Genomic DNA, 144,179 nt, shown 5'->3' with positions numbered 1-144,179 from the left:
GAGTTTTTGCTTGGCCAGGACTGGATTATTTCCCGTTATAAGCTTCTCACACTCTGTTTGCATAGTGGGCTGCCATTATGATTAATAGGAGAAAGGAGCATAAGGACCCAATCCAAAGCCCATTAAAGTAAGTGAGAAGCTTCCCCTTCACTTCAGTGGGCATTGGATCAGGCCCTAAGTCTAAGCCAGCTTTGTAGTTGGCTTGCAGAGCTGTCACTTGGAAAGCTGGGTTGGGGAGGAGGCAAGTGTCCCTGGGGCTAGCAGAACCTCTCCCTCTTAGGACGATCGGGGCCAGTGGCCTGGCAGAGCTCCCTACAACCCCTCAAACCTCCCACCAACTAATTTTTCTGGGAGCTCCCAATGAGCACCCTAACCCTCAGACCCCTGTCTTCCCCCACTGGCTGCTCCACATGGGGCAACCGAGAGCCTCAGAACCTGCACAAAGGAGTCAGGGTGTCAGAATCTGCAGCTAAATGACAGGCAGTGGAGAGTTCACTTGCAGGAGCTCCCCTTAACCCATTTCAGCATTCCACAAAATAAGTAGCTGCTCAACACCCACTATTGCACCAGTCTGGCCAGCCCCAGGATTGCTTAGGCTGGCACAAAGAAACTCCCACAGGCTTCATCCCCAGTGTATTGTGGTCTTGTGGTTAAGGCTCCAGACAGGGATTTAAGGGAGCTGGGTTCAGCTCCTGGCTCTTCCACGGACATATTGTGTGATCTTGGGCCAGTCACTCACTCAGTGCATGTTTCAGCTCCGCATCTGCAAAGTGGGGATAATCGTACTTCTGTGCCCTCCCAAAAGCCATTGGGAGGCTGTATTCATTAATGACTGCGGGGGGGCTCAGATGTGACAGGGACCACAGAAATACCTAGATAGTAAATATGAGGGTCTCAGTGCACTCAGTTAGGCACATGCCTTCTGGAATCTAATATACAGTTACTCCTCAATAAAGATCTTGGGAAATAATCAGATTGTATTTAAAGTGCAATAGCTGGAGTTGTCTTTGAGAATCTAAATTAAATCCACTTCATAATTCTTTGAAATAGTAAAGTGACTACGTCAGAGGGGATTTTACTTACTTTACTTACAGCTAACAGCATTACACTCCCAATCAGTTTTAAACTGTGTGCTTTAAAAGGGGAGATTTTCAAAGGCACAAATGGGAATTAGGCACCTTACTGCCATTGACTTTCAAGGGGAGTTTGGCACTTAACTGTCCTTTATCCTTTGAAAAATCCATCCCGGATGTATTATAGCACTGCTCTTCTGGAAGTTCAGTGAAACTGCATTGAAGCTGGAAGGGCATGACAGCTGCCCATCATTCAGCATAAATGTAAGAAGCAATTAAGTTCCTTTATGGAGTAGAGAACTGAAACAATAGGAGCCACCACCCAAAATACGGGCCATATGCCAGGCTGGTGAGGAGCTGAGCTATGTGGGTATAGGGGTTTCACTGGGTATTGTTTGATGGAGGTAGCTGTGTGTCAGGGAGCAGAAGCACACAGCAGCGGCCAGAGAACAGGCAGGAGAAGCAACCAAGAAAGCCAAGCAGACAGCAAGAGAAGCATTGGAAACATGGTGTGACAGATATAACAATATCCTGGCCTAACCTGACAGAATTAAGATAAACATTATTGAATTAAGTTTAATAGCTTTGGGGTCCATTATGTTAAAAATGCAATTGTGCATGTGCTATTATGGGATTGTATGCAACTTCTCTAGAAGACTGACTAATGCAATCTCTGGGTATGAGCCTGAGTCAGCTGACCCGGGCCAGCTGTGGCCGTGCAGCAGGTCTTTTACGGCAGTCTAAATGTGCACTGAGTCTATCCTTTTGCAGCCGTGCCGCGTGACAAACCCATAGTCTACTGACTACCTGCTCCTGGAAACTCCAGATCGAAGACCCCCTAAACTACATAAAGGATGGACTAAGCTGTTCCTGAGGGTGCTAGTTCTGAGCTGAGATGTTACAAACTAGTGACTACAAAACAGATTCCTTTGGGGGGATTGGAGGACTCGCCCACCAGAGCCCATTTTGCAGACAGTTGGGGAGGATCTCTGGTGAGCTTATTAGCATGCACGTAGGTTCATTTATTGTTTTCTCTGCAATGCTTCTACCCTAAGAATAAATATGCTTGCTTAGAAAGTGCTGAGTGGTAATTTATAACTGTTGGCAATTACTTTGTTATGATCCTCTGAAGAGAAAAAAAAACAGGCCTGCTTAGTCAGCCTGTCTTTTGCTGGGAATAACACAGTGAAGGCAGGGAATGGTTCAACCCAGAAATACCCGTCAGAAGGGAGAGAAATGTGGGTCTCCACCCAAAAGAGGCAATGGGTGGGGAGCTGGAAGCTTAGAGTGGGTGCCTTTGCTGGACCACAGAGGGGGAATACAGGTGCAGTTGTCCTGAACTGTGACACATGAGCCTCAGAGAAAGCCAAGAGGGGAAACTTTTGGGGCAGAGTTCAGGATGCAAAGAGGCTTATGTAGGAGCAGGATTTTATAATGTCCCATAAGAATTAATGTATGATTTGATTTCATCCTGTCAGCCACCCTTTTTGAATAGCAGAAAGGAATGACAGACCAGAACAATCCTTATGACTGATTATGGTTACCTTTTTGTTTTAGGATAAGTTATAATGTCTACTATGACAGGTTTCAGAGTAGCAGCCGTGTTAGTCTGTATCCGCAAAAAGAACAGGAGTACTTGTGGCACCTTAGAGACTAACAAATTTATTAGAGCATAAGCTTTCGTGGGCTACAGCCCACTTCTTCGGATGCATATAGAGTGAAACATATATTGAGGAGATATATATACACACATACAGAGAGCATGAACAGGTGGGAGTTGTCTTACCAACTCTGAGAGGCCAATTAAGGAAGAGAAAAAAAACTTTTGAAGTGATAATCAAGATAGCTCAGTACATACAGTTTGATAGGAAGTGTGAGAATACTTACAAGGGGAGATAGATTCAATGTTTGTAATGGCTCAGCCATTCCCAGTCCTTATTCAATCCTGAGTTGATCGTATCTAGTTTGCATATCAATTCCAGCTCAGCAGTCTCTCGTTGGAGTCTGTTTTTGAAGTTTTTCTGTTGTAAGATAGCCACCCGCAGGTCTGTCATTGAATGGCCAGACAGGTTAAAGTGTTCTCCCACTGGTTTTTGAGTATTATGATTCCTGATGTCAGATTTGTGTCCATTAATTCTTTTGCGTAGAGACTGTCCGGTTTGGCCAATGTACATGTACTATGGTTTCCTATATGTATTACAAATTAGGCACTCTAGTTAAATATACATTTCTTTGTTTTAAGGTTTTAGTAAGTAAGAGACAGGATCTTGTATTGTGTCTATGTTAAGGAGATTAGAGGAATGTTGAGGGCCTGAAGCCCCAATGTGAATTGTTTTAGTTATAAGATTTAGCAAGGCTTGATTTACAATGTATTCTGCTAAATATACAATACTGCTGTCTGTGTACCTTTGAAGGGTTCTGTAAGAGATTGTTTGTGTGAATGAGGAATGTATGCATCAGGAAAAGATAAGGTGTGAAAGCCATCACAAACGTCCAGATGGTCAAGAAGAAGTGAGAGACTTGGAAAGACCAGGAAACAATCAGAAAACATCCATTGTATCCGATGCTAAACATGTTAGCAGCATTGACGACCTCAGAGGTGAGGCAGGCACCCCCGAAGGCGAGACAACAAATAGGAGATAACGATGGGAAGCCCGACAATAACCATCAAATGATAACACCACTTAAGGACAAATGATTACAGGATGACATTGCAAAATGCATGGACTCAAATGGGAATTTACAACTATAAAGCTGGGGTGTTTCGCCATGGAACTCTGGGTTCAGTCCTGCAAAGCCTCGGAGCATTGGATCGCGACCAACAAGAGCCCAGCTCCTCACTCATGCTCAATCTAACTGGCCATTAGACTGACTTGAGCTACAACAGACTGGTAACTATAAACATCACTGCAGAACTCTGTGTGTGTGTGTGTGTGTGTGTGTGTGTGTGTGTGTGTGTGTGTGTGTGTGTGTGTGTGTGAGACTGAAAAGCATATGCTAACTGTTGTATTTTCAATAAATGCTGCGTATTTGCCTTCCTCTATAAAGATCCCGTGTGCTATGTCTGAGCATAACACTTAGATCTATGAGCAAAGAAACTGCCTCTTGTTTGATTCCAACTGTGTTCAGGGGAAACAGAACTTTGGGTTAGTTCTGTGTAAATACACTGAATTGCATCAAAGAAACACCTGACTCTATTATCAATTTCTCTTCCTGACGGAAATAACCCATAAGACCTCAAATACTGGCTAACTGGTCAGGTCAAAAGGGGTAACATTATCAATGAGAGAAGAATGTCCTACATTACACATGAGATTTGCTAAAGTGCTTTAACAGTCAAAGGAAAGTTACAAGTATTACATCACTATCTACTAGATTTCAGTGCAATATGCTTGCAAAGCAAGTCTTCATGAGCAAGGGAGCATGTTAGAGCTAATCACTGAAGAATGGTATTATCCTCCTGGGAGTTTTAAATGGTCACACTGTTCACGTTCAGACTGTATTTCACTATGTTGGCACTGTGTTCGCAGACAATGGCAATGATATCAGGTATAAATCTGTGTAGTATTCAACTAGAATACTTTGCAGAATACAGACAGATTTAGTCAGTCTACAGAAGTTTGCAAACATAATTGTTATATAGCTGTAAATGACTTCAAGTTATCAAGTGTCTTTTATTCGCATAAAAAACAGACAACATGGCCTATCAGGTAAATGGTAGGGTACATATTTCCTCCCCCCTGAAGCTTGACCAAGGTACTCACAGTGCTAAAGAAGTTGCCAAGCTCTTTTTAAATCAATTTTTACTTAAGAAATCGAATTCGGAGCTGATTCAGAGCACCTAGTGCAGTCTTTTAAAGAAACCATAAATGTTTAAAAGAGGATGAGGGCTGACGGGGGAGGGGAGGAAGGCAAGAGAAAAGGGAAAAGATGATGCTTAAGGGATCTAAATGGTAATGCTACAATGGTGCCTCTCCCTTCATCCTATTAGCCAGCTGCCCTTCCAATAGCAGCCTTTGTGGGTCAATAGCCACTTTGAATTCACTTTATTATAAAACGGAATTGGGAGCATTTCTTCAATAGCTCCTGGTTGAATATGGATAATAGAAAGTGAATTAAAGTGACAATTAGGTTATACACTGCTTCTAAAAGGCAGGCACACTGCTGGGAGTTATGGAGATGAGTGGAGGGATCTGACACATCCATGGAACATCACCGTAAGATTGAAAACCATGAACTGATTGTGTCAGTGTGACAAACATGAACCGATTGTGCCGACTGTGTCAAGGATCTGGCCCAACAGAATCTTTGCTCTGTTTATTTTCTCTTATCCTTCTAACATAAAGTCTTTTTTGAATGGCTATTTTGCTTTAAAAGGTCTGTACTCTAATAGCAAAAATCCATATCAGGCTGTGCCATGGTGTAGCTATTGGTCATCTGCACTTACTGGGTGACTGGGCAAGAGGCCAAAGGACATACTGAGCAGACAATAAAAACTGCCTGCTAATGCACACTCTCTTGTGGATTATTGCTATATATTTTAGGTGAAATCCATTCCTGTGCAGAGGGCCAGAACAAGGTCTATGTACCACTTAAGTGAGGCCTAAGTGGTATATAGATTTTGCACTGGCCCTCTGCACAGGAGTGACTTCCATCTACTCAGAATTTACAGCCTTATTGTCCTTTCAGAGGAATGGAATATCGAGAATGACAGGTATATCCCGCCTTGCAGGATGAAGGCATTAGGGAGATGTTTCTGATAAGACAGCGAGCATGAAATAGTTAACATTCCATTGGCAGAAGGGATAAGTGCACCATTCTCTTGGTGCTATTATTTCTGGTTTGTCTGGCAGCAGCTGCAACAAAACAACAGGGGAAAAGCATAGATTTCAGAGAGTACATTAAAATCTGCAGGTGGCCCCCAAATTCTCAGAAGTGATGGATTTTCTGCAGCTGTAGATTTCTATTTCTCCAGTTCATACTCCGTGTACCAGATCAATCATACATAACAATTATGAAAGACAGGGCCGGTGCAAGGATATTTTGCGCCCTAGGAGAAACTTCCACCTTGCACCCCCCTCCCCGTCCACTTCCCCCGAGCATCGCTTATTATAAACTTTCAAAAATGAATACTGCATAATGTGGCATTGTTCATTAGAATTAATAGAGAGAGGGAGGATTTGGCCCATGAAACAATAACTGTATTAAGATGCGGCCTGTGAAAAAGTTTGAGAAACCTTGACTTAAATTTCTTTGGTGACATGATGTAATATTCAGTATTGCCAACCTCAAACATTCAGAACTCATGAGTTGGGCCCCCACAAACTCACTCGATATCTGACCTATCAGTCCTCATCCTCAAAGGAAACCTGCAAAACACTTTTCAAAAGATGAGCCTGGGAGCTTGAATTCAAAACGTTGCTAGACATTAAAAATGATCTTCATAAAGATACTGGATTTATGGTTAAGTACAACAACTTGCAACCCTCTAATCTCCCCTTTTGTCCTGGGATTACAAGGGAGTGAATGGGCTACTTCACCTTGAATGGTCCCCTTGAATATGTGCTAACTACTTGTGCTAAACTATCTGTTAAATCTAGTGTTTAGCTGTGACACTGTTAGTACCTTTTCAGACCTGAAGAAGAACTCTGTGTAGCTCGAAACCTTGCCCCTCTCACTAACAGAAGTTGGTCCAATAAAAGATATCACCTCATCCACTTTGTCTCTTTTAAATAATGTGACAGCACAAGGGATTGTATAAAAATCATGTGTCCCTGTAGCTAAACCCCATCACCCTGGTCCCTTTCAAGTGTTCATACTAATAAGTTCAATAACAGATTTGCAGACCTTTGATATCTCTACTTAAAAATCACCTGACAACTTTCCAACAAGTGATGAAAAGTGCTTTTTTGAAATGTTCTTTGTAAAATAGGCCCCTCCCATATGATTTCATATTGTAAAGTTTGTCTAAGTTTAAACTAATATTTACTGAAACTTCTGTTTCTATTTGACATTGACTCCGCTTATGCATAATATGTGTTTCTTACTTTACTGATCACTTCCTTATCTGGGAAGTGTGAAACCAACTGTCTTGGCATGATTTTCCTAGTTTTGTGGCTGTGTTTTATAATCAATTGAATTACTTTTTAAAATGTTAGCTACATTAATTTCTTTGTATGCTGTGGTTTCTGAACAGTTTAAAGAGCAGGATACATCATTGCAACTGGAATTGTTTTCTTGATTTAAACACTGCAAATAAAAAAAGTAGGGGCATATTTTTGAAAGTTAGGTTAATGCAAGTATCAAGTATTTAATCATGTAACTTTTTAAATAGGTTGTTTTCTCATAGAAATCCCAGGTTAATCCATACAGGGAAATACAACTAGAAAGTCCAAGGGGTTTTTTGAGCTGTGGAGGCTTGGCCCGTGCAACATGGGGGGAAGGGGACCCCGAATGGCTGCAACTTACAACTCCCAGGTTCAGGTCGGCGCCGTGAACGTTTCCTGCCAAGCCAGCCAGACGGTGATGGTCAGGAACATTTCCCGGGAACCCCACTCTGCCTGGTGGCCACGGTCCACAGCAGCATCCCTCCTAGTCCTGTGCCGCCTCCCGCTGCCGATCCCAGGGCAGGAGCCAACGCCGGGCTCCGGCGATCTGAGGGGGACAGAGACGGCGGGTGGCATCCGAGCGCGCAGCCGCCTCCTCCCTGGGCTCCAACTTTCCCGGCTCCCTGAACCACAGGGACCGAAGCAACTTCTCCCCTCCCCCAGCTCCGGCTGCTGCTGCACAGGGGAAGCGCACGGCCGGGGGCGCACGGGCTGGAGAGCAGCGGGAGCCAGGAAAGCTGGAGCCCACGGAGGAGGCGGCTGCGCGCTCGGATGCCGCCCGCTGCCATTGCCCCTCCTGGAGGGCTCCGGCGATCTGCGGGGGACAGAGGCGATGGGCAGCATCTGAGTGCGCAGCCGCCTCCTCCCTGGGCTCCAACTTTCCCGGCTCCCTGAACCGCGAGGCCCGAAGCAACTTCCCGCCCCCCCAGCTCCGGCTGCTGCTGCGCTGGGGAAGCGCCTGGCCGGGAGCGCACAGGCTGGAGAGCGGCGGGAGTCAGGGAAGTTGGAGCCTGGGGAGGAGGCGGCTGCGTGCTCGGATGCCGCCCGCCGCCTCTGTCCCCCACAGATCGCCGGAGCCCTCCAGCAGGGGCAGTGGCAGCTCACACCCCAGGGAGCCACAGAACCCGAGCGCAGTGAGGGGAGAACCGGGGGGTGTGCCTGCCCGGGCTGCAGCCCGGCGCCCCCCCCGGGGGGCTCCTGCAGCAGATGCATGCGGGCAGCAGCCCCTGTGTGCCCCCCCCCAGTTCCCCCCTCACTGCGCTCGGGCTCTGCGGCTCCTGGGAGCAGGCTTAGGGCCCTGTGCCCAGGCAGCAGCGGCGGCTCACATGCCTGGGAGCCGCAGAGCCCAAGCGCGGCGAGGGGGAAACCGGGGGGGCGCACGGGGGCTGCCGCCTGCATGCATCTGCTGCAGCCTGCAGGTGCGGGGGCGGACTCCGGGCCGCAGCCTGGGCAGGAGGGATGGGGGCCGCGGCTGCTCCGTACTAGTGGCACCGCCACCTTTGCAGGGCTGCTGTCCACCCTGCGCCGCGCCGGCTCCTCCATGGCTGGGGCTCACCGCTTTTTGGCACCCCCAACCACTTGGCACCCTAGGCAACCGCCTAGTTTGCCTAGTGGTTGCACCGGCCCTGATGAAAGAGAGCCAGCCTCTCTACTATCTAACCTGAAGCCTTATGTCACAAGCTGAGAACGAGGGCTTACATATAGACCCAGGTCTGCTGAGGGATCCCAGCTGTATGAATTATCTCCATTAGATAACCATTAGACCACAGCATTAAGGAGCTGGAAACAACCAAATAAAATAGTCAAATGGAACTTACAGATGGCCAGGATAGCATAGTGCATGTCAGTGTTAAACTGTGTATACCGATAGGGCTGGTGAGATACTAGTATGCTGTAGTAGTAGGCAGACACTCCCACACTCTTATCCATACTACTAGGAATGCTAAAGGAGAAAGGCAGATCAGAGGAGAAGTCATTAGACTTAGTTCTGCCACCGGATATAGTTGCAAAACTCCCTTTGATTTCAGTGGGATTGGTGCACAGACCCAACCCAGGGCAGAATGCAACTGGTTAGTTAAACCTAGTGCTCAGATACCATAACGATATGCACAGCACATATGCCACAGACAGATTGTATGCAGTAGTGTTGTAGCTGTGCTGGTCCCAGAATATTAGAGGACAAGGTGGGTGAGGTAATATCTTTTATTGGACCAACTTCAGTTAGTGAGAGAGACAAACTTTCGAGCCACACAGAGCTCTTCTTCAGGTCTGGGAAACATACTCAGGGCTTGTCTACACTTAAAACACTGCAGAGGCGCTGCTGTAGCACTTCAGTGAAGACACTACACCGAGGGACCTCTGTCAATATAGGAACTCTAGCTCCCTGGGATGTGGTAGCTAGGATGACAGGAGAATTCTCCTGTTGACTTAGGGCTGTCTACATTGGGGGTTGGTTTAACTGTGTCACTCAGGAGATGGGATTTTTCACACCCGAGTGACATAATTGTACCAACCTAATTTCCTAGTGTAGACCAGGCCTCAGAATGCCACAGCTAAATACAAGGTGGAACCGATTGTTTAGCATAAGTAGTTAACAAGTATTTCAAGGGGCCATTTCAAGGTACAGTGGCCCATTAGCACCCCTCCATTCATAGGGGGGGAATCAGGGAGGGGGAATAATGCAGATGGGGAGAGTTATTCGTGGGTTATAGATTGCTGTAATAAGTCATAAATCCAGTGTCTCTAGTCAGTCCATGATTTTTCGTGTACAGTAAAGTTATGAATTTAAGCTCCCAAACTCATCGTGTGAAGGTGTTGTGCAGATGTCCTTTGAGAATAAAGAGTGGGAGGTCAGATAGAGAGTGATCATTTTGTGACGTGTTCACCCACAGGTGATAGGGCATTTTTGTCTTGTTATTTTCCTGTGTGAGTTCATTTGAGAGTGTAGTGATAGTCTGGTTTCACCCACATAGTTGTTATTGGGACAGAATGAGGAAGAATTTTTGGACAAATGTACCACAAAACCAATAATATACTCAAGATACATTGATGATATTTTCATCCTCTGGACAGATGACCTAAGCTTCCTCATAGATTTCTACAACTTCAACAACCATCACCCATCCATTAACTCTCTCTGAAACACTCCCACACTTGCATCAATTTCCTGGATACCACAATTGGCTTCAACAATGGGACCCTACAGACAACTATACTGTATACAAGAAACCCACAGATCACCACGCTTATCTTCACAGATACAGTAACCACCCCAAATACACCAAGCAATCTGTTCTATACAAGCCAAGCACTCAGATATCACTGAATGACCTGATGAGAAAGTCTGGGATATACACCTTAACACACTCAAAACCACCTTCACCAAACAAGGACACTCCAGCAGAGAAGTAGATTGCATCATGGAATGGGCCACCCAAATACCTTGAGAGACTCTGCTTCAATATGGAAATAAAACCCCCTCCAACTGCACCCCACCTAGTTGTCACCTACCACCCCTATATGGGGTATCATTAAACAATTACAAATCATACTGCATGGGGACCCCATGCTAAAAAAAATATTTCCCGAATCCCCTTTTTTGGCCTTCAAACCACCCCCCAGCCTCTCCAAGCTCCCCACAGACCAGGATATACCAACACAAAGTGGCACCAGAGCCTGCCAGAACAGATGTAAAATCTGTAGACATATCTCCACTGTTATGATGATCAACAACATCCACCAAACACACCTTATAAGATCCCTGGGACCTACATGTGCCTATTATGTGTGTTGTACCTCATCCGGTGCACTAAATGCCCCAATAACAACTATGTGGGTGAAACAAGACAATCACTACGTTCTCGCATGGACGCACACAGTAAAATAATAGACAAAAGCACCCTATCACCTGTGGGTGAACACTTTTCACAAAACCATCACTCTCTATCTGACCTCTGTCCTCATTCTCAAAGGAAACCTGCACAACACCTTCAAAAGACGAGCCTGGGAGCTTAAATTCATAACTTTCCTGGACACTAAAAATCACGGTCTTAATAAAAACACTGGGTTTATGGCTTATTACAACAATCTATAACCCACTCCAGCTACCCTTTTCCCCACTCCCTTCTTTTCCCCCATATGAGGGGAGGGGTGTTAACAGGCCACTGAATTTTGAATGGTCCCTTGAAATATGTGTTAATTACTTATACTAAACAATCCATTCCCGCCTTTTATTTAGCTGTGATACTCTGAGTACCTTTCCCAGACCTGAAAAAGGAGAGCTCTGTGTAAGCTGGAAAGCTGGTCTTTCGCACCAACAGACGCTGGTTCAATAAAAGGTATTACCTCATCCACCATGTCTCGCTAATAGACAAATTGGGCAGATAGGAGTAGATAAAGCCAACGATACCTAGATTTCTAAAGTAAACTCTATGAATAGAAGGCAGAGAAGTTTTTCACTGGTTGATAATTCTTCACTGTGTTGCCCCACTGGGATATTTTAAAGTTAGATAAGAGATCAAGGAGACTAAATGCTCCTTAATTGTGGGAGGGCACTACACCCAAGTGGATGGCTGCTGGGTGGTTATTGTAAGTGTAATTACAGTCAATGCACCCAGAGGGCACTCTCTTTTTATGTTAAATCTAAAGAAATAACAGCCTCAGACTGGGCTTTTTAACAATATATTGGATAGCTGTAGCCCGCCTCCAGGGCTGGACTTACCATGAGGCGAACTGAAGTGGCCACCTCAGGTGCCAGACAGTGGGGGGGGGGGGGGGGGGGCGCCACTAGGACCCAGAGTGTAGAAAATTGTGTCTGTTGCTGGTGCATATGTATTCTCTCTGCTCTAGATGCACAGAGATGGTGGAGTGCTGTGCTGGAGGAAGGAGGGCACAAGAGACATAACAGGCAGGCAGGAGAAAAGGTGAGAGGGAAGAACAGAAAGCAGCAGGAGCTGCAGGGAGAGAGAGGAGGAGGAGCCTCTTATGTACCTCTCTAGCACCCCCAGGAGCCTGGACTGATTAACACCAGCTGCTCAGGGAGCTTCCAGTTTCCTGCTGCTTCCCTGAACCCACTTGAGGAGAACAGGCAGTCAACTGAAGTAGTAGGAGCCAGTTAGACCCTTAAGACGCTGATATCTTCCCTCACTCAGGCCCTGCTACCAGTCTGCTTATTTGTTCACTTCAACTGAGTCTTGAGAGCCACTATAGCTGGCACAGAACAGCAGTCATGAGTGAAAGAAGAAAACGCCCCTCTGGGGCAGCATTCAGAAAAAGAAAGAAAGCAAAGGAAGCTTTTCTATCTAAGCAGGAAGGAGCTCTCGTGAGATACATAGACACAAATGTTCACAGTGAGCCTTCCAGCCCCAATGAGGATGTGAGTGGTGAGGAGATGCCTGATCTTCCAGTTAGTCAGAGTGCAGGTGACCTGGCAGCTACTGCAGCATCCATATCTCCATCTCAAATAGATGTAACCATGCACATTCCCGAAGAAAAGTGTAGATCAGAGAAGAGTGTGGTGGAGGCGCAAGAAACAGCTGCTGCTGAGTTTAGTTCCTTAAGTCTAGATGATCCAGGACTGTGGACCCACTTGAGCTGTAGCCTGAGGGACTTCCTTGTACTGCATGGGCCACAGCAAGTGAAAAACTTCATGTTCCCCAAAGACAATGAAAATAGAAGTTTCCATCCAACACATTACTGGCATGAAATCCCCAATGGTGACAAAGTGGAGAGGCCAGGGCTTATGTACTCAAAAACCCAGAATGCTGCATACTGTTTTTGTTGCAAACTCGTCTAGTCAAATGTTCCAGCCACATTGGGTTCTACAGGAACAAAGGACTGGAAAAATCTGGCTAGAAATATGGCATGCCATGAGAAGGCAGCAAATCACCAGAGAGCATTCCATAGGTGGAAAGAGTTTGAGATAAGACTAAGGTTAAAGGCCACCATAGATGATCAGCATCAAGAGAAGATTGCATCAGAGTCTCTTTACTGGCAAAATGTTCTGAAAAGGCTCATTGCCATTGTGAGGATGCTTGCTACCCAAAACCTAGCACTGCGTGGCACTTCAGATCAGCTGTATGTGCCAAACAATGGAAAATTCCTTAAAATTGTGAAGCTGATGGCTGAGTTTGATGCTGTGCTCCAAGAGCATCTAAGAAGAGTCACCACCCAAGAAATGTACACACACCACTACCTTGGAAAAACAATTCCAAATGAGATCATACAGTTACTGGCAACAAAAGTCAAACACAAGATTGTGGCAGATCTGAAGTCAGCAAGATAATACTCTGTTATTTTGGACTGCACATCTGACATCAGCCATATGGAACAAATGACTTTAATGGTGCCTTTTGTAACAATAACAGAACCTAGTGAAAATGTCCCTGCAATGGTGACTGTCAGAGACCATTTTCTAGAATTTATTGATATTGATGATATTACAGGAGCTGGTATGACAAATGTGCTTCTTAAAAAGCTGGAAGATACAGGAATTGCGGTAGCTGACATGAGAGGTTAGGGCTACCATAATGGTGCCAACATGAGAGGAAAGAACAGAGGAGTGCAGACACGGATCCGAGAGTGAAACCCTCGAGCTTTTTTTGTCCCATACAGTTCTCATTCATTGAACTTGGTGGTCAGTGATGCAGCATCAGCTTCTAATGAGGCTGCTGAATTTTTTAATGTAATTCAAAGCATCTATGTATTTTTCTCTACATCAACTCATCGATGGCAAATTTTGAAACAACATCTAGGAACATCCTCTCTGACACTGAAACCACTGAGTGCCATACGATGGGAAAGTCGAGTGGAGGCGATAAAGCCTGTCAAACACCAAATTGGGACGATAGATGATGCCATAGTTGCCATTATAGAGGATAATGCTATGATAGGAACTGTTTGTGGGAGAACAGTGACAGAAGGAAATGGAATCACCAGAAACATACATAACTTCAAATTTCTGTGTGGCTTAGTGTTGTGGCATGACATACTGTTTGAAATAAATGTTGTAAGCAAGAGACTCCAAGGTGTTGACCTTGATATATCTGGAGCAATGGAACAACTGGACAAAGCAAAGTCATAACTACAGTCTTACCGGTCAGATGAGGCATTTCAAAACGTTCTGAAGAGTGCACAGAAGCTGGCAGAGGAACTTCACACTGAAGCTATTTTCCCACCCATTTGAGTATACAAGAGTCACCGAAGAAGACGACATTTTGATTACGAGGCACGGGATAATCCCATAAGAGACCCCAAACAACAATTCAAAGTTGAATTCTTTAACCAGGTGTTAGATTGTGCAATACAGTCAGTTGAAGAACGTTTCATGCAGCTCAAGGAACACAGCAGTATATTTGGGATGTTGTATGATATTCCAAAACTCCTCACTATACCTGAAGAAGACCTACACCAGCAATGCAGGGCACTAGAGACAGTGTTGACACATGATGACATGCGCGATATTGATGCGAGTGATTTAGGTGATGAACTGAAAGCCCTTTCAAGATACATTTCAGCTGGATCAACTCCAAAGGCTGTTCGGGAATATATGTGCACAAATAAGATGACCACCCTCTTTCCAAATGCTTTTGTTGCTCTGTGCATACTTCTAACAGTTCCTGTAACAGTTGCCAGTGGAGCATGCAGCTTCTCCAAGCTGAAGTTAATAAAAACACATCTACGCTCCACAATGACACAGGAGAGGCTGGTCGGCCTTGCAACCATCTGAATAGAGCATGAGCTGGCCCAGACTGTGGACCTTCAGGAAGTAGTTCAAATCTTTGCAACCAAGAAGGCACGGAAAGCACCACTTCGGTTATTCAAACAGATAAAAATGCCAGTGTTTACTATGTAGACAAGAAAAGTTACGTTTGCTGTTCAGGTGTTTGAAAGTTTTGTCTTACTTAACATTTTTGAACAAGGCATTTTAAGTTGTTAGTTCTCCTTTATTGGAGTAGGTAGCAGAGCAGTACCATGAGAGGAGTAGAACAGGAAGAAGGCAGAATTGAGACCCTTCAAAGTTTTGGCCCAAGTGAGGGGGTATGGGAGCGTCATTTGAGCTCCCCACCTCAGGTGCCAAAATGTGGGCTGGCCCTGCCCGCCTCCCCGTCTTCACTGGATATGGAAAATTGGTTCATAAAACAGGAATCCATGCTGATTTTGATGAATGCCATTAGTATAATTTTTTTACTTAAAACCAAAGGATCTGGCAAATGCAAATATTGTTATATTTGATAATTATATATAAAATTATAATCAGCCATTTATTAGGTCATGTCAGGTCACCCTACTAAATCAGATTGTAAGGGAATAAACTGCTGTATGCTATGCACTTAACAAGTCTGATGACCTGTGTGACGGGTTGGACTCCTTTCCACCCCCAGTCTGGGATGCCACCTGCTGTACTGGGGTTTCACTGAGCCTCCAACATGTTCAACATGTCCAACATGTTCTGTATTTCTATACAAATTTGTTCTTTCACCTTGCCGGTGGCACTGTAAGGCCTGGAAGGGGTGTGGTGTCCCTTTTGTGAGGATCCTATGGGACAGCAAGTGTATTTTCCTTGGCTTGTTGGAAAATACCTCGCTGTGCCCTTGCAGCATTGACAACACCTCCCCCTTCTCGACTGGTGGTCATTCGTTACAGATTTCCATACTTTCCAGAGTTGACCCATCTTGGCATTCATCCATCAAATCAGTGTGGGGGTGTGCCTCAGTTTCCCCTTCGACACAACAGATCATGTTTACTCCAGCCTCTCTTCTGTATAGGCTTTGAGATGGTTCACATGTACCAATTGGAGAACGGTATCATCTTGGGGCTTTTTAACTTGATATGTGTCCTCATTTGCCACTTCTACCACCTCGAAGGGCCCCTCCCAGGAGTTTTGCATTTTGAACCTTTTCACAGGATTGAGTACCATCACCAAATCTCCTATGTCAAAAGTGCGTTTACAAGTATTTTTATCTTACCATGCCTTTTGTTTGGCCTGACTTTCTTGGAGGTTGTTTTGGACCACTTCCATCGTGTCCTTTAATTCCCTTCTGAACCTCTGAACATACTCAGTTACTGGTTCTTCCCTCACTTCATTGCACTCTTCCAATGTGTCTTTAATGAGATCGAGGGGTCCCCTCACTTTTCTTCCATATAGAAGGTCAAATGGAGAAAATCCCGTAGACGCTTGGAGTAACTCCCTGTGGCAATAACTCGTCCCAACGTTGGTCTCTTTTCTTGGCATACGTTCCCCGCATGGATTTCAGGGTCCCATTGAACCTTTCCACCAACCCATTGGCCTGGTGGCGATAGGGGGCAGTCTTAAGTGGTTTCACGCCACACACCTTCCATAGCTCGTTGAACAACTGCCCCCCGATCAGACACAATCTCCTTAGGGAAGCCCACTCTGCTAAATATAGTGAGCAGGGCTCTTGCCACTGTCTCAGCTTCTATATTGGACAGAGCAGCCACCTCAGGGTACCTAGTGGCAAAATCCACCACCACTAAGATATACTTGTTCCCCCTCCGAGTGGGGCACGGCATTGGACCCACAATGTCCATTGCCACCCTCAGGAATGCCTCCTGTAAGACAGGAAAGGGACACAGGAGCCCTCTGGGGTCCTACAGGTTTTTTCCTTTCTTGACACACCGCACAAGACTTGCAGTAATCCCTCACATCATTCTGTATTCCTGGCCAGTAGAAATTCCTCCTTAGCCTGTCATACGTCCTCTGTACCCCCAAGTGACCTGCAAAGGGACCATTGTGCATACCAGCATTAATTCCCCTCCCCCCCCCACCCCGGTGCTGGCTGGGTAAAACCAACTGCTTATAGGGATGCCTCTGTTCCTTCCCACGGGAGCCTCCCTATACAGTTTCCCATCCTCTTCAAAAAACTTCTCTTCCCCACCTCCCCATTCCCTTCCTGGAGTTCCCTCTAGGACACACTTCCTTATGCTCTCCAGGGAGGGGTCAGTCTTTTGCTTAGCTGCAAATTCCTGACAGCTAATACTTGGGATAACGTCCTCAGACACTGACAACATCTCTCCTGCCGCCCAGCCCTGGGGACCTGTGGCTTTCAATCAGGCAGCGGCCTGACTCCATCTCTCCCACACCTGGAAGCACGCTGCCACCCTGCACTGCAGTGCCAGTGGAACCCTCACCCACCTCCTCCGTGGATTCTAAGGTTCCAACACCCTTCCTTGGGCTCTTCTCTGAGACACACACCTCTGTACTCCCTAGAGCAGGATCTATCACTGGTTCAGCTGCTACCAGCTGGCACAGCCCTCTCACTGACAGGCAATACACTATCCTCCCCCAACAGTCCTGGCCTTGTGGAAAAAATCGTTGCCTACCAACATGTCCACTGGGATGTCCTCTAGCATCACCACAAGTAAATCGCCTTCCAAACCTTCCCACTCCACATGAACCTTCACTAGTGGTACGGGGAACCTTTCTGGCTCCACCCCCTTAATGTTGGTTGTTTTCCCCAGTAAAATACTAGCCTCTGGGACCACACTTGGTCGTACCAGAGAGAACTGGGCCCAGTATCTCTCCAACCCAGGAACTCTGTGCCATCAATTTTGACAACCTTAATGTGTTCCTTGTCTGGTTCACCAGGACCAGTGTCCACCAAGCAAGTGTGATAAGTTATGGGGGTACCCTCTGGTGCCTCGGGGTTGAGGACAACCGAGCCAACATGGGACAAAGGGGGCTTAATTTATTTCAATTTGGGGCAGTTATACTTCAGGTGCTCTGTAGCCTTACAGTGGAAGCACCTTCTAGGCTCTCCTGTTTTTAAGGGCAGTTTGGGATGGATATTGGATGCAGGAATCTGGGAGGGTGAGTGCCTCACCTCCCGACCCCCTTCCCTTTTCCCAGAGGAAAAGCAGTGACCTGGATTCCCACCGAACTTAAACCCTTCTGCCTATGATTAATTCCTACTAGGTGCTTGGGATTGTTCAAAATTATCTGCAGAAGCTGCAAGTTCATTGACCATTTCCACCTTTTTATCCCATAAACACTGTTTTATGTCATCACTAGACATATTCAGGAACTGTTCCTGAGCCACCAAATCATACATTCCTTCAAAGCTTGTAATTCCACCCACTTATCCAGTAAATCTCTCATTTGGTTCACATAAACCGCATTACTTAATCCAGCCCCTCTCTTAAGGCTTCTAAATTTTACTCTACACGTTTCAGGCGTAATCTGAAACTGTTTCAAAACCAGGTCCTTAAATTTACCATAATTGGAAGCATCACCCATTGGCATCTTATTGAATATGTCCAGAGCCCCCCCCCCTCCCCCCAGTCAACTTTGCAACCAAAGTGGTCATCTTTTGATCGTCAGGAATCGCATACACAGCCTCTCAGAGGTAATGAAGTATTCAGCAATATCCCCATATTTGTTATATGGTAAACACAACCGCTCCCACTTGTGGATTTTTGGAAAGGTGGAGCCTCCTGGTGTGGGGTTCTGGTTTTGCTTCTCTATTGAGGCCAGTTCATGTTGCATTTCTTTGTCTCTCCGTTCCATGGCTTGCTTCTGGGCTTCCATGGCTCTCTCGTGGTCTGATTTTTGTCTGGCTTCTTCCGCTTCCTGTTCTTTTAACTGCAATTGTCTTAATTCCACCTATCTCTGGTGCATTTTTTCATTTTCCTCTACCTGCAACCTGTAGAATCCAACTTCTTGGTAGCTTCACTTTCACTCATTTTCCTACTTTTCCTGTCCCCACTTCCCTTGCCCAAAATAAGCAAACAGCAAATAACAAACCAGTCACCACTCTTTGTTCTCTAGCCAACACACTTAAAATCAACACCAGTGTTTCAGGGCAATAAGCTGTGCACACTACCTTGCTCGCTGCATCACTGTGACAGGTTTGACCCCTCCCCACCCAGGATGCCACCTGATGTACTGGGATTTCACCGAGTCTCTCCTGCTCCACTAGCCTGGGTTCCCACTCCATATTTTGCTGAATTAGGCTCTCCGGCCTCTTGCAGCGCACACACACACACACACACACACACACACACACACACACGTAGGGCCACACCCCGTTGCCTGTCACAGACTGAAGTCAGCTCTGTGTGAGAGGACTCACCCAGCACTCACGTGCACACCCGTTTTGGGAGTTAAACCCCAAATAATACTGTCTTGCACTGTATAGAAAAATCTGCACAGCGCAAGCTCATAAAAATCCACCCTCTTCCTCAATGTGAAGAGAGATGTGCACGACTTCTTGCCCCCCCCCCCCCCCGCCATTAGAAATTACATAAACTGGGTTTAATAATAAACAAAATAAATGTATTAACTACAAAAGGTAGATTTTAAGTGGTTAAAGGGATCGCAAACAGAACAAAGCTGATTATTTTAGTAAATAAAAAAAAGCCACACACTGAGCTTAACACACTAGCTAGGTAGGATACAAATTAGCAAATTCTCACCCTGAGTGATAAACAGGCTGGCAGAGTCTTAAGGCACAGGCTGCCTTGGCTTTCCCAGGTTTTCATACACAGGCTAAATCTTAGCCTGGGACCATCACTTCTCACAGTTCGGTCTTTGTTCCTCAGATGTTTTCTGGTGTGTTGTTGTAGGAAGAGTGAAGACCCTCATGTTGTCATTGTCCCTCTATTATATCTTCCCTCCACTTGCTGGAAAGCTTTTTTGCTGTGACCTGGGTCAAACAGTTCCCATTGTGTAGTGCTATCTCTGAGAGGTTTCTATTGCAGTTCTTGGGGTAATCCCTATGCTTGTGTGCATTTCTTCAATAAGCCACTAACATTGTTTGGCCTCATCCAAAGTAGCACATTTGAAATATAGAGACATGGTCAATATTCCCAGCTTCAGATATAGAAATGATATATGTATACAAATTGGATAATCACATTTAGTAAATCATAACCTTTCCAATGATATCTTACAAGACTCACCTTGCATAAAGTACATCTCAGTTATGTCATATCCATATCATAAGCATATTTCCATAAGGAATATGGAGAGTAATGTCACAACCTGTTTGAAGTACTGAACGATATCAGGTCTGATAGTAGCAGTTTTCCAGGATGTGTTCATATCCTATTAGAGAGGAGTCTGAAATAGAACCCTAGGTCCAAGTTCTCCTGACCTTTACCCGGCCATCATCACTTGTGGAATGTGTTTTCTGACCTCTTCAACCCTTTGGGTTTTCCAAGCCAATATGTTCTTTGGCCTGTCAACAGTGCAAATGCAGTCATTTGTGGGGACTCAGAACATGCTTATCCACCCAACATGTTCCATTTTGCAGTGCTGGTGGGACCTAAACATGTTTAAAAACTCATGCCGAAGCCTTGTCACGTCCAATATCTTAGGAAGTGAGCTATAGCTGTGAGAAAGTGCTATCATTTTGGACTGTTCCGTCTTAATCCTGAGAGCAACAACCCAGTTATCACATCTATCCATAATTACTGAGGATTCAAGGTAAAGTTCAGCCAGGGATTGAGTGGCCTATAGGTCCACCATAGGAAATAATCTCTTTCATTAGGCTTTTTCGGGGCCTCACTCATTCAAATCTTTATACTTCCCTCCTTCTAGCCCAGCTTCTATAGCTAACTAACATATAGGTCCTACTATTTGTAAAATTCATGATAATTTCCATTGAGAAATATCCCTTTCAGTAAAAGAACATCTCAAAATGACCATATCATCTCATTATTCTTTTCTTCTGGTAGAAGAACTAAACGTTCACAAGGCTAGCAGCTGCTTTCACATGTTGCCACCAGACCTATTTCAGGATAACAGTGCTAGTATAACCCACTGATGGGGGTGTGTGACTGACCCCTCTCCCGCACACACGTCTCACTCTGTGATGCTCCACAGAGGATGACAATTATTACAGGCCCCAGCTACAGAGCCTTGCCTCTTTAACTCAGTGCAGCTCCTGCTTTTAGCTCTGATGGTCCCCGGTTCAATCCCTAGCATGTCAGATAAGATGGCAGCCATCACACTGTTATCCCCCTCAAGATACCGTAACATTGGAGGTATAGTTAATAGACAGTAAATGTGATCATTCAATGTTACATGTTGTGGGGAACATCAAAAGAGTTACAGAATACAGAACAATGCTCCTGTTTACGGTCACTGACACCATTCCTGAATTCTTTCCTGGGATAGATAATAGGGTCTTAATTTGGTACATTTCATTAGCTTACTCCAGCACAGGTATCTTCAGGTAGGTCTGATATCAAAACTTGGAGGCCACTAGCCCTGGAATCCTCTCGTTCTTCAAACAGAAGGAAAGAATAACGAGTAAGGACACAGGCATCTTGAGATAGTTTCTTGTCAGAAATATGAAAAAAATTATCACTAAGGAATTCTTAATAGCTATTGTAATGCACCGAACAGTCAAGTCAAACAGTATTTACGAATAAGCAATTTTGTACATATTGTGACAGACCCAGACCAGTGGGGTACAGGAGTCTGGTAGAGGGCAAATATACTGGTCACTGGATGAGTAGTTTTCTGTTCCCTGAGTGACCAGAGCAGGGGCTGCACTAGAGTAATCAGGAACCTGCTAGAACCAGTTAAGGCAGGCAGGCTAATTAGGACACCTGGCGCCAATTAAGAAGAAGCTGCTAGAATCAATTAAGGCAGGCTAATCAGGGCACCTGGGTTTTAAAAGGAGCTCACTTCAGTTTGTGGTGTGAGCGTGAGGAGCTGGGAGCAAGAGGCACAAGGAGCTGAGAGGATGTGCTGCTGGAGGACTGAGGAGCACAAGTGTTATCAGACACTAGGAGGAAGGTCCTGTGGTGAGAATAAGGAAGGTGTTTGAAGGAGGCCATGGGGAAGTAGCCCAGGGAGTTGTAGCTGTCATGCAGCTGTTACAGGAGGCACTATAGACAGCTGCAGTCCACAGGGCCCTGGGCTGGAACCCGGAGTAGAGGGTGGGCCCGGGTTCCCCCCAAACCTCCCAATTGACCTGGACTGTGGGTTCTTCCAGAGGGGAAGGTCTCTGGGCTGTTCCCCAACCCACATGGTGAATCTCTGAGGCAAGAAAATCTGCCAATAAGTGCAGGACCCACCAAGATAGAGGAGGAACTTTGTCACAATATACAGTAGTTCATAATTCTCCTGGAAAATCTGCATCATTACTATGTTGAGAGATTAGATAACATGTACTGCATAGCACTGAAAGAGACTTCTCTCTCCTGCAAACTTTCCACATCCCTGTCTCCACAAAGGCAGCACACTAAAATGGGAGAAGGATCTGCAAAATGCTCTCTGGGATTGTGGTATAGCAAGGAGTAAAGGCACACATGTGTATTCGCACCTTTGTATGCTAGTTTAATTGAGCAAAAATGTGATCCATATTATGATACATGTGCAAAAGGCAAGGCTGAAAAAGGATAGTTTATCTTCTTCATTGGTTTGGCAATGTCCTCAATTCATATTGTTCCACCAAAAAACACACAGAATAAGTACGAAGGAGCCCATTTCCTGTGCAGCCCATCCTTTTCTGTTGGCAGATCGCTCACTTCTTGGAAGAATTCTACAGCTTCAGCTAAAACAATCTGACTTTCCTTTGCATCTTACTGCACCAACATGATTTTGAACCCATTAAACCAATATAACCCCCTTCATTACTTCGGTTCCTTATCTTCAGGGATGGGCCAACCCCGGATTCATCTTTGATCTGTGCATGAATTTGTTCATATTGAGTGTTTTCAGATTAGTTGAATCTCAGTCTAAAAATCAACGGGCTAGATCTTCCAATCCAGCCAAGCTGCACAATCCACAAAACCAGAGTAGGAAGCAGAAGTAGGTTTAAAACACCAAAAAGATGGACAATAGGGATTAGGGGACAGGAAGTGAGAGAGCTAGGAGAGAGGTGTTGGCAGGAGTCACTGTTGGGTTGAAGAACCTCATAGGGCTTCCAACTGAGCCAGTTCACTGGTGTGAACTGGCTGCTCTCAGCATCTTGATCAATCTATTGTAGATTCTCAATTTAGGTTCCCATACAGCCGGCATTGCTGCAGTATCTGTGTTGGGATGGGGAGGCCTAAAGGCTGCTCTTGTCCTCACCATAGAGCTATACATGAGGGCACTGCCATCAAGAGGCTGTTCTTCACCTTCCTACCCATCTCCCCTATTATTCTTTTGACACATGATGTTGACAATTTGTGTTTTAATGGTTATAAAGCTTTGACTTTTGAATCTCAACAACTACTGTCATTAAGAGATTGTTGTCTGACCCTGGCTCCATAGTTTCCCACAACTGTGAAAATTTAAGGAGATACAAAAGAAAAAAGTGTTTTAAAACCCACCATTTTGCTCCACTGTGAGCATTTTAATCTATACAAATTTTAAACACTGATCAAAAATAAACATCCATATTAGCTGTCAAAATTACAGGGAACAAAATATTGAATTCTGCCAAGCCTGCTAATAACTATGACTCAGTTAAGACCTCCGGTGAGATTCCCCACTCTCCCTTCTGGCCCCTCTATGTGCTACACTTGGCCAAAGGGCTGGAACAGGGCTAAGGAGGCCCTAGAAACCCCACAACTGGCATGGGGAGCATTTCCCTGACAAATGCACTCCCGATGCCTGCCTCCTGAGGACCCCCTTTGCAAGCCCTGGAGTCGGTGATGTGCCAGAGATGAGGCTAAGGGCAGCAGGGGCATTTTGGGGGTGGGGCCACCACACTACGGAGATTCCAGACAGTGCTACGGCCCATAGGCCAGACCGGGGAGGCTCTTGTAATTTAGACAGCCCCATGCAGGGCTATCTACATTACATGGTGGACATCATCCCCTGGAGCAGCCAAGGATTGGGAAAGTGCTCAAAGGTGGCTTAAAGCCATATCAGCCCCTACCTCTCCTGGGGCTGCGTGGGACGTGCTAGGTGGACAAGAGCATGCTGGCCCTGTGCCCTGGGATGAATTGCACTCGTCGTGAGGAAGAGCTTACAATACCAGCAACATTTACGTATGGAGGGCTGCTAGCCTGTCAGAGGCCTCGTCTACATCCAGAAATTGTAACAAAATCACCCCCCAGCTGACATTGCTACCCCAGTACAAAAACTGTGTCTAGACCAGGCCCTGGCTGAAGAGAAGCCGGGGAGGTTTACCTCCTTTGGTGGAATTTTGGCTAAAAACCAGTGCAGCTTCTCCTAGCCAAGGGTGAGGAGGAAACTTCCCTGGTCTCTGCAGTTCAGTTAATCCATTTCCCATTCACTGGCATCTGTATTTGTCGACAGACATACCTGGGGGCCTGCATGAGGTGTCCCATTATTTAGCTACATTTCAATGTATGAACATAAAACCTTAGCAGAAGATAATGCAAAACGTGACATTACTAGCTGTCCAGATGGAGACCTGCTAGCCAGCAAGATGGCAGCTGATATTTGGTATTCAGAGCATTAGGAAGAAAAAGGTGGTGGTGGTATGCGAGTGTCCAGGTGGTAGTCTTCATTTAACTCTCATTAGCATTAACACGCAGAGAAATTCAAGTTTGGGAAACTTTTGACAATGAGAAGTGCTGTTGTTCATTATTGGCAATCATCCATCTGTGAAACTTGCTGTACAAAGACATAGGCGCTTAGGACGGTCGGCTAGCTGCTAATGCTGATCCGGACTTATCCATCCTCCAAAGTGGTTTAACTACATTATTAACTGTACCAGAAGGAGAATATAAACTTGTGGACTGGCCTTTCCTTCCCCTCCCCACCCCCACCCTGCTTCCTGTGATAAACTATGATGGGAAATCCATCATGGCAATAGATCTTATTCACGTGCAGCACTTGTCTCTCTTATGGTCTTAGTAATACTGACTAGGATGGCACCTAATTAGAATCTGTGCTGTATGTTGTTGTTTCTTCTTTCTTCCTCTACAGAAATCAGGAGCAATACCTTCAAACACTCACCAAACCAAAAGCAGCCTGCAACTTAATGTTTCTTCTATACCTTGGAAATTGCAATAAAATAAAACCGGACAGTTGTGGAAGCATGTGAGATCAATGCACAAGATCCTCAGCTGGTGTAAATTGGCTTAGCACTATTCCAGTCTATGCCCATTTATACCAGCTGAAGATCAGGCCCAAGGTTTTTATTACTACATTATTAAAGCACAAATTACCAGGCTTTAGATGTACATAGTAGCGCTAAGCTGCAACAGATTCTTTAATGTGTTCCTTGTTCCCAGGTGAGTAAAATGGCAGAGTTCCCAAGGCTGACAGGTTCTGTTTGGTGGGTCCCATTACAAAATAAACACACCTTAGGAAGGTATTGTATCTACCACAATAGTTCCCCTGCCTGGGGGATAAGATTTGCAAAAGTATTCAGTGCTGGATTAATTCTGCTCCTATTTAAGTAAATTAATGGCAAAATTCCCATTGACCTCAATGGGAGCAGCATTAGACCAGTACAGAGCACTTATGAAAGTCCCCTTCAGAGCATATGCTGCAGCAAGGTGTGGATACTGCAGGAAAGCTTACAGTGTGACTTTAAGTCACAGCCTGCACTGGGAAGAGGGCTGTGTAGTAACAGGAGGGTTCAGAGACATTCCAGCCTATTCAGCGATCATAACAACAAGGATCACATTCCACACACACATACACACCCCTCAACCCCCAAATATATTTTCTGCCTGTTGCATTGAAAACCAGAGAAACACCAAAGTGAATTAAGATAAACTGAATTAAGGCCACTTTAATTTTGAATAAAAGTGTCCACACAGAGGTATAATGCAGTTTAACTAATCCACTTTTAATTCAACCTTTAGTTAATTTGGATTAACTTTCCCGTGTGCCCCTTTGTAAACAAGCCCCAGGTTTCAGGACAATCTTTCTGAGCAATATGTTGCTCTCCCCTCCCACTTTAGCTTGACCCAGCAGGAGAGATGTCTGGAGACATGGGCATTAAAAAGCTTCTTTCAGTTCTATAAAGTGCATTTTCAGTCATTTCTGTAGCTCTCAGGCACACAGATTTTCCATGAGAATATTGGGAAATGCACAAAAGCTGGAGCGCAGCTGGCCTTTTACAGAATGCAGCATCCAATCCAACCAAAGTGATAGAGGAGATGGGACCCTGGCCCATTCAACCCCCTTTGGGATGGTGGCACTAGATTCATGGACTCAGAGTAGGGGAGTGCAAGTAGGGAGATTGGCTGCCCCCCACATAGAATGCATAGAATCATAGAAGATTAGGCTTGGAAGAGACCTCAGGAGGTCCCCTAGTCCAACCCCCTGCTCAAAGCAGGACCAACCCAACTAAATTATCCCAGCCACGGCTTTGTCAAGCCAGGCCTTAAAAACCTCTAAGGATGGAGATTCCAACACCTCCCTAGGTGACCCATTCCTGTGCGTTACTACCCTCCTTGTGAAATAGTTTTCCTAATATCCGATCTAGACCTCCCCCACTGCAACTTGAGACCATTGGTCCTTGTTCTGTCATCTGCCACCACTGAGAACAGCCTAGCTCCATCCTCTTTGGAACCCCCCCTTCAGGTAGTTGAAGGCTATCAAATCCCCCCTCACTCTTGTCTTCTGCAGACTAAGCAAGCCCAGTTCCCTCAGCATCTCCTCATAAGTCATGTGCCCTAGCCCCCTAATCATTTTCAATGCCCTCTGCTGGACTCTCTCCAATTTGTCCACATCCTTTCTATAGTGGGGGGGCCCAAAACTAGATGTTGCCGGGGTTTAGGGTGGGAAAGCTTCTTGACATCCTCTTTCCCTTCCTCCCCCCTTCTGTGAACCGATGCACCACCAGCCACAATCTGGCCTGTTTACTTTTTAATGGTGCTCATGATGGGCCATATCCAAAGCCTATGAAGCCAGTAGGAGACTTTCCATTGACTATCAATGACATCGAATCAGGCCTATAAGTGCTTTTATCAGTACCTTTTCCTTTTTATTCTTCTTTCTAGGCAATCCTAGAGATGGTTACAAAGCAAAATATCAGTCCCCTTCCCTTGCTCCTAATTTATTAGTGTACTCAGAAAATCAATATCCTTGCTCTGGCTATTTGTGCTAGCACATTGTTGGAGTTCCCCCGAGACCTCTTCCACTTGCTTCCCCAAGAACTCAGCCTGACTCCAGCCTTGTCACTCAGGTTCCTCTGTTTGGCATATAGCCAAGCTACACTGAGTTGCTCAGACTCAAGTGCAGGGGGTGGGTATACAGTATACCACACATCCAAAGTTACACAGCGAAACTCTTCCTTTATATTAGGGCTGTTGATTAATCACAGTTAACTCACGCGATTAACTCAAAAAAATTAATCGCGATTAATCGCAGTTTTAATCGCACTGTTAAACAATAGAATACCAATTGAAATGTATAAAATATTTTGGATGTTTTTCTACGTTTTCATATATAGTGTATTCTATGTTGTAACTGAAATCAAAGTGTATATTTTTAATTATAAATATTTGCACTGTAAAAATGATAAACAAAAGAAATAGTATTTTTCAATTCACCTCATAAAAGTACTGTGGTGCAATCTGTCATGAAAATGCAACTTACAAATGTAGATTTTTTTTGTTACATAACTGCACTCAAAAACAAAACAATGTAAAACTTCAGAGCCTACAAGTCCACTCAGTCCAACCTCTTTTTCAGCCAATCACTAAGAGACAAACAAGGAGATAATGCTGCCCTCTTCTTATTTACAATGTCACCAGAAAGTGAGAACAGGCATTTGCTTGGCACTTTTATAGCCGGCATCGCAAAGTATTTACGTGCCAGATATGCTAAACAGAAGTCTTAAAAGAGCAACACTCTGATGCGGAAACTACAGAACCCAAACCACCAAAAAAGAAAAACAACCTTCTGCTGGTGGCATCTGACTTAGATAATGAAAATGAACATGCGTCGGTCCACACTGCTTTGGATTGTTATCGAGCAGAACCCGTCATAAGCATGGACCAATGTCCCCTGGAATGGTGGTTGAAGCATGAAGGGACATATGAATTTTAGTGCATCTGGCACGTAAATATCTTTCGATGCCGGCTATAACAGTGCCATGCGAACGCCTGTTCTCACTTTCAGGTGACATGTACACAAGAAGCAGGCAGCATTATCTCCTGCAAATGTAAACAAACTTGTTTGTCTGAGCGATTGGTTGGACAAGAAGTAGGACTGAGTGGACTTGCAGCCTCCCTCTAAAATGTTACATTGTTTTATTTTTGAATGCAGGTTTTTTTAATACATAATTCTACATTTGTAAGTTCAACTTTCATAAAAAAGCAATTGCACTACTGTACTTGTATTAGGTGTGTAGAGGAGCGGACGCACCTGGCAGCGCCTCCTGCTGGTTATCCTGGGAATTAGCTCAATCCAGCCCGGAGCGCCCCCTGCAGGCCGGTGGTCCGCCTGTCCTCTGGGCCCTATGTCCCTCCCGGACCCCTTTTATCTGGGGTGCTGCCCCCGGCAGTACACCCCTCAGTACTAGGGTCTCCCCTCCCCGGGGAACCCCCACCCACTATCCCTACCTCGCCTCAGTATAAGGCTACTACCAGTCATTGTCTAGCCCCACGCCCTGGGGCAGACTGCAGTATCAGCCTACTCATCACTGGCAAGGTTGGGTTTGGACCTGCTGCCTTGGCCTACCCCTGGGCTGCCCTCTGCAACCCCCAGTACCTTTTAGCCCAATACTAGGCCACAACCTGGGGCTTTCCAGGCTGGAGCTCCCCAGCTCCTCTGCCTTTCCCCAGCCCTGCTCCACTCAGGTACCCTATCTCTAGCTTCCTGCAGCCAGGCCCTTCTCTCTTTGAAGGCAGAGAGAGACTGCTGAGCTCCTGGCTCCCAGCCTTTTTATACAGGCCAGCTGGGCCTGATTGGGGCGTGGCCCAGCTGCAGCTACTTCACCAATCAGCCTAGTAGCTGCTTCCCCCTGCAACAGCCTTCTCCCAGGGCTGTTTTAAGCCCTTCAGGGCAGGAGCGAGTGTCCACCCCCGCTACAAGGTGAATTGAAAAATACTTTTTTTTTTTTTTTTTTACAGTGCAAATACTTGTAATAAAAAATAAATATAAAGTGAGCACTATACACTTTGTATTCTGTGTTGTAATTGAAATCAATACATTTGAAAATGTAGAAAACATCCAAAAATATTTAAATAAATGGTATTCTATTAATGTTTAACAGTGCAATTAATCACGATTAATATTTTTAATCGCAATTAATATTTTTAATTGCTTGACAGCCCTACTTTATATACATTTACACATTACATTGACTTTACTGTATATTGCATCAACACATTTTGGGATTGGTTTGGTCACTTGGTAGGAACCAGTCCCTGTACTGCATGCGCTGTCCATGCACGACTTACTCTTTACCTCATTTTACGTTCCAGGCTTATCTAATCCATTGTTATCTTGTTCTTTGTAAATGGTTCCCTGGGTGTTCTCCCTTATCTTAGCTAGCACAGACATTCTGTGTCCAGCCCGCTGAGCCATTTACCTCCCTAATCCTGTCTCCCAAGAAATGAGGCCTCAACTGTGTCCAGTTACTCATGTCAACCAGGCCTACACACACCACTGCTTCCCATAACAAGGATCATTTGACAAAATAAAGTTTAATCTAATTAAAATTTGCAGAGTAATTCTGTTGATATTGGTTCTCTCATGGTCGGGATTATGTTTCATACAGTTTCTTTTTGAGAAAACCATAAATGTCTTTATTAGTTCTTTTCAAGAAGTTACCCTCTCTCCTTACTTTCAGAATATACTCTAGGTTCACAGTGTCCTGTCCACAAATCCAGGATAACACTTCATTTTGAATATAGGAGGAGAACCCTAGATTTTATGGGCCTGATTCTTATTTACACTAAGGCCTCTTTACATCACTTTGTCAGCATAACGGGGCCTTAAAGTGGGTGAAACTGACACATACCCCCACTTAAAAACCCCTTTATGCTATCACAGAGGTGGAAAGGGGCTTTGATAATCAAGCTCTGTATCCTCATCATCACAGAAAAAGAAGCTTGAAGAACAGAAATTTTAGTCAAATCAGATTCCAATCTATTGTTTCTGTTTATCATTTGAATTTTTATTTTAAGTTCATTATCTGCCCATTAACATATTGTGCATTGTCTTTTCAGTCTTTCAAAAGATGTTCCAGCTTTCATGTCCTGATTATGAATTTTAAGGTACCACATGACTCGCCACTTCAGGCAGATTTATAATTTACCACATCCATGTTTATTATTTGACTGCAATTCTGTTTGTCATATTTAAGCCCTTACTTTCATATTATAATAATCTTCTTAGTACCCAAAAGCAGACATAGCACTCGATCTGCAGCTGGATCCAGGGGATGGAGCTATGCCAAATTACACCAGCTACATGGATCCACTGGATAGATCTAGGCTGATTTACAGCAGGTGAGGTTCTGGTTCATAGTTCGCATTTCTAAGCAATGCAGCAGAATCTGGCTAGTGCATATTACAAAGTTACAGCCATTACCTCTGCTACATGCTTCTTCACACTGGTCACATTTGCATTTTTCAGTGTAGTCAAATCAGCTAGCTAGTACCAGTTCTTACTGCGAAGGTGTAATTTCTAGGACAAATTACAACGGCACTCATGGCATTTCCCATTTTATAGAAGTAGTAAAAATTCATCAGAATAAATTTCAGGGACTAGACATTACAGTGAGTGCTTCTGATAAATGCCAGAGTTTGAATTATTTATAAAAATGCTTCTATGATCCATGATAAACAGCCTTTAGTTATGATTTTGGAGCCCAGAAATTGTGATACACCTGCTTCATCCAAAGTTGATAAAACGGTGTTGTGTGTGCAATGCTTTTTCAATAGGATGGGATGTTCTGTATAGCTAAGTTGATTAACTCTTGGTGTTGGATTTTATTACTAACATCCTGCTTCAGCAAATGGATAAATATAATAAATGTGACTCTTACTTCTCTATGAATATTTGGCTTCTAATTCAGCTTTGGCCGAATACCACTTTGAGGTATTTGGCCAAACACTACAATAGGAGATTCCATACACCACAAATTTAAAGCTCATCATATGTTTTAGAAAATCCAAAGATAGCTGCACCTTGCAACATTGTCGGAGAGGATGCTGTGCCCATCCTCCCCCACCCTTCCCTGGTTCCAACATGTCTGGGAAGGAAGGAACGGTCTTTGATCTACTGGGGTTGTGAGGCACTTAAGGGCTATCAAGTTTCAGTGGCTTCTCACCCAGCAGACAATAGGTTTCAGCCTGTATTTTTATAACTCCCAGTCTCCCAACACCTTTCCAGATGGAGGGGAGAGAGGAATGTTTTGAGCCTTTAGAATCCAGTGTAAATATTGGGGCTGCTCAGTGCTGGAGTACACCAAACCCCTAGGGTGCTAGTAGCGTGCCCGGTGTACTTGGATTTGGGGCAAGCACTGCAGGTGCTTCAGCAGCAAGGATTTGCAGGCACCAGCCGTGGTGGGTCCCTAATAACCCCTCAGACCCATGGCTGAGTTAAAGGGTAATTTTCTGGGGCTGGTAGGAAAGGGAAAGGTTGCAAATACCCTAAGTACAGAGATTTAAACCGGTACAGAAGAAAGTGAGCATGACAGTGATTCCTGTGTGGGTCCCTGCGGCTGTCCAATCATCAGGCCTAGTGCCTGGGGTTTCATCTCCAGTGCAGTTGCTATTCAAGCAAATAGGACCTTGCAGATTTCCAGGCCAGGATCAGTTAGTCTCTCATTGGAGCACCTCTGCACTGACTCCCTGCCCAGCTGCTGCTGCTCCCCATAAGTCCCACACAGACCTGCACACAGCTGTGATGTCCAGCCATCTCAGCCTGTTCCACACATGGCTCTGCATGCAGTTCCTGAGGGTTGCGCTCTGCGCCTGCCTTCTCTGCAACTCCTGGCTTGCCATGTAGCTGTTGCTTCTCAACAGAGCCCAGCCACTTCCGGGTTCAGGACCTTCTTCTTCCCCTTTCCTGGCCAGGGGAAAGGGAAGTTCTGGGGAGAAGGGGCTGGTGGGAGTTGTAATCCTCTGTTTAGCTGATCAGCTCTTGTGTCCTGTTGGTTGTATATGAGAGTTCTCCAATCTATACCAGATATAACAACATGTCCGTATTCCAGAGAAATGCAATTTGAACTTGTAGCTAGTTAAAAAAGATCCTTAACAGGCCATCAGTTGGAAAGAGGAGTTACATATAAGGTCTCAGTTATATTTTAATGATAGTGGCTTCATTTGGCTCCAGTCCCTCATGGTTTCTGTGACTCACAAAGGGAGGAATGGATTTCCATCTCCTTTCTTTTTCACCACGAAATAGAGGATGGTTCACTAAGTGCTGAAACAAGCATGCAGTATCAGGAGGGTGTGACATTCTATACCTTGGGGGAGCATACTGTAATCCCCATATTCCTCATTTTCATATAATCATGATCTTACCTTACAAGGCCTACTTTATATGTATCATGCTGTAAGTTGGGGAATCAGCCAGATATCAGCTCCCCAGAGGCAACAGCAAGGAAAGTAACCAACACCCGGGCGGGGTGTCAAACAACCCATCAACAGCCATTATTCAGAAAGGGAGCTACAATTCAATGACTCACCTGCATGAGGCCACCCCAGGGGAATTGCTCAACCTTGCTTGGAGAGACTCAGCAATGCCCCCAGACATGCCTGGACTTGTGCTCCCCAAGCACATGGACTGAGGGTATAAAACAGACAGAGTGGACACATACTGGGCCCTTCTCCTGCCCCTACCTTCGCTGCAAGCAACTAAGACTCTGAGAAGAAGACAACAGAGGAGATTGTTCCTTAAACCTGGGCCAAACCTGTATATTAAGGACTGTAATATCCGGTGGGGTGAGAAAAACTGCTTAATCTAGATGTTGCCCAGTCTAATAGGGTTGAGAGTTTAGACTGCGTTCTTATATTTTGTTTTCTTTTGGTAACCACTCTGACTTTTTGCCTATCACTTAATATCACTTAAAATCTATCTTTGTAGTTAATAAATCTGTTTGTTTACTCTACCTGAAGCAGTGCGTTTGGTTTGAAGCGTGTCAGAGACTCACCTTGGGATAACAAGCCTGGTACATACAGGGCCAGATCTAACTTTTTTGCCGCCCCAAGCAAAAAAAGAGCGCCACCCCGCCGTAACACCCCCCCGAGCGCCGCGCCGCCCCCCGAAACACCCCCCGAGTGCCGTGCCGCCAAAACACCCCCGCCCCCAGCGCCACACCATGCCACTGAAACAAAAACAACCCCCCCCCGAGCGCCGTCCGGCCGAAACAAAAACAACAACAACAACAAAAACCCGAGTGCCCTCCACCACCCCAAAATTGGCCGCCCCTTACAAGGTGCCACCCCAAGCACGTGCTTGGCCAGCTGGTGCCTGGAGCCAGCCCTGGGTTCATATCAATTTCTTTGTTAAATTGATCAACCCATATAAGCTTGCAGCATCCAGTGGGCATAACTGGATGCTGCAAGACGGAGGTTCCTAGAGTTGTTTCTGGGACCGGAGATATTGGCTAGTGTCATTCACTTGCAAGTAGCTGGGAGCAGCTTACATGCCAGAGGCTGTGAGTGAACAGCCCAGGAGTGGGGGTTCTCACAGCAGAGCAGGGTAAGGCTGGCTCCCAGAGTCAAGGATTGGAGTGACCTAGCTGATCACTGGTCCAGATAACACCAGGGGAACGTCACAGAGGGCTCATTCAAAGTTTTAATCGGAGTTGCTGCTGGATTTCGTACATTAAGTTTACATTAGGTGGTAAGGAGAGAGGTCTAATGTGGCTTCTTATTTAACTAATGCTCTCCTATGGGAGCATGCACAGAAAAATAGACTATTGAATTTCACTCTGCAGCCAAGAGATCATCAGGCAGACTGCCAGCCAATCAAAAACAAGGGGAACAAGATGGGTCAATGGTGCAAATTGTTTACCTTTTCCAAAAAGCAAAAACTCTTTTCTCTCACAGTAGAACTAAGGATTTCTCAACAACCAACTAAACCCATCAGTCTTCAGGTCCACATTTTTTCACGCAACCCCTAAAATAGTGCCTGCAAGCTTTGACATTGTGACACAGGGCCAGAAAGGGTTAAGCAACTTGCAGGCTAATTGACCCAGATTCAACCGTTAGAGGCATATTAGTAAATAATGGTTGTGTTTTTGTGTGTTTACAGATATATTGTTGGAGGTTGACAGTGTAACCAAACAGTTCCCGTCTATCGCTGTATTCTGTTAATTCAGAGCTCAAAAGGAGATGATAACATTTAAATGAACTGTGAATGTAGTGATAACACTGTCTTAATTTCTCTTTGAAGTTTGTGGTAAATTATCTGTAAGTGGCTGGAGATTGGCAATTGTTTTATGTTAATCCATGTAGCTAATTACCGGTGATGCTTAGGAAATAGGAGGTTACTTCAAAAGCTTATTGTTCACCCCAGGACTGCATGCTGTCAAGAGGCTGCAAAAAAAAAAAAAAAAAAAAACTATAAAAGGAATTCTTGGGCCCTGATCCTTTTATCTCAGATCTGCTTACGCTTTATCGGGGAAGTTTGAGCTGAAAGACTGAAGTCTCCAGTCCCATCTGGATCACCCTTATGCTGGACATTGGACTGAACCTATGGACTAATTCTGAAAGAACTCTTTGCAACTCTAAAGCTCACCGTCTCTACTGTGAAACTGACCTTAGAATTCGTTTCATATCTGTATGTATAATGATCTTTTAACCAATACTCTCTCTTTTTTCTTTTTTAATACACTTTAGTTTAGTTAATAAGAATTGGCTGTAAGTGTGTATTTGGGAAAGATCTGAAATATTCATTGACCTGGCAGGTAATGTGTCTGATCCTTTGGGATTGGTAGAATTTTTTATATGGGGAACAAGATTTTCAGTAATTCTCATCATATTTGACTTGGGTGTCTGGGAGGAAGCCCAAGGCTGGGTTGCTTTAAGTCAACTGTGTTTTTGGCTTCTGGGTAACCAGTAAGGTATTATGGAAGCTGTTTTGTTGCTAGCTTGGTGAATCTAAGTATTAGAATAACCACCAGTTTTGGGGATTGTCTGCCCCATTCTTTGCAGTTTGCCCTAATTGAGCAATCTCGGCGTGGCCCCCCTGGGACCCTGGTCACAGACATATTCAGATTGTTCCCATGTACACACACAAACTGTAGAGGCAAGCACTGACAAGGCAGACCTCTCTTCCAAGGTAGTTTGTGTTACATATGCATGCACAAAAGGAATTTCCTTTTAACTGTGGAGCATTATGCACAAACACCTGCAATTAGAGTGGCCAAGTTGAGCCCAAATGTACACTGCGGAATTCAATCATTATTAATTTTCAGTGGATGAAATGGGTCCAATTCAAGGCACAGGCACAGTATTTCAGAGAAAAAAAGCGGTTACTAACCTTCTCGTATCTGTTGTTCTTCAAGATGTGTTGTTCATGTCCATTCCAATCAGGTGTGCGGCAGCCGGACGATTTTTCCCCTAGCAGTATGCGTTGTGTCGGCCTGGGCGCCCCCTTGAGTCGCGCCTACATGGCGCCCAATATAGGGCCCTGCTGACCTGCCACCTCCTCAGTTTCTTCTTGCCGGCTACTCCAACAGAGGGGTAGGAGGGAGGGTATTGGAATGGACATGAGCATCACATCTCAAAGAACAACAGTTACAAGAAGGTTAGTAACCGTTTTTCCTTCAAGTGATTGCTCGTGTCCGTTCCAATCAGGTGTTTCCCACGCCTAAATTTTAGAGACGGGTTCGGAGCTTAAACGTCCACCGCTCTACCAAAGGCTGCATCATCTCTGGCCTGCTGGGGAATCACATAATGCGAGGTGAAAGTGTGTTTTGAGAACCACGTCACCGCTCTGCATATTTCCTGGGTCGGAACATGCACCAGGAATGCCGCTGACAAGACCTGCTTCCTGGTGGAGTGCGCTGTGAGCAGAGAGGCAGGCACCCCTGCCAGGTTGTAGCACTCCCAGATGCAGGATGTGATCCATGACAAGATCCTCTGGGAGGAGACTGGAAGACTTTTCATCCTATCTGCTACAGCAACAAACAGCTGGATGGACTTCCGGAATGGTTTCGTTCGCTCGATGTAAAAGGCCAATGCCCGGCGAACGTCCAACGATTGAAGTTTTTGCTCCCTGCTGCTTGAGTGAAGCTTAGGGTAGAAAACTGGGAGAAAGATGTCCTGGTTGACATGAAACTGGGAGACAATCTCAGGGAGGAAAGCTAGATGCGGCCTGAGCTGAACGTTGTCCTTATAGAACACAGTGTAAGGAGGTTCTGATGTTAAGGTCTTAAGCTCAGACACCTCCTGGCTGACATTATCGCTACCAGAAACGCCACCTTGTACGAGAGGTAGAAAAAAGAACATATCACCAGCAGTTTGAAAAGTGGCCCCATCAGTCTGGAAAGGACCAAATTAAGGTCCCAGGCTGGGACCCTCTGTTGGACATGTGGATATTGCCTGTTGAGACCTTTCAGGAAACGGCTGACCATGGGGTTGGCAAAGACCGACTGGCCCTCTGTGCCTGGATGGAAGGCAGAAATGGTGGCCAAGTGAACCTTTACTGATGACATGGACAGCCTCTGCTGCTTAAGGTGGAGAAGGTAGTCCAGTATAAGGGGTATGGACACAAGCGTCAGAGACGGATGGTGTTGCGCCGACCAGATCGAAAACCTCTTCCACTTGGCCAGGTAGGTAGCCCTGGTGGAAGGTTTTCTATTGCCAAGGAGGACTTGTCTGATCGGGTCTGAACAAGTGAGCTCTGTTGGGTTCAGCCATGGAGCTTCCATGCTGTGAGGTGCAAGGACTCAAGGTTCAGGTGCTGGAGACGGCTGTGATCCTGAGTTAGCAGGTCTGGGAAGAGCAGCAAGGTGATTGGGGCCTCCACAGACATTTTGAGGAGAGATGTGTACCAGTGTTGAAGGGGCCAGGCTGGAGCTATCAATATCACCGAGGCCTCGTCCCTCTGAACTTTGAGGAGCATCTTGTGAACAAGAAGGATGGGAGGGAACGCATACAAGAGGTGGCCCTCCCAAGGAAGGAGGAGCGCGACCATGATGGAGCCTCGGCTGTGGTTCAGGAAAGAGCAAAACTGCTGGCACTTCCTGTTGCATCATGTGGCAAACAGGTCTATCTGGGGAAACCCACACTGATGGAAGATGAAGTTTGTGACTCCAGGTGCAGGGACCACTCGTAGCTGTGAAACAACCTACTGAGATAGTCTGCCAACTCGTTCTGTACTCCGGGGAGATACAATGCTTCCAGGTGTATCAAATGAGCTACACAGAAGTCCCACAGTATGAGAGCTTCCTGGCAAAGGGGAAAGCAGTGTACACCTCCCAAATTGTTTATATAAAACATCGCTGTGGTGTTGTCCGTCATAACCGATACACATTTCCCTGCCAGGTGGGCATGGAAGGTCTGGCATGCGAGGCGGACCGCTCTCAGCTCCCTGATGTTGATGTGGAGAGCAAGTTCCATCTAAGACCAGAGAGCCTGTGTCCTGAGGTCTCCCAGATGTGTGCCCCAACCCAAGGCTGACACGTCCGTCACCAGCGAGAGGGATGGCTGAGGTCTGATGAATGGAACCCTCCCATACACTACCTGTGGGTTGAGCCACCACAGGAGGGAGTCGAGGACTGGGTGAGGCAGAGTGACGATCCTGTCCAAATTGTCCCAAATCGGCCGATACACCAAGGCTAGCCATGCTTGGAGCGGCCGAAGTCTGAGCCTGGCGTGCTGCACCACATAGGTACAAGTGGCTATATGTCCCAGGAGTTTCAGGCAATTCCTTGCCATGGTGGTAGGGAACTGCCTGAGACCTCGAATGACATCACCCAGGGCCCAGAACCTCGCTTCCAGGAGGTATGCCCTGGCCTGTGTCGAGTCCAGTGCCGACCCTATAAACTCTATCTGCTGAACAGGGGACAGAGTCTATTTCCCCATGTTCAGGAGAAAACCCAGTTCATCGAAAGTTGCCCTTATGAAGGTGACTTGCGCCTCCACTTGCTCTCTGGAGCTGCCCTTGATTAGCCAGTCATCGAGATACGGAAACACCCATACCTGTCGCCTGCACAGGAATGCGGCCACAACTGCCATGCACTTGGTATACATGCAAGATGCCGCTGAGAGGCCGAACAGGAGGACTGTGAACTGGTAATGAATGTGATTTACCATAAACCTGAGGTACTTCCTGTGGGACGGAGTGATTGCGATATGAAAATAAGTGGCTTTTAAGTCGAGGGCGGCATACCAGTCCCCTGGATCCAAGGAAGGGATGATGGAGGCCAAGGAGACCATGCAAAACTTCAGTTTCTTCATGAACTTGTTGAGATCTTGCAGGTCTAGGATGGGCCTGGGCCCACCCTTGGCTTTCGGTATTAGGAAATACCGGGAATAGAAGCCCCTGCCCCTTAGCTCCTGATGAACCTCTTCCACTGCCCTCAGTGATAGGAGCGAGTGCACCTCCTGTATGAAGAGTTGCTCGTGAAAAGGGTCCCTGAAGAGGGATGGGGAAGGGGGTGAAAGGGTGGGAGGGTTGAGAATTGGAGGGAGTATCCCCTTTCTACCGTGCGGAGCACCCTTACGTAATATGGGCCCATGCAGGGTAGAAAGTCAGCACAAGAAGGTAAGGCGGGGTGGATCCAGTGTTCATACTGGTGCACCGTCCTTGAGCACACCTTCAAAAGGCCTGGTTTTGGCCTGAGGAAGGCTGCGACTGGCCAGAGACCTGGCCTGAAGAAGGGTGTGGTCTCTTTCTGGAGTTCCTGTTCCTCCACCGGGAGCCATTTTGCCTGTTATGCGGCTGGTAGAACCACGGTGGAGGTTGCGGCCTAAAATGTTTCCGCTGTGTAGCGGGAGTATGGAAGCCAAGGGACTTTAAGGTGGCCCTGGAGTCTTTTAGACTGTGCACCTGGGAGTCTGTCTTTTCAGAGAAGAGGGCACAACCCTCGAAGGGGAGGTCCTGGGTTGTCTGCTGAACCTCATAAGGGAGGCCAGAGACCTGCAACCAGGAACTTCTCCTCATGGTCATCCCTGTTGCCATAGTGCGGGAAGTTGCACCCACCATGTCTAGGGCTACTTGTAGAGTTGCATGGGAGATAAGTTTGCCCTCTTCAACCGGCGCAGAAGACTCTGTGTGGGAGTCCTGAGGAAAGAGCTCTGCAAATCTGGCCATCGCCCCGCAGGTGTTATAATTGTACCTACTGACAATGGCCTGCTGGTGGGTAATAAGGGGCTGCATCCCCCCTCGTCAAATAGCCCTTCCTCCCGAAAAGGTCCAGTTTTTTGGCCTCCCGATTTTTCAGGGAGGGGCCCTGGTAGCCCTGGCGCTCACGCTGGTTGGCTGCGTTCACTACCAAGGAGGGGTGCAAATGCTCATAACCTTTGGAGGGAACGAAGTACCTCCGCTCGTACCTCTTTGCTGTAGGAGGCAAAGAGTTCGGGGTCTGCCACAAGGTCTTGGTGGCCTCACTTTATCAGTGGCAGAACGATCTGGGATGACACAGGAGGGGCAAGGATATCGAACATGGGGTCAGCGTCCACCACCACCCTCCTCCGTTTTAATGTTCAGGTTCTGGGCCACCCTTTTCAGCAGTTGCTGCAGAATCCTGATATCCTCCAGGGCCTGGGCAATTGATGTGCCCACCACCGCCTCATTTGGGGAGGATGAAGAAGAGAGACCGGCTGGTAGTGGGCCCTGCTCTCTGCCATGGGCGCCCCGAGAGTCTCTCAGAAAGCAGGAGCGCCGGCAGTGTCACTGATGGGAGGAGCATCGCGGTCCCCACTATCAGTGCCAAAGCCATCAATGCTGCGGATGTCACTGGTGCTGAAGCCGTCAACGCCGCGGATGTCACCGGTGCTGAAGCCGTCAACATTGTTGGCGCCATGTTGGCTGGCTGGGGTGTAGCCACTGTCTCTGCCCCTGGTGCCGACAGTGCTGGCGGCGGCCCAAAGGATGCCGAGACCACTGATGCAGAGCTGGACCTCTGGTGCTTGCCACCGGCCCAGCCATGGGCTGGCGATCATGCCGGGACTGGGACCTTCTGCTCCTATTGGAGTGCGATGACTCCGCTTCCGACTCCAAGGATTCTGTATAGGATGGCCACAGAGGAGCGGAGCTCATTGGTGCCAGAGATCAATGCCGCGGGCTGGGGGACCGGTGTGGTTCCGCCATGTGGGCGGCTGATACCGGGGGACGGTGCGCAGGGGATGGTAAGCGCGGTCCCATCATTGCCGGCTTGCCCTTTGACTGCACTGGGGGTCGAACGGGCACCAGTGACCTCTCCTGCCTCGGAGTTCTGATTGAGGATGGAGCACGACCTCCATCAGAAGGATACAAAGGCGCTGGTCCTGGGGCAGAAACCTCTACAAATCTTGCAGTGCTCCTTGAGATGACTCTCTCCCAAACGCTTCAAAAACAGTGTTCGGGTCGCTCTTTGGCCCGCTCTTGCCACAGTCCTCACAGGCTTTAAAACCCGGGGACCAAGGCATGGCCCGGTGCCGGGAGAGAACGGGGGCAGGGGGGAACCCCCAACTAAACCTATAGACAACTAATACTAACTGCTAACTATATACAGAAACAGGAAGAAGTTCACTGCTAAAAGTGGGGTACCTTGCCGAAGCAAGAGAACAAATGTTCCAGTTAACCGTCACTGGCAGCAAGAAGGAACTGAGGAGGTGGCAGGTCTGCAGGGCCCTATATTGAGCGCCATGAAAGCGTGACCCCAGGGGGCACCCAGGCCGACTTGACGGATACTGCTAGGGGGGAAATCTTCCGGCCGCCGTGCATGCAGTGCACGCACACCTGATTGGAACTGACAGGAGCAATCACTCGAAGAAGAACAATCGAATTTTCACTACTTTTAACCAGCAATCAAAAAGAAACTAGCCAGCGTCACCCCCAAACTCTCCCCGCAGATAAACACTTGAGTAAAGGGTCGAGTCTTGCACTGGGCTTGCAATAGACTCTTGCTCTGTTGGATCTGTGAGGCAAGCGAAGATAATATAGAGTCAAGGGCCCTCTTCTGGGAGAGTTTTCTCTGATGATACAAGGCATTTTAGGTGGTATCCTGGCACCCTCTGAAGCCAATAGCAAAACTCCCATTTACTTCAATATGGTCAGGATTTCACTTTTAAATCTACCACTCAAGCATCTCAGCTGATCTCAGGGGCCATAAGAGTATGTAGGGAGAGAGACCATTGCTCAGGAAGCCAGGACCAAAGTCATATAGAACATTATAAATCAAGGTCAACAGCTTCCATTGAAGCCAGAATCAAACAAGCCAGAATGTTATAATGTCTAACAACACGTGCTCTGTGGCTAAAACCACCAAGCAGGCAGGCAGCTGCTTTCTGCACCAGTGGTAGTTTCCAGGTGGTCTCCCAGAGTAGCCCTGCATTGCAACGATCCAATGCAAAAGTCCTGAAGATATGGATTACTGTAGCAAGGGCCAGATCCAAGAGAAATGGTGGCAATCACCTTCCCTGAGTCAAATAAAGGCACTTTCCACTGATGCCAACTGGGACTTCCTGGCCAGCAGGAGATTGTAAAGCATCCCCACACCACGGAACCTGTGGATAAAGAAGAAGCGCACTCTGTCAGTAATAGTGGCAGGACCCAATTCTGCCACTCACTCCAGAGCCTTGTATCAACCCCATTAGCATTACCTCTGTGTCTTGTCTGGTTTGATCTTCAGCCAGTTTGTTCTCTCATTCGCAGCCAGTCCCTGAAAAAGCAGACACACCAGACAATTGGGGTCAGACAAAATGTCGCAGACTGTAGAGGTACTGATGGCATTGCAGCCCAAATCATTGTGCTCTCTCCCTCAGCAGCCGTGCCTGCCCATCAGACAGGAGCCTTGCAGAACCCTCACAAGTGATTCCCTAAGGCAGGATGAGCATTTGCCCCAAACTCTTGGGGAATGTCTCAATGAGAAAAGAACGGAAGAACTCAGGGGTGATACTGGCAACACCAGTTATGGTCAATCCAGTCTGCAGTCTAGCAGTGCCCTTGGGTTCCTTGCTGCCAGTAAGCTCTCACGTCCATCTGTCAGCAACTTTTTGTACCGTCTCTGGCTGGCTAGGAGACTCCATCCCACCCAGGTGGACTATAGTCTGGTGTGACGGTCCTCGCTCAAGGATTGGTTGGTAGGGTAGTGTCGCCTAGTGGGCAGGGCTTAGGCCTATGACTTGCAAGGGGGTTGTTAGTAGGGGAGCCTGGGGCTTCCTGCTCCAGTGGGCTCCCACCCAGAGTCCTTTGAGAGTTATCAATGATCCGACAGCCAGGGGCTGCTTCGGGCTGCTCACCCTGGGCCACTTCCTATCACCCTCCCCCCCACACAATTGCCCAAAGTCGCCATCTGGGTCCAGGCGGCATGAAGGGTGTCAGCTCACCAGCCAGCACCTTCTGGTGGCTTCATGTAGCGGGATAGCTCTCTTCCTTTCTAGGATAGCAACTGCCTCCTTCTGTGGTATGGCCCACCCTCTTAGGCCAGATCGGTCCCAGGGCTTTCCCCGACTGGGGAATTAACAGAACTAGGAGTCCATACGAGAGGGAGAGGGGAATGCTTCCTTCTCAGGCTGTCTCTGGAGCAGGTCCTCACTTCCCTCAGGGAGGGACCTTGGGGCAGTTGTCATGGGGAGAGATCCTGCCTCTCAGCTCACCTCTGCTGGAGCTGCAGGTTGCAGGTCTGCTCTCTTCCCTGGTCTGCCACCCAATGAGCTGTTCCCCTGCCTTTTAACTCCTCCTCCAGGTGAGGGGAGAAGGGGGGCTGACGAGGCTAGAGCAGTTCCTTAACCCCTGGTTGCCCAATGTGGGGTTTGTACACCCCATCACACCTGGCCTCAGTTATTCACCCCTCCATCATCTCTCAGCTGGAACACAGCAATGTGATATACCTGGCCATGAAGCCCTCAGCTATTAGGAAAGGCCACCTAGTACTGAACTTTGCAGTGCCTCCCCGCAGCAACACTGGCTGCTGCAAGCACCTCACAGCTTGAATAGCTCAACTGGGTGAGAATCCCAATGGTGGAGAAAACGCCTCCTTTACACTTGTAGCAAAGGACTTTAAAAGAAACTCTGTCACAAGTAATCACATTGGTGAGCAATTTCTGCCATTGGTGGCTGACCATTACCCCATGTTTCAGCTGCTTGTAATATCCTATTATTACCCAGACTCCAACTGAGCAGAACACTAACAGAGTATTCTCTGTTATAAAGGTCTAAAATCACTGGTTTCCATGGGCAGCTGAATAAAAAATGCTCTGATCAAATAGAGGTGTTTTCACCTCAAACGGCAGCAGGTGGTTGTCAGACAATGACAAAGGTATAATTGACAAATGACAATTATATAAATGTATAAATGACAGTGCCAAGGCACCCAACTCTCTCAAAGTCAGCTCCAAAAAACACAGAACAGCTGCAATTCATATGCCTTAATCCCTAAATTATTATGGAACTAACATAACATTTGTTGCCATCATGCTGTTAATTCTGCTGGAGTGTTATGCCCTTTCCCCCACCTGCTGTCCATCTTGTAAGCTCTTTGGGAGAAGGCCTATCTACTACCCTGTTTTATTCAGTGCCTAGGATGATGGAGCCCCACTCTTGGTTGGTCTTTAGGCACTACTGTAATAAACATGATTAATTATATAATGGCATCAACTTGTTATCCTATTTCTCTGCAATTGTCTGTTGCTACTGCCTGTTATATCACGCCTACTTTTAGGTTGGAAGATCTTTGGGACAAGGGCTGTGCTTTATGGTCAGTGGGACATCTAGCACATTTTCCGGGAGTGGATAAATAAAATACAATGAAGAGGAGAAAACCTGGGAGTTGCAGAGTGGAAAAGGAATTGCTATATTAGATTAATCCCTGGTCCATCCTGCCTCCAACAGTGACCAATACCAGATGTTTCACAGGAAGGTCCAAAAAAATCACAGTATGCAGATGTGGAATAATCTGGCCTCACATCAGGTCTCCTCCTAATCCCTAATAATTAAAGATTGGTTTAACCCCTGAAGCATGAGGTTTAATATCTCTTCCAAAATTGTTATTAATTATAACTCTGGATATTCTTGTTATCCACATAAATGTCCAATCCCTTTTTGAAACTTGGTAAGTTTTTGGCCTCAATGACTTCATGTGGCAATGAGTTCCACAGTCTACTTACACATTGCAGCAGAAGTATTTAATCAGTTTTGCTTTTGTAACCTTTTAATTTCATTGAACAGCCTCTTCTTGTGCTTTGAGATAAGGAGAACCAGAAGCTCCTGACCTACTTTCTAGATAGCACACATTACATGGCTGCTCATCAGCCCAGGCAAGTGAGGGTAACCAAGAATTCCCAAAACCTACAAAATACTTTTTGCATAGTCTTCTTTACTCACTTGAGAAATCTATGCAGATTTAAGGACAAATTGTGATTTGATTCAAATGCCACAACTCACTCCAATAGCAAAACATAACACCAGAAAGTTTGAAGAATGTAATGCTGCATGCGGCTCAAATCTTGGTATAGCTAATCATGCCTAAAGAAACTGCCTTGTTAGCATGGTAATTTACCCCACCCAGGAGTCACTTTCTAAGAGTGTTGGTGTGGTAACCACTGCTTGGTGAGGCCCAGGCAGGATTCTAGTAATTAAATCTGGGCTGTAGGGGGCTTGGAAGGGGCAGGGATGGGGCCTGTTCCCTGTGACTCCCCAGCTCCCTCCCCCATAGGGTGTTCACTGTGCATGTGCACCAAGCACCTACACCCCAGGCCTGCCTTGTGCCCCATCCCGACCCCACTGGACCAGGTAGCAGCAGTGGCAGCTCCAGCTCCTGGGTTTGCCTATTAAAAGCTTACCTTATTTATAGTGATTAAATTATACACTAGGCGGGGGAGGAAATAACTATTTTGTGATTTATGCCTCACCTGTCAAAAATGTCACAAGCCACCACTAATCCATTCCTATATATACTGTTATCACATCTGCTCTCATATGCCGCTTTTCTAAGGTAAACAATCCCAATCGTTTAACTCTGTCATCATGAGAGATTTTCCACGTCCCTAATCCCTGTTGCTCTTCTCTGAACCTTTTCCAATTCTTTTTGAGATGGGGTGACCAGTTCTGCACACATTGTTCTAGATGAGGCCGCACCACTGACTTTTATAATAAGTAACATATATATATAATGTATTACATTTTCCATATTATTCTCCACACTATTTATTCTCTATGCATCTTTTCTTTTTGGGTGAAGCTTCACATTGAGCTGAGTTCTTCTCTGACTGAGCCGTCCATACTGATGCTCAACTCCCATTCCCGAGTTGATAGTTACTATAGAACCCCGAAATTTGTGTGAGTAGTTTAAATGTATCCCTCCAATGTGCATTACTTTGCATTTATCAACACTGAACGTCCTTTGCCATTGTGCTGCCCACTCCGCTAGCTTGGTTATGTCCCGCTAATGTTCCTCCTTTTCTTCTCTGCACTTGACGAACCTAAATAATTTTGTGTCATCTGACCATTTTGCATTTCACTGCTCACTTCCATTTCCAGATCATTAACAAATGTATTAATTGAACTGGCAGCTGTTCAAAAGCTGAGAAACCTTAGAACAGAATAACCATTATTTTTGTTAATTGTATTTCTCATTATATATTATGTGGCATAATTAGCTCTTCAGGACAGGGACTGTATTTTAGTGCAACCCCCAGGACAAAAAGACCCTGATCCCAGTTGGCATCTGTGGGTGCTGCTACAGTATAAATAGTACTAACATATTATAAATGTAGTTGATAGGTCTCTCAGTCTCCTAACACATTGTTACTAGGAAAAAAAACACTCTTTTTCAACTTGCACTCTGAAGTTAGAGTTTGACAGTCAAGTTCACAGAAAGACAATATAAGTGTAAGGAACTCTAAATATTTCAGTGGAAAGAAAGAGGTAGAATCATTTCTTTAACAGTCATGGAATGCTTCTATATTCCCTTTGATCGGCATACAGAATTTCCATTGATTTCAGTGGTGCAACTGGTATCTCTGGGAGCTCCCAATACCAATCTAAGGCAGTGCTTGACTCTAACTCTGCACTAATCATATGAGTAAGCTCAGGCAGAGCTAGCAGGAGAATTTTAGATCAAATGGCATTTCCGTGAGTTTGCCTCTTGAACAAAGATCGCAAAGGTGCATTCAATCCGGGTACAGAGCCACGGACTGCACATGATTTCCCTTCTTGAACTATGCTCTGGAACCTACCAACACAACTTAAAATTGCAGGAGCATGACAGAGAATCAGCTCATGACTTTGCTTTCAGATGTGCTGAAGAGTCTGCATGCTGGCAATGTTAACAGCAGCCTGTGGCTGCACTGCACACTAACTGAAGAAGAGATCAAACACTGTTTGGCTGCATGCCCTTTCAGCATATTTACAAAACTCATGAGAACAGTATCAGTGGAGCAGGTACCGAAGAGACATACTGGAAGGAAACAACATCTTTTCATATAGTGATAAGGAAGATAATGAAAAATTCCTACTTGTTGACCTTTTTCTAAGTACCATGTTTCCCTCTTCTAAAATAAAGGTCACAGTATCAGTGCTTGTAGGTGCTGCGTACTATAACTGGAATTTGAGAGACAAACAATTAGTACTCAGGACTGGCCTTACCATGAGGCGAACTGAGGCCGCCACCTCAGGTGCCAGACTGTGGGGGGCGCCACTAGGACCCAGAGTGTAGAAAATTGTGTCTCCTGCTGGTGCATATGTATTCTCTCTGCTCTAGATGCTCAGAGATGGTGGAGTGCTGCGCTGGAGGAAGGAGGGCACAAGAGACATAACAGGCAGGCAGGAGAAAAGATGAGAGGGAAGAACAGAAAGCAGCAGGAGCTGCAGGGAGAGAGAGAGAGAGAGAGAGAGAGGGGAGGAGGAGGAGCCTCTTATGTACCTCTCTAGCACCCCCAGGAGCCTGGACTGATTAACACCAGCTGCTCAGGGAGCTTCCTGTTTCCTGCTGCTTCCCTGAACCCACTTGAGGAAACAGGCAGCCAACTGAAGTAGTAGGAGCCAGTTAGGCCCTTAAGACGCTGATATCTTCCCTCACTCAGGCCCTGCTACCAGCCTGCTTATTTGTTCCCTTCAATTGAGTGTTGGGAGCCACTATAGCTGGCACAGAACAGCAGTCATGAGTGAGAGAAGAAAACGCCCCTCTGGGGCAGCATTCAGAAAAAGAAAGAAAGCAAAGAAAGCTTTTCTATCTAAGCAGGAAGGAGCTCTCCTGAGATACATAGACACAAATGTTCACGGTGAGCCTTCCAGCCCCAATGAGGATGTGAGTGGTGAGGAGATGCCTGATCTTCCAGTTAGTCAGAGTGCAGGTGACCTGGCAGCTACTGCAGCATCCATATCTCCATCTCAAGTGGATGTAACCATGCACATTCCTGAAGAAAAGTATAGATCAGAGAAGAGTGTGGTGGAGGCACAAGAAACAGCTGCTGCTGAGCTTAGTTCCTTAAGTCTAGATGATCCAGGACTGTGGACCCACTTGAGCAGTAGCCTGAGGGACTTCCTTGTACTGCATGGGCAACAGCAAGTGAAAAACTTCATGTTCCCCAAGACAATGAAAATAGAAGTTTCCATCCAACACATTACTGGCATGATATCCCCAATGGTGACAAAGAGGAGAGGCCATGGCTTATGTACTCAAAAACCCAGAATGCTGCATACTGTTTTTGTTGCAGTCTAATGTTCCAGCCACATTGGGTTCTACAGGAACAAAAGGACTGGAAAAATCTGGCTAGAAATATGGCATGACATGAGAAGGCAGCAAATCACCAGAGAGCATTCCATAGGTGGAAAGAGCTTGAGATAAGACACAGGTTAAAGGCCACTATAGATGATCAGCATGAAGAGGAGATTGCATCAGAGTCTCTTTATTGGCAAAATGTTCTGAAAAGGCTCATTGCCATTGTGAGAATGCTTGCTACCCAAAACCTAGCACTGCGTGGCACTTCAGATCAGCTGTATGTGCCAAACAATGGAAAATTCCTTAAAATTGTGGAGCTGATGGCTGAGTTTGATGCTGTACTCCAGGAGCATCTAAGAAGAGTCACCACCCAAGAAATGCACACACACACCACTACCTTGGAAAAATAATTCAAAATGAGATCATACAGTTACTGGCAACAAAAGTCAAACACAAGATTGTGGCAGATCTGAAGTCAGCAAGATATTACTCTGTTATTCTGGACTGCACACCTGACATCAGCCATATGGAACAAATGACTTTAATGGTGCCTTTTGTAACAACAACAGAACCTAGTGAAAATGTCCCTGCAATGGTGACTGTCAGAGAGCATTTTCTAGAATTTATTGACATTGATATTACAGGAGCTGGTATGACAAATGTGCTTCTTAAAAAGCTGGAAGGTATGGGAAGTGCGATAGCTGACATGAGAGGTCAGGGCTACGATAATGGTGCCAACATGAGAGGAAAGAACAGAGGAGTGCAGACACGGATCCGAGAGTTAAACCCTTGAGCTTTTTTTGTCCCATACAGTTCTCATTCATTGAACTTGGTGGTCAGTGATGCAGCATCAGCTTCTAATGAGGCTGCTGAATTTTTTAATGTAATTCAAAGCATCTATGTATTTTTCTCTGCATCAACTCATCGATGGCAAATTTTGAAGCAACATCTGGGAACATCCTCTCTGACACTGAAACCACTGAGTGCCACACGATGGGAAAGTTGAGTGGAGGCGATAAAGCCTGTCAAACACCAAATTGGGAAGATAGATGATGCCATAGTTGCCATTATGGAAGATAATGCTATGACAGGAATTGTTCGTGGGAGAACAGTGGCAGAGGGAAATGGAATCACCAGAAACATACATAACTTCAAATTTCTGTGTGGCTTAGTGTTGTGGCATGACATACTGTTTGAAATAAATTATGTAAGCAAGAGACTCCAAGGTGTTGACCTTGATATATCTGGAGCAATGGAACAACTGGACAAAGCAAAGTCGTAACTAGTCTTACCGGTCAGATGAGGGATTTCAAAACATTCTGAAGAGTGCACAGAAGTTGACAGAGGAACTTCACACTGAAGCTATTTTCCCACCCATTCGAGTATACAAGAGTCACCGAAGAAGACGACATTTTGATTACGAGGCACGGGATAATCCCATAAGAGACCCCAAACAACAATTCAAAGTTGAATTCTTTAACCAGGTGCTAGATTGTGCAATACAGTCAGTTGAAGAACGTTTCATGCAGCTCAAGGAACACAGCAGTATATTTGGGATGTTGTATGATATTCCAAAACTCCTCACTATACCTGAAGAAGACCTACACCAGCAATGCAGGGCACTAGAGACAGTGCTGACACATGATGACATGTGCAATATTGATGCGAGTGATTTAGGCGATGAACTGAAAGCCCTTTCAAGATACATTTCAGCTGGATCAACTCCAAAGGCTGTTCTGGAATATATGTGCACAAATAAGATGACCACCCTCTTTCTAAATGCTTTTGTTGCTCTGTGCATACTTCTAACAGTTCCTGTAACAGTTGCCAGTGGAGAACGCAGCTTCTCCAAGCTGAAGTTAATAAAAACACATCTACGCTCCACAATGACACAGGAGAGGCTGGTCAGCCTTGCAACCATCTCAATAGAGCATGAGCTGGCCCAGACTGTGGACCTTCAGGAAGCAGTTCAAATCTTTGCAACCAAGAAGGCACGGAAAGCACCACTTTAATTATTCAAACAGATAAAAATGCCAGTGTTTACTATGCAGACAAGAAAAGTTACATTTGCTGTTCAGGCGTTTGAAAGTTAAGTGTTACTTAAAATTTTTGAACAAGGCATTTTAAGCAGTTAGTTCTCCTTTATTGGAGTAGGTAGCAGAGCAGTACCATGGGAGGAGTGGAACAGGAAGAAGGCAGAATTGAGACCTTTCAAAGTTTTGGCCCAAGCAAGGAGGCATGGGGGGGTGTCATTTGAGCTCCTCGCCTCGGGTGCCAAAATGTTGTGGGCTGGCCCTATTAGTACAGGATGTACATCAATGCAGCACATTAAAAATTATTCTGTAGGCATTAGCAAAGGCATTTACCATGCTTTCTTCCTCCAGTCAGTAGCTTAGGCAAGCCCTGAGGCTGTTGCAACAGACTTACTCAAGCTGTCACTTACGAACACTAGAATCTGTACAGCACCTTAGTACTACTGGGCTATAATCCCCCAAATGTATCTCTTGTATCTGATATGGCCAATTTACAATATGGAGTGAGAGATAAACTGCTCCTTCTCATGCTTCAATGTTTAAGTATTTTAGAATACAACATGTCTTGAACAAACCTTACCCTTAACTACCCTTGCACATTTATTCCCAGAGCCCACACAACAGCAATGTGATGGAACAGATGGAACGACGTTCTGGGTGCTGGTGGGCAAACAAGCATAAAAGTATTCTACTTTTCTTCTAGAGAACCTGCATAGTCACAAGTACTGACTTTTAAAGCTGAGCAGAGTTTAAAGGATTTATTTGAACATTCTTGTGTGTGTACTTTGTTCTCCTCAAGAGCAGGCAAAAGCATGCTGATATTTTATTAAAATTAATCTCTTTTGCAAAATAGCAAATATCCAGCAATCTTATTTAAATGGATCAAAGAAGGGTCACACGTTTTCTAACAAGTATATAATGTGGCATTAGTATTGATACCTTAGATGACTACAAATTATTTTACTATACCTGAAGCTCGTAGTCTCTCTTCAATATCCACACTTACTGAATAATGTACGAGGAAGTTACTTAATTTTAGGCTACCAACACAAGGTCTTTCTCTTCAGTATTAAATATGTAATTTTCAAGCTATCACCAACACACTAGATAATCATTTTTCAAATACCACCAGTTCACACTAAAGATTTATTAAACTAACAAGATACGAATCATACTTCATCTCATTACTTTTTCTTGTACTATGTGGTAGATCCTTTTCTCATATAATCTCCCTCTCGCAATTTTCCCTCTCTTGGTATTGACATTTCCTCATCAATTGTTGGGAGTGGACCACATCCACCCTGACTGAATTGGCCTTCAACACTGGTTCTCCACTTGTAAGGTAACTCCCTTCTCTTCATGTGCCAATATATATTTATGCCTGTATCTGTAATTTTCACTCCATGCATCTGAAGAAGTGGGTTTTTTTACTCATGAAAGCTTATGCCCAAATAAATTGGTTAGTCTTTAAGGTGCCACTGGACTCCTCATTGTTCTTCTATTTTTATCTCTTTGGAGCAGGGTGTTTTATTCCATGTTTGAGCAACCAAGGAAACTCAAGAAAAAATGATGTTGAACACAGACTAAAACCAAGAATTGGTCTATAAATAATCTTATAAACAAACAGTTATTTTTTCAATCAGAGGGGAACTAGGTTTGACACTTCACCAGTTTTCATGACTGTGAAAACAAACAAATATATATCAATTACAGACCCAGTCATTAATTTTAGATCACCACCAAAATGCACTACAATATTCTTTTATTTAGTTTACAGTAGAATCTATCAGTACAGGTTGCAGAAAGAAAATGTTTAGTGCTATTTACAATTTGTTTTAAAACTCTGCTCTATACAAATTTAATTCTGATCAGTATGAACAATATTTTTGTAGGCCTATGGCATATAAAGCTTTCATCAAAGCAGTAACAATGGGTAAAATAACCTGATTACATTTGAATGATGCTGACCATTTGAAAAAACAATTACACAGAACATCTGTAAGGGCTGTGAACACTTATTAAGTACAGAACACAACATCAACCTGTGACTTTTTTTTTTTTTTTTTTTTTTTTTTAAGGCTAATGCTATTTATATGGAATATTGTTCTATTATGCTACACGCCAATCTATATTTAAGTTCTATAGTTATGCATTTTATAAGATTTTTATTAAATATATTCTACACTTATTTGTAATTTCATCCAGGAAGTATTCTTCCCGAGTGAAAAAATATAAAATCTTTTATATTTTTACAGGTTTAGATGAAACTAGCTCATGCTTTAGTGCTGTGCAAATTTCTTTAGCATATCAACCTTTAAATTATTGATATGAAATAAAATGGCATCCTTTTTAATTATGTATGCCTTTAAAAATCAGCTTCTGATTTGAATACAATTGCAAGCACTAATACCAAATGCAGATTACATAAAGAAACGAAACTAGTACTATGGCAGAGGTTTTTTCTTTTTTTAACTTTAATAATTCTTTTGAAGTCTCTTATGAGTAAGCATGACTCTGGACACCGAGATACAGAGGAGTAAGAATCACTGAAAAACATCAATTGCTGATATTCAAATACATAAAATTGATTAGTAAATGAAGTCTTCTAATATTTATGCACAATAATAAAAGCCTATGAACTACAGGAAATTACCCCTCCCATATTAAGGCTAGGAAATGCACTCTCTGCACTTGTTTGTGCTGTATGAACATGCACTCAACTAACGTAGGAGAAAAGAGTGCATCATAATAATGAAAAAAAAATCAGTTTCAACAGCCCTCTACAGAGTGCTTTTAAATTACAGGCACATCGTTTTTCGTTTGTTTGTTGCAGTGAAAATATATATATAGCCAGGCTCGGTTTAGTTAGTATTCTGTGCCAGTTCGGCCACCAAGATTGACTTGGTAGAATTGACTTCAGTTTTTCCTTTGAGTTGGCCATTAGTGAGCTTTTTTAAATTATGGATTCTATTTTCCAGTGCTGTATTATATATTGGAGATTATTTCTAGGTGTCTCAAATATCATTAGAGATTGCTGATGAGAAACATATCGTCAACTGTTTTTAGTGCAAATTGCATCTAGAAAGCTTGATTGATTAGTTCCGGTTAATGAAGATTTTTGTGGCAGCAAAATGATTTCTGCTGTGGAAGAGAACACTAACTTTTTCTGGAGATTGAATGCATTCAAGAACCGATGTATTATAAGATTATTCAGCAAGAAAAAAATAGAAATAAAATTATAATGCAATTGTTCATAGATCTCTCCTTTAAAAAAGAGAATAATGTGACAGTGTTTATGTAATATTTCAGTTCCATGGATTTACAGACAGGCTCTTCCTAAAGGTGTTTGAAGCAAGGTTGGGCCTCTTCTATTCCAGCAGCATGAAAGACAAAGACTATATTACATCACACTTAGCAGGTAAAGCAGACAGAGTTTACAGGATCACACAGCAATTGCTCTCTCCAGTTTTTTCACGGTTCCTCTGACCTGTGGAACAACGAGAAGAAAATTTACAAAACATTCAGTTGGGGCGAGCAGGGGGGATAATTGTTAATGATACAAGAACTATGCAAAAATTTTATCTTGTGCAACTTTATAAGCTCTGGAGAATACAAAAAATGTTACTCAGATACATAACTAAGAAATATGCTTTTTATTTTAATGTGTCCAAAATCATTTGTTACTTGCTCGACAAGAACTATTCATAAACCATGAAGATTTTTCTCCTTTCAAAACATCCAATGAAAACAATGACATTTTTGAACACGTGCCTATGCAGCTGAAGTTGGAAGCTCATCTACTGTATAGCCTACCTTGAGAGTTTGGCTCTGGCAATGTCTCTCTAGCCACCAAATGCATCACCGTTGTCTTGCCAAAAGGAAGTTTTAATGCTGTGTGAAAAATAGAGGATGATTTAACAACACACAAACTCTTTTCATCACTACAGAACAAACCCAACTAAAACCATAACTTTAACTGGATTAGCTTTTTTCACAGCTTCCTACTTCTTACTTCAAAATTTATACTGCTTATTTACCAATCCTAGAAAGAAGTTTTGTATAAATGTTACCCAGATCAGGGTCTTATAGAATGATCAAATGAAATACTGTGTTTTTAATGTTTGCCACTGTGAGGATGATAAAGTTATGTGGCCTGACCCTGCTCTCTTTGAAGTCAGTGGTACAATTCACTTTAATGGGAGCAGGAATGGTCACTTATGCCTTGATTCAGCAAAGTGCTTAATTTTAAGCATATGATTAGGCCTATGTGACCAACTTAAGCCACAAAATAAATACTTACTCTCAAGGAATTGAACAGCACACTAAAGTGTTCATTACCAGAAGCCTAACATTTTTCCAATTCTCTTGAAAAGTAAATAATCCAAATCTCTGATGATATGATATGATATTTACAAATAATTTCATGGAATACCACCTTTCATTACAATGCCTCATGCTTTGACACTGAACACCCATCGCACATCAGTAGTATGTGAGAATAGTGCGTCTCCAGAAACTTTAAAATGTTGTTTAAAACCGGTTGTTTAAGACAAAGTGTTTTCCTCAACACTGTTACTACCATGTATTATTGAAATTGAAAGAATTTTAAAAATCTGATTTTCTTTTCACAATTCATTCCACTTTGCAGTAAAACTAGACTGGTCAGCTTCATATTCCAGTTTTCATAATATTGTGTTTACATTTTCAACACTCTGGAGTTTTGATAAATATTCCACTGCAATCTCACTGACTGAAAAAAACGAAACAAAACAAAAAACCACAAAAAAACAAAAGCATTTATACCCTATTCACATTAGGTTTGGCACACCCTTTTAAAATGCCCATCCACCCCCAGGCGTCTATGTTCTGGACTGCAACTTTGTGACAGCATTTGTTCAGTATGGTTATTTGTAAAAGTTTCACATATTACTAGAGCTTCATTTTCTCCTGAGATTTTAAATTTTCCACTATAAATTAGGAGAAAAATATCTTCCACCACATGCTCCGTTAAAAAAAAAAATCAATCAATCAATCAGGGAATATCATCAGCAATAGATGAACCAGCTCAGTTTTCCTTTAGGAATTCAAGGTACTTCCTCCCCACCCCCTTAGTATTTGTGCCCAAATACATAACACTGTGACTTAAAGCAGAACCTTAACCTCTAATGAGCAGGTCACAGCTTCCATTTTCACCATCGCAGAGTCTGCCATCTGCATTTAGAAACAATCCATCCACAGTAACTGAGGAGGGAGGATGGAGAGGGAGTATCCTAAAAGTCTCTCTTTTCCATTTCAATCAGTTTATTGCAGATCCAAGAATCAGATATAAAACTAAACCTGGTACTTGCTGTCCAGAAGCACTAGATCCCTAGTTTAGATGGACTAATGTAATTAATTTAGTTTTAAAGCAGCCAAACATTTTCTTTGTAAACATTTTCATTTAAAACAGGCAATTATCTTATCGGGAGAAAGAGAGACATTGAAATCCCTTTGAAATACAATTGACATTTGTACTTCCCAGAGAACAAGCTATGTGGTAAATTAAGGCTATGTCTGCATTACGCAGCTTTTAGCGACATGGCTATGTCATACAGCCGTGCCGCTAAAAGTTGTGCAGGAGAGCCAACAAACTTCCACCTCCAACAAGCGGTGTTTGTGTTGTCGGCAGGAGAGTGCTCCTGCTGACAACGTGCTGTTCACACTGGCACTTGTCGCAGCAAAACTTTTGTCTTTCAGGGGAAGGGGAGTTAACACCTCCGAAAGACAAAAGTTTCATCATTCAATTGCCAGTGTAGACATAGCCTAAATCTGAAGGGTGTTTTTGCCCTATGGAAAGCAGCCTGAGCCTACACATAGAGGCTGTTGATAGTTCTAAGTCTAAAACAGTTCTAAGTTTTGAGTCTTTGATACAACAGATAACTCTACAAAGGCTATATATTTTCAGTTCAAGAAGAAAATCCCTTTATATCTAGTTTATGTGAACTCTAAGAAGCCATTAGAGAAAGACCAAAATGTTACAAACTAATCACATTAGGGAAACGTTACCTAAACTCAAAAGGACACTAGAGGCGACTATGCTCTGATTAGTGAACTGTGGGCTTGATTATTTACAGTAATCAAGCAAAAGTATGCTAATATTTCAATTAATGCAGAGGTGGGCAAACTACGGCCCGCGGACCGTCCTGCCCGGCCCCCGAGCTCCTGGCCTGGGAGGCTAGATCCGGCCCCTCCCCCGCTGTTCCCCATCCCCTGCTGCCTCAGCTCGCTCGCTCCGCCACCGGCGCAATGCTCTGGGCGGCAGGGCTGTGAGCTCCGGGGCAGCGCAGCTGCAGAGCCCAGCCTGACCCGGTCTCTGTGCTGCGTGGTGACAGTGGCATGGCCCGGCTCCAGCCAGGTGGCGCATCTGTAGCACTGCCAGCCATCGGTGCTCCAGGCAGAGCAGTAAGGGGGCACGGAGCAGGGGGGATTGGACAGAGGGCAGGGGAGTTCGGGGTGGTGGTCAGGGGGTGGGAGTGTGGATAGGGGTCGGGGGGGGGCAGGGATCCCGGGGGAGGGTCAGTCAGGAAGGAGGGGGGGTTGGATGGGGCAGAGGTCCTGGGGGTGTGTGTGGCAGGGGTCCGGGGGCGGTCAGGGGACAGGGAGCGGGTGTGTGTGGATGGGGCAAGGGTCCCAGGGGGGCCATCAGGGAACGGGGGGGTTGGATGGGGCAGGAGTCCCGGGAGGCGGGGGCAGATAGGAGGTGGGGGCCGGGCCACAGCCCCTTCCCCTAACCGACCCTCCATACAATTTACAAAATCCGATGCAGCCCTCAGGCCAAAAAGTTTGCCCAACCCCTGAATTAATGGCTTGCATAATTTTTACACAAGTCCTTGTCAGTGGTTTCTAATATTTCCCTGGACTGGGGTACAGGAAAGGAGACAGAAGCATCTTTGGTCTATGCCCAATTCTCCTTTCCTGTTGACTTTTTGGGTTCTTTTTCTCTTTTCCTCAATCTTTATTCTATTCTCTTCATTTAGTTCTACTGTCCTGTCTCTGTTATTTCCTTTCTTCTGCCTTCTCTCTCCAGTGTCCTTTCTCTTCTTGTCTTTTTTTTAAATAAAAAGAAGAAACATTAGAGCAATTCTCTACTGCTTCCTCCCAGTATCTGATTGGAGAAGGAGAACTTTTGAAATGCAGTACCTCATGGCTATTTGTAAAATTATTTCAACCACAAGCTACTAGTCTAATAATCAACTATCATATGAAATTTGCTGGTGGCATCTGGACAACATGCTCTCTTCACCCATCTTTTCACACACTGACTACTAGCAGCAACAGAAAATGATGGATCTGGCACTTCTTGCAACAATGACACTGCAGACTTTAGAGACAAATGTTTTTTTCTATTACCATTCCCACTGATACTTTTGCTGTTTCCTCAGTCATTCTTGTATCAGCAGATACTTCAAAAGATGCATTAACACAGGCTGGCAGACAAGCTCAAGACTTTTTTTTTTTTAGTTTTAAGCTTCAACTTCAGTCAGTTTTTACAAGATGAAGTTGAGTTTAGAAGTAGAAAACTGCCACACTTTGACAGAAAGAACCAATGATGATATTTAGTGTCCAAAGAGACAATCTGAGGGTACTGTTGCCTCTTCAATTGACAAAATGACTTTCAGTGGTGAACAAGCCCAAACTCCAGTCAATATTCACTAACCACTTGAGACAAATGAAATGCTCTTTATAAATGTTATAATTCAACACCCCTAAAATCCTTGGATGAAAAGCACTACAGAAATGCAAAGTATTATAACTTCACGAGAAACTGCATACTGGACTAAACATTAAGTTACTATTTTCTTTTGTTATGGAATGTATCCATGTTGCTTTAGTAAAGGTTGCCTCAACATTTCTTTTCAGAAATTTATAACTCAGCTGTATAATCTTACGCCAGGTTGAAATTTATTACATTATTTCATTAGTGTTGAAATAAATGTTTTAAAACAAACCTCTAAAATATAACAACAGAAATAGATCTTTGTAATACATGAAATATCCCTGGGGTAAAGCTGTGATGATTAAATTGCAATACATCAGTGAGCAGCAATCTGAACTAAAATTCCCTGATCCCAAGTATGCATTTAAAATCCATGAAACTGTCTTAATGTAGCAACCAAAAGCATGCTAGCTATTCTTTCCAGCGGAACTGGATAAACAAACACTGACTCTTGTTAGTACTGTGAGGTCCAGTCTGATCTCAGTGAAGAAAGTGAGTAACAGTGGTGCAGAGGAACACCTACAGATGAATACCAAAGAACATCTTGTATAGCCATCTTTGGCTGGAGAATGATAATCTGAGGCAAGGCATCATGGGAGGAGAACTTGATGATGATTCAAGATTGGGGCTGGAGGAATGAGGCAAAGGGTGGGTAAAAGAGGCAATATCTTCACTAACACTAAGAACACACTACTTCTCACTACCTTCAAGAGTGGGCCATAAAATTGCACAATAGGTATTACATATATTAACTAATTGAAGCCTAAATAAAAATTCCACAGTAAGTGAGTTACTACTAGGCAGTACACAGTGAAGTTTGCCATTATTTAGCCAGTATATAAAGTAGTATTAGAAAACTGAACCATATGGAGGATAAATTGTCCAAAAGGAGATCAGCAGCCCAGGTTAGTAATGGCTAAAAGTGGTTATCTGATAGCAGTATAGTAATCTATTTAGAATGAATTGGTGGCCCCAGTCCAGTTCTTAATGGAGAAGCATCTATATCACAACTAGCACAAAATGACAACCTGGTTACCATTATCAGGAAATAGGGCAACAATTAAAGGAGAAAAATAGAATGAACTGCCCTGTCATTCTAGAGCTAGTCTCTCCAAGTTGGTGTTGAAGCACATTGGCAGGGCACATATGAACCTTTCCCCCATAATATATTGCATTTGTTTTCCAGAGTCTTTATATGAGAGATTGTGGGATGACAACGATTCAAGTTTCTCACTCGTGCCACCAGAGTGAAAGAAACAAACAAAAAACAAAAACCAGAAAACAAACAAAAATGATAAATACAAAGGGATAAAGTCATTCCAGGTTTACCTTTAACTTCAAGACAGCTACCCCAGGGATGACTTTATATTACATTCTCCCCTCCCTGTGCATTCATAATTACCAACCGCATTAACAGAAGCAATTTGTAGACAGAGAGTATAGGCCCTTTAGCTCACTTGTCAGATTTGGTAAGAGCAAACAGAAAAGAGATATTTTGTTTAGACATTTATTTTACTTAAAATTCATACGGCTGCCACCACCTCTGGAAGGAAATATTGTTAATTACAATACATTGTACTACATCTCTGATAAATAAAAAATAAATCTACAAAATATAACAAACCCTACAAAATATAACTAGAAAACATGACACAAGGGGGCACAGTTGAGCTGTATTTCCTCACCATACAAAGTGAAGCCATTTACTTTTGTTCTCACATAACTATACAATTGTATCCTTAGGACAGAGCTAGATAGCAAAAATATTTTCCCTCATTCTAATTCACAGGGTGTCTTTCTTCATTACACTAAGTTCCCTAGTATTGTTTAACCAATTATCATAATCTTTATCCATCATTTTTAATATACTTCGAGATTTCTGAAATGGTTTACAATATAAATGCAGTATACGAGAAGTGGAATAAAATCATCCCTCTTTCATTAAAAGACAATAAAGATAGCATAACTATTCCTTACGTGAGAAAAGATTTAATTAACACAGTGATATATACCATAGTCTAACATCCGATTCTAGCAGGATGGAAAAATATAAAGGTAACACAGAGTATCCCATGTTATGCTACAGCAAAACTGTGCAGAAAACCATGTTGTGACCTTGAAGTCTAGAGAGGGTTTTACTTAAACGAGAATTTACTGCATTTTAAATAAATATTCACTTTGCCTGGGGAGAAAGTTGCTAAATTATACTACCCAAGTTATTTCATTACCTCCTAGTGTCACATTGCCATGAAGAAACCGTCCTTGATAAATAAGCCGCAGAATATTTGGACTGCTGACCTGCTCTTCTTCCCAATCTGAAAAAGAAGAAAGAGGACGTTGTCAGGAACAGCCCAGTATATGCATCTTTTATTTCCCACCCATCCAGTGTAGAAAAGAGAAAACAGAACTCTTCCAGTTCAGTACTAACAAGACAGTGCGGCCTGCTGCTTAGTGAAGAGGATCTGAAGTTAAGACTCCTAAATTCTGTTCCTTATTTCCCGATTCAGACTTGGGCAATAACTATTCTGTGCCTCACTTTACTTCTGCTTGATTAATGGTTATAAGTGATATATATGGTTATAAGTTCCTATGTAAAATATTTTTAAATTGATGATAAGACACTTCCTGTTCCCATTCAGATTCAATATCCATCTGGATAATTTAGTTCCATTTTCCTTCAATTGCAGGAGATTCTCAATCTCTCTGCCCTCCAACATTGAACTGGCTTAGTTCAGCCTCAGTCCAGCACTGATAAGCAGCCACACATCCGTTCTCTGATTTGAAAATCATTTTAAATCAGTAAGCAGAAGTGCTCCTCTCTGTGGCTACTGGGCAGTGCTGAATGAGGATTAGATTTAGCCAGCTGAATTTCCAGAGGGCATAATGAACTGAACATACCCTGAAATTCCTGGAAAAGCTGAATGGTAAGCATCTGACCCTCGCAGAAGAGAGACATATTGATATATTTCAGGAAATTTCTCATAGCACAGTCTGTACAGATTTATGTATCACAAATTAGCTGTAAGAATAATGTATAAGTAATGTATAAGATTAGATGATCACTTATTATTCCCGTTTAAAATTTCTGTCAATTTTCAAAACAAGTAAGCGAATCTACATTACGTTTTAAGGGTAAATATTGCAAAATATTAACACAATTATTTAATTTAAATCTGCTCTTTCAGAATGATGTCTTCCATTCATTTGCTGACCAGGTATCTGATACCAACTGTTCACAAATCTGCTTCTGCTCTGCTCCATCTATTGCAACGTTTATATAGCAAATACGAATATTCAAGAAGGGATAGGAGAAGCCAACCTGTATGCCCAGAATACACAATGGATAGAATGGGCAGAGAGGAAGAGAAAACGAAACAGGGTGTTGGGAAAGGTATTTAAAACATTGTGGAAAGTGTGTGACCATCATCTGGTAGGAAAAGATGCAGGAAGAGAAGAGTGAAAAATGAATGATTACAATTGATGCCTGTTCACTTTTAAAGGCATCAGGCACAATGACACATGATTAGAGGTGTACAGAGCACTACAAAGTCAGGCTGACATCAGAAACAAGTATGAGCAGAAAGTGTGTAGAAGTGGCAGTATTTACTAGATGCCTTAGAACGTTTAATTTACAAGATATGATAAAACTAGACAACTGAAACCATCTGAAATTCAAATGTTTTCATTTACTACCTGTTTTAATTGTAATGCAATTCAATGAAGGGACATTGATATGCTGTCAACAGAGTAGTCAAAATGAAGTGTTACAATTATCCTGCTTGATGAAACTTTATTTATAATTTTCTGCTTTAAGATTTCACTTCTCTGACTTCCATCTGGACTGCAGTAGTAAAGTTTAGTCAATTTGTGGTACTAGAGATGCAATAATACAAGAGGCCAGAAGATGAAAAGTGGCAATTTGGTATAATAATTCCTGACATCTGATCCACCATTTTATGTTTTTAATCTTTGCTCCTTGGCAGAGTCTCAAGAATTCTTCCCCTTAAACAGTCACTCGGGATATTTAATTTTCATAATGAAAACACTTCTCCCCTAGCTAAACCAATGAAAAAAAGTTCAACTGAAAAGTGTCGTAACACTTATCAGATGATCATCATAAGAGAAAATTTAATTATTCCAACAACTATACTCAGAGGATAAAGTAATTTTAGAAAAGAGGGAATAAAGAGAAACTTTTCTAAGTGGGATACCAACTATCTGTATGAGCAAATGAATCAAACTGGACATTCTCACTGGGAGCGAGGAAGTTTTTAAATTAAGAGTATTTCAACCTATACATGGGGGGATGGGAACAGAAGAGAGGTGGCTTAAGCATGCTTGCTTATAACCCTTTACGATCATTAAATGTAGTCAGGACACTGTGCAAATTTCAGATATATGGCAACATTCTGCCCTCAGCTGCAGTGATGTAAACCTAGACTATCTCCACCAAACTCAGTGAAGTTAATTTGGATCTTTATTATTGTACCTAAGGGCACAATTTTGCTCATATCTCTGAAAGACCCCAAGGCAGATTCATCTCTGCACATCTTATGGACAAATCAAACACAAATACAAACTTGGGGGAACAGATTCAACTTAGTCACCTCTTTAAATAATTTTAATGCGTCATTCTAGGTCAGTTATAATCAACTCTTGTAACAAAGATAGTTTTCAAATTGTAAAGAACAAGAGATTATCCACATATGCTCACTGCTTGGGAAGGCTTAAACAAGTCAATAATAAATTTCAGAGCTGCCTCAATTTTAAATAATTCCAGTTTCTGCCTCTCAAAACTAACCTACACATGAAATGTAATTTAAAGAGATGGGGAAGAGAGATCAGATCACAATTTCAGTGACAAATCTAGGCACTGTACTTTCTCCAAAATATAAATAAGGCCATTAGCAGATATTTGTTCTCAAGATTTACATACACAGAACAACTTGACCTGTAATCATATTCAACCTATGAGCCATTTCTCTGGTACATGTTGCATACTATGATGACACATTAACTTTAGCTGTCATTCCTTAGGTAATATGGAATGGCTTTCTTCCTATTAAAATACGCAATTTTCTTCATTCTTTGTTATGTGTACAAGGTACAAATCTCAGTTTTAATTGCTACTGCACAAGTCTGAAGTAGTCAATTTGATGAAATGCTACTAATTAGCTGCACTGACACATAAATAAGAGTCACAAAATATAAATCCCTGATCCTGTGTTACATAGTGCCTGTTATGCGCCTTAATAGCTAGGCAGGGTGCTGACTTGAAACTGCAATGTAATATACTCAGGAGTAGATTTAAGAGGACAAAACAGTTGGTTCGGCCATTACTAATTCACACAAATGCACACAAGATAAATTTTATTTTGTCTGTTGTAGTGTGCTTCTAGAACACAACTATGTACAATAGATACCGAGTTGCCATACCAAAGAGAATCATTGGTCCAGCTAGTTTGGTATAAAAAGTCTCCAACAGCTGTGTGTCTGTAGTGTATCTAATACTTTAGAGGACTACAATCCTTGCATTTTGTCAACTGTGTAAAACTGCATCAGGGCAAGAAAAATTCCTTCCTAACCTTCAGAGGAGACCAGTTTAGGGCCTAAGCATGCATTATTGATATTACTATTGACATAGATAGCATAGATGCACATTATTCCTGTTCATGTGCAGTAATTTTCTAGTCCTCTTGAAACACTAAGTTAATGGCTCCCAATGACTTCCAGTATCAGAGAATGTCTAAGTATTTTCTTTCATCAAATGTAACGTCATTTCTCAGTTTTGGCTAGTGTTTTGGATTGTGGGACAGGGAGACAAAGATTGCCTGATCAGTTTTTGTTGAACCATTCATTATTTTACTTACATATACGCACACCCTATCTCAGATTACACTTCCACTTTCCAAAATATATACTCCCAAATTAATTTAAAATATCTTCATATTTAAATATGTTCCCAGCTTCCCTCATCCTTTAAAGTCTTTTACAATTGCCTTTTATCATTACCTTTTTTCTGGACATTACTGTATTTGTGTAGATTGTTTCTGAGGCAAAGCAATCAAAAATACAAAATATTTGAGGTTCACTTTTGCTATTTCATTCATATAAAATGGCATATTTTCCTTACTCATCCTTAGACAAAGGGTATAATATCTAACACCTGCCAGGATCAGTCTGCAGTTATTAGATTTGTACCAAGTCTGTTTAGAAAAAAAAAAATCAAAATGAGGGAAAAGCAGTACGTAGGGCACAATGAATATGAGAAGTAGCCTCAGAAGTAAGCTGGGTAATGGACTATACTTCAACATCTCAAATTTTGTACCATTGAAAACAGAAGAGAAAATATATCTATATAAACTTCCATTTGAATATGAAGAACAATGATAAAATTATTAACATTTCAGTCTTAATTACAGAAGAGTAAACAGTTTTAACTGGACAGTTAGCAGCTAAAGGACACACAAAAATGACTCACCCATAGGCCAGTTGTCATACACATGTTTTGCAATATCTGCAGCAGAATCATTTGGTGAAAACAAGAACTCTTTCGTTTTCCCACTTACCAAGATGAGGCGCAAATTTATCTGTAAAGAAAATGGAACATTAGGAAGATTTGCTAAAAATAAATACAAATACACTATTTAATCAAAAGGTTATTTAAATTGCTAAAGTTATTCACTGGTTTTAGCAACTAATCAGTCCAAATTAGTCTGGAAAAAAATCATAACAGATTTAAACAGAAAATACTAAATATAGACAACCGTATTTCAAGTACCTTTGCATCAACCAAAAAGGGTGGACAGAAGGGAGTTTTCCCATAGATGGGCTAAGAAAATGACAATTATACTAATAAAATGTGTCATGTCTATTAAGGCTCTTTAATTTGATCACAATATATGCAAATGCCTTTTATTAGTTATCAGTACCATCAAATAGTTTTTCAAGGAACAAACAAGTTCAGTAAAAAACATTGCTAAATGCTAAGAATTCATCTTCTCTTGACCTTTTACTTAACTGAAGGAGGGAAAATAAGAATAATGCCTGCTTCCTTAACATATGCAAATTTAAAAATATGAAATTCGGCTTCTAAAAATTAAACCCTAGACTAACTCCAAATCCCTCTTCTGTATATTTGCTACCTTGACTGTCAGACCTGACTTTACCATATGGATAGGGTGAGCAGATGTCCCATTTTTTGGGACTTTTTCTTATATAGGCGCCTATTACCCCCCACCCCCATCCCGTTGTTTCACAGTTGCTATCTGGTAACCCTACATATTGACCCACTACAGAATATTAGAAAGTCAAACAGCCTCCGGCCAGTGCCCTGTACGTTTTAGGACATTGAATCTTCTGCTGATCTCTCTAACTTGCAACTTTACTTTTCTCCCATGGAGAATAAAATCCTGACTCCATGAAGTATTAATGACACCATGATTTTTCTCTTAGATGTCTCAAACAATACCTCCAGATATTGGCACCTTCAGTTATTTCCCCCCTTTTTGTTTGAGAGTTACTAACGGACTGAATCAAGACATTCCATCCCACAGGACCCAGCCCACGGACCAAAAAATGATAGAAAGACATCCTAATGTCTAGGTCTCAAAACGGCCCTGGTTATAGCAATATTAGTAGTAGCTAAATGACTGTCAAAGCCTACATTTCCATCCCCTCCCCCTCACCATCTACCATTCTGTCCCAAGTAATAGAACATAGTGATAACCACAGGGCTAACCCTCTGCAGCACACTTGGGTGTCCTAGACAAACTGCCTTCAAATATATGGTTCCCCTTGCCATTTCTCACCCCTTGCTATAAGAGAACGAATATTTAGTATAACAATAAAAAGTGAGGCTTTACTGGATTTTGACCTGTATTCAACAGGGTTTTTTTTCCATTTGCTATATTACTCACAAATAGGAGCTTGAACAGAGATTCAGCTTGAAAGATCTACAGGACATGATATTTCTATCAGTTTTTGATTTGTCTGAAATTCACTTAGGAATCCAGTAAGGGGGGGAGAGGGGGGAGAATAGGCTACTATACAAATGAAGTGGTTATTCTCTTTCTTAAACTCCTGACTGTCATAATGGCAGAGACCTTGTTTTTTGACTGCAGTCCAAATGTCAACTTTTTTTTTTTGGTGCATAAAGCCCCTAAATAATGTTATGGTATACCAGAATATTTATTATTGCTTGCATTGTTCTGTACAGCACAGATAAAGTCAAAGAAGATGTAAGGCAGGAAGGGGCAGGAGTTTTAGAAAAGTTACTTAAACAAGGAAGATTCTTCAAATGCTCAGACCAACCCCAACCAAAAATATTAAGAACAGTCATATTGAGAAAGTAAAAGAAGATTTCCAAATAGGCTGTTGACAGACGCATATTACAGCATATGGAAGAACTGTTTGAATTGTGTGTGTTTGGAGATATTCAATGCTAAAGAAAAACCTCTAAACCTACATGGTGTCAAGTATCAGGGGGTAGCCGTGTTAGTCTGTATCTACAAAAACAACAAGGAGTCTGGTGGCACCTTAAAGACTAACAGATTTATTTGGGCATAAGCTTTCGTGGGTAAAAACCTCACATCTGAAGAAGTGAGGTTTTTACCCACGAAAGCTTATGCCCAAATAAATCTGTTAGTCTTTAAGGTGCCACCAGACTCCTTGTTGTTTCTCTAAACCTACAGTGCTAGATGGGTCTAACTGTTTCAATAGTCTGTGTTATATTTTAACAACTACTGTCTCTACTGTCACTGAATTGCCAAACAATCCAGAAAGTTGAGAAAGGATCATATAATCTAAAATAGTTACACTACTACTTTTTTAGGTGCTGAATAGTCTTGTCACCAAACATTGACTGTCTAGCACTGCCAAAGACTGATGAGCTAAAACAGACAGAGCAATGTCTAAGGCAATAGTCCTTCTATTAATCAGAGAACTTATTCCCCACTTAGTACAGCATATAGGGGATGGCATATTTCCTTGTTTTTCTGCTTCTTAGGCTTGTCAGGCTCACTACAGAAAACAAAAATTATGTAAAAATAGTGTGAAAATGTAAGTAAAATTAAAGTAACTAACATTTCTGTAAGGACCTAACAGACCTCTGAGTAAATATACAATTTAAAATGAAGAGGAGCAACAGAAATAAAAAACTGAGTAAAAATGCTCATTGACATTTATCCTATGTGGCTGACTCCATTACTGCTGAAGTTCTGTTATTGTCTCAGAGGTTCACATGATCCTGTGATCCAATATCAAGATGCTTCAGGAAAAGCTAACAAATTTTTGAAGAGTATACTGTAACTATATGTAGACTAGGGTTTTTTATTTTTGTTTCAAAATGTGACCATTACTGAATATTAGCAAAAGCCTGAAGCAAATCTCTAAAATACTTAAACAGATATTATGTCAAGTCATGCACGGAAACAACTGCTCTAATAAATGGTTAAATATTTTCTTACTTATAGCACTGTAGACTATAGACATATTTAGTGTGCGTGCTTGTCTAAATTTTAAATCTCATTTTTTAAATCTTCTCTTGAAGGAATCTTACTGTTCATGGTGGTGTGACAGTCCCATGAGGTCTGAATCTGAAAGTCTAGTCTTTAAAATCTCCTTGAGGCACCGTGAACTGTTAAAGGCATTCAACTGCTATGCTACTTACTCTGCAAAACTCTTTGATTAAGAAGATCTTTTTAAACATACTATTGCAAATTTGTGACTATGAATGCATGTAGTAGGGGAGAGCCTGGGTAATGGAAGAGTTATCTAATATACAAGTAGTTAATTTTAAACTCCTAAGGTTATACAATGATTCAGATGCCAGTTGTAGAACACATCATATCTCATCATTTGAAACGCTGCAATGGAATTAAAATGTGTCCCCAGATGATTACCAAAAAGAGTTTATTTTTCTCCTTCTTCCTAAGGAGGTCCTATCCTTGTTATGCCTTCTGTGCTTTTCATGATCATGTCTGGTTTGTTCCTCCATGAGGGATAGGATAACAATGAGTCCTGTGATTCTTTTTATGAAGGATACAGAAGATAGGTTCCAGCCTCTTGCTGTGGGCAAGACAACCCAGAGTCTTTGCTGTGAATTTTAAAATTCAAGTTTCTGTGTTGTAGTAATAACTGAGATGTTATTGATGAAAGGTGAAAAGAGCCAGCGATGTTAGAAGTAATATTTAGTGTCAATTCTGGACTATGTCCACTCTGGTTGGTCCTTGCAGAATCAAATTATGAACATTATGTTTGAGAATTTTAAGCATATACAGTCACTAACTTTTTAAGTTATCTTTCATACCCCCCATTTCTTGGCGGCTTAAAATGTTTTTAGGAACATTTTAAATGTGGGGAAGGAAGTGGCTTGGTGAACAAATTTCTTCACTGCAAGCACGTTTACTGGGTGAAAATGTCAGCCATTTTTGAAAAACAGTCTATACAACTGTTTGAATGCTACAGACTCCCTAGAGTTTTATTTTCTGGCCCAAGATAGGATTCTGCAACACAAGAATACTGTAAACCGTTGTAAATAGCAAGAAGTGAGCAACGTAAGTTACAGTATTTCCATCCTATTCTATTAATTTAGATATTGATATTATCAATTTTTATATTACAGTGATGACTGGAGGCTTCCAATCAGGAAAAAAGGACCTTCATAAAGCTATACTCTCAAACATAGTGTCAGCACCTGTCCTGAAGAATACAGTCTATGATGTATCAGAGGGGTAGTCGTGTTAATCTGTATCCACAAAAACAACGAGGAGTCTGGTGGCACCTTAAAGACTAATAGATTTATTTGGGCATAAGCTTTCGTGGGTAAAAAACCCACTTCTTCAGATGCATGGAGTGGGTTTTTTACCCATGAAAGCTTATGCCCAAATAAATCTGTTAGTCTTTAAGGTGCCACCAGACTCCTCGTTGTTTTTGAGTCCATGATGAGGTCTCTGAGATAACTTGGGATTGGGTTGGGGGGTTTATTTTTCCACAAAGTATGCAACATTTACAAAATTGTGGGAAGAACACTTCTTCTCTGTCATGCACAGGAAATATGTTTAAATGAAAAACTTGTTGGGCCAAAGAAGTAGAGAGGGTGGCAAACAGCATATAAAAACACACAGATTTAAGTTTTCCTTTTTGCAGTCTGATATATTTAGTTCCTGGTTCATTTTCATAATTAATGTTTTAAAAGAGAGAGATGTACTCCAAAGCTTAAAGTTAAATCTGGAGCTGCTAAAGATTCAGTATATCACTAGCCTAGAAAAAGGCCTCTCTGTCTCTAGGTCCACATCACCATGCAATACAAACTTTACTTATCAGTGTCAGATTTGCTTAACAGAGATTTAAAAGAGCTGAAAAATCAAACTGGTGGCTTGAAGAAAAAGCTTGGATCAATGCTAAGGTTCTTGGAACACACAGACTAAAAAATGAGGTCCCCTTCCTCCACCAAAAATTATGAAGATTGCACTGTTTTTCTGAGTATGCCACGGCTCTTTTGTATCTCTGGGACGTCCTAGCAGGCAACACAAACACACATCTGTCAAATACCCAAATATTCTTTAAAGCGACACACAATCATTCTAGTTTTTCAGGATTAGGAATACTATTTTACAGTATTTTGCTGTCCAGAGACCTAAACTAATTATAAATGTATGTTTAAAACAAACCATTTTACCCTTATAATGTTCCATTATTCAGAAGCATGCTCTTCTTTATACTGCTATGAATAAAATAAGAACTTAAACCAGAATCCAATTTTACACAGGATCATTTCATCCCAAAGGAACCCAGAGCACTTTACAAACTTTATATACTACTTAATAAAATAGATAAAACCCCTCATTAAAAAGATCTACCACATAAAATACATCCACATGACATTATAAAATTTATTTTAATAACCTTTCCAATATTGGTTGCTCTATTTATTGCAAGAAAACTGACAGTGCAAGAAATGGCTTTGGAGAACTTTCACCTTTAAGTAAACTTTGATTAACTATTTTACATTTCCTAAAAGGAACTACTACTCTGACATTTTTTACCTAAGACTTCTATAGCCAAGAGATTAGAGGAAGAAAAATTAGTCTCCATGTATTCTGTTTGTTTACTCTGGTGCAGGTAGTTTCACTGTTTCTCCAATGTAGTTAGGCTCGGCAGAATTCAATTTTTATTTTTTTATAATTTTGACTGATAAAAATAAAAAATGCTTAAAATGAATGTTATCTATTTAAATTTTCATAGTCGTGGGAAATTATGGGTGTGTGTGTCAGACTATAGTTATTTAATGGCTATCACGGAGATTCAAAAAGTTAAATTTTATAGCCATTAAAACACAAACTGTCAATATCACATGTGAAAATATAAAAGTAAATATCCTTAAAATCAAACTAAAATAACTTTTCAAGCAGCATTTTTCTTACTTTGCTTATCTGTAAATTTATATTATTATTGATGGGAACATTTTTGTTTGTATATGTAAAGTGAAATCGACATTTACCAACATTTAATGATAAAAATCGAATCCTTCCAACTTTAAATATAGTCAGTTTCCCTGAGTATCTACAGGTCTTTCCCACAACACGAAAGAAAATCAGTTTTTTTAAAAAATAGGAAAACATGGTCCTAAATCTGCCCTGAGGACCATGCAGTCATACCCATGTCCACACAGAGCCCCTACTGAAGTCAGAGAGGGTCCACCTGCTTGCTTCTCGGTGCAGGATTGGGGCCTATGAGCTGTGACTGAGCTGGTTCTCTCAGGGACAAGTATAGTCCCTGAAATAACGCGGGGGGGCGGGGGGGGGGGCGGGGGAGGGGATGACTCTCTTTCAAGTTGACTGCCATTTTAATAGTTACCATATCACGTGTTACAAATGCTATTCCATTAATGGCTATGTTTTGAAGATGCATATTATAAGTTGGATTTTACACAGCACTTTTGGAAATCACTAAGCTCTGCCTATGAAGTGGCACTGTTTCTATAGTAAATTCCTTATTTTGAAGCAGAGGGAGATGAACAATGGACAAATATTAAAGCAAGTAAGTGGAATAAACAAATTAATGTGATAATACGGAGCACTATAAAGTTTTATTGCCATTCGTTTGGTAGACCTGCATAACTCACTTGTAACCACACCACTTTTGAAAAAGTTGGTCATCCCAAACATGAGGCCATAAAAACTTTATAGTATGCAACGCATCACACTCTAGATTTATATGAACTTTGTAACTATTTTTATAACAGGAGCACTGATCACTTAATAGGGAAACAAATAGTTTTAAAGAAAAACAGACTTGTTTTGTATGTGTAATTGGCCCCTTGAAGTGAGGAATGATAGGAAGTCTTTGTACAGGTAAGGCAGTCTCAATATACATTAGCAAAGTTTGGAGAAGCAAGTGAGGGGAGAAAGATAAAACCCAAATAAAGGGATACCATTTTCTTTGGGGGAAAAAGTCCAACCTTGCTGGTCAAATATAAACACTGAACTCAAAGTATAACTATAGTATCAATGGCTGTTTCTATGAATACAAGGTCCTCAGTGACACCCATCCATTATCTCACTCCTGTTCAATTACCATAAAAGCAAAGGCAATATTTTACTAGATAACTCTGGGGCTTATAAGAGGATAACATATTATTTTCTGAGTGGGAAGAGCTGGGAAACAGTAAGCTTCGATCAAACTGATGGGAATATTGTTGTAGATAATAAGCCAATAGTAAAGCACAATGGGTCCAATTAGAGTTGATAAGAAAAGCCTTGCTCAACCTTCAATGGGACCAGAATTTGGCTCTTCAACTGAAAAGCAAATACAAGGATGTCACTAAAATACACAATATGAAACCGAACGTTTCATATCTGTGTTATTAACTGGCAATGAAGTCAGCATATTTAGGACTGCAAATGACATATGGTCATGTGATCTCATTTGATCCAATACACTAATTTTCCAGCACATTAAGATAGACAATGCTCATTCAGTGATACTGCATTTACTGTGAATACTAATTTCTCTGAACTAATTTAAGAATGTCAATTGTGCATTGCCTAGGGAGCTAAATTTATTTATTTAAATTTATTTAAAATGGATTCAAATGAATAAAATTGGTTTTAAAAATAACAAGCAATATACACGGGAGCTCTCAGTTTTCCAAAATTTACTTTGGCCACAGAAAACCAATTGCTCACCCCAGGATTCTCCCATGAGCCCAGGTTACATTGGACCAGAGCAGGACCAGAGGAGCATTTCCATGTTAAAGTGTGTATTTCCCCCCCCAAATTATGAATGACATGTTTTACTACCAAAAGAGAAACAAAGATAGTTAAAGTATTTTAGAAGCTTCCTTGAAAGGTCTTAAGATATAAGATGAGGGGAGGGGAGAAGAGAGTGTCTTCATCCTGACCAATTTGTTTTTAAAAACATATAATTATTTTGTTTGTTTTTTCATGGAGATGGGAGTCCCACATATCAGAGCATATGGACTAATGTCATGGTTACTCTCCCACCAGCTCTCCTTCTGAAAGCTATTAAAACTGTTCCTTGTTTGTGCCCAAAGAAGTGGATGGGCACAAGAGAATGCCAACATGCTCCCATCTAGGGTGGCAAGGTAGGAGGGACAAGCCTATGCCCAAAATGCTGAATCTATATATGGTAATGCAGCCATTAATCCAGCTCAAATTTCTGTTCTATTCATATTCTATTGTGAAGCATGCTGCAATTGTTATATTTTTAAAGCTGTATTCAAAAGTGTTTTAAATAGAAATCTTTGAACAAGTGCAATAATTTTACATAGCTGAAACGAACAATATCTACCACTGAATTTAGACACAGCTAGAAAAATTCTAGAAAAAAAATAACCATGCTGCAGTGTAGGGAGAGGTGAAGAGTTATTGGCCATTCATGTAGTGAGGTCACTGGTTATTCTTTAAACATACTGCACATAAGTTACTAGCCAGAAAATGATGTGAAAAATGGTGGTCCCATGAAGGGTCCCAGGGTCGGCATCCCTACAGAAATCTCAGCACTCTCTCCCGACTCAGCAGTTGGACATGGTAGAATTTGGGCTTCTCACCAATGTGTTGTCCTAGAGTCCTGGTGGTGGGACCCACAGTCCTCTTTTGTTTCTATGGCTTGGCTACTATGCATCTGGTAAGTTTTTTTAGCCTCGACTGCAAGTATCAAGAAAGAAATAAAAATTCTGTACTTACAAGTATTTTTTTTTTTAAGTGAGCAAAGCAGAGAATTACACCTTGAAGCGGAGACAGATTTCAGTTCACTTGAGCGGAAATACCATGAAATTAAATTTTTATCATCATCAACTGATTCCAAGTTTCATTGGGCCTACTGTGTACCATGGCAGTCAGCCAGAATTTTGCCATTTCAAAGCACTATCTAAACCATTGAGCTGTGATAATTAAAGGCAAAATACAGGACATAAGATATTTTTATCTTTGATGCAAAAGATAGTAGTAATGTTTAATTGAAATGGCTGTTTAAGTAACTATATAGATCTGGTTTACTCAAGTGAAAGTAAGCAACTCAGACATGAATGAAAGCAAAATCCCTTCTTCCTAATTGGGTTCTTCCTAATATAGCCCATAGCAAACATTTAATCACATGATAAGAGGATTAAGGATTGTGAGGTTACTTGCTAGTTCCCCTAGAACAAAACTCCTTACAAGCCAACAACATGATCTAGGCCATTGAATGTGCTTCTCGGAGAAGGCTAATGGTCATTCCTTATCTTCAGAGATTTTCAGTCTTAATGAGTAACCCTTAAATCACAATAAAATATAAAACTTGCTTTTAAAGAAATCTACATATTTGTTTTGTCCAAACACCATGGGATAAATTCATTGCTGATGTAGCCCCACTGAAGTCAACTGACTGACATCAATGGTGTTACATCACAGATGAAGTTTGACCCAGGTACTATTCTGTTCATTATATGCAGTTTTATATTAAAAAGGATAAGTGTAGCTTTTCTGGATTTTTGCTGTATCAAGCCAGTCCAGTGCATGTCTCCTACCAATCAGTAGGTAGACAAAAATTATGATTATACCACTTCCCTTACAAAGGGAGCTTTGGTAGCATGAACTAGCTACTTGTTATTAATGGATAGAGATCATTACTTCAATTTTTCCGCCTTGAATGTTTCTTCTACATCTACTGTAGGCTTCTATAAAGTAACCTGTACTTTACCAATTGCTATCTGATGACTTGATCCCTTTTGAAGCCCTGAGTTCCCAATCCAATATTTCATACCCTGGATGCCTATCTTAGGGTTTTATACAGCACTCATTGCCATAGTAGTGAAGCACTTTCAGCTGAACTGGATCTGCACCAAGATGTCTAGTGGATTTTGTGGAGTCTAGTGCTTGTCTCCCTTCCCTGATATAGGAGGTTCTGCCTGGGGAACACTAATATCCCTCACAGTGATTACAAAATAGGAAGACTTAATATTAGCAAGTTTTTTCCCCCATCCAACAACAATTCTTTTCTGATAAGCTCACCAAAGAAGTGAGCAAGGTTATGTTCTATAAATTTGGCCAACTTGTGCAGTTCCCTGCATCTTACTAATTGTTTGTAAAGCACTCTGAAGTATTCTCTTTAGATGATTCAACAGTAAACAAAAATAGCTTTCATAAGCTTCTTACCATTTAGTAATAAGTCTACAGCACAACTGATTCAAACATGTATGCAGCACAATGTATGATGATCCAAATTTAATAGGCTTCCCACCTCCCCCATCTAAAAGCATTTTTCCATCACACCCGACATAGGATAATTTTAGATCTGGGATATTTGGACGCTGAAGAGCAGCAGATTGACCATTTTGAGTCTCATCGTCTTTGTCAGCTGCTCCAAATTAAGTGGCAGGACAAGATCAACAATGAAGATACTTGTAGCCAAACCCAGCAACTGCCTCCATCAGCACTGGTTCGGTTTTGACAGCTTTCTTGCTGCAGACATGTTAGGATGGAAGACCAATGAATTATGAAGTTCCTTTACCAAGCAATGCAGCTACAAATGGTCAGCAATCACACGACTGCCAAAACTTCAATGCCACCATAAGATCGCCAGTGATGGACAGACTGAACATCCAACCAGACCATCTTAAGGACCTAGCTAGAAATCCATCTGGGTGGCACTTGATCTGCAAGGAGGCTACATTCATTTTGGATTTGCCTTGAATGATGAATATGATTGAGCCTAATCACTCATTCATTCAACATCCTCAAGAACATGTTTTCACCACTTATGTTTAGTATATTTGGCACAAACACAGTTAACACCATGATAGAACTAAAGCTTGAAAGGAAGGATGCTTTTGCGGATAAAGCACTGGAATGAGACTCAGGAGACCTCTTTATTCAATTCCTGTCTTTGCCACAGACTTCGCAAGTCACTTCATCTCCATCCCCAGTTCTCATCTGAAAAATGGGAATAATAATCCTTCCCTCTTCCTACACTCTGTTCCTTCTGTCTATTTAGACAGTAAACTTCCAGGGTCTGCACTCATAAAGTCACCAATAAAATGGGGTTCTGATCTCTAAAACCAGATATGTTAAAATTGAGTACTTCTGTGATATTTTAATGGATCTCATAATGCTTTTCACAGACTACTCACATTACTTTAAAATAAAGGCATTTACTTGAGCGTTAGTTTTAAAAGAGATTATTGACTAAGGGGTTAATCAACGCAAGTGATGAAGAAGAGCTACTCCTCAGAAAATAAGAGTAACTAAACCTTTGGTACAGGCCAATTTTGGGGCAGGGGGGGTGTTACCCAGATATTACAGAATATATGAAAAAAATACTCCTTGTTAGGACTGCTTCTTTTTAATTCTGAGAGTTATGGAGGCATGCACAACTCAGTTGGGCCAGGTCATTTCTAATAAGAGGAATTCAAAAATATATATATATTTTTTTTATGAGACACACAAGATGGGTGATGTAATGTTTAAGAAGCTTCATTTAAAATTAAATTAAAATGCAGAGTCCCCCAGACCAGTGGCCAGGACCCGGGCAATGTGAGTGCCACTGAAAATCAGCTCGCGTGCCGCCTTCGGCAAGCGTGCCATAGGTTGCCTACCCCTGCCCTAGATGATGTTTGATGAGCTCTGTCACAGTCATGGCATAGTTACATTTACAATTCCACAACTGTCTTGCAAAAACTAAAGTGTACCATCATAGGACACTACAATGAATACAAGAAACAGCTGCTCAATATGAAGAGAGAAAAAATCCACATAGTTAAAGTTATTCTATTCTTTCCAATATGTTTGTCAGACAAATCATTGTACATAGCTGAAAGGAGGAACTGGTGTTTAAAAAGAAGACTGCATTTGTTTTACAAACTAGCTATCAAGAAAACTATTGTCTCAAGCTGTCCATGCTAACCACAGACAATTTGCATCAACCTGCGACTAGTGACACTGTCACTTAGTGGTGCCACAGACAGCTATGGCATCATCTGCTTTACTATTACCATTCTCATTTATAAATTAGTGTTCTTAGAACATTTATGAATTCTCATGTGAATACAATTGTATTTCATTGATTTCTTCAACAGACAAGACTCTTCAGCGGAAATAAATAGACTATCAAGTTATACAGGATGACTGTTACAAATACTGCACAGCTGCGTAGTATCACAAACCGAGGAGTGAGTAGGTGGATAAATGCATGTAATGTCAGACGTTGTCTAGCATTTTTCCTCCCCCATTCCCCTGAACACACAATGATATAAGAAAGTTGCACCTCTTGCTGTCTTTGGAACAATTAGGTAGAAAGGACAAAAATACAGCTGCACATGTAATGTTATTTCCATGAACTTGTCCAGGTGTCAGATCTTCTACACAGAGAAGCACCATTTGGGTTAGTTAGTTCTGATTTGCCTCAAAAAACTTTGGCCAGCATTTAAAACTTCAATTGAATTTCTAGAGATGGGGGCAGCCCAGAGAACAAAGATGAAAGAAACTGGCAGAAGTAGCACACGAGAGAAAATAAAGATGACAGGCAGAAGGAATAACTAAAAATTAAACTTATGGAGAAGGAACACCAGTTTGGCCCTGTGAAGAACAAAGGATTCCAGAAATAATGATGGCAATGGGAAGAACAGTAGCTAAAGGAAGGTGTTCAAATACCATGGTGATGAATGTATTATAAAGTGAGACAGATGTAGTCATCCAAGGGAACACTGAATAAGGATGGTGAAGAGAGAGTTCCCAAATTTGAACACGAGCCAAATTCTGCTCTCAGTTTCACTTGGACGACAGCATTACATGGATGCCACAGTTCTGAATTTGATTTGATATGCCTAAATTATAAGGCAACAAAGGAAAAGAATAGGAAGGAGAAAAACACAAAATACCTCACCTAGTGGAGGGGAAGGAGGAAGCAGAGAAATAAGGATTTTTATGGAAAAGGGAAGCTACATTTAATGGACTTTTCTTTGTTAATTTAACCTAAAAAATAAACATTTCCTGGACCACAAGAGGAGTTGTCATATACCTGACATGTTTATAACCCCTCTAGTCCCCTCCTTTGCCAAGAAACAATTTTCTGCAATATCTGTCCGAATCTACTCTAGCTAGTGGTACCTGAAGCAGCAAGATTTTCATCAACCCCACAAAATTTGTGGGTAATTTAATGCTGAATTCATCAACATTAATTTAATCCACTTCCCTTCTTCACTCTTTGGATCAATCTCCCTTTGAAAGGAGCACTAGGGCCAGCATCCAGAGAGAGCAGATGGTGGTTAAGAACACTGGAGAAGCACAGGGCTCCCAGATGGGCAGTTTGAGATCCACTGGTTAGGGGCAAGGAAGATGTCCCCTGCTCACCATCAAGCAAACAGAAGAATATGTAGAAATTTGGAACAGTTGCTTGACTAATTCAACAGTAGCCCAGAATGATGTTGTACACTGTCTTAAGCATAAAACCAAAAACATACAAACAGGAAGACACCATCATGACAATCTGATGATGCAAAGTAGGAATGAAAACCAACTTCCTCATTAAAAACATTAGAAAAAAGTGAAGAGTTATATATATATATATATATATATATGCATATATATAGGACAGAGATTTAGGAAATTTGCCTAAAGTAATCACTTGTGTTTTTCTTTAATTGACCTTTTCAATTTGTTTTTACCCCCTTTCCATCCTCTGTATCTAACACACACACAAACCCTCTCAATAACTCAAGCACATACACATGGTGCATGCAGTGTTTTGCTAATGTGCATGACATTTGGGGTTCTTATAGTTAAATTTTAAAACAAAACAAAACAAACACCTATCTAAGAGACTATCAGATACTTATATGGTCCCTATTACTGGAGTATCTGAGTGCCTCAAAATCTTTAATGTATTTATCCTCATAACATCCCTATGAAGTAGGGAAGTATCATCCCCATTCTACTGATGGGGAACTGAGACTCAAAGAGGTTAAATGACTTGCCCAAATTCACTCAAAGTCTGTGGAAGACCAGGGAATTGAATCCAAGTCTAGCAAGTCCTAAACTAGCACCCTATCCACTGGATCATCCCTCATATAAGCAGAGACAAATTTAAAGATGCGTGTTTGACTTAACTAACTCGGCAGCATCTTTTAAAGCTTCTTTCAAATTGATTTCTGGCATGTGGCCTGAAGATGTTTGTTGATCTCATGTGTTTTGCCATCAAATCTCAAAATATACCAAAATAAGTACAATAAAAGCCCTAATCACCATCCACACACAAACCACATCTTCATGGAATTAAGTAGGTTTTAAATGGTTGAACAACTACATGGTGCTGTTAGGAGCAAGCTGATCCTTGTTTAAAAAATGAATTTTAGTGCAGGCATCAAATTATCCATAATGCTTAAAAATCAAGTATCTAATCTCTTCATCATCAGACCTGCTGAGACTGTGAACAACTCAGATAATAATCTAAGAGAATGAGTTTACCTTTATTTATTTATATTTATCCACCTACAGGCATTAAGAAGAGATTCCCCACTCCACCCCTCACCGTATTTTTCCCCCCTCCTTTCTCTGAAGCATCAAGAATAGTCACAGCTGGAAACTGGATGTTGGAAGAGAAGGGACAGGGCTCTCAGGTGGCACCGAGTATTCTCTTTCCGAGGTGTCTGGCTGGCTGGTTATTGCTCATATGTTCAGGGTCTAATTGATTGCCACACGTTTGGTTGGGAAAGAATTTCCCCCAGGTCAGACTGGCAGTGACCTTGGGCTTTTTTCACCTTCTTGTGAAGCACATAGGTGTGGGTTACTTGCCAGGATTATCTGGGTATATCTAACTTAATACACCTCTACCCCGATAGAACGCTGTCCTCCGGAGCCAAAAAAATCTTACCGCATTATAGGTGAAACCGCGTTATAACAAACTTGCTTTGATCCGCCGGAGTGTGCAGCCCTCCCCCCCGGAGCACTGCTTTACCGCGTGATATCCGAATTCGTGTTATATCGGGTCGCATTATATCGGGGTAGAGGTGTAATGTCCTTGCTACTGCAGGGGCTTTGGGAACTGGTGCAACTCAGTCCCTCATATTCTCTGCCTGTGGCACATAATAATCTAGTCTCCTATAGCCTGTAATAATGGTCTGATTTCAGTTGTTGGGTTTAGTGTGCAGGTGCTGGGTAGTTTTGGTGGATTGTGATATATAGGAGGTCAGACTGCCCTTAAATTCTATGCAAAGGTTGTTTTATTTTAAAGTTATGTTTCTACCTTATCAGAATATACTATTAGTTCTTAAAACTATAAAGCAAGATATATATATATACACACACACACATACACACTGTGTCTCAGCCTCAACATAACTAACATATCTAGCTAAGAACTTATTTATTAAAACTCAAATGAAGGAAATCAAAGTGTCATTTCATGACTGCATAGTGGAATTACTCAAATTCATCCACAATAAACATCTACTTGCATGCAGCTGTTATGTAGGAGTTATTTAAAGGCAGGTAAGCTGAAAACACACATTCATACACAATAAACTTACCCAACTTCTTTAATCAATATACATTTATGAAAAAGTTAAATTATATAAACTATATAAGAAGTGGAGTACATCAGTCTATGCTCACACAAGGTAAAATAGTATGGCAACAGAGATTAGAGAGGTGTTAACGTCGGCTTCCTTATACAATCAGCAGGTGAGCGGATGCCCCATTGCAACTGTCCAATATATAAGTCACTGAGGATTCCTTGAAAAAGCAGAAGCACAATAAATGTCTTGTTGCTAATATAACTGGTTTTGTATGTTTAAGTTTTCATGAGCACATATTTTGTGACATGACATTTTTATGGGAAGAGGAACTTGTGCACTGGGGGACTCAGCTTTACCAAAGATTTTTTAACTTTCCCTTGTTTATCCATATATTTCTTACTAAATTTCCTATTTCTCAAAAGGTATTCATGACAAGGACTTGCTTTTCTTCTCAACCCCCTCTCCTTACTACTTGATCCTGCAGGAATGCCTTAGTGTTGACCCTGGACTCAACATAAATTCCACAGCAACAGACCCATCTGAATGATACAGAATTAAGCACTTCCCCATAGTATCAAGAAGGAGAAGTTGTGCTGAGGGAGAACATGTATCCAAATACATACTTCAAGCACAGCAAAGGGAAGTACTGGTAAACTGCTTTTGGTACAAACTGTCTCTTTACAAGTTTAGCATCAGTGCTAAAATCTGTCTTTGAGGTCAAGGAGGACAGTCCAGTGGCTAGCAGTAGCCTGGAACTTGGTAGACCTGGATTCAGTTCCTGGCTCTGCTACAGATTGTGTGACCTTGAGCAAGCCAGAGTCTTTGTACTACAGTTCACCTATATGTAAAATGTGGATAATGGTACTTCCCTATGTCACAGGTGTGTTCTGAGACATTCAGATACTACTGAAAGGGCATGCAGAGTGGATAAAATCTGGTGTTTATTTTATTCAAATTTTTAAAAATCCAATTTTTAAACCAGTTTTTTATTTAAATGAGATTTTTTAAAAGTTAAGTTAAATTAAATTTTAAAATCAACCTATTTAAATTTTAAATTTAAATTATGACAACTTACATCAAGGCCTAAACTTACTGTAATTTATTAAAATAATTTAAATTAGATAAAAATAATAATATTAAGCAGCATAGGTTTGCTGCCAAGTTTTAAAGAAAATCATACCACTGAACTGATGGAAGTCACTGGTTAAGCACCAGGAACCAGAGTTTGCCAAAGGGCTAATGCAGCTTGTGAATAGCTGTTGCCTTTTCTACAGATGCAGGGAGAATATTGTCTTCATTTCAGTTTATTCAACTAGTTCAGTTCAATGAGGCATTTACTGAAAGTTAATAAACTAATGGGAGTTGAAAAAGCAGAAAAGCTTCCAAACTATTAATAAAAATCAAATGTGAGAGGATAAGATCTACTAGTACTAAAAATCTCAAAGGACACAATGACCAGAACCAATCAGTTCCATTCACTAACTACAGATATTTATTTTCTTTAATAAATCAATTCAGTTTTAAATGCAAAACAATTTCATATAAACTTTCTGATAAACTTTTTTATGTATTCAGCACATTTAAGAGCCTTATTTAACTAATAACATTTTAAAATTATAGTTTTATGCATTTTAATTTAATTTTAATTTCCATCCAAACAGAGTTTGGCAAAAATCAACTGAAAATTAATCATTATCTAGTAAATAAGAAATACATCATTCACCATTTTTAATTACCGGTACTTAAATAAATGTGGATAGATATGGTGTATCCTCCTGGTTAGCAAAAAAGCACCAAATATAGTGTAAAGGCTATATTTCATTGAAAAAAAATCAATGTTTTAATCGTTACCAGCCAATAAGAATAAAAATTTATTTAGGAAAATAGTTAATCCAAATACTAAACAAGATTAAAATTATTTACCGGTAAATTGTTTTGATTTACATTAATCCACTGGGGAAAGAGGGGGCATATAAGTACCTACGATTTTTCTGAATAATTAGTGTACTAATCCATGCCCTTTTCCCAAATTCTGGGTCTCTTGAGGACTTTCATAGAAGCTTCAATTAAGTACACCTCTACCCCTATATAACACAAATTCGGATATAACGCGGTAAAGCAGCGCTCGGGGGGGGGGGGGGCGGGGCTGCGTGCTCCGGCGGATCAAAGCAAGTTCACTATAACGCAGTTTCACCTATAACGCGGTAAGATTTTTTGGCTACCGAGGACAGCGTTATATCGGGGTAGAGGTGTAACAAACTGTGCATTACAGCCAAGAATAAAAGCTTGTCCAAATAATTCTAGTTGATTAAAACTGTACTAGGAAACTGCTTTTGATAGAAAGTCTTTCATCAGACAAACATGATAAATACTCTACTTCTATTAGGCCCTCACTAAAATTCAATTTCAAATTTTAAAAGCCAACAACTCACTACTAAAACTGCAGTACTGACAATAAGCAAATTTCTCCCAGATCTAAACCCATGGTATTTTGGACCTTTCCAATATCTGCCTCAAAGGTAGCATTAAAAAGTTTAATTAGCTCTTGATGCAAGTACTGAACCAGCTGATCATCTTCACCTTCTCCCTAAATGCGTCACTAAAATCACCAGGGGGCTCTCTGTGCTGTGAAGGAAGAGACTATTATTGTGATTCCCTGCTGCAATCTCTCTCACAAACTACAGCAGCTACAGTGCAGCTCTTTAGAGTGACTGGAGCTCTGCACGTGACAGTGCGATACTCCCAGTGTTTGCAGTCATTCCCAGGTTTCTTAGAGCAGCGAACACAGCAATATATTGACAATTAGCCCATTATTTAGATGTCAGGAGAATGAGTTGACCTATACCAGAGGTTTTCAAACTGTGGTGCATGCCCCCTCCCCCCCCCGGGGGCGCAGCAGACTGTTCGGGCCAGCCCCGTGTGGCAGAAATGTTCGGGGATGGAACGCCACAGCCACCCCGACTCACCTCAGTGAGCCACCCAGTCTGTGGGTCTATTTAGTCGGAGGGGGGAGGGGGGTCAAAATAAAAAATTGTAACTTAAAGGGTGTGATGGGTTGGATCACAGAAACCCCCTTGGGAGCTGCCACCTGATGTGCCAAGACTACTTCTATCCCTGTTTTCCCTGCCAGCTCAGGACTCCAGCACCCTGTCTTGCTGAGCCAGACACTCCCGTCTGCTCCAACACAGACCCAGGGTCTGAATTACTTGCCCCAAAGCTGCAGGTTTACCTGAAGACACTTCACAGGAGTGTGCTTGTCTTTAGCACTCAGATGCCCAACTCCCAATGGGGTCTAAACCCAAATAAATCCATTTTATCCTGTATAAAGCTTATACAGGGTAAACTCAAATTGTTCGCCCTCTATAACACTGATAGAGAGATATGCACAGTTGTTTGCTCCCCCAGGTATTAATACATACTCTGAGTTACTTAATAAGTAAAAAGTGATTTTATTAAATACAGAAAATAGGATTTAAGTGGTTCCAAGTAGTAACAGTCAGAACAAAGGAAGTCACCAAGCAAAATAAAATAAAATGCGCAAATCTATGTCTAATGAAACTAAATATAGATAAGATCCTCACCAGTTCCAGAATGCTCCCTTTTACAGACTAATCTCCTTTTAGCCTGGGTCCAGCAATCACTCACACCCCCTGTAGTTACTGTCCTTTGGTCCAGTTTCCTTCAAGTATCCTGGGGAGTGGAGAGGCTCCTTCTTTAGCCAGCTGAAGACAAAATGGAGGGGTCTCCCACGGGTTTAAACACACTTTCTTTTGTGGGTGGAGACCCCCCTCCTCACTCCTATGCAAAGTCCAGCTGCAAGATGGAGTTCTGGAGTCACCTGGGCAAGTCACATGTCCATGCATGACTCACAGTCTTTACAGGTAGCATTCATTGTTCACATGCTACCTTGAATGTCCTCAAGTAGACTTCTTATGTGGATTGGAGCATTCCAAGATCCATTGTCCTTTAAGTGTTTCTTGATTAGGTACTTAATTTCAACATTCCTTTCTCCAGGAACTGACCAAATGCTCTACTAAGGTTATTTAGAAATCAAGCCTGTACACAGCCAACATTCATAACATTCATTACGTCGAATACAAAAATGCTACATGCATGCAAATAGGATTAATACATTCAATAGATCATAACCTTTACGGAGATATGTTACATGGCATATGTAGCATAAACCACATTATAAGCATATTTCCGTAGAGCCTTATGGGAGGTACAAACACAAAGGGAACTTCAGCTCAAAAAAAGTTTTAAAAAACTACTGACCTATACTATATTAGGGTTACCATATTTCAGTAAGCAAAAAAGAGGACGGGAGGAGCCCCGCCCTAGCCCCGCCCCCGTCCTGCCCTAGCCCCGCCCCCGTCCTGCCCTAGCCCCGCCCCTCCCACTTTCCGCCCCCCTCAGAGCCCCCAACCCTCCCCCCGCTCCTTGTCCCCTGACTGCCCCCCAGGACTCCACCCCCTACCTAAGCCTCCCTGCCTCTTGTCCCCTGACTGCCCCCTCCTGAGACCCTCCCCCCATCCTAACTGGCCCCCTAGGACCCTACCCCCTACCTGTACCCTGACTGCCCCAACCCTTATCCACACCCCCACCCCCAGACAGACCCCTGGGACTCCCACACCCCATCCAACCACTCCCCACCCCCTGACAGCCCCCCCCAGAACTCCCCACCCCTCTGCTCCCTGTCCCCTGACTGCTCCGATCCCTCTCCCCACTCCTGCCCCCTGACAGCCCCGCCCCCAGAACTCCCAACCCCCCCCATTCCTTGTCCCCTGACTGCCCCCTCCTGGGACCCCTGCTCCTAACTGCCCTCCAGAACCCCACCCCCTACCTAAGCCTCCCTGTTCCTTGTCCCCTAACTGCCTCCTCCTAAGACCCCCCCACCCTAACTGCCCCCCAGGACCCTACCCCCTACCCTGACTGCCCAAAACCTTATCCACCCCCCCCCAGAAAGCCCCCCCCCCGAACTCCCGGACCCCCCCGTCTCTTGACTGCCCCCTCCAATACCTCCCTGCCCCTTCTCCGAACCCCTGGCCCCCTTGTTGTTGGCCTTCGCCTAACGTCTCTGTGAACTTGCTCAGGAACGGCCTGAGCCGTTCGTCCCGGCACGCTGGGCAGCAGGGGAGGAGGAGCGGGGGAGGAGCTCCAGACTGCCGGAGGCGATCTGCGAATGCAGGGAGGGAGGGAGTGATCTCTGCTGCAGGGGAAGCGGAGGAGGGGCTCTCTCTGGCTGTCGGAGCCCCATGTAAGTGACACCATCCGGCCGGCTGCCCTGTTAGCCACACGCGCTCTGCATGGGGGGAGGGGGAAGTCTGGACATTTACAAATTCCCCCCGGACGCTATTTTTAGCTCAAAAAGCCGGACATGTCTGGGGGAATCCGGACGAATGGTAACCCTATACTATATTATAAAATCCCTATATAGTACGTAAAAGAACTAGACTTATAATGCAGAAGTCATTATATTGGGATACATATCAGACAAATATAATGGACCAGATTCCAACCCATTAAAACACAAAATAAAAATCTCTGGGGATAGAATGTCTGATAATAACTTTAGTATTAATAAAGGACAAAATAAAGTATTTGAAAGTTCAAAATATAAATCAGACATACTATTGCATCTCAGGAAAGAGACAAGGTTGTTAGCAAGCATACAAACGAATACAAATGGTGAGAACATTTTCACTGACATCTAGAATACTAATGCTGGGCCAAGTCAATTATACCAGATTGGAAGATAAAACTCCATACAAAAATGTTCCGGGAAAACATAATTCAAGAGGTATTACATACCCATAAAATAGTAATACTAAAATTTTATGTAGAATTCTCTCTGAGAAAATTTGTTTGCCATTGCATAAAGACAAAAGAAAACAGACAGTATTTCAGTACTATATTCCATAATAACTGCCAGCATACAGATTTGTGCTTTTTTAAAAGACACTCTTTGGGAAGCTTTCATTTGTAGTTAGCAAGTATTGTCATTTATCATATAACACATGCTAACATTCATAATTTACTCTTCATAAAGACCTCTGCTAAATCAAGCAAAATGTTTTAGTTCAGCAGTTCCCAAACCTTTTATTAAGGTGACTTACCAACTGCATTTTGACTTTCTGAGGGACCCACCATTACCCCTGCTATCCCTCCCCTCCCTTTCTCAGTCCTCCAGTCCCCCCCTTCTCAGGCCAAGCCCCCTATCTGGTTCCCCCAAGAACCCCTTGCTCTCGCTCTCCCAGCCTTGCCACCTCCGGTAGCCCCAGCCAGCTCTTCTGTCCTCACAGCAAGGCCAAGATCACTACACTAAGTGGTTGACTGTCTGCTCACTGGCTCTGGCCACTTTCTCGGCACTGCTGCTGCCTGGATCCTCCACACTGCTGCTTGCTACCCAGAGGAAGTGAGCTCAGAATCCACCCACCAGTGGCAGCATGGAGGAAGCAGCCCATCCCTTCCCCACCCATGCCCCAGAAGTGTTTCCTCCACGCTGCTGCTTGGATCCTGCTCCCCAAAATGCTGCTGCCTGCTGACTATAGGAAGTGAGAACATGGAGTAGGGGAATGCCTCCAGGGCACACACAAGGCAGATATCGGCTGCTGACTGTCAGCTCACTCGCTGGCTTGGGCCACTTCCTTTGCGCTACTGCTGAGGCCTGCTGGAAGCGAGGAAGGAAGGAAGCTCTTCCAGGGCATGCACAGCCTACCTACACCCTTCCCAAAACCCACTGGTGTGTTGGAATGCACCATCTGGGAAACACTGTTTTAGTTCAGTTAGAAGAAATATTTTGAATGAAGTCCTGAAACACTTGGTACTGTATTATAGTTTGCTGTTTTAACTCAAAAGCAATAAATAAATAAGGACCTTATCAGGAGACAGATTGCGCAATGCAGAATCCTGTGCATAGGCTGAGCCCCACTGGATATGACTATCCTCTCCAGTTACAGACCCCCTCCACCCCCTTCCAAAATAATAAAATCACTTTTATTTTGTTATTGAACACCGTTGTCTTTGGTACTGTTTTCGCGGGAATGTTTGAAACCTGGGACGCAGACTGTGGTGGGGAGCGGGTGTAGTGTACTGATGCAAATGATCCTTCTAAACTCCAGGAATGACAGGATTCGCAGTGGCGGACTGGTTGTTTCAACGGAGCCTGCCAGCTCTCCTGAGCGGGACTGCGTGTATGTGGGGGCTATGTGACTTTATGGCAGGGGGAGGAGGGTTACAGATCCCCTGCTGCGTGGCTCTGTGATCCAGGACAAGGACCGCTGCATAAGATCTGTAACTGTCCTCCCCCGCCACAAAGTCACAGAGCAACCAACCCACCCCCGCCCCCCACAGAACATGAAAACCACCTCCCAGACTGACCAGGGTAACTAGTCACTGCACTGTGTATGTGCCCTGCTGCTGGACCTGCCCCCGCCTCTGTACCCTGCTAAAGGTGACTGTCCTGTCCAATTACCAAGCCCCTTCCCCCCCTTCAGACAGACTCTCCCTCAAAAGAACCTGACTGAAACAGTAATGAACAGAAACGTATTTTTTATTAACAACCAGACATGAAACTGGGGGGTGAAAGTTGGACGGGGGCTTGGGTGAGGCGGGCAGGAAAGGACTTTTCAAATTTTGGGGAATGACAGCCTTCTGGTGCTTGAGCAGTCTGCAGGGGTGGAGTGAGAGTTTTCACGGACTCTGCCGCCCCTCCTTCTTTGGACTTTGGGCGAGGGGGGTATGGGACTTGGTGGCGGGGGAGGGCGGTTACTGATAGACTGCAGCGGGGCTCTGTCCTCCTGCCTCCGTTCCTGCAGAACATCAACAAGGCGCCGGAGCGTGTCCGTTTGCTCCCTCAGAAGTCCAAGCAGCGTTTGAGTCGCCTGCTGGTCTTCCTGCCGCCACCTCTCCTCACGTTCCATGTGTGTCCGGTGCATTTGGGACAAATTCTCCCTCCACTGGTTCTGCTGTGCTGCCTGGGCTCGGGAGCAGCCCATTAGTTCTGAGAACATGTCCTCTCGCGTCTTCTTCTTCCTCCGCCTAATGTGCGCTAGCCTCTGGGAGTGTGATGACAGGCTGGGTTGGGAGACAGTTGCAGATGTGGCTGTGGGAATGAGAAAAAGGTAGTGAATTCCTCCGAAACATAAATGTAGTTGTGAACCAAGAACATAGTCTTTCTCTGTGAACAAGACCATGAACCACACCTATCACATGCGCACTCAGGACAAGGTCGAATTTTCGGACCTCGCCTTCAGTGCCTGGGCTTCTGCACTGCCGATCTGGGAAGCGGGGCAGGACACGGTAATCTCTGTAGCAGGCAAAGATGGTAAGCCGTAGACTTGTGGCTGCTTAAAACTTTAGTAGTACCACTGGCCTCCTTTCACATTGAAAGCACTGCCAGTCTCTGCTGCCAGCAATCGGCCAAGCAGGAACTCTGGCCCTGTCCCACCCCCTCGCGGATGTCCCAGGGAAAGATCCCTGTATGCTGCCCCTCTCCCGCCCCCACCGTGTGGCTGTAAACCAGCGGTCACAGTTCTGTAAAGGAACTTGTTGCAAGCAGTCCCAATACTAACAGTCCCCTACCTAATTCAAAGCAGGTCATCATGAGCGACATAACTCTCATGAGGATCCCGGACACCGAGAAGGAACGGATGCTTCGAGAAAGCCTGCAAAGACCGGGGCACTATGCCGCCATGCTATGCAAGGCAATGATACCGGAGTACTTGCTTGTCTCCTGGCGCGGGAACGTCTCGTACTTCGGAGAACCCAGTAAGGCCGCTCTCCCCAGGAACCTGATGAACAGGCTTTCCCATTACCTGCAGGAGAGCTTTGTGGAGATGTCCGTGGAGGATTACTGCTCTATCCCCGGACATATAGACCGGATTTTCATATAGCTGCAGTTGCAGGGACTAAAGAGTGGAGCAGCTTGGGCAGCTAAATCATGCACAACCGGACACTGTTTGATTTTTTTTTTTAAATAGTTGGAACTGATTACTTAAGCGCCCAGGGGGAAGAAATCATGAATCACACATTGTTCTTAGTCTTAATATTCCAGTTTTGTAAAAAATAAAGGTTTATATGTTTAAAGCACTTACCGCTTGATCCTTCCCCTGAATCTGTGTCCGGGTTACATGCTGGGGAGGGTTGGTAGGGGATCTCTGTAAGGGTGATGAAGAGCTCCTGGCTGTCAGGGAAATCAGCTTGGTAAGCGATGTCGACTGCCTCGTCCTCCTCATCTCCTTCCTCATCTTCCACGTCCGCTAACATGTCCGAGGAACCGGCCGTGGACAATATCCCATCCTCAGAGTCCACGGTCAGTGGTGGGGTAGTGGTGGCGGCCGCACCTAGGATGGAATGCAGTGCCTCGTAGAAACGGGATCTGTGGGGCTGGGATCCGGATCGTCCGTTTGCCTCTTTGGTCTTCTGGTAGCCTTGTCTCAGCTCCTTGATTTTCACGCGGCACTGCGTTGCATCCCGGCTGTATCCTCTCTCTGCCATGGCTTTAGAGATCTTCTCATAGATCTTTGCGTTCCGTCTTTTGGAGCGCAGCTCGGAAAGCACGGACTCATCGCCCCACACAGCGATGAGATCCAAGACTTCCCGATCAGTCCATGCTGGGGCCCTCTTTCTATTCTGAGATTGCACGGCCATCTCTGCTGGAGAGCTCTGCATCGTTGCCAGTGCTGCTGAGCTCGCCACGCTGTCCAAACAGGAAATGAGATTCAAACTGCCCAGACAGGAAAAGGAATTCAAATTTTCCCGGGGCTTTTCCTGTGTGGCTGGTCAGAGCATCCGAGCTCGGACTGCTGTCCAGAGCGTCAACAGAGTGGTGCACTGTGGGATAGCTCCCGGAGCTATTACCGTCGATTTCCATCCACACCAAGCCTAATTCGATATGGCCATGTCGAATTTAGCGCTACTCCCCTCGTTGGGGAGGAGTACAGAAGTCGAATTTAAGAGCCCTCTATGTCGAACTAAATAGCCTCGTGGTGTGGACGGGTGCAGGGTTAATTCGATGTAACGGCTCTAAATTCGACATAAACGCCTAGTGTAGACCAGGCCTTAGACTACTGTGTCTGTGCAATCAGTCATAGGATCATGGTCTAAGTTGATTAATATTAAACCACACTCAATCCCCAAAAGTTATTGTCTGAGGACCTGATCCAATTCCCACACAACTCAATGAGAAAAATTCTCATTGACTTCAATTGTGCAGGAATTGTGCCTTAGTTCACAATTTTAAACCAGTATAATAAAAATATGAAGTTACATACAGCAGCAAAATTATACATATGCAAAATAGGAAGAAGTGGGGGAAATGGTAAAATACCTACTCAGAATTTTATTTGCGTCTTTGGGTTTCAGAAATGAGTTTAGGAATATAAATACCATCAAAGAGTAAACAAATGGTCTAACCCATCTGGATCCTGTCCCTGACATAGTCTAATGTTGGATACTTCAGAGGAAGAAGTAAAATCCTACAATGAGCCTAAATTGTGCAATGCTATATCATTGGGAATTTTTTTTTCTTGGTTCATGATCATCTTCTGCCTTGAAGCATGAAAATTAACAGCCCTCATAGATTTTTATCTTCATGTAACTGTACATACTCTTATTCAAGAAGTAATTTTAAAACATTTTTTACTCAACTATTCCATTTGCCTCAACACCACCATACAGCAGAGAATTCCACAGATTAATTATATACCTTCCAAAAAGCTTCCCTTCATCCTTTTATGAATTTGCCACCTTTAAATTCCATAACTATCCCGTGTCCTTGTATAATGGGAAAGGTAACATAAGTAAGGCTATTCATATATACACCTAAGACATTCTGTCACCTTACCTTTCTTATCTGTACATCTCTTTTCTTATCTCAACTAGTGAAATTAATATTGCTCTGTATATTACTCCTGTATTTTTTCCACTCATAAAAAAACAACCACCACACCCAATACTCATTTAATTATATTTTGAAAGACTATTTATCTTAAGGATGTCAGACAAAAATAGTGTAATCTTACCCAAGAACAGTATACTTGCCCTTTCATGTAATGTGTGCATTCCATATTTCTCCTTGAGTTTGCTTTATTGTCCTTAATTTATAGCTACTCAGAATACACTATTTCCTAACTTAAAGTTAACGTTTACGTAATTCATGTGGACGCATTTCAATTTATTCATTTGGTTGGAATCAAATACGATTTTATCAGGTATAAATTGAAGTAGTTTGAAGATCATAACTCGCTCTTTAGTATCACAGAAACAAACTTATAGTAAGTTTATTATGACAACTTAAATGTATATGGTGACTTTTATCCAGAATGTTGCAAAGAGCTATACAAAACCAAATATTTCTTACCAGCTAATTGTTTTCTGTGGCTTGGTAATACAAGGAGGGGGGGGGGGGGGGAAAGACTACTTAAAAACTTTAAAAGGGGACTGGAACTTCTGGTATGTTAATCAAACTGAGGGAGATCATTTAGGAGAAGGATGCTTTGCACCCAAACTCGTCCTCCTCTTAGGCTTTATCTGTAGGTGTTCCTCAGCTTATGAACATCCACTTTTAAGGTCCTAGATAGAAATTGATCTAGGTAACATTTGATTTACACTCTACAAGGAGGCTACATCCCTTTTGGATTTGCCTTGAGAATGATGATGCTGATGATGAAAGTTTTCATATGAAAGTATAGTGGAGACTAATCCTATCTAGTATTGTACTGGCTGCTTTGCCAGAGAGGGGCTGCTGGGGAGCGAGTTCAACTGTTGTTGTCAACCATAGAAAATTAACAGAAGGTAGGAATATTTTGTTCTTCTGCTAGCTGCTTTCATGGTGGACAGTGAGCTCCCAACTGGAGCACATTACAGGTGAACTGGAAAGAGCCTCATCTCCACTCCTCCTGAGAAGTCTGAGACCCTCTGATTTGTAGCCGTCCTAGCTGCTGATACTGCTGTCTGAGAGATGACTTAAAACAAAAGAAACAACAAGAAAAGACTGGGGAAAACCTGCAAAAAAGAGCATAGTGAGAAAGAGGACTCGATGCAAAAATCCCTTTTGACTGGCCACTATCTACTTAACCAACATACAGTGAAGAATATAACTCTTTATCCACACTGGTGGCAGTCAGGCTACAGAAATAGACACACTGGCAATCATTTCTCCAACAAAGTGCTGCGACTTATTTGAGTTGAACTCTGAGCAACTGATTGTATTTAACTAATGCCATAAGTGTACTTCTTCAGATGCAAGAAGAAGTGAGGTTCTTACCCACGAAAGCTTATGCTCCCAATACTTCTGTTAGTCTCAAAGATGCCACAGGACCCTCTGTTGCTTTTTACAGATTCAGACTAACACGGCTACCCCTCTGATACATAAGTGTATTTGAGCTCTACAGAAACAAGACACAGCACCTGTCCCAAAAGAAGAACTTCAGCTCAATCCAATTTAACCTGTAATGTTTATTTAGGCATGCAGAATGCAATTTCCAGAATTGTAATTTGTCCAGGATGCAAGCACACCACTCTTGCAAAAGTATGAGCCTGTGGTTTAAGTTTCAAAGCCCATCCCTCCAGCAATGAAGCACTGACTTGGAGCACTGGTTTAACACAGACTCAGAGGCCAGAAAACCATCGACCGAATCACCAGCACCCATGCTGTCTGTGGTCAACATAACTAGGAGATCTCAGAGAAAAGCTAAGTACTGACCAAAGTAGGACCTGATTAGCTTATGAGATCTAGTGAGATTACAGACGGAAATGTTATGGGTTCAGGCCAAAAGTATGTCTTTATTGGGACTGTCAAGGCTGTATCCCCACTTTGAACTTTAGGGTACAAATGTAGGGGCCTGCATGAAAACTGCTAAGCTTATCTACCAGCTTAGCTCTGGTCCGCTGCCACCATCTTAAGAATTCCCTCCCTGGGAAGCCTTGAGAAACCTTTCACCAATTCCCTGGTGAATACAGATCCAAACTGCTTGGATCTTAAACAAGGAGAAATTGACCCTTCCCCCCTCCTTCCTTTCACCAACTCCTGGTGAATACAGATCCAAACCCCCTTTGGATCTTAAAACAAGGAGAAATCAATCAGGTTCTTAAAAAGAAGGCTTTTAATTAAAGCAAAAGGTAAAAATCATCTCTGCAAAATCAGTATGGAAAATAACTTTACAGGGTAATCAAACTTAAAGAGCTCAGAGGAATCCCCTCTGTCTTAGGTTCAAAGTATAGCAAACAAGATAAGCACTCTGGTAAAAGGTACATTTACAAGTTGAGAAAACAAAGTAAATCTAAGACGCCTTGCCTGGCTTTTACTTACAATTTTGAAATAAGAGAGACTTGTTTAGAAAGATGGGGAGAACCTGGATTGATGTCTGGTCCCTCTCAGTCCCAAGAGCGAACAACCCCTTAAACAAAGGACACACACAAAAGCCTTTCCCCCCCCAAGATTTGAAAGTATTTTGTCCCCTCATTGGTCCTCTGGGTCAGGTGTCAGCCAGGTTACCCGAGCTTCTTAACCCTTTACAGGTAAAAGGATTTTGGAGTCTCTGACCAGGAGGGATTTTAGTACTGTACACAGAGAGCTGTTACCCTTCCTTTTATAGTTATGACACGCCCCCCAAATCACAGATAGTGTTGGACGTTTGGTTCCACACTGGCTGTGATTTCTTCCTGGAGCTCTAGGAGAAAACAGAGTTAACAAGACACATGTACCTTTAGACATACTACTGATTATATAAAAACTAACAATATGTTTCATTACAAGAACAATTGTTAACCAGTTAACTCTGGGAAACTTTCCCGGGAGAGTGCATCAGCCACTTTGTTAGAAGCTCCCGAAATGTGTTGTATTTCAAAATCAAAATCTTGGAGAGCTAAACTCCACCGAAGAAGTTTTTTGTTATTTCCCTTGGCGGTATGAAGCCACTGTAGCGCAGCATGGTCTGTTTGTAGTTGGAACCGCCGTCCCCAAACATATGGGCGTAGCTTTTCCAGCGCGTACACAATGGCGTAGCATTCCTTTTCGCTGATTGACCAGTGGCTTTCCCTCTCAGACAGTTTCTTGCTGAGAAACACGACAGGATGGAATTCTTGATCCGGTCCTTCCTGCATTAAAACTGCTCCCACGCCTCGCTCGGACGCATCTGTGGTTACTAGGAACGGTTCGTCAAAGTCTGGGGCCCTTAGCACAGGGTCAGACATGAGTGTTGCCTTAAGCTGGTTAAAGGCCTTTTGACACTTATCAGTCCACTGAACTGCATTTGGCTGTTTCTTTCTGGTTAGGTCTGTCAGCGGGGCGGCGATTTGGCTGTAGTGTGGTACAAATCGCCTATAATATCCGGCCAAGCCTAAGAAGGATTGGACCTGTTTCTTTGACTTTGGAACCGGCCACTTTTGGATAGCATCCACTTTGGCCTGTAGGGGATTTATAGTTCCTTGACCCACCTGGTGTCCCAGGTACGTCACTCTGTTTTGGCCTATTTGACACTTTTTAGCCTTAACAGTTAGTCCTGCCTGCCGGATGCGCTCGAAGACTTTTTTCAGGTGCTCCAGGTGTTCTGTCCATGAATCAGAAAAAATGGCCACATCATCGAGGTAGGCAACTGCAGATTCTCCCAATCCTGCTAGGAGACCATCTACAAGTCTTTGGAAGGTGGCGGGTGCATTTCGCAACCCGAAAGGGAGTACATTGAATTCATACACCCCTGCCTGGGTGACGAAGGCTGACCTTTCCTTAGCGGGTTCATCTAGTGGTACTTGCCAGTACCCTTTGGTTAAGTCTAAAGTAGAGATGAATTGGGCATGTCCCAATTTTTCCAATAGCTCATCTGTGCGTGGCATTGGATAGTTGTCAGGACGAGTTACAGCATTTAGCTTACGGTAGTCCACGCAAAAGCGTATTTCCCCATCTGGTTTGGGAACTAGAACCACTGGAGATGCCCATGCACTGCTAGAGGGGCGGATTATACCCATCTGTAGCATGTCCTGGATCTCCCTTTGTATAGCCGCTTGGGCATGAGGTGACTCCCGGTAGGGTGGGGTTCTAAATGGGTGAGCATTACCTGTGTCAATGGAGTGGTATGCCCGTTCGGTCCGCCCTGGAGTGGCTGAGAAAATCGGTGCAAAGCTTGTGCACAGCTCCTTTATCTGCTGTCGCTGCAGACGTCCCAGGGTCGTGGAGAGGTTCACCTCTTCCACGCCACCATTCCTTTTTCCTTCATAGTAGACACCTGCAGGCCACTCCGCGTCATCAGTTTCCTGGGCTGTAAACTGGCAAACGTTTAATTCTCTAGAATAAAAGGGCTTAAGAGAATTAACATGGTATACCTTAGGCTTTATGTTGGAGGTGGGGGAGGCTATGAGATAGTTAACAGCTCCTAGGCGCTCCTGGACCGTGAATGGTCCTTCCCACGACGCTTCCATTTTATGGGCCTGGAGCGCCTTTAAGACCATGACTTGGTCTCCTACTTTGAAGGACCGTTCTCTGGAATGTTTATCATACCAGGCCTTTTGCTCTTCCTGAGCATCCTTTAGGTTTTCTTTAGCAAGGGCTAAAGAGTGTCGGAGGGTGTTTTGTAGGTTGCTTACAAAGTCTAGAATGTTAGTTCCTGGAGAAGGCGTAAACCCCTCCCATTGCTGCTTCACCAACTGTAATGGCCCCTTAACCTCGCGGCCATACACAAGTTCAAATGGTGAAAACCCTAAACTGGGATGTGGTACAGCCCTGTAGGCAAAAAGCAACTGCTGCAACACTAGGTCCCAATCATTGGAGTGTTCATTTACGAATTTACGTATCATGGCCCCCAAAGTTCCATTAAACCTCTCCACCAGACCATTGGTTTGATGGTGATGAGGGGTGGCAACCAAGTGATTCACCCCATGAGCTTTCCACAGGTTTTTCATGTTCCCTGCCAGGAAATTAGTTCCCGAATCTGTAAGTATGTCGGAGGGCCACCCTACCCTGGCAAAAATGTCTGCTAATGCCTGGCACACACTTTTAGTCTTGGTGTTGCTTAAGGGTACAGCTTCCGGCCATCGGGTAGCAAAATCCATGAAAGTCAGTACGTACTGCTTTCCTCTGGGTGTCTTCTTTGGGAAAGGACCCAGAATATCCACAGCTACTCGCTGAAATGGGACCTCAATTATGGGTAGTGGCTGGAGAGGGGCTTTAACCTGGTCTTGGGGCTTTCCCACTCGTTGGCACACCTCACAAGACCGGACATAATTAGCAACGTCCTTGCCCATTCCCTCCCAGTGGAAGGACTTCCCCAACCGGTCTTTGGTTCTGTTCACCCCAGAATGGCCACTGGGATGATCATGGGCTAAGCTCAAGAGTTTTACCCGATACTTAGTGGGAACTACCAGCTGTCTTTGAGGATGCCAGTCTTCTTGGTGCCCACCAGAAAGAGTCTCCTTGTATAAAAGTCCTTTTTCTACAACAAACCGGGATCGGTTAGAAGAGCTGAGAGGCGGTGGGGTGCTCCGTGCCGCTGCCCAAGCTTTTTGAAGGCTGTCATCTGCTTCCTGCTCGGCCTGGAACTGTTCCCTTGATGCTGGAGACATCAGTTCCTCCTTGGACTGTGGACTGGGGCTTGGTCCCTCTGGAAGCGATGCAGGTGCTGGGGCTTTTTCCATTGACTGTGAACCGCTGTCCGCTGGTGCACTATGTGGTATTTCAGGCTCTGGCTGAGCCTCTTGGGTAGGGTTATCTGCTGCTTCCGCCAGTTTAGGCTCGCTGGTGCCCTCTGGCATTGGAGTTGTAGACGGGGTTGCAAGCGCTGGACTCAGTGCTGGCAATGGTTCTGGTGCTGGTTGCGTTGCCAGTTCCGGTTCTGGGACTGGCTTTGGCTGGGTCTCTGGGATTGGATTCACTACGGCTGTTGCAGTCGTTGGCAGGGGATCCGGTTCCACCACCTGTGTTTGGGTCTCCGGTAACACAGACGGGGTCCTGGTGGACGGCTCAGGAACAGGGATGGGGGTGAAAGCTTGCTTAGCCTGGCTGCGGGTGACTATTCCCACCCTCTTGGCTAGCTTCACATGGTTAGCCAAGTCTTCCCCCAGTAGCATGGGAATGGGATAATTGACATAGACTGCAAAAGTCCACATTCCTGACCAGCCCTTGTACTGGACATGCAACTGGGCTGTAGGCAAGGTTACAGACTGTGACACGAAGGGTTGAATTGTCACTGTAGCCTCAGGGTTGATGAGTTTGGGGTCCACTAGGGATTGGTGAATAGTTGACACTTGTGCCCCAGTGTCCCTCCAAGCGATAACCTTCTTTCCGCCCACTCTCAAGGTTTCCCTTCGCTCCGAGGGTATGAGAGAGGCATCTGGGTCTGGGTTTCTTTGGTGTGATTGGGGTGTAATGAACTGTAATCGGTTGGGGTTCTTGGGGCAGTGAGCCTTTATATGCCCCAGTTCATTACATTTAAAACATCGCCCTGCTAAGGTATCACCGGGGCGATGTTGGTTGCTGGAGACTGGTGTGGTGGGGTGAGAAGGCGTCTGGGGTTTCCCTTGGGATGTGGGTGGGGCCTTGGGTTGGCCCCGGTGATAAGGTTTTGTTTTGGCTTGCCCCTTCTGATATTCGCTCCAACTGCTACTAGCTTTTTTCTTTTCTGTCACCTCCACCCATTTGGCTCCAATCTCCCCCGCCTCGGTTACAGTTTTGGGCTTCCCATCTAGGATGTATCTTTCTATTTCCTCAGGAACACCCTCTAAAAACTGCTCCATTTGCAATAGGAAGGGCAACTCTTCCGTAGATTTAACATTTGCTCCTGATATCCAGGCATCCCAATTTTTCCCAATGTGCTAGGCATGTCGGGTAAATGACACATCAGGTTTCCACCTTAGGGCTCTGAACCGCCGACGGGCATGCTCAGGTGTTAGCCCCATTCTGATTCTGGCCTTGTTTTTAAAAAGTTCATAACTGTTCATGTGTTCCTTAGGCATTTCAGCCACCACCTCTGCTAAGGGTCCACTGAGCTGCGGCCTCAGCTCTACCATGTACTGGGTTGGAGGGATGTCGTATCCAAGGCAGGCCCTTTCAAAATTTTCTAAGAAGGCCTCAGTATCATCGCCTGCCTTGTAGGTGGGGAATTTCCTGGGATGGGAAGTGGTACCTGGAGAGGAGTTGTTAGGATGGTCTGATGCACCCTGCCTAGTCCTTGCTGCTTCCAGTTCCATCTCTTTTTCTTTCAGCTCCATCTCTCTTTTATGGGCCTCCTGTTTGGCTTTTTCTTCTCTTTCATGGGCCTCCTGTTTGGCTTTCTCTTCTCTTTCATGGGCCTCCTGTTCAAGTTTTTTAATTTGAAGTAGTCTCTGATGTTTTTTCTCATTTTCTTCTGCTTCTAGTCTGGCCAGTTCTAGTTTGCTAGCTGCTTCACTGGTAGTCATTTTCCTGCTTTTCTTGTGCTGGGTCACACCCCTCTGCAGTTGACTGAAACTGGGATGTACTTAGCTCAGGCTCCTGCTGAGTGCTGCTGAGTTAACAGAGAGTTTCTAACTAGCTACTTCCGAGGATGTAAAAAAGAAAAAAAAACACAATTCAGCTTGCAAATTATCTTTACCAGTTGTTTGCTCATTAATTGAACCCTTCTCTTAACAAAGGACCTTGTTAAAAAAACTTAACACCTCTGCCTTCAGGCAAGGAGAGATAAGATATGCATCTACCTTCAGCTCTGCTCTCCAAGCAGCTAGAAGGAAAAAAAAATCTTACTGGCTTTTGGGTTTAAAACGATCCCACCGCTGTGCCACCATGTCAAGGCTGTATCCCCACTTTGAACTTTAGGGTACAAATGTAGGGGCCTGCATGAAAACTGCTAAGCTTATCTACCAGCTTAGCTCTGGTCCGCTGCCACCATCTTAAGAATTCCCTCCCTGGGAAGCCTTGAGAAACCTTTCACCAATTCCCTGGTGAATACAGATCCAAACTGCTTGGATCTTAAACAAGGAGAAATTGACCCTTCCCCCCTCCTTCCTTTCACCAACTCCTGGTGAATACAGATCCAAACCCCCTTTGGATCTTAAAACAAGGAGAAATCAATCAGGTTCTTAAAAAGAAGGCTTTTAATTAAAGCAAAAGGTAAAAATCATCTCTGCAAAATCAGTATGGAAAATAACTTTACAGGGTAATCAAACTTAAAGAGCTCAGAGGAATCCCCTCTGTCTTAGGTTCAAAGTATAGCAAACAAGATAAGCACTCTGGTAAAAGGTACATTTACAAGTTGAGAAAACAAAGTAAATCTAAGACGCCTTGCCTGGCTTTTACTTACAATTTTGAAATAAGAGAGACTTGTTTAGAAAGATGGGGAGAACCTGGATTGATGTCTGGTCCCTCTCAGTCCCAAGAGCGAACAACCCCTTAAACAAAGGACACACACAAAAGCCTTTCCCCCCCCAAGATTTGAAAGTATCTTGTCCCCTCATTGGTCCTCTGGGTCAGGTGTCAGCCAGGTTACCCGAGCTTCTTAACCCTTTACAGGTAAAAGGATTTTGGAGTCTCTGACCAGGAGGGATTTTAGTACTGTACACAGAGAGCTGTTACCCTTCCTTTTATAGTTATGACAGGGACTGAATTTAAATTATTCTAAAGATATCAATCTTATATATATTATTTAATTAACGTGTGCCTTGGCATTGAAATTAGAGCCAGTAATCAAACATTTTATTTCCCTTTACGCACTCAAGCCAGATCAGTACAAAACATAGAATAAATATTTGATGTCATGAAGTAACACTGATTACTTTCTTCTCATTTGGTTAAAGCAAACATTTAAGTGTACACAGACTGCTAATAATGAATACCTTGACATATATTAGATCTTTATTGCACAACACATTAGACCTATTCTGGGCAGAATATTTACTATTCTTAGAATTTGTCACAACTATATTAATGGCTCTTGAAAACCATGAAATTCCGCCACAGACTATAAATGTAACCCAATTACGTTAAGAACAGAAGGTTATACAGATATGGTTAGAATGGAAGCTACAATTAAGGTTGCCCAAACATTTCCATTTTAACCTTCGGTTATCAGTCATGCTTAACTTTCTAAACCTTGTACCATTCAGGTTGAAATTTCCCAAACCTGGCCATTGCTTAAGAGTGATTTTGTTTAAAGTATGAGTAAGAACAATTCACCCATTTTTGAAAATAGTGGAAAGAGGGGAAACTACTTTCTCACATTAAAAAAAAGAGCAATCTTTTTCTGAACAGCTCTAACCCAAGATGACTGAAAGTGGAAAGTAGAAAATAGGAAGGGCAGATACACATTTGTAAATTTAAAATGAACTACATACCACATATACTCAATTTTTAACATATGTACATATGTAGGAACTTTCTAATAAGTATTTTAGCAATTAAATAAAACTGTTTGCTTAAACAAGACACGACTATGCCCATCTGGAAACAGCTTTGCCTTATTTAAGAGCAGGTGTCCCCAGATCTCTATTTGGCAACTAATGCATGAAAAAGTATTTAACCATCTCTAGGCAAACATTCTTTAAACTGAAGTTCTATTTTGGTTTCCTACTTAGGATTCACAACAAGCCAAATGTGATCACAGACTCTAAGCTCTGCCAGAGACAGTATCTGCTCCAACACTCTATTTCTGTTAAAGCTGATGAACTGTTCATTTTAAAAAAATCTTTAAGCATATTCTGTAATATGAACTCTAGAGTATCAATGCTCAACTTCCCTACTGAAACACCAGCATAATAGCAAATTTCCCCAATACCTTCTGAGAAGTCACTTCCTGCTTTAACTGCTTTAGCTCTGTTATGGCTTTGTACCACATAGCAAAGAGGAGCCACCAATCTTTGATCAAGCTCATGAAATACTGTATTGGCCGACACAGGAAAAAAAATCTTTGTGAACACGCAAATAACTGAACTATGGTATTTAGTGAAATATCAATGTGACAAGCAAAAATGGAAAAGGAAAAGTTCCTCCCCGCCCCCATCAACTACATAAGAACATAAGAATGTCCACACTGGGTCAGATCAATGATCCACCTAGCCCAGCATCCTGTCTTCCCATAGTGGCCGATGCCAGATGCTTCAGAGGCAATGAACTGAACAAGGCAATTATTGAATGATCCATCCCATATTGTTCACTCTCAGCTTCTGGCAGTAAGAGGCTTAGAATGGGGTAGCACCACTGATCATCTTGGCTAGTAGCCACTGATGGACCTATCCTCCATGAACTTACAGTACAACCTCAGAGTTACGAACTGACCAGATAACTAAACACCTTGTTTGGAACCAGAAGTATGCAATCAGGCAACAGCAAGGAGGGGGAGGTGGAGCAAATACAGTACAGTACTGGGTTAAACGTAAAAAAATAAAAAAATAAAGGGAAAGCAGCATTTTTCTTCTGCATAGTAAAGTTTCAAAGCTGTATTAAGTTAATGTTCAGTTGTAAACATTTGAAAGAACTATAAGGTTTTATTCGGAGTTACAAACATTTCAGAGTTACGAACAACCTCCATTCCCAAGGTGCTCATAACTCTGAGGTTCTACTGTATCTAATTATTTTTTTAATCTAGTTATACTTTTGGTCTTCACAACAACCCTGGCAATGAGTTCAACAGGTTGACTGTGCATTGTGTCAAGAAGTACTTCCTTTTGTTTGTTTTAAACCTTCTGCCTATTAATTTCATTGTGTGACTCCCAGCTCTTGTGTTCTGTGAAAGAAATAACACTTTCTTATTCACTTTCTTCACACCAGTCATGATTTTATAGATCTCTATCATATCGCCTGTTAGTCATCTCTTTTCCAAGCTGAAAAGTCCCAGGCTTTTTAATCTCTCCTCATAAGAAAGCTGTTTCATACCCCTAATCATTTTTTTGCCTTTCTGTACCTTTTCCAATTCTAATATATCTTTTTTTCAGATGGGGCAATCAGAACTGCCCACAGTATTCAAGGTGTGGGTGAACCATGGATTTATATAGTGTCATTATGATATTTTCTGTCTTACTATGTATCCCTTTCCTAATGGTTCCTGGTATTGTTAACTTTTTTGACTGCCGCTGCACATTGAGCAGATGTTTTCGCAGAATTATCCACAATGACTCCCAGATCACTTTTCTGAGTGTTAACTGCTAATTTAGACCCCATCATTTTGTATGTATAGTTGGGATTATGTTTTCCAATGTGCATTACGTTGCATTTATCAGCATTGAATTTCATCTGCCATTTTGTTGTCCAGTCACCCAGTTTTGAGAGACCCCTTTGTAATTCTTCACAGGCTGCTTTGGACTTAACTATCTTGAATAATTTTGTATCATCTGCAAATTTTGCCACATCACTGTTTTGCCACTGCTTTTTCCAGATCATTTATGAATATGTTGAACAGAAGTGGTCCCAGTACAGACCCTTAAGGGACCACTATTTACCTCTCTCCACTCGGAAAACCCACCATTTCTTTCTACCCTTTGTGTCCTATCTTTTAACCAGTTACTGATCCATGAGAGGACCTTCCCTCTTATCCCATGACTTCTTACTTTGCTTACGAGTCTTTGGTGAGGGACCTTGTCCAAGGCTTTCTGAAAGTCCAAGTACACTATATCCACTGGATCACCATTGTCCACATGTTTGTTGACCCATCCCTTTCAAAAAATTCTAATAGATTGGTGAAGCATGGTTTCCCTTTACAAAAACCATTTTGACTCTTCCCCAACAAAGCATTTTCATTTATGAGTCTGGTAATTCTGTTCTTTACTATACTTTCCACCAATTTGCCTGGTACTGAAGTTAGGCTTACTTTTGGAACCTTTTTTTAAAAATTGGCTTCACATTAGCTATCCTCCAGTCATGCGGTACAGAGGCTGGTTTAAGAGACAGTTAGTAGTTCTGCAACTTCATTTGAGTTCCTTCAGAACTCCTGGGTGAAAATTGTCTGGTCCTGGTGACTTATTACTATTAAATGTATCAATTTATTCCAAAACCTCCTCTACCGACATCAATCTGGGACAGTGCCTCAGATTTGTCACCTAAAATGAATAGCTCAGGTGTGGGAATCTTCCTTGTGCTAAATGAATCAGTCTTCACTGCAGAGGATATCCTCTGCAGTGAAGACTGATGCAAATAATTCATTTAGCTTCTCTGCAATGGCCTTATCTTTCTTGAACGCTCTTTTAGCACTTCGATCATCCAGTGACCCCACTGATTATCTGGCAGGTTTCCTACTTCTGATGTACTGAAAAATGGTTTTGCTGTTAGTTTGTGTGTCTTTGGCTAGTTTCTCTTCAAGATTTTTTTTCTGACCTGCGTAATTATACTTTTACACTTGACTTGGCAGAGTTTATGCTTCTTTCTATTTTCCTCAGTAGGATTTGACTTCCAATTTTGGAAAGGATGTCTTTTTGCCTTTAACTGCTTCTTTTACTTGTTTAGTCATACTGGCACTTTTTTGATCCTCTTACTGTTCTTTTAATTTAGGGTACACATTTAATTTGAGCCTCTATCATTGTGTTTTCCATGCAGTTTGCAGGCATTTCACTCGTGACTGTTCCTTTTAATTTCCACTTAATTAGCTTCCTCATTTTTGTGTAGTTCCCCTGAAGTGAAATGCTACTGTGATCGGCTTCTTTGGTATCTCTCCCCCCCGTCCCCAAGGATGTTAACTTTAATTATATTACGGTTACTACCACCGAGCGGTTCAGCTATATTCACCTCTTGGACCAGATTCTGTGCTCCACTTAAGACTAAATCAAGAATTCTCTCTCCCATTGTGGATTCTAGGACTAGCTGCTCCAAGAAGCAGTCATTAATGGTGTCTAGAAATTTTAATTCTGCATCCCGTCCTTTTGAGGTGACATGTATCCAGTCAATACGGGGATCGTTGAAATCCCCCATTATTACTGAGTTTTCTATTTTTATAGCCTGTCTAATCTCCTTGAACATTTCACACAATCACCATCACAGGCCTGGTCTGATGGTCAGTAACATATTCTTATTGCTATACTCTTATTATTCAAGCATGGAATTTCTATCCATAGAGATTCTATGGTACAGCTTGATTCATTTAAAATTTTTACTATATTTGACTCAATGCTTTCTTTCACATATAGTGCCTCTCCCCACCAGCATGACCTATTCTGTCATTCCTGTATATTTTGTACCCTAGTATTACTATGTCCCGTTGATTATATTCATTCCGTCAAGTTTCTATAATGCCTATTAAATCAATACCTTCATTTAATACCAGGCACTCAAGTTCACCCATCTTAGTATTTTGACTTCTAGCATTCATATACAAGCACTTATAAAATTTGTCACTTTTTAGTTGTCTGCCCTATGTTATGTAATTAAATGGGACACTTTCATTTGACTAGTATCAGGGGGTAGCTGTGTTAGTCTGTATCCACAAAAACAACGAGGAGTCTGGTGGCACCTTAAAGACTAACAGATTTATTTGGGCATAAGCTTTCGTGGGTAAAAAACCCACTTCTTTAGATGCATGGAGTCTTTATCAATTTCTATCCTCTCCTCTTTACTAGAATTTAAAGAATACCCATTAACAGAGCCTCCCCAACAGGATGTCTTTGCCCGAACTATGTGCTTCTCCACACCTGTCAGCTTCCCCCCCATACCTTCAGCCCTTAATTTAAAAGCTCCTCTACGGTCTTTTTAATTTTACATGCCTGCAGTCTGGTTCCCTTTTGGTTTGGGTGGCGCCATCCTACTGTATAGGCTCCTCCTTTCCCAAAAGGTTTCCCAGTTCCTAAAAAACCCAAACCCTTCTCCCTATCCTATCGTCTCCTCGACGCATTGAGACCCTGAAGTTCTGCCTGTCTAACTGGCCCTGCACATGGAACTGGAAGCATTTCAGAGGATGCAACCACAGAGGTCCTGGACTTTAATCTCTTACCTAGCAGCCTAAATATGGCCTCCAGGACCCTCCCCTACCCCCATGTCATTCATACCTACATGTACCACAACATGTACCAGCTCCTCCCCAGCCCTGCATATAAGCCCATCTAGATGTCTCAAGAGATTCACAATCTTTGCACCCAGTAGGCAATTCACCATACCACTGGCCTCAGGAACTACAGCTAAGAATGCATGCACTCAAATGACCCCACTGCAGAATATGCCCTCCCATACCATCATCTTCGTACTGTTACTTGGTGAGGTAAGTTTTCACTGCCATGCGGTAGAAATGGCAGAAATCACAAGCAGCAGTAGCAGCAGCACACTGCTTCATTTTCTCTGTTTGATTAACTGACTGTATCAGCAAGGCAATGGAGAGAGAGAGGCCTGGCCGCGCCTCCGTGTAGGAGCCAGAGGGGGGACATGCCACTGCTTCCGGGAGCTGCTTGAGGTAAGTGCTGCCCAGAGCCTGCACCTCCTCCCTTGCCCCAACCCCCTGCTCCACCCCTGATTCCCCTCCCACCCTTAGAACCCCTCGGTCCCAGTCCGGAGCACCTTCCTGCACCCCAAACCTCTCATCCGCAGCCCCATCCCAGAGCCCGTACCCCCAGCTGGAGCCTTCAGCCCCTCCCGCACCTCAACCCCCAATTTTGTGAGTATTCATGGCCCGCCATACAATTTCCATACCCAAATGTGGCCCTCGGGCCAAAAAGTTTGCCCATGCCTGCTCTAGAGACATCCTATCTTTTGCTGACTAATCCATATGCACACATTTATCTACCATTTTCTATGCTGATGACTGAAGTTTACCTTTGCATACTTTACACCCTCTGCCCCCTTTGTCCAGTCCCACAAATCTCTTTCTCTGGCTGTGTTGAAATTGCAGCTGGTAGTATGCCCTCCAGTCTGGATAGACTGACACATGCCAGCTCCACTTGAGCCAGCTAAAATTAGCAATATGGATGTTGCAGCACAGGCTAGCTGCCTGAGTGCAAGCCCACCCAATCTCTGGGTCCAAGCTCAGGCATCATCATCGAATCTGCTATTATTAGCACTCTAGCTTGAGCGGAACTAGTATAGATCTGTCTACCCAGACTGGGAGGCATACTACCAGCTGCAGCAGACACACGCCCCCTGGTATTTCCTCTCGACTGATCTGCTGCTAACCCAATTTGAATGTGGCCAAAAATAAGCTTATTTTTTATTCCCAAACCCTGACCCCTTCACCTTTCCTCACTGCTCGGGATCACACTCACCAACATTCTCATAACTTTGAGGTTCTCTGACCCTTCCCCCTCTTACATATATATATAAAGACAATGTCTATCTCATCACTTTCCCCTTATTATTATATTATTTGTACAATTAGGGTGACCAGGTATCCCATTTTTAAAGGGACAGTCCTCTTTTTTGGGACTTTTTCTTATATAGGCACCTATTACCCCCCTCCGCCTGTCCCATTTTTTCACAGTTGCTATCTGGTAACCCTATGTACAATCATAGCACATAGCAGCCCTAGTCATGGACCAGGAACCCACAGTGCTAGACTCCGTACCAACACAGAACAAAAACGTTCTCCACTGCAACCACTTCAGAACCCAAGCAAAATGGGAACTGAAGACCCTCTGACTTAACTTAGGATTTTGTACTGCCACCCATTACCACAGTGTTTGAGCACCAGCTGATGGCCCTTGGCTGTTGCCAGTATTCAAAGAGAACACCCAGGTTAGAATGTGAGTACCAATCTCTTAGGACAACTGATACATTTCTGAAATGAATAGGTACAACAACTGCAGATTCACAAGTTGCACTGATTAAAAGTTTGGCCTAGTATTATTACTAATAAAAATTCATATTCCCATCTAATTAAAAGTTCTTGTACTGTAGTTCAGTAGAGTTTATGTAGTGTTTTTCACACAGGACATCACTAAAAACTTCAGAGTGAGATGGTCACACTGTAGCCTAAAGAGAAAAGGAAGGTTTTTAATGTGAGATTTAAAAAGAAGAAGAGACTGAGTCAGAAAGGGGAGAGGAGTTTTGGCTGAATAGAAGAATATATGGCAGGGATCGGCAACCTTTGGCACGCGGCACACCAGGGTAAGCACCCTGGCGGGGCGGGCCGGTTTGTTTACCTGCCGCATCTGCAGGTTCGGCCGATCGCGGCTCCCACTGGCCGTGGTTCGCCGCTCCAGGCCAATGGGAGCGGCGGGAAGGGATGTGCTGGCCGCCACTTCCCGCAGCTCCCATTGGCCTGGAGCGGCGAACCACGGCCAGTGGGAGCCGCGATGGGCCAAACCTGCGGAAGCAGCAGGTAAACAAATCAGCCCGGCCTGCCAGGGTGCTTACCCTGGCAAGCCGCGTGCCAAAGGTTGCCGATCTCTGATATATGGTAATCAAACCAAACAATATTGCCACCCCATGAACCGGAGGGTGGATCAAAAACAGTCTCTTTTTATAAAAATAGATGTAGTCATTCAAAAAACAAAACAAAACAAAAAGAAAAAGAAAAAAAAAACACACATTGCCTTATCTTGCGCTCCTTAGTGTTGTTGTTACTGTCATCTCCTGCCAGGACCCAGTATTCCTATTGCAAGGGATGACTCAAGGGCAGCAATGAGCTTTTTGCCTCATTAGATTTTTCTCTCCAGAGAGCAGTACCAGCAGAAAGAAGAATGTCTGGTAAATACTGTCAGGGACATCAGAAATAATAATAAAAAAGCAACTAAATACATGAGTCTCCTTTTGTCTGGTAAATATTGTGACAAACAAGTATTACATGCAAGACAGTTATATTTACCTAAATCCCTTATCAGTTCTCTCTGAAATTTACTATAACAGCTACAATTTTCAAAGAAGTGTAAAACATCTGGAGATTTGCTGGCAGCCTTTTATTATTATTTGATTTTTTAAAATAGTTCTTTTATTTTGCTTCTTCTGCCCAATCAACCAGGCAGCTAGTGCATTTTTTTTTTTTTTTTTTTTTTTTTTAAATTAAAGTCACCTGGCCTGATTTTGGCATTCTGACCAAATTCCGAATTTGTATTCTCGTAGGTCCGAATTTGTGTTCTCAGATAGGTCACTGACTATTACTTGGCTGCTCACAAATGTAGTTTTGGTTTTATCTTTGACAGCCTACCTAGCCTAAGCGGTTTCCATTTGATCAACTCATCCAGCTCTTACAAACTGAGTTTCCATACAGCTTTGTTTCTGACTTGAAATTTTAATTTTATTTGATATTAGTATTATTTCATGTTTGTCAGTAACTAATGCTAAGTCATCGTCCAGGGGAAGGAGAAGACGTGACAAAAAGATGTATTACTTCTGTATCAATTTTTGTAGTCCTTCCTCTGAAGGCTAGATGGGAAAAGAAATGGAACTTTTCCCCTTAATTTAGACTATGGTTTTATCCAATCATTCATCAAGATATTTGCCCTCAGTTATTTGAACTGGACCATTAAGTGCTTGGCTTGGCTCTTCATTCGTCAGGACCTCAGAGGTGCTGTCTTGCATCAGTGTTAATTAGTATAGCTGTAGCTGCAAGCATTCAGTGAGGCATCAGAGAGTCCAAGACTGTGGCAAAGGAGAATTTTTTAAAGGGTAAATTTGAGGTCTTTGATCTTCCTAGAATGATCCTCTGACGCTGAGACAGTGCCACATGAAGGTAGCCCATGCAAAACATGTACCAGCAGCAGAGGCTGCAGAAAATGCTTAATTTATTTTCAGGGCAGTTTCCCATCCACGCAGGAGATTAGAAGAGCAAAGCATTTCAGGCACTTACCAGTACATAGTAGGGTAACGAGTACTATAGGAGACCATAAGACATCAATAAAACAGCCCTACTTTTTTGCTTCTTTTTGGTGGGTTTATCTACCACATTGAGTGGATCAGAATGAGTGCCCTGTCAAAATAAAATGTTATTCTCCTGGGGAGCCCAGAAAATAAAGCTTGGCAGAACTAAGAAAGATCCCTGAACCCCATAAACTCTGTAAATTAACAATTTTTCGGTGCTCTAGGAATCTGCAGACCCATCTGATAACTCTGCTAGGAGTCAGAAAGAAGTGATGATTTTCCATAGGGTGGAATTAAGTCCTTCAATTGACAATTCTGTTCCTGCCTGAAGGAGCAGGGAAAGCCCGCTACTAGAATGGTAAAATTGCCAGTGATGAAGAACTCACAATTCTGTACAATATTCTGCAACATCCACCGAGTTTTCCAGGGAAAACTAGCTGAGTAAATATACAATACATTATCTCATCCAGTCCCTTAAAAATATTTTTGCTAGATTTCACTGAAGTCTTACAGTCTGATTCAACAGAGCACAGTTCCTGTAGAAGATGGCAGAATGATTTACCAACTTTTAAGACCACATTAAAGACATTTCAAGTTATGCTCAGTCAGAAGGAGACCTGTAAGCTTGAACTGCTTTCAGTAATTTTATAGAAAAAATACTGATATCAAATTTAAAAATAAAAGTCTACTTTTACTGCACAACGAATGGCAGAATAATGCAATTATATTATATAACTGACCTACAATAATAATGTACTGCCTGTCTTTTTGCAGAATTAATATCAAATGTTCTCTTCATCTCAACACCCCAATAATGTTGCTTATCAATTGCAATATCTGCCAGTTTCAGTTTGTCAATGCTAGACAGTTTATAACCCTGCAATTAAACAAAGTAAACATTCAATAAGTATATTTTCAATAAACATCACTAGTCTGTATTACAACCAAAGTTGGTCAAAAAAATTTGCCTGAAACTTTTGAAAGGGGCAGAAAACACAGATTTGGGTTAACTGAAAAATTTCACGAATTCATGTTGATTTTGACAAATTGTTTCGGTCTAAAAAAGAAGAGAAAAAGATTCAGAAACGACTAAACGTTCATTTCAGCATTATCTAAATGTTTCGATTTTCACAAGGGGACGTTTGCCCCATTCACAAAATCATAGGGCTGGAAGGGACCTCGAGTCCAGCCACCTGCACAGAGCCAGGAACAAGTAAATGAAGGAAAACCTAAACTGGAGGAAGAGGAGTTGTGCCCCTGCCCCTTACACCAAATAGCTTGGTAGTCAGGGCACTCACCTGGGATGTGGGAGACTCAGGTTTGATTCCCTTTTCTAGGGTGGAAACTTGCCCTAACCATTAACCTATAGGGTAGTCTGGGTGTCTCTCTCTCAAGATCTCCTTTTGAAACCTGCTGCACTTTACATAAAATACCTGAATATTAATTGGAGAAGAGACTCTCATCCCCTCTCCCAGGTGACTGTCCAAACCACCTACCTACAAAGTCATTCTCTCTCTCTCTCTCTCTCTGGCCCAATGAACATTTTTTCTACAAAGTGAATTTCAATTTGCCAAGAAGTCTGAAAAATGTTGGTTGGGATCGACCCAAAATGACTTTTTTTTTTTTAAATGCCAGAGAACCAAAAAAAAAAAATCAGTATTTGTACAGCTCTAATTAAAACAATGACACAGCTATCTCTTAGCTAAAAGTTACAAAAAGCTGCATCATCTCAATGGATCAGAAAGAAAGGAGAATGTCAGACAGATTACCTAAATCAGTGGTTTTCAATATGGGGTACCCAAGCTCTCATCAGGGGACGCACGAGACAACACATTTTATTTAGTAAGACTTGGCAATCTAACCATAGATATATTATGACCTTATCTCAGATGGGGGTATGTGGTAGACTACATTATTCGGAAAGGGATACACAGCCTAAAAAGTTTGAAAACCACTGACCTAAATGTTACTTGGGTTACATGACAATAGAATTCGAATGCACTCTGAGTTATAGCTACAAAACACATCAACATTCCTCACAAAGAATTCAGGAGGAATGTACATCTCTAAGCATTGGTAGTCCCTCTGTGGAGGGGTTCCAAACCTAGTGGGAGAAGATGAAAGCATAGACCAGAGGAAGGGAGCGCAGCAGAGGAAAATTTTCAAATACATTCCTCTTATTTGCGCAAAGACTGAATATAAAAAAAGCATAGACAAATTAAAGGAATTTCAGATCAAAACAGAAAAAGCTTTTTGTCAACTCACAGAAAGCCTCCTGTGAGTCCTGTGTTGTTCTTAAATGCATAACCTCATCCAGTCAGCAGTCCAAAATTGACAGCTGGCTAAACCCCTTCCAAAAGGAAACATAAGCTTGTAGTGTAGTTAACAGATGGTGGCACAGGTTATGAAACTGGGCTTCGCTTCTGTCTCTTAACATAATCTTTTACAATGTTCAGCTGAACTGTATATTTAAATAGTCCTTCATCTTACTACAGTTTAGAATTCTACTGAACATCTGTATATTCTAAACATAAGAATGTGTGATAAGTACATTTGTTGAGAGTATCTCCTACCCTGAGTGTTACTACCTATCAGTTTCCAGCAACAGAAAGAATTTGCAAATTAAAAAAATAAAACTTCAGGGTTATTTTCTTATGCCTCAAGTAAAAAAGGTAAAGGGGCATGTCAGGACACTGCTTATTCAGATCTGACAGGCTGACTTTCCACATTCCCTCCATCCATGGATCCCATTGTCTAGCTTCATGATATCCCAGCATTCATTCTGGTGGTGATGCCACACCTATCAAGCCATATACCAGGGGCTGAAACCTGATTATTATGAAGATAAGACAAGTGCCACCATCTCCATTCAATGTTGCATGGTGTTTTTAAGTCTTCAATATTAATCTCAAGTGCTACAGTATAACATAATGTTTCCTAACTTTTAAAATATACAATACTGGGGAAAGTTAATGTATTTGCCCCTTGACATGCACCAGGCTTCAGCACTGTTCAACAGCCTTTAGGACATCACCAGAGTAGCACAAACCAGGTCATCCATCTTAAGCCTAAACCAGCCTTTGCATCTGGGTGACAGAATCTTTGTTATGTTGACATCAAAAAGAGGTCAGTGGAGTAATTATAAGTGTGCTGATATATTTCTTGTCCTCTTTATTTGGGGCATTCATAACCTACTATAATCAAACCATCGTGATTTACAATAAAATGTTTACAAGGCACCTTTAAACTCCATACATCTTGCTTTTAATATAAGCAGATTTGCATTCAGCAGAAATAATTGTAAATCTCATACAATACATAAAAGTATTTTAAAACATACATTTCTAAGCACGGGTAGACTCCATGGAGCAGTTCCAAACTTAAGTGGAAAGAGATGAAAGCACAGATCAAAGGAAAAGAGTGCAGCAGAGGAAATGTTTCAAGCATTAGTGGTATCACGTCCATGATATAGAGGTGTGGTATTCATGTTTACACAATTTTTCATTGCTAAATCAAATAGTTAAATGTGAGTTGAAATAAACACACACACACCTCCCCTTAATCCCACATCAATTTAATTATGTTTCAAAATAAGTCACATACAAATTGCTTCCTAGCTGATTAATATTGTAGATTTTACTCCACACTACTCCAATTTGTAAGTGTTAACTCCCAGTTCTTTTCTAACATCTGAAAGTGAGCCATGAGACTAAGTGTTACCATTCCCATAATGGATCATTTAGTAAAATCCATAATCCCTTCGGAGTAGATAAAAAACCATCTATTTATATGCTGTATTGAAAGCATACCAAGTTTTTATAAATTCCTTAAAAGGTGCAAGAAAAGAGCTATTGGTTAACTTAACACACAAAGTGACTCTCATTCCTCTACAAAAACCTACCGTATTACCAGAATCTAAAAGTCACTTTGCAAGCATATAGGAGGCTACAGTATTTATGGATTTAATCCATCTGAGCTGGAGAAGCAATGGCCTATCCACCTAATTCTGGATAGGAATACTCTACATAGGATATCATTTCAATATTCCTGAGCTGAAATATATATCCCAATAATCAAACTCAAAGTTTATGCAGTATTTACTCCTGAGGGAATTCTGCACCACTGAGCATGCACAGAATTTATGTCCCCCGCAGATTTCTTTGCTTCCCCACAGAAAAATGACTTTCTGGCGGGGAAGCAAAGGGAAGCCACAAGAGCGGTCATGCCACCCTCCCCAGCAATATGTTTCGGGTGCCCAGGGCAGCCAGCAGAGAGATAAATCACTGTGGGGCAGGAGGCGGGACTGGGGAAGACCCGGCTGGTGGTTCCTACCCTGTGCAGAGTTTAGCTGCTAATCTGGGCTGGGCTGGTGAGGATGGGACTTCCTCTTCCCCTGCATGCCATCCGGGTCAGACCCACCTCCAGATTTCTCCCCCGACTGCAGGAAGCTCTACAAACTCCCCATCTCCCCTGCTTCCTGCACCCATTGCTCCTCAGCTGCATGGGGAGGGATCCCTGTACAAGGAGCTGTTCCCCCATCCGCCCAACCCCCGTGCATCCAGACCCCCTCATACCCAGACCCTCCTGCTGAGCCTCACCCCCCTACACTCAGAACCCCCACCCAACTGAGCCCCAACCAGTTGCACCTGGATCCCCACCCCACTGAGCCCCACTCCCCCAGCATCTGGACTGCCTACTGAGCCCCCCAAACCCAGACACCCCCCCCCCCCCGCTGAGCCCTATCTCCCCCACACACACTGAGCCCCAACCACCTTCACCTGGACCTCGCTGCAGAGTCCAATTACCATTGCACACAGAACCCCCCAACAAGCCCCTGTGCATCCAGATCACCTCCGCACCCGGATCCCCCACTGAGCCGCCCACAACGATTGCCCCACACAGAACCCTCTCAACCCACATCTGGATCCCCCCACACTCAGCCCCTCCACATTTGGATCCTGTCTTGCTGAGCCTGCCTCCCACACCTCGTACATTTGGCATGGAGGGGCAGGCCCAGCCCTTGCACTGTGTCAGGGTTGGATGCAGCCTCACCGCTGAGTCTGTGTCCCCAGGGGGGTGGGGAAGGGGGAAGCAGCTGCACAGTGATCTCCCACCTCTGTGCAGCCAGTGGCCTGTGCTCCCCAATACCATGCTGCAGCCTCCACATTTATCTGACAAGTACAATTTGCAAAATTTTAAAATCTTGTGCGTAGAATTACAATGTTTTGGCGCAGAATGCCCTCAGGAGTATTAGTTCTCTAGCATGCCTTCACTAATGCTCATCTGGTAGGGCAGTATCATGCCCACTTGCAATGTGGTCTGCCAGTTCAACAGGACCTAGTTGCCAACCAAAAATGTTTTCAACAGCTAGCTTTTTGGTGGCAATCAATAACAAATTAGAGCTATGTACTTCATTACACAAGTTTGTATCTGTTGATGCAAGCAAGCATTTTACTATCAAATGCTATTTTTGCTGTCTTTTCCCAGCTTCTCTTACTGATCGAATCTCAGAAGTGGTAATGTGTATTTAATAGATGCAGTCAAAGGTCTCTAGAAATTTACCATTTACTTTTACTTTTTACAAATTAAAAATTGTATGCAAAAGTAAGCCAAGACTGGGATTTTTAGAGGATTTAAGGGAGTAACACACAGCTCCTCGCCTTTATAAATCACAATATAAAAATCTTATATCCACTAGCACAATATCAAATTTAAAAACTCTTTGGACTTCATGGTGATCCACCATGTCATTGTCAGGTTTCTGGGTACAGTTTGAAGAAATGTATACCAAAATGGAAGACTTAATTGCTTTTAATATTACATTCCTTCACCTCCACCTCCATCCAAAAACAGAAAAAACCCAACAATGCCAGCTAGCCATTCTGTTCCAGCAACACAGTCATATTCCACCCTGATAGGGGCTGCCTTTTAAGTGATGGGACAGCGAATTGTCTTATACATATTATATATTACCTTGTTGTATTTTATATCCATTATATTTTCTTTAGTAGAATAGAAATAAAAGTATCATCTCTTTTACGTAATGTATTCAAGGGCTTGAAAATCTACTAGCTGTAGTAGTGGGCTTCACTATTGCTGCAATTCACTTTACATAAATTTCAGGTGCCATAAAGCCCTTTACAATAATGGTTCCGTTTCTAGAAAATAGATATCAAAGTGATCAACAATAAAACAGAAACAAAACTAAGCCAACAGCCCTTAGAGTGACATTCCACATAAAATGTCACAATCTGTATTCTTAGCCTTTTAGCAGAGAGTTTCTGTAACTGCTGCCTTGAACCTTATTTTTGATATAACTACAGTAACAAGATAACAGTTTACCAATTCCATCTTTGGCACAGAAAAAATACATTACAAGAAATTAAACAGTATTGCAAACTTTAGTAGTTTATAAAGACATGCATAATAAACAACATTCCCCTAAAATTCTGATTGACATTATGCTTAAACTCCTGGTACTTTTAATAAGACTATTTTCCACCAAGGTTCAGAACTTAACCATTTTACTCAACATGGTAAAATCTGTTACATTTTTGTAATCTGGTGCTAAATTGTCCATCCACCACCTGTCCATGACTTGTACTATATACCCCTGACTAAATCGGGGGGGGGGGGGGGCGGCCCTGGGGTTGCTGCAGGTGCTGGGGAGAGCCGTGGGTGCTGGGGGGGCGGCCCCGGGGGCACGCGTCCCGGAACCCCCGCTGGTGCTGGGGAGGGGGAATTGGCAGGGGTGGCAGGCTCCTTACCCGGCTTTGTGCCTCCCCGGAAGCAGCAACATCCCTCTCCCTTGGCTCCTAGGCGGAGGCACAGCCAGGGGGTTCTGCGCGCTGCCTCTGCCCTGCGCACTGGCTCCACAGCTCTTATTGGCTAGGAACCAAGGCAATGGGAGCTGCGGGGGCAGGGCCTTCAGGAGGAGGCAGCGCACAGTGCTCCCTGGCCACACCTCCACCTAGGAGCCGAGGGATGTAGCCACTTCCAGGGAGCCCCCCACCCTCCAAGGTAAGCACTGCCCAGAACCCTCACCCCCTCCCGCACCCCAACCCCCAGCCCTGAGCCCCCTCCCACACCCAAACTCCTGCTGCTGCTGGAGGGAAGGGGCACAGTGGCCCAAGACTGCCCAAGCAGTGGCCGGTGCGGTTGGCTCAGGGGCTGACTGAATTGCTCATGCGGCACCCGGGCCAGCTGCACCAGCCACTGCAGAAGTCACAGAGGTCCCGGAAAGTCACAGAATCCATGACTTCCGTGACCTTCATGACAAACTCACAGTCTTAGTCATAGTGGATCATAAGCTAAAGATGAGTCAACAGTATAACACTGTTGCAAAAAAAACCAAACATCATTCTGGGATGTATTAACGGGAGTGTTGTAAGCAAGACACGAGAAGTAATTCTTCCGCTGTACTCCGTGCTGATTAGGCCTCAACTGGTATTGTGTCCAGTTCTAGGTGACATATTTCAGGAAAGATGTGGACAAATGAGGAAAAAGTCCAGAGGAGAGCAACAAAAATTATTAAAGATCTACAAAACGTGATCTATGAAGGAAGATTGAAATAATTAGATTTGTTTAGTCTGGAGAAGAAAAGACTGAGGGGGGACATGATAACAGTTTTCAGGTACATAAAAGGTTCTTACAAGGAGGGGGGAGAAAAATTGTTCTCTTTAACCTCTCAGGATAGGAGAAAAAACAATGGGCTTAAATTGCATCAAGCGTGGTTTAGGATGGACATAAGGAAAAACTTCTTAACTACCAGGGTAATTAAGCACTGGAATAAATTGCCTAGGGAGGTTGTGGAATCTCTGTCATTGGAGAATTTTAAGAGCAGGTTAGACAAACACCTGTCATTGATAAAACTAATCCTGCCTTGAGTGCAGGGGACTGGACTAGAAGACCACTCAAGGTCCCCTCCAGTCCTACAATTCTATGGCTGGTTGGCCGACATTCAGAGTTTCAGACACTCTGAAGCTGGCTATTACTGTTCCTAACAGAGTACCCAGTGTACAGCTAAAAACAGCCAACTTGCTTTACCCCCAAAGTTAACAGGCAGAGAGTAGGTAGCCTTGCCTTTCTTTCAAGATATAAATTTCAATTTTTAAATACTTGTGTAACTCTCAAGAATTGTATGAATAACATATACATGCTATGAGCCACAATACAAATATTGGGTTATAACAAACTACTATGCCACCTTAACTACAGGAGGACCTCCCAATTTCCCCTATATAACAGCAAACCTGAACTGACCTTCAGGGATAGAGGGTATAAATAGTAATCTTGGTTCTCCTGGGGGGAAAGTACCATATTTCTTAGAACATGTTTCAGTATTTTATTATAAAATATCTACTCAGTGCAAAAAACAAAACAAAAAAAACTCTGGGTGCAGTAACATGTAAATAATATCTGTAATGTTTTATTTTCAGTCTTTCATAGAATCATAGAAATGAGGAGCTGGAAGGGACCTTGAGAGGTCATTAAATCCATCTCCCACATGCTGAGGCAGAGCCAAGTATACCCATTCAATAACACAGGAAAGAGGTTCTCAACCAGGGGTATGTATACCCCTGGGGGTACTCAGATGTCTTCCAGAGGGTACATCAACTCGTTTAGATATTTAACAACAGGCTACATAAAAAGCACTAGCGATGTCAGTAGAAACTAAAATTTCATACAATGACTTGTTTATACTGCTCTATATACTATACACTGACATGTAAGTACAATATTTATATTCTAATTGATTTTATAATTTTATGGTAAAAATCGAGAAAGTAAGCAATTTTTCAGTAATAGTGTGCTCTGACACTTGTCCGATTTTATAAGCAAGTAGTTTTTAAGTGAGGTAAAACTTGGGGGTACACCAGACAAGTCAAACTCCTGAAAGGGGTACAGTAGTCTGGAAAGGTTGAGAGTCACTGACATAGAGCTCATTGCTGCTCAGACATGACAAGGTATTTGAAAGTATCTTCAGTATTAAAAAGGATAAAAAGGGCCAAAAATATATACAAACAGTCCACCACACACAACCATCCAGAAATTACTCTTTATGGTTACTACTCTTCCTTTCCTCTCTCATGTCTATGAATTTTAGCATTTTTCCTTTCAGTTGTTTTCATACACTGAAAAATAGGACATTCATATGATCATAAACTAAATTTTTAGGATGGGGGAGCTAAGGGGAAAATGAACATCTCCTAATGGCAGGTTTATCATCAATAAAGACCTAATTTGTTTATGATTTTATGGGCTTTTAATATTGAAAAATATACGCCATGGCTGTGAAGGGTAGTTGGTTAATGCCTACACATCTTCAGAGATGAAAGGTCAAAGTATAGATCTCATTCAGGTCACAAATTAAACAAATTAGTTGATTTCAAGCTAATCCCAAATGGTGGGTTATTACAATCATAAAGCTACTACATATAGTAATTGGTCACAATTGTCTGTCTCTGCTCAGAAGATGCCCAAGACTAGCAAAAGTGTTTGAAGGTCGGACTAATGCGAAGTGGCAGAACCAACTGAGAAAGTCTGTAAGTACCTAACTTGCCTATGCCTGGCTCAGCTCTACCCAGAATTCTTAGTCCCACACTTTTACAACTTCAAACCCAATTTATATAATCAAGCACACACAAAATAACATACATGCAGATAGAAGGACTGATCAGTGATCAGCTTATAATCCATGTATAGGGCAGGTTGTCTTTATAAAAGTAAAGATATAGCAAAGAAATAGTACCTGAACTAAGAAGATTCTGGGTTGCTGCAAACCTGGACTACAGCATGCTTGGTGTGGTTGGAATCTTTGAAGAATTTAGCTGCAAAGCTCTATTAAATCTGTACTGAGCATGACAAATTTGGGTGGATTTTTACAGGGATGGCAAAGGCACATCACTGACACAAAGGTCAACTCCCTGCCAAAATTTCAAATCCCTGCTCCAAAGCATGGGGACACTAGTGGTTTTCAAAAAAGATTACTGGAATTTTTTTAACATGGTCAAAACAATTTTTCTCTAACCTAGTTCTCTGAAATGGCTTAATTGTTTTGGCTGAAGTTTTCCATAAAAATACAAAGCCTAAGGCAAACATGGTAGTAAAGTTATAAACGACTGAACGAAATGGGAAGTATCAGGTAACCTTAGTAACAGACAGCACTACCAGCCCTACCTATAATAATATACTGTTCTTTTTTCAGAGGATGACTGCAAATAGCATATAAAAGTACTTTCATTTTAGGTACATAGGTAGTAATATTACCAGCTCACCTCTTGCAATACAACTGTAGAGAGTCACCAATTCTTTTACATATTTTCAATTCTGTTCCAATATTTTCATTATTAGCAAGATAAAAAGAGTTCACAATTGTCTACCTTTCTCATTAAAAAAAACTTGATTAATCAAAATTTGAAATATTTTTGCAACTAGTCTTGGTATTGTTGTAAAAAGAAAAAAGAAAAGCTGCATATAAGTATCGTATATACAAATACAGACAAGTCCCCATATAATGATTTACCTTAAACTGTAAAGATTAAGACAACATGCATAACTATGTAAGTCCAATAAGAAATGTAATTATGTGTCCATTTACATCAATAATTCAGTTTTCACAAATGAAAATTATATTTGCTTTATTATGTTTTACACAGGGTGGATTTGATTTAAATCAAATTAATTTAAATCATGATTTAAATCACTAGTCAGGAAGACTCAATTTAATCATGGATTTCTACATAAAAGTGCATTCTTGTTGGTTGTTATAACCTTAATACTTATTCTTCACAACTCAGAGATAGATGTAGGTTTCATTTTTAGAAGGTACACACTATACATTTTTAAGTGATTTATTTTGAAAACTTTTCAGATTAGTTTTACAGCTATATCAGAAAATTAATGATTGTTTGGTTATTTCATTTACCAAAGGTAATTGAAGCAGATAGTTCACCTCCCAGTGACATCATAAATATCTCCAATTCAACAGGTTAATCATTAATATCTGGAGAATTTTTTGCCATGCTGTATTAGGAAGAGAACATCACCAGACAGACATTTAAATTGTTTTATATAACTAAAACAGCAATGTTATGTATTCTGGATTTTTTTCTTCAACAGCAAACATATAATATTTTAACAAAATAAGCATATGAATTTTTGAATTCAGTTAAACATTCAAGTTTTTTAAAATCTGGTTTGTTTTTTAACTAAAATAGTTAAATTATTTATTTAAAAAAACAAAAATTAAATCGACTATGTCAGCCAGGTCAACATGAGAAACTTAAAATATTAGGTTCTGCAGCAAACTCAGTCATATTCACCTTCATTTCCCTGTTTATTCATAATCTGGAAGAGAAAAACAAGCTTTCCTGCTTTTTCAGGTCCCAAACCATTTTTCAATTGGAATGAATTAGTCCAAAGGAAGAAAATATTCTTTCTGCACCGGCAGAAGAAGCTACTGCTGTTAAAAGTGAGATTATCACTTCAACAGTCTCTGAATCCAAGTGTTTAAGTGACTTTCACCAGTTCACTAGTATGACTTTCTTTAAAACATCACCAGCAAACATATATTTCTTGAATGGTTCATCCTTAGCTCTGAAGTTTATTATAGTTGGCATTATGGAGGGATGATTGCTGGATGCATTTTATCAAAAAAATCCAAAATATCAGATTTCAATTAAAAAAACAAAAACAAAACAGTTTTTTGGGTTTTTTTAAATCATTGATTTTTATCCGCCCTGATTTCACAACAGCTATTAATTACTCTGCATAATTCTTCTTTGTAAAGACTAAAACTAAAAATGTATAGCACCAAGATGACATACAAACTTCAACCCTTATTAGTACACTGTACATCAGCTAAAGTCACTGAACATTATTCCAAACATAGTCACATTCATGCCACCGGCCAATCCAAGTACCGATGTGTAATAAAACCTATTACATCCAGTATTTTAAACCTTTTTGATACTGTATAGCTCATTATTAGCCATTCTCAGTCACTCATGATACAATACATAATGCTACAAAAAGAATATCTGAGCCAATATAACCTGGTACTTAAGCTCCTTTGGAAAGTATAAACCTTTTTTTTTTTTTTTTTTAAATAAATGCCACAGTTCTAAAATAACTGAAGTGCTCTGCTGATGGTTCATTAGGGTAACAAGGAAATAGGTATTGTTGGATAACTAATCAAGCTCAACACACCATCAGCATCTTAAAGTTATACCACAGCTCTGAAAAGCATAATTGATTAACTCAGTGGTTCCCAAACTTGTTCCGCCGCTTGTGCAGGGAAAGCCCCTAGCGGGCCGGGCCGGTTTGTGTACCTGCTGCGTCCGCAGGTTCGGCCGATCGCGGCTCCCAGTGGCCGCAGTTCGCTGCTCCAGGCCAACGGGAGCTGCTGGAAGTGGCGCGGACCGAGGGACAACGTGTCAAGTTCCCTCCTCTTTCAGATGCTTTTATAAGTTTAGCGGCTCTCTGTGGAGACTCTTTTTGGAGAAAATTTATAGTATGTTTTGATCAACGCCCTCTTCCTTTTTAGTGCAAATTTCAAACACATCTATGATGATTACTAGATGCAAGTTTAGAGAGAACCTGCCAATGGATTCCACTGACTGCAATTGTCAAACTAGAGCATATCAATCCTCCTCTGTCTGTCAAGCAACCAACCACCCAACCAACCCTGAAACTGACAGTGGCTGTCAAAGAATATTTGAATTTTCACTCCATGCTTTAGGACAGTTCGATGTTACTTCTTTAACAAGGTTTAAATATTTCTGAAGACTTATACATCAGAAGTTTAGAATTACTACAACAGAGAAGGTCTCATTTTTTTCCCATTGGCATAACAAATAAAGATATCCTTGGCACAATTTTACCAACATTCTTGGAAGGCCCCTTCGGCAATATTATTCTCCAAATTTTCTTTTCTGATGTAGAATCAATAACATTAACTAGGAATGCATTTGGCTGCATAGAGACAATTTCAGGAATTTTCTCATATTTGACCAACAATCCTTACAAGTTTAAGTGTTCGTTCTTTAATTTTTTCCTTCACTATTTCTTCATTTTCATCACAAGCAGCATCTAGTGGTGGACCTGTCATTTTAAATTTGTTTGGGGAAGTATATCCAGGCCAAAATGCTTCAGCCATTTCTTTAAATTGCTCATTTTGTGCTACCCTGGAGGTGGTTAGCATACTAAGAGGTTGCAACTCCTATCAAATGCAAGTTGTTGTTATAGCATAGTCATAGATTGCTCTTTGCCAATTTTTGGCTGCCAAAACCAGAGACTACTCCAAAACTAAGCTGAAGACGTGCTAAAAGGTCTGAAATTTAGATTTAAGTCAGCATCATGGCTAGGATTAGATGACAATGATGGAATCAAAAGTTTTCACTGTTACTAAATTTAGAATAAATAGCCAATATCTAGTGAATGCAATCGTGCAGATAGAAGACTGAAAAATAAGATGAGCCAGCCAGCTATATACAGAACCATCAAGATTACCCAGAACTTTCCAGAAGTGTCTAGAATCTTGCAAGACCACCCTCCCAAGAATAATGTAAATTCTTCAGAGTGAGAAAGAAGGTTAGAAGTTAAAAAAAAAAAAAAACAGAAAAAATTCTCTAAGACCCAGGGGCTGGGTTTCTCTGTGGGGAAAAACAGGTTTTATTTTTGGGATTTGGGATTTTTGTTGTTGTTGTTGCAACATCACTATTTTTTCAGATTATTTACTTTGTGTATTTGACAGCACTTTGCATATAGTCAGTTCCACTGTTTCTCCAAATTATTTCTAGCATTTATCTTACAGTAGTGCTCAATGGGTGCAGACAGGACTGGAATACCATTGTGCTGTGCACTGTACAAGCATATATGAAAAAATAGTTCCAGCCCTCAAACCTTACACTCTAAAACTTATTTAAACATAGAAACAGACAAAATCTGGATATAAGTGTATATGCAAGTAGGCCCCACGTATTCCACATTCCATAGCCTCAGATTTCACCCCTTTCACAGAGCTGTGCTCCAGAATCTAAGCTTTATATATATAATCATAGTGATCATGGAAAAAACCTTGAAAGCATCAACACTTACCTGCCTGAGTTTGCACACAGACTAAAACAATAGCCCAGAGCCCTGTGGACTCCAGAGCTGCAGAATTTGGCTATTTTTTGAGATCCAAAATTCAACATTTGTTGCTGTAGAATTCATCATTTTGCTAGAGCCAGGTGCCCAGCTTTTGTTTTCCGTCTCTCAGTCTTTCCAGGACCTACCAGCAGTTGCCTCTGGCTCCCCAGCATTCCCAAAATGGGAAATTAATTGGATTATAGTGTGTGCTCCCTGCGCTGTTTCATGGAACTAGACAACGGGGAGCTGGAGAGCAAGAACTGGAGTCCAGCTTGCAGCCAGGAAACAGGGGGAACCAGAAAATAGGCTGATGACTTAGCTTGCCTGGAAAACAGTACAGCAGCCAAGGCCAGGAGGAAATGTCCCAGTGAAGCAGACTATAAGCCCTGTCAGTTCTTTGCACAATGGTGGAAGCAAGTTCTGTGCCAAACAACTTGAACAACAACATAGGAGCCAAGGCCCAGGGAGAGGAGCTGGGCCACCTGGAGAGAATGGCAAAAAAACCTCATCTTCAAAAATAACCATTGATAAATTTTACATTTGAGTATTTTCAACTATGAGAGACAGATCTGTGTTTGTGTAGGGGAATAAGATATGGGGCATTTTATTGCAAAAGAGTAAAGTAACACTGCCTAAAAGTTATGGATGGGTACTGTGGAATTTGGTCCTATTCTGCCACGGAGTACACAATGCCCTGTATACAAACGAATGATCATAATAATGATTGGTACACCTGGTTAGATACATGGGTTGTTCTGTTTTGTTTGTTGGGCGGGGGGAATGTATGAATATTTTCAAATAATTTTAGAGGTTGCTTAATATATATGTGACATCAGCTTTGAGCATGTTTGGCCCTGATCACAGCTGCAGGTAACAGGAGAGTGTGGGAAGACAGGCAGGGAGAAATGTCTTGTCCCTGTAAAACAGCACTGCAATATGTTACATACCCTGGTTCAACATATAGGGAGTCAGAAAAGGAGCTTTCTTCATCCTGATCCCCTCCCACACCCCCCCCCCCAACACACACAAACAAAAAAAGGGGGGAAGGGGGGCAGTAAAAAAAGGAAGATGACAACAACACAGGAAATGATACACTATGATCTGTTTCACTCTCTTCTGTATCAGGAAAGAAAGAATAACCAAATGCTTCCTGGCTGTAAACTGGATAACGTATTACAATTAAATACAGAACACAGTATACCATGAATAAATATTTAAACTCTTCAGACTGGAGAAGGGGATGTAAAATGCACAGAAATAACATTTTAGCATTTATTAGTCACTCCCTCAAGCTCTCCTTGATAAAGTTAACACAGTCAACTTGATATCTAATCAGTTTAAAAAATAAGAAAAGTTATTTCAGATTCTGTCACAAAGCCTACGAAAAGTAAAAGGAGGAAGGGTAACTAAAATAAATAAGGTAAGAAGACAAAGATGCACCACTTTTTGAATTTTGTCCCCATAAATGAAATGCTATGAATAAAATCAAATATGTTTAGCTACTTTATTTCCAATATATTATGTTGATATTCTCCTTGAGTATTCTTATATTTAGAATTTTTTTAAACTGGTTGATGGATACTGAAACTTAACTGCAACACAACTACTTCTTCAGGTTCTTCTTCCACTCTCCTACTGCACCTTCTTTCAGGCTGCCCCATATCTGCCTGAGGCCATATCCCTGTCTGGTTTTCTCCATCAAGTCTCTCATGAAATCACACTTCACAGGTGCCAGTATACACTAGGCCACCCACCTTCTACCTACTTTTAACTTCCTGAAATAGCTTGTACAGGCACACATATAAACCCCTTCAAAAACTGTGGAATAAGTTTGGAGTAAGGTTTTTGTTGTTGTTGTTGTTTCCCTTCTTTTGTCCACTGTCCTCATTACCCATTTAGATTATAGGGTTTCTGCCCGAAAAGCACCTGTCTTGTGTCTGTTAAGTGCCTAGCAGGAGAGATGCTAATTACGTTTTACTAAAAATAGGCATTCCACACACCATGTCTTTTGCTCAAGTCTTAGTACATGGACTCAAACAGATGGTATAAAATAATTTAATATAGTCTATAAATTCCTAATTTTAAAATGTTTTATTGTTTACATGGTGCCCATGCAAAAGGGGTCAACAAAAAGAATATTTCCCTCGAACATTACTCAGAGAGAGAAATGTATGGGACTTAACAACACAGAAGCCTTGCAAAGCATGGCCCGGGATATGCAGAGGTGACAGAGTCTTGTTCATGCTCTAAGTAATGTCTGAAGGTGCAGGAAGGACTCAGTTTGACACTAAGCCATAAAAGGTGCTTTTCAAAGATGGAAGTCCTCAAAAAGAAATTACATTTGTAAGGAAGAGTGTCGTAACAGTATAAGATACATGGACACAGCCCTGCAAGGTTCACGTGACAGTCCCACTGAAATCCCTGGAATTACTCATTTAAGTAATAGCTTCTGTGTTGAGCCCATTTTTAGTAGCTTGTGCTGAAACAATCAACTATGCTTATAGCAAAACTCAAACAGAAAACTATTAAATATTTTCATTAAGTCGAAAGAGTAGAGTCAAATTAACTACATGAATCCACAAACCACTTAGTGCCTTTTTATTTTTATTGAAGAAATATGGACTTGCAAACAGATCACCTGTTATCTACAATCTATTTCCAACCACTACTGCATGGCAAAACTGGCCAATTTTCTGGTGAAAATGTTTGAAATAGTCAGAGGTGATCCATATGGTCACTGCCACCCCCAATATTCTTTTACTACAACAGGGAACTATGAGAAAAAAACAAACAAACAAAATTAGGCTCTAGTCCTGCAATACAATCTGCTACCACTGACCCCTACACATGTCTAGAGTCCTAATTAAGTTGATGAAACGCCACATAGGTCAACACTAGCAGGTTTCATTGAAGAACTGGAGCCTTAACCTTTAAGTAGCATGTATTGCTACAGTAGTAGCGAAACACATACTTATAAAACAATGTTTGGAATGTGGTGTGTCATAATCTACTTTGTTAATGGAATGCAAATGATAAAGAATTAGTATGTTAATCACTTAGGACTGATGTGTTGAAATGTTTAGCCCCATAAAAAGAGACTAATTCTAGAGGAAGTCAATCAAACATGTGACTGAAGAGAAAGAGGTCAAAGCTTTGCGCATATTCAAATACTGTACTAGCCAAAAAATTCTGTACAGTTTTCATAGATTTATATAAATTCAGAATATATACACACACAGAACATTGCTAATTTCCACTGATAGGAAGAGCTATTGCAAATTACTACATTTTGCAAAGTAGCAATTAAAATAATAAAAAGCAGATACTAAATCGTTTATCTCACAAATACAGTTTAGCTTTAATTATTTATTATAATACTTCAGTGTTTTGTAACAGGTTTTGTAAATGTGATGAATTTTAGTAATATGACATCTCTCTAGACTACTATTAAATCCTTGAGAACTGGGGAAAAGACCACTGCTTGTGCATACAAATTATGGAGTGGGTGGATTAGGGAAATGCAAATTACCAAGACTCTACAGTAAATACAAACATAAACAAGGTGACAGCCTGATAAATGTTTCTCTTTTAGGAACAATCACTTTAAACAGCAATTACTAGAAAATGTGAGCTTTTGGAGTGAGGAGGTTGTTGATAATAGGAGACTAAGGGCTAGTCTACACTGGCAACGTTAAAGCGCTGCCGCAGCAGTGCTTTAACGTGGCTTGTGTAGTCGCGGCAGAGCACTGGGAGAGAGCTCTCCCAGCACTCTAAAAAAACCCACCTCCACGAGGAGCATGACTACCAGTGCTGGTGCACTGTCTATACTGGCGCTTTACAGTGCTGAAACTTGCTGCGCTCAGCGCGGTGTTTTTTCACACCCGAGCGAGAAAGTTGCAGCGCTGTAAAGTTCCAGTGTAGACAAGCCCTAAGAATGAATATCCCCATGTTCCTTCTAACAATTTATCTATACTTAATACCCCGAGTTTCCACAGTGTATATGCCACAAGCCTTCTAAGACAAGACAACTGCAGCTAAAAAAAATGCAGAAACCTATCGAAATGGTCCTAAAAAAGCCAGCATGAATTTATACCCTCAGTTAAAATGAATGGATACTGATGTTATCATTTGATATTTCATCCCTATATATCCAAAAAATCACTACTACTAACTATCTTCTTGATTATGAACAAATGGCATATCTTTAGGCCTAGATTTTACTACTAGCAATGTGCCAATATGGCATCAGAATAATTACTACTTTTAAAAGATAGAACAGTTTTTATAGCTAAAATATTTTTATTTCTATCATTTAAATGTGTACATTGATATAAAATCGAGTCTTCAGCACAAGAAGTCTAGTGACAGCACAATGATTACCAAGTAGGTAGGGTCCAGGAGTACTGTGGAGGGGCAATTTGCTCAGCTCATGGAAAGGGGAGAGACGAATGCTTCTTGTTGCTGTCTAGAGACCCCTACAGCCAATTTCAAAAGCAATGCTAAGGGATTTGTATCCAGCCCTCCACAGCTAGAGTTAGATTTGCTGTGATATGACGCATTAGTCAGGGAGGGGAAGAGGAAAGACTATTCAGCGTATCCTCAGGGCTAAGGAGACCCTGGAAGGAAACATACACTAAATAATATTATGACTGAAAATTATAGTGGAAAGGATTCAGACTCAGAGACAACAGTCCCCCCATCCTCCAAGTCATAATATACAGAATATATTTGAGAGAGAAAAAAAGCCCATAAATGATTTTTTAAAATGTCAATGGCTATTTTATTACTTCCCTTTTTTGGGCAAAAATGTAGTTTTTCTACAGCAGCCAAAATGAACTCTGCAAGAAACAATGAAAGTAAGCTCCCAAATGGTACCACTATTCCAACAACCTGATTAGCATGAATATGCATCATTAACTGCATATCTACTATGCCTGAAACAAGGGCTATCCATCTATACATTCTTTCTACAGTACTAGGTTATGAAGGCAAAATTTCACACCAAATGACAGAAGCATGGACATGTCTTCTGCTGTAAGACAAAGTCACCACCAATCACCTTGAAATATGAAGAATGAAGTGATATATGGAAGAGTTTTGCTGTAAGAATAAAGAGGTAACATATCCAAATATATTAACAGCTTCTTTCAATATATAACATCAGAAAATTCATGCTGCAAATAGATTAATTAGCAGACCTGAAAGACTAGTGCAAGAACTCCCCCCCCTCCCCCCCAAGCACCAGAATATGCCCATATATACACCTTTCTGGTTTTAAATGTATTGATCTGGCAGGTCCAACGAGGGCTCAACAAAAAACTATACTGGTCGAAGTACAGTTCACTAAAAGAAATACAACTGCCCTTGAAAAATGTCAGTATTGCAGCTAGTACACAAGAGATCCTATTGTGTAAATAGATGTGAGAGTTTTTTCCTGTTGACGTGTATCAAGTGAAGAGATTACCTCCCTATCAATGCTAGATGCCAAAGTGTTGGTGGGAAGCCGGCGGGGGGGGGGGGAGAAGAGAGGATGGGGCCGAATTTCAGCTGGTTCTGGGGGATAAACGCTTTCCAACATGCTATGGTTTGCACACAAATGGTTTCCGGTACAGTTTTATTTTGTATAGCATCTCCCTCACACATTATAATCCAAAATGCTTCACAGAGTTAAACAATACAGCTTCACTGATGTAAGTAAGGACGAATACCTCTCCGAGTTGCCTTACTACATACAAGACGACACTGCAGCTCCCCGATTCCCTTACGAAAAATCAAAGCAGCATCTGGACGTATGGGGGGGGGGGCTAGAACTTTTTGTCCCTCTCGTTACGGGACAGGGGTGTCATTTTCTGCAAACCCTCTTTGCGGAACCCCTCTCTTTTTCCGTCTTCACCTCCCAAACACACGCCCAACAGACTGTCAACCAATGTCCGTAGTAACGACAACAAATAAGGCGCATGGTACTTACCATGTCAGCTGGGACACTGCTGGACATCTTGCTGTTATACTCTGGTGGTTTAAAACAACTTTTTTTAAAAAAATAATAATACCAAGCTCGCACAGCAAGGGATCCGCGCGCGGTTCGGCGGCAGTAAGTTCAATGTTACTGTGAGTGTTTGATATGCAGAGAGGAGGCTGTTTGTTGAGGGGGAAATATCCAAGAGGAGCCGGTCTCCAGCGGGCACAGCAGCAGCCCGGAGATGGCAGCAGATCCTTGTCAGCAGCAGCGGTGCCAGGTGGACCAGGCAGGGCTCTACAGTGACATGAATTGCGTGCGGGGGTTTTTCTTCCTTTTCCAGCCCAGACCGATAATGACGGGATGATTCACGGGATAGCTCTGCGCCCAAGTCACCTCCTCATTAAAGCGGGCGACCCAGACAGGCTGGGCGACCTTCCGGGGGCCGGAGCGAGCGGCTGAAGTTTGTGTCCTCCCAGGAGGCGGGGAGGGTGCCGGGGGCGGGGGCTGACCACCCTGCGCGGTGTCTGCGGGCGAGGGAGAAGGGCAGCGTCTCTCCCCTGCCCGGGGTGCCCTCCCCCACACCGCTCCGGGAGCGGCAGCGCCTCAAGGGGGATTTAAACGGCAGCCGCCTCCAGCCCGCAGCAGCCTCAGGTCTCTGCTCTCATCGCCGCCGCCGCCTCCCCAGGCCCCCCTCCAACGGCTCCCTCAGCGGCCCGGCGGGGACCCTAGTGCCGGGCTGGCTGCCCTGTCTCGTCTCGTCTCACTGCGATCCGCTCTCTGCCCCGCGCCCGCAGCCGCCGCCTGTCATCTTCCTCTCAAGCCAACATGGCGCCCAGCGAGCCGAGGGAAGGGGACACGGCAGGGGAGAGACGAGCCCCGCCCCCCCCGTGCGTCACGTACGGCAGCCCCCGCGGGGCACCATGGGGATTGTAGGCCGCGGAGCGGGGGAAGCCTCGGGAACGAACAGCCCGGATAGTCGAGCGCCGCCCTCCCTCAGCAACGGTTGCTAGGGCTGGCAACGGGCCGCTGGCGGGGCTGGGGCTGGGGAGCGGCATCTTGCTGCGCTGGCCTTGTTGTCACGGGGGAGCACACAGGGGCCCAGCAGGGACTGGCGCCTCGCCCACATTTCGCCAGGGGGCTGCAGGCTCAGGGGGGCCCACACTTCCCAAGGGGCTGCCGGCCTAGGAGCCCCCACACTTCCCAAGGGCCCCTCCCTGCCAGCAGCAGGGGCTGCAGTCCCAATGATCACCCTGCTCCCCAAAGCCTCTGTCTGGAAGCTGGGCCACTTGCAGAGCTTGGCACTATCAGGCCACCCAATTCCCTGAACTCCTTACAGACCCAGCTGGGCCGCAAGCAGATGTAGTTTTCCAAAGTCCTCAGCCTGGATTTCACTCAGTGTTTGTAGTGCAACTTCTGTGAGCTTGGCCCAGCCCTGGGGGCCAGGCACCAACCTAAGAGACCGCCACTGAAAGTGATGAGGTGTTACAATGTAGGGTGAGAATAAGACATGAAAAAAGGCAGGATATGAAGGGTGCCTGAGATGCCTTGGTGACACAAACAATGCACCCATTTTCTTTATATATTATAAACCTCCAAGTAAATATTAAATAAATTGCACTGTTTTCATGAGGTGGGCTGTAACGTATTTTACAGCTACTTGGAGTACCACTGGGAGCCCTTTCATAAGGTATTATTTACAAAATATGGTTATATGTTTTGTTCCTGTACATTTTCCAGCTGAGTAGAAGAGAATTATTTCTTTATCCCACAGGTTCACATGTCTCAGGTGCCACAGCTCTTCTTTGAACTCTCAATTCTTAGATTGTTTTAGCCTGAAATATCAGTCATTTCTAGTCTGCACCATTCTTTCTAAGCTGTGTAGTTCTTCCAGTGAAAAGCTCCAATGGGACCCACAGCAGAAATGATGACTTATTGCAGTTTCAAAAGGAAAACAGTCCCTCACCAAATGCTTCCTTACTTCAAGGCCAAATTTTCTTAAAAGAAGGCTGTAGGGCAATTTATGCCTTACCACAGTCTGATTTGGAATCCCAGCCCTGGCTAAGTAAAGGTAAGTAAAGGTAATGTCAGGTAGAAGATGTCCAACTGTTTAACCAAGATGCAGAAGTATAGACACACATATCTGCTCATGTAAAAGTGTCAAAGAAAATATTAAGAAAATCAAGCAGATGATTCCTTAAGGATGGTTCACTATCCTCTATAGACACCAGACTGAATTTGCAGGTCATAGGTCTCCTCTAAACCCACATCAAAATATGGCTAAGTTCAATACTTCAGAAAGTTAGAGACTGCCTCTCTGCCCATGCTATACTATAGCATTGGTGTACAGAGGAGGCGTTTGAGCAGGAGCCCTCTCAGTATAATACAGAGGGAACTTGCAGCAGGATGTTCTTCACGATGGGTCTTCCGGTTTGGAATGCATTTCTCTATTCCTTGGCCCAAAATAGCACAAATCTGTTGACCGCCATGGCTTGCAGCAAGATCCATCTCATTACCAGAGTTTTGGGGGGCGTGAGGAGTGTTACAAGAGCAAGCTAGTGGAGAGGCCATGTGAATAGGAGATCAGGGTTCTATTCCCAGCTTCCCCTGCTGTCATGTTGTGTGACCTTGGACACATCACTTCACTTTTCTGTGCCTGTTTCCCCTGCTACCCTTGGTCAGTCTTGCTTGTTTAGTCTGTGAGCTCACTGAATGACTCTCTCTCTGTTTATATGGTACCTTACATAATGGGGCCCTGCTCTCAGCTGGGGCTTTTAGGGCCAGCACTACATGACCACAAATAATAATAAAAGGACTGGTATTTGTGGGAGCAGCAGGATAGTGTTGGAGCATTGATTTTATTGATCTCTCTGGTAATTCTCAAATTTTGGAGAAGCCGGTGGGTTTTTACGTGAAAGAGCTCTTTTATTCTTTTTGTTATACTTCAAAATACAAAAATAATGATCATTGTAGAACACCAACCATAAGGGAGTCTCAGTCAGTAATACTTCTCCATCCCACATAAGACACATTCTTCCTGTGACTGCATGGTTAAATCTGTGACAGATTAAGGAACTGTGAACAGGTCAAACTGATTATAGTCTTGTCCCCAAACTATGGTTAGGCCCAGGTCCTGCAAAGACTTACACATGTGCTTAACTTTATGGGCTGCAAGTAGTCCCATTTCTTGATACTGCAAGAAATCGCCATATCTGTCATACTGAGCTCCTCCTGATATATCCCGAGCATTGTCAATTTCCATTGTCCACACTATGTGGTAAGGGTATTCAGCAGCTCCCAGGACTGGGCCTTGATAAGGACCTCAGGATTTGACCCCAAGTCTGGAAATATTTTTCCCTACTACACTGATTCCTTTTCATTTTGCAAAATATTGATTTTCCCTCGTTTGTTTCACAAGTTCTGCTTATGTCAAGCCAACACAGCATGTGTTCCAGCCACATCAATTGATGTCAGCATCATTCTGGGAATAGCATTTATTAGTTAACTTCTGCTTCAGAGCCAGTAAGGAAATAAAAACAAAACTTTTGAGTTTTTGCAGTGTTTACATTACACATTAGCGATTACATTTTTGAATGTTAGGTGTCAGACTGATATAATTAAAAATACTATAACAACTTAGATTGTGGGTCTAAAACATGAACTGTATGCCTTTATGTTTCAAGGGTTTACGTTTTCCATGCACCCTGTCTATATTGTAGTGTCTATATACAAATGTAAGGAATATAAGGAACAAACAAGAAGAATGAGAAGTGCTACAAAGTGATGATAATTATGACCTAATTGGCATAAAATTAAACCTGGAGGGAATAGTGTAATGCCAGTATTAATGGACACAAGTGGTAGAAAAGGCAAGATGGAATATTGGTGTCATGTATCAAACATTTTTATGCCAATGAGCTGCAATTCAACAATGAAGAATGTATGGAGTAAAATTCGATGGAGTAGGATATAAGGAATGAAAAAACAAAGGGGTGCAGGTGGGATATAGTAGGTATGAAGAGAACAAAACCAAAACATTCCTAGACCTACTTTTGGAAGTATGTGAATCCCCAGGATACTATACTCAGGGATTTTAACTATCCAGAAATCTATGAGGTAACAAACACAGCCAAAAAAGCAAATGGAAACTCCTGAGTTACATATGTAAGACGACAATCCATCTTGGGGTCTGTTTCCTACCAACAAGGTGGAACTGAAAGAAACCATTGGAAATAATAGGGAAGATCTGAGCCAGGAGCTTGAATTTAGCATTGTAAGGAATGGGTTTCAGACCACAGCAGTAAAAGGATATTAAACATCATGAAATCAAATCTGGGGAAATTTTAAAAAATTGTGAATAAAGGTGTGGCAGCAAAGAAGTACTAAAACTGTCAGCATTGGAGAAGGCTGGAGAATCCCAAGGGTGCCATAATAAAAGTACAACGGACTGCAGTTCTTCAGAAAAAGGAACAAGCAGCAGCAGCTTCATGAATGACAACTACAACAAGGTTATAAAATCAACTGCACAGGAAAGAAATGGGGAAAAAACAAAAATACATGCTTAAGTTAGGAGGGAAATAGAAGAGCACTAGAAAACAGAATTTCTTACTTCTAACAAAAAGTTCAAGGAGAATAAGAAGGGCTTTAACAAACCTTAAGAAAGAAGAGTGATGCTCAGGGTGGTTGTTAGTGTCACCAAAATCCCAGCCTTCATTTATGTTTTGTAGAAGCCAATGTAGCCCAGGGCTGAATGTAGCCTATTGTCTTCAGAGAATCAAATTTCATGGGGAATCTGGAGTACGGTTACAGTTTGTCATTTCTATTTTTTGCTGACTAACACAGGGTATTCTTTGGACTTGCAGCACATAGAAGCAATGCTATATTAATTTATTATTATTATTAGGTTTTTCCAGTTTTAGGCTAAATCTCAGTAATCAAAGCACATATTTAAGCTTTATAAAATGAATATCAAAATGCCAGGAATTTTGTTTGCAGAGTGAAAAGTTTTTGCAGAGCAGAATCTGGTCCTAAATTAGAATGAACAATCATTTCTGATTTCTCAATGTTTATGTTTGCATTATCTAAACTCCACTAGGACTCCTAGTACTAAGACAAGTTTTCATTTATAGAGCCCTGCATATCTGTGGATATCGCAGATGGATGCAAATCCAAATTTTATATTTAGAGCCCTGCAAATCTGTAGATATAATTTTGTATCCACACAGGGCTCTATTCATTTACCTAAGGATCTTAACTATATTTTTTTCATTCTCTGAAACACTTCCTCTCATTTCAGCTACACGAGCCAGTGGAATTACTCTGAATGTATATGCTTTAACCAAGATCAGAATCTGTCCTTGTGTTTTTAATGATGTCATAATTTGCAGCAGTAGACATTTTTATACCAAGCACGTATTTATTGGTTGCATACATTATTACATCAGTGTAAAATAACCATCAGTGCGACTTATATTCTAACATTCACGAGTCCCAAAATCTGAATAAAGCAGCATTTAGAAATTCTATTTTTTTTATTGACTCAAGAGACCACTTGTCCTTTGGTTACCACTTGCTGTTTGCTCAGGAAACTCTTTACAGCCACTGTTACATTCTTTAAACATAATAGGACAATGGTATAGTGTCGTCTATGGGGTACGGGGACACCACTGTTTTGTATTTCTTTAAATTTATTACTATAGCTACTAGGAACAATCAACAAAGACTTCCTGAGGATGAATGTTGTCAGTATATGAAACATTGAATAATCCCTTTTTTTGTTTTGCTGAATGCTCTGCTTTCTTTTATATGTAAAGGGGGAAAATGACAGTACTGGGGAATGGAGCTGTACATATATGATGATATTTTTTAATTAAAAAAAAGTGGGGACTTTGGGCTGGATTATGATCTCAAACTAATTCCATGCCACCACTGTAACTCCATTGACTTCACCCGAGTTATTCACGATTTACACTGATGGGAGAGAAGCAGCAGGCCCTTTAACTGGAACTTCCATTATATTTCAATCTGAATTTTATTCTGTTTATATTGCCAGACCCAGATAATCTAGAATGCTGCAGCTGTTGTGACAGACTGTTTTCTTTAAGATTCAGTCATGGCATTGGCATAGACTCATAGACTCTCAGGTCAGAAGGCACTATCACAGGGGTTCTCAACTGGGGGTCGGGACCCCTCAGGGGGTCACGAGGTTATTACATGGGGGGTCGCGAGCTGTCAGCCTCCACCCCAAATCCCGCTTTGCCTCCAGCATTTATAATGGTATTAAATATATAAAAACATGTTTTTAATTTATAAGGGGGGGTCGCACTCAGAGGCTTACTATATGAAAGGGGTCACCAGTACAAAAGTTTGAGACTCACTGCACTATCATGATCATCACTGGCAGATTAATGGGCCCATACCCAAAGGCCCCAGCCAATTTGGGGGCCCCTGCAGGAGTGCGGGAACCTGTTTTGAGGTGAGGGGGGCACTGGTGCAAAAACTCTGGCCCTGCCCCTGCTCCTCCTCTTCCCTCAGGGACCCACCCCCTGCTCCTCCTCTTCCCCCTGAGCTCCTGCCCCCTGGCCAGGCTGAAGCTGGAGCCGGGCTTATGGTAAGAGCCGCCCAGGGAGCTCGGGCCACTGTGGGGAGCCCCAGACCCTCCACCTGCACTGGGCAGGGAGATCGGAGGGGCCCAAGAGCAGTCCCCGGCCCATGTCCAAATTGCCCAGGGCAGGTGTAGGGTTCCGGATAGGGTTGCCAGGTGTCTGGTTTTCGACTGAAACACCCAGTCAAAAAGGGACCCTGGTGGCTCCGGTCAACACCGCTGACCAGGCCGTTAAAAGTAGGGTTGCGGCGCAGAGGGGCTGGCAGACTCCCTGCCTGGCTCCATGCAGGTCCCAGAAGCGGCGACATGTCCGGCTCCTAGGCAGACAGGGAGGCTCTGTGAGCTGCCCCTGAGTGCCGGCTCCGCAGCTCCCATTGGCCAGGAACCACCGCCAATGGGATCTATAGGGGCGATGCCTACAGGCAGGGTCAGCGTGTGGAATCTCCCTGGCTGCCCCTCTGCCTAGGAGCCAGAGGGACATGTCGCCACTTCTGGGAGCTGCTTGAGGTAAGCGCTGCCCGGAGCCCGCATCCCTCACTCTCTCCTGCAACCAAACTCCCTCCTGGAACCCGCACCCCGGACTCCCTCCCACACCCCAACCCCCTCCCCAAGTCTGGAGCCCCCTCCTGCACCCTGAACCCCTCATTTCTGGCCCCACCCCTGAGCCTGCACCCCCAGCCCAGAGCCATCACCCTCTCCCGTACCCCAACCCCTGCCCCCAGCCTGGAGCCTCCTCCTACACTCCTAACCCCTCGACCCCAGCCCGGAGCCCCCTCCTGCTCTCCAAACCCCACATCTCCAGCCCCACTCCAGAGCCTACCCCCCAGCCAGAGCCCTCACCGCCTCCCGCACCCCAAACCCCTGCGTCAGCCCTGATCCTCCTCCTGCATCCCAAACCCTCCAGCCCCACCCCAGAGCCCGCACCCCCTCCTGCACCCCAATCAGGGCCGGCTCCAGGCACCAGCTTGGCAAGCAGGTACTTGGGGCAGCCACTTCGGAGAGGGGTGGCAGGTCCAGCTATTTGGCGGCAATTTGGCGGACGGTCCCTCACTCCCGCTTGGAGCGAAGAACCTTCCGCCGAATTGCCGCCGCAGATCGTGATCGTGATCGCTGCTTTTTTTTTTTTTTTTATGGCTGCTTGGGGCGCCCAAAACCCTGGAGCCGGCCATGACCCCAATCCCCTGCCCCAGCCCGGAGCCTGCTCCTGCACCCTGAACCCCTCATTTATGGCCCCCACTCCGGTGCCTGCACCCCCAGCCAGAGCCCTCACTCCCTCCGACATCCCAACAACCTGCCTCAGCCCCCGCCCACATTCTGAATCTCTCGGCCCCAGCCCAGAGCCCCCTCCTGCACCCCAAACCCCTCATCCCCAGCCCCACCCCAGAGCCCACACCCCTAGCCAGAGCCCTCACCCCCTCCTCCACCCCAACCATCTGCCCCAGCCTGGAGCCCCTTCCCACACTCCAAACCCCTCAACTCCACACACACACCCCCAGCCTGGAGCCCCCTCCTGCACCTGAAACCTCTCATCCCTGGCCACTGAACCTCGCCTACCCGTAACCTCTGGCTGAGTTACTGATGATGCGTTGCAGAATTCCAGAGTGCCTCAATTAAATCTACCCTCTGTGCATAGATGTTCAGTAGCAGTATTTATATAATATAGACCTATATCCCCAAACCAGCTAACTAGCATAAAAAATCATATAATTGATGTAGTGTCAGCAAAAGGTTGAAACAGGACTTTGAGACACCCACACAACAGTTTTTAACAACAGCATTTGAGCTGGTTATGATTTCTAATAGCGCTGAGCAGGCACTGCCTGCTTCTATCATTCATTTAAAAGCTCAATTATAAGCTGTATTAACTCAAAGTTAAATAAAAGGAGAATTCAATGCACATTTATCTCATCATTCAGCGCTAAAGCATCCATCACTATTAGTATTGTATCTGGGTGCATGGAGGCTACACCCACATACAACTGTAATGGCATAAATATTTGTCCATACACAAAACCTGTGATAAAATTTCAATTCTTTTTATTAGAGTGTAAATGATTTCTTAAAAGATACCATGAATCCAATGTTTGCAAGGTCATACATTCATTCCTCTGTTTAAAAGTGTGTTATTTATTAATTAATTGCTAACAATGTTCCTGGTGCAGTATGACATGCAAAATGAGAAATGATCCCTGCTCCAAAGAGCCTATAATCCAAAGGGCAGGATCCTGTGAACACTTATGCTTGTGCTCAGCTGAAAGCATGGGAGTAGTCTCACTGAAGTCAGAATTAACTTGTGCACACAGGACTACTGATGTGCTTAACCATTAAACCTGTGCGTAAGCTTTTGCAGGATTGAGGCTTTAGATCAGTGGGTCTCAAACTTTTTTACTGGCGACCCCTTTCACATAGCAAGCCTCTGAGTGTGACCCCCCCTAAGAAATTAAACACACTTTTTAATATATTTAACACCATTATAAATGCTGGAGGCAAGCGGGGTTTGGGGTGGAGGTTGGCAGCTCACAACCCCCCACGTAATGATCTCACGACCCCCTGAGGGGTCCCGACCCCCAGTTTGAGAACCCCTGCTTTAGACTGTAAGTTCCCCAGGACAAAAACCTTGTCTCATTTTGTCTCTTTTACAACACTGAGTATGCTGCTAGCATTTAATTAATAATACATTTTCAAACAGATGTATGAGCGTCTGACTTCACAAACGTTGCAGTCATGGTATCTTAAGAAAATATTTAAACCTCATAAGAAATAGAGGAAAACTCATCACTGGCTTTGCTATGGACATTTATAATGTGGCTACTGGAGCTTGCAGTTAAGTATGCGCATCAGTGTTTGCAAGATGGAGGCCTCAGGGCTCAGTCCAGCTGCCATTAAAACAAATGGGAAGACTCCCACTGCCTACCATGAGAGTTGTATGAGATCCTAAATCCATTCACTTTCCAGAAAGCCTCCCTTTCTGAAGCTCTGAGGACGCGTAGAGAGACTTCATAAAAACTTGTAAAAAATAAATTGAAGAAAAGTTTAAAGGGGGAAAATATATCTAGCTCTCTTCCCTGCAGCTTTATTGTATGATTAAATACTTGTATACTTTCTATTTTACTGGAACAAATTTCTTTGCAGATCCAGCAAAATGTATGTTTTAACACAAATATTAATGCAGAACAATACAGTGTATTTTGTGAAGTATTAGAAATGCCACCAAACAAAGATGCTATTCACTTTTCTCAGCTGTTTTGTAATAAATGACTGCAGTAAAAGCAAAGTCTGTGTTTCCTTACTGATGAAACACCTCTTCAACTTTGTACGAAAACCTAACTCTCCCATGACCTAAGAAGAGCATGAATGGTACTTTAAAAAGTGGGAGATGGCTTGAGATTAGTCTAAAGGAGCAAAGCATGCACCTTAAAACAAAAAAGCTATTCAATATTTTCCATAAAAGAAATGGAGTGAAAGCTGTCATCAGATTTAACTTGTACTATTCCTGACTACCATGAACTACATAATGAAATGAAAAATACATTTTGTCATAACCTACACATGCATATACACCCTCAAAATCTGTTTGATACAGAGCTCATTTGTAAAAACACTTCTGTACTTAGGTGTTGATCCTACACAGCTCTCCATACTGACCGAGCTTCTTTCATCCTGAAAGAAGATTCAGACTTTCCCAATTCCTTTTAGGCAGCTGGACTCCAGCATATTCTGTAAAGCAGGTCACTTTATTTCATAAATTGGTTCTGCACTTACAGGGCTCCAGCCCCCATGTAATGTTTTGGCCTTGTGACAGATATAGCAACCTCATGCAGTATCTTTGGGGACTACTGCATTACATTTATGAATGATTTATGTATGATTGTGTTCTACTCCATTGGGGAGGGTTACCACAGCTCCCCCAGAAATTAAACACAGTGTGGGTGTGTTTGGGCAGGGGGTGGGGGGGAGAGAGAACTACCCCGGTGATTATAAAGAACTCCAGAGAAGTTCCATTCACCCCCACCCCCGGGATGGTTTGCATATACTGGTTCAAACTGCGTTTTCCAGAGACCAAGAGACAAAGAACGGGCTTTTGGTATAAAAGGCTGAGTTTAAACTGATATAGGATCTTCCTTTTGACTCAACAAACTGACAGGACCTTGGGTCCTACAGGGACCCCCCTTTGTGGAAGGGTTGGGAAGACTGACACCTACCAGAGCCCTATGTTGGAGTTGGGAGTTACTTTGGGCAAGATTTTAGTAAGCATGTAGGAACTTTTCTTGTATTTTATATCTTTTCTCTGTAATGCTTTTAGCTTAAGAATAAATGTACTCCAGAGACAGCTGTGTGGTCATATGTAACTACCGATAAATCATACCTGTCATAGCCCACAGAGAGTAAGCAACACACAGGGACTGGCCGTTAGGCAGGCTGTCTTGCTGGGCACATCACAGTGTAAGGCAGGGAGCTGTGCAGCCTTAAAATCCCTCAGTCAGAATGGAGTGGGACAGGGGTCCCTGCCCAGCGACAGGTGACAGCTGGAGACCTGAGACCTCACTGGGCACTTCAGGAGTGGACCACGGAGAGGGGAATTCAGGGGCAGTTACCCTGAAACTGGGACAGGCATCACGTAATGTTTTGTTTACTTGCATTAGTAGGCAAGTTACACCTAAAAATAGATTCAGTCAGAGACAGACTCAGGCAGAACAGATTTGACTGGTGATATTTTCAGCATCAAAAGAGAAGCGCAGCACAGCTGACAATAAACTTATACAATCAGTTAATCTAGACTAACAACCATTTGTAATAGCACCTTCTAGTGACTCTCAATAATGTTAAAGTGTGGAGTGCTGCAAATATGTCCCATTTTGGGATGCAATCCAGACCAGTCAGGGGTTGTGTCACCACCTGCCCTGCAACCTTGGGTGCCTCAAAATACTTTGCTGCTGTAGCTCCCTCCCTGAGTCCCTCCCAAACAGCATGCTGGTCACCCCCTGAGTGTCTGTGTATAGCTGCAGCTGCCAGCAACACTCCAGTCACACTCTGGGTTACTACTTGCAAGGTGACCCCAACACACTCCTAGTGCCAGCTTTTCCCCCAAAACGTGTGTTCTGCACTGACTAGCCTTCTCCTGGACAGTTCAGACATTAGAGGTCCATTGCCCCTGTACGGGGAGTTACCAAACAGTTCAATTTAAACACAACACTGGATTAGTTTTGATTAAAAAAAATAAAACAAGTCTATTTAACTACAAAGAGATAGATTTTAAGTGAGTACAAGTATAAGGCATTAAAGTCAGAAATGGTTACAAGAGCAAAAGATAAAATCCTTTCTAGTAATTAAAACTTAGCTAGACTTGGTTCAAGATAAAATCCTTGCCACATGTTCCTGGCAACACTGCTAACCAAAATTTTAGGTCAGAACCCCTCCCAAAGTCCTTAGGCTGGTTCCTATGTCTTCTTAGATGAGAGAGAACGAAAGAATTCCTGGGGTGTTTTGCCCCTCACTTTTTATAGTCCAGTCCCCCTTTGAAATGCACTTTCCTGAGGTTATCCCTAGATACAGTTCCTTCCTGCTGTCAAGACAGACATGGAGTCTCATGGTAAAAGAAGTTCCATGTTGTTGTTTGTTAAAATACAGACCGATCTGTCCCTGTCCCCTCCATTGCCAAAGAATGGCCACTTGACTGGTGATTGCCAATCAACTTTGATGACACCTGGCTAGAGGTGTCAACTTGTCCTTTGTCTTTGAGGAACAGGTTTACCCCCTCCCCAGACTTGTCTGGTAAACACATTTCAGTCATAATTTCAGCTTATGTTGCTACACACATTTCTCCATGATATTATTGACCAGCAAGTTATGCTACCTCACAAGACATATTTTGTACCATGATTCTTACAATAGAGTGTAGGGAGTGAATACAGGGGGTGCATTCGATCACAAAGGTTAAAAACTAATGAGCAGGACATGCAGAGCATGGGAGCCCAATTCTGTGTTAATAAGAGCACTAGCCTGGAATAGCTTTGCAGCAGTAGCAGGAATCAGACCTATGAGGGGAACATATAGCTAAGCATTACTTAAAACATCGCGCAATTACCCATGCTTCCTGACACACCCATTCCCCAACGCTGTCCTGCCCTACCTTGCCACCCCCTCCCTTATTTTTTTTTTTTACCCTGAACACATGGAAAGTGAGTGAGCATCAAGAGGTTCAGAATTATTATCATTCCATGCAGAGGACACAACACCTTGCACTTAACATCACTTCATCTATGTATAGCCTTCACCCCACATTTCTGGTGGAGCACAACAACCTTGTGTGCGCTGTTGCACACCATGCAAAAAGTTGTGAAATCAAAACCACTGATTTTTTTTTAAAAACTTTTTGCCATTGTTTTCAAGAATCCAACTTTTACAATAATTTCAAACTGTGTAGTTTTTTTTATAGTCCATGTTTCTTTTTCCTTTGCTCCAGCAGTAGAAACACATAAAGTAGATAATGTTCAGACTTAAAAAGGAAAAGGATTTGAACAGCTTTCTGGGTTCTCTAGCATACTATCTTTATTGAGGCTGGAATGCAGCAAAATTATACTTGCTTTTATTCCATTGACTGAAATGCCAGGCTAGCCCCACTAATGAATGTAGGATCACTACGTCATATGATTATTACTTCTATGGATAAAAGGGAGCGTTTACCAGTAAATGTGAATGGGCTGATTTCTTCTGCCTGGAAATAGTCAAATAGGGTTCTATCAGCTCGCTCTTCTAAAGACAGGGTTTTATTTGAGTGGACCTGGACATGCTGGTGAATGTAAATAAATGCCCTCAGATGCTGATAATGAGATGAAGTTGAAAGGCTCAAAACATACTAGAAAAATGAAAAAGAGATATCTTAAGATCAGACTGGTATTTTGGTATGAATGATCTTGCCAACTTGAAAAATATTTTTCCAGGGAATGAGAGATTAGAGAATATTTAACAACATTAGGTCTGATTTCTTGTAAGTGTATGAATAAATAACAGCATACTTAGTGTAGTGTATATTGATTCTTATACTAAACCGGTTGTTTGGGTTAAGCTGTTAGAATTGTGTGAATGTGTCTCTGTTACCAATATCCGTCCTCATTCTCCCTCTTCCCTTCTATTTAAAAAAATGTTTTTCAATTAAAGAAAATAGCAACGAACTGTTCTGCTCTGTTATACCCATGGAAATCCAGAGTAAATCGAGCTAGCTAGATCAGAATCTAGACCAAAGCCACTAGCCAATGTTTGCTCTCAATGCCCTGATCCCCGATAGCACAAGCTCCTCCAATCTCAATATATTGAACTGTTAACAGCCATCACTCAGTTTATAAGAGGCCGAGGATACTGAATCAGTTAGGATGATAACTAAATTGGAAGAAGTTTTAGGGCTCAATTCAGGAAGGTGCCAAACACTGTGTCCCCAGGCAAGCAAAGCACTTTGGCATGTGCTTAACTTTAAGCATGTGAGTAGTCCCAGACTTGCAGGATCAAACCTTTACCCAGTAAGGACTATATTGTGTCTGTTAGGCATCACTCACAGTAAAAGGTGGTGCAGACTTGCACTGTCCAAAGGAGCACCAAGAATGTCAAAGCCAGGTCATGGGCAGCCAGACTTAGGGGTCAGAGGCAAAGCCCACTGTCTGGAGTGGAGAGTCAGTTGGGTCAGGAAACCAGGAGAAGCAGGAGACAAACTGGAAAGCAGAACTACAAGTCAGTAACCAGAGTCAGGCCAGGTCAGGATACTGGGGGTCAAAGGCAGGAGAGAAACTGGAGATCAGAACCACAAATCAGAGGTCAGGAGCCAAACCAGGGGAGCTGGAGCCACAAGGTACACAGTCCTGAGCAGGGTAGATCCCAGTTGTTCAGACAGTTTCCTGTTCTTGTTGCTGCATTAAGTAGGGCCAGCGGGCCAATCCTGCTCTGGGACTCCACCAATGGGACTTCAGGAGCAGAGCCTCAAACTGGGGCTGGACTTCATGGGTCCTGGGCCAGCAGTTGTCAGTAGGCTGCCAAGGGGAGGGTTGAAGTGTGGCTGCTCCTGTGGACTGGGATTTGAGGCTCAGGGGTCATGACAAAGAAGCATTTTCTTCCCCATGGGCAGAATGACTCCTTGTCACACAGGAGGAAAGCATGGTGAGCGTGTGGACTGCAATTCTGCCTGGCCCTTATGTAGGTCATGCACATTGGGGTAGGCCCTTTGCACCCACCCCCTTTGCCTTGACCCTTGTGTACTCGCATAAGGACTGGGATTGATTTTTTTTCTGGGATGTCCCACTGGCAATTCCTATTATCATCTATTCTGAATACTCTGCATTTTTTTGGATTTTTGACAGAAGTAATTGGCATTTGTTATAGAGTGTTATGTGTAGGGCACTTTGGGTGTTTTTGTCAGAGCCCAAAACACTCCAGAACCACAGGCAGGTTTTATAACTGCCCTTACTCATACCAAAGTGCATATGTAATGTGCAGAATAGTGAAGAGAGGTATACAGTTCCTTTTACGACTGGTTTAGCTTGACAAAGTATGTTAATGTTTCTTTGTCCTTGCTCTCTAGTTTGCTCCTTATACACTTCTGTGAGCAAATGAATGTGTTAAATTAGGTCCTGTAGAGGCCTGTTGGCAATTTTAAAGACATGGCATAATGAAGCCTGTTTCAAACTCTGCAGGAATATATTCTTTTGAAAACCTTGCAAATTAAACATTGGGTAGGCTTGATTCATTTGATTCATTAACAAATAGGGAGAGGGTGCATAGAGCCGTACCCTTTTCCCTTTCCAGCTCCACCTCTATTGCCCCTGCAGAGGGGGCAGCCAGAATCCTTGTTTTCAGAGGACAGGTGCTCAGACCCCTTTTAGGTGTCTCTGGTTGGGCACCCAAAGTCACTAGTTGCTTTTGAAGATGTTGTTAAAAGTGCCCTGGTCTGTAGCACATTCCCGTCCACAAACAAAACATCACATCCCCCAACTCTAAGCAAAGTCACTTACAGCAGCACCAGACACTTTCGCCTTGTCTACACTACACAGTTTGGTTGACAAAAGTCAGCTTTCATCAACAAAACAGTGGCGGTGGGAGGTGTACACATTGAAATGTTCCTCCCGCCGATGTAACTACTCTGCTATGCCGACATAATAAAACCACCTTGACGAGTGGCATAGAGCTT

General features: G+C 42.9%; 1 protein-coding gene across 1 annotated transcript; it reads right to left on the bottom strand.

Moving 5' to 3' along the window:
• Positions 1-51,622: 51,622 nt before the first annotated feature.
• On the bottom strand, positions 51,623-129,186 carry UBL3 (ubiquitin like 3). Its single transcript, XM_065404090.1, has 5 exons — positions 128,416-129,186; positions 64,115-64,223; positions 59,862-59,948; positions 53,691-53,768; positions 51,623-53,364 (listed from the first exon to the last, which is right to left on the bottom strand). The coding sequence occupies exons 1-5, from the start codon at positions 128,440-128,442 to the stop codon at positions 53,312-53,314; spliced, it is 354 nt and encodes a 117-aa protein (XP_065260162.1). The 5' UTR covers positions 128,443-129,186; the 3' UTR covers positions 51,623-53,311.
• Between the last annotated feature and the right edge of the window lie 14,993 nt (positions 129,187-144,179).

Source organism: Emys orbicularis, chromosome 1 (assembly GCF_028017835.1).
Source record: "Emys orbicularis isolate rEmyOrb1 chromosome 1, rEmyOrb1.hap1, whole genome shotgun sequence".
Lineage (NCBI taxonomy): Eukaryota > Metazoa > Chordata > Testudines > Emydidae > Emys > Emys orbicularis.
The sequence above is the reverse complement of the archived record's forward strand: the minus strand, read 5'-3'. Positions and strand labels throughout refer to the sequence as shown.

Excerpts from the sequence above, each read along its gene's own strand:
- UBL3 (XM_065404090.1), bottom strand. The coding sequence starts at position 128,442 with ATGTCCAGCAGTGTCCCAGCTGACATG. Across the intron at positions 64,224-128,415 it reads GCAGTGTCCCAGCTGACATG|ATAAATTTGCGCCTCATCTT; the intron begins GTAAGTACCATG and ends TTTTCTTTACAG. Across the intron at positions 53,365-53,690 it reads GCCAGAGCCAAACTCTCAAG|GTCAGAGGAACCGTGAAAAA; the intron begins GTAGGCTATACA and ends GTTGTTCCACAG.